This window comes from Acartia tonsa, chromosome 5, assembly GCF_053477335.1.
Source record: "Acartia tonsa isolate MP-2025a chromosome 5, ASM5347733v1, whole genome shotgun sequence".
Classification (NCBI taxonomy): Eukaryota; Metazoa; Arthropoda; class Copepoda; order Calanoida; family Acartiidae; genus Acartia; species Acartia tonsa.
This window is the reverse complement of record NC_137264.1, coordinates 42,403,069-42,547,247: the sequence shown is the minus strand read 5'-3', so window position 1 is coordinate 42,547,247 and position 144,179 is coordinate 42,403,069. Positions and strand designations below refer to the sequence as shown.

At 33.9% G+C, this 144,179-nt stretch overlaps 3 protein-coding genes across 3 annotated transcripts; 2 read left to right on the top strand and 1 right to left on the bottom strand.

Moving 5' to 3' along the window:
• Nucleotides 1-46,333: 46,333 nt before the first annotated feature.
• On the bottom strand, nt 46,334-118,501 carry Nmdar1 (glutamate ionotropic receptor NMDA type subunit 1). The gene is made up of 37 exons (XM_080161772.1): nt 118,420-118,501; nt 115,498-115,673; nt 115,098-115,207; nt 108,582-108,641; nt 107,696-107,758; nt 107,026-107,095; nt 104,112-104,170; nt 100,925-100,972; nt 100,240-100,330; nt 98,299-98,351; nt 97,334-97,399; nt 96,132-96,166; nt 94,177-94,261; nt 90,665-90,753; nt 90,124-90,201; nt 89,555-89,629; nt 82,949-83,003; nt 81,574-81,633; nt 78,875-78,936; nt 74,278-74,365; nt 73,413-73,491; nt 72,214-72,309; nt 70,169-70,302; nt 68,187-68,243; nt 66,512-66,592; nt 65,785-65,932; nt 62,842-62,996; nt 59,981-60,055; nt 59,638-59,720; nt 58,351-58,404; nt 57,246-57,364; nt 54,862-54,989; nt 50,162-50,293; nt 48,774-48,835; nt 48,301-48,425; nt 47,860-48,010; nt 46,334-46,993 (listed from the first exon to the last, which is right to left on the bottom strand). The coding sequence occupies exons 2-37, from the start codon at nt 115,637-115,639 to the stop codon at nt 46,372-46,374; spliced, it is 3,690 nt and encodes a 1,229-aa protein (XP_080017898.1). The 5' UTR covers nt 115,640-115,673; nt 118,420-118,501; the 3' UTR covers nt 46,334-46,371.
• Nucleotides 118,502-126,621: 8,120 nt separating this feature from the next.
• LOC145319533 (uncharacterized) lies at nt 126,622-133,759 on the top strand. Its single transcript, XM_080161714.1, has 4 exons — nt 126,622-127,051; nt 127,514-128,573; nt 129,131-129,177; nt 133,636-133,759. Exons 1-2 carry the CDS (start codon nt 126,893-126,895, stop codon nt 128,375-128,377), a joined length of 1,023 nt encoding a protein of 340 aa, XP_080017840.1. The 5' UTR covers nt 126,622-126,892; the 3' UTR covers nt 128,378-128,573; nt 129,131-129,177; nt 133,636-133,759.
• LOC145320156 (uncharacterized) lies at nt 128,748-132,368 on the top strand. Its single transcript, XM_080162595.1, has 3 exons — nt 128,748-129,177; nt 129,991-132,009; nt 132,337-132,368. Exons 1-3 carry the CDS (start codon nt 128,748-128,750, stop codon nt 132,366-132,368), a joined length of 2,481 nt encoding a protein of 826 aa, XP_080018721.1.
• Nucleotides 133,760-144,179: the final 10,420 nt, after the last annotated feature.

The following is a 144,179-nucleotide window of genomic DNA, read 5'->3' as shown; positions in this document are numbered from 1 at the left end:
AATTAAGGTAAGGGGCTATTAAGGGGCGATGGAGAGGCTATGTAGAGGCTATGTTATATAAATTAAGGTAAGGGGCTATTAAGGGGCGATGGAGAGGCTATGTAGGGGCTATGTTATTTAAATTAAGGTAAGAGGCTATTAAGGGGCGATGGAGAGGCTATGTAGGGGCTATGTTATATAATTAAGGTAAGGGGCTATTAAGGGGCGATTGAGATGCTTTGTAGGGCCTATGTTATATAAATTAAGGTAAGAGGCTCTTAAGGGGCGATGGAGAGGCTATGTAGGGGCTATGTTATATAAATTAGGGTAAGGGGCTATTTAGGGGCGATGGAGAGGCTATGTAGGGGCTATGTTATATATATTAAGGTAAGGATTATATAAATTAAGGTAAGAGGCTATTAAGGGGCGATGGAGAGGCTATGTAGGGGCTATGCTATATAAATTAAGGTAAGGGGCTATTAAGGGGCGATGGAGAGGCTATGTAGGGCTATGTTATGTAAATTAAGGTAAGGGGCTATTAAGGGGCGATGGAGAGGCTATGTAGAGGCTATGTTATATAAATTAAGGTAAGGGGCTATTAAGGGGCGATGGAGAGGCTATGTAGGGGCTATGTTATATAAATTAGGGTAAGGGGCTATTTAGGGGCGATGGAGAGGCTATGTAGGGACTATGTTATATATATTAAGGTAAGGATTATATAAATTAAGGTAAGAGGCTATTAAGGGGCGATGGAGAGGCTATGTAGGGGCTATGCTATATAAATTAAGGTATGGGGCTATTAAGGGGCGATGGAGAGGCTATGTAGGGCTATGTTATATAAATTAAGGTAAGGGGCTATTAAGGGGCGATGGAGAGGCTATGTAGAGGCTATGTTATATAAATTAAGGTAAGGGGCTATTAAGGGGCGATGGAGAGGCTATGTAGGGGCTATGTTATATAAATTAGGGTAAGGGGCTATTTAGGGGCGATGGAGAGGCTATGTAGGGGCTATGTTATATATATTAAGGTAAGGATTATATAAATTAAGGTAAGAGGCTATTAAGGGGCGATGGAGAGGCTATGTAGGGGCTATGCTATATAAATTAAGGTAAGGGGCTATTAAGGGGCGATGGAGAGGCTATGTAGGGCTATGTTATATAAATTAAGGTAAGGGGCTATTAAGGGGCGATGGAGAGGCTATGTAGAGGCTATGTTATATAAATTAAGGTAAGGGGCTATTAAGGGGCAATGGAGAGGCTATGTAGGGGCTATGTTATATAAATTAAGGTAAGGAGCTATTAAGGGGCGATGGAGAGGCTATGTAGGTGCTATGTTATATAAATTAGGGTAAGGGGCTATTTAGGGGCGATGGAGAGGCTATGTAGGGGCTATGTTATATATATTAAGGTAAGGATTATATAAATTAAGGTAAGAGGCTATTAAGGGGCGATGGAGAGGCTATGTAGGGGCTATGCTATATAAATTAAGGTAAGGGGCTATTAAGGGGCGATGGAGAGGCTATGTAGGGCTATGTTATATAAATTAAGGTAAGGGGCTTTTAAGGGGCGATGGAGAGGCTATGTAGAGGCTATGTTATATAAATTAAGGTAAGGGGCTATTAAGGGGCGATGGAGAGGCTATGTAGGGGCTATGTTATATAAATTAAGGTAAGGAGCTATTAAGGGGCGATGGAGAGGCTATGTAGGGGCTATGTTATATAAATTAAGGTAAGGGGCGATGGAGAGGCTATGTAGGGGCTATGTTATATAAATTAAGGTAATGGGCTTTTAAGGGGCGATGGAGAGGCTATGTAAGAGCTATGTTATATAAATTAAGGTAAGGGACTATTAAGGGGCGATGGAGAGGCTATGTAGGAGCTTTGTTATATAAATAAAGGTAAGGGGCTATTAGGGGCGATGGAGAGGCTATGTAGGGGCTTTGTTATATAAATTAAGATAAGGGGCTATTAAGGGGCGATGGAGAGGCTATGTAGGGGCTATGTTATATAAATTAAGGTAAGGAGCTATTAAGGGGCGATGGAGAGGCTATGTAGGGGCTTTTTTATATAAATTAAGGTAAGGGGCTATTAAGGGGCGATGGGGCGATGGAGGAGTGATGGAGGAGAGATGTAGGGGCCATCAAAGTACAATGTAATATAAATTTGTGGAAGGAGCGATGAAGGGGCGATGTAGGAGCGATGGAGGAGCGATGTAGCAGCGATGTAGGGGCCATCAAGTTGCAATGTTATATAAATTTGGAGAAGGAGCGATGAAGGGGCGATGGAGGAGCGATGTAGGAGCGATGTAGGGGCCATCAAGTTGCAATGTAATATAAATTTGGAGAAGGAGCGATGAAGGGGCGATGGAGGAGCGATGTAGGAGCGATGTAGGGGCCATCAAGTTGCAATATAATATAAATTTGTAGAAGGAGCGATGAAGGGGCGATGTAGGAGCGATGTAGGGGCCATCACAGTACAATTTAATATAAATTTGGAGAAGGAGCGATGAAGGAGCGATGTAGGAGCGATGAAGGAGCGATGTAGGGGCCATCAAGTTGCAATGTAATATAAATTTGGAGAAGAAGCGATGAAGGGGCGATGTAGGAGAGATGAAGGAGCGATGTAGGAGCGATGTAGGGGCCATCACAGTACAATGTAATATAAATTTGAAGAAGGAGCGATGAAGGGGCGATGTAGGAGCGATGGAGGGGCGATGTAGGAGCGATGGAGGGGCGATGTAGGGGCCATCAAAGTACAATGTAATATAAATTTGAAGAAGGAGCGATGAAGGGGCGATGTAGGAGCGATGGAGGGGCGATTTAGGGGCCATCAAAGTACAATGTAATATAAATTTGGAGAAGGAGCGATGGAGGAGCGATGAAGGGGCGATGTAGGAGCGATGTAGGGGCCATCAAGGGACTAAGATATATATAATAGTGAAGGGGCCATGAAGAGGCGATATTTAATTAAATAGCCCCTTGGGATAAGAGGACATATCATCTCCTCTTTAGAAGGGGCGATAAAGGAGCGATAAAGGATCATTTATTTGCCTCTTAGGGCAAGGGGCTATTAAATCGCTCCTTTCAAGGAGTCATAACATCGCCTCTTGTTATATTGGCTATTAAATCGCCCCTTTCAAGGAGCCATCACATCGCCCCATGTCATAAGAGGCGATCAATTAAAATCATCGCCCCATATGGAGCGATGTCATGGAAAGGACTATACCCATATATTTTAATATTATTATTAAAATTGTACATGCCTTTAAGTCTAAATATTCAGAATAGTCCTTTTGTTTATAAATTTGAGATTTGCTTATAAGGCTTAAGTGAAGAATTTCTATATCTTATCTGATTAATCCAGGCCAGGTAAAAACATTCTGGAAAATAAATAGAAATTCTTACTACCTAACTATTGGTTGGTTTATAAATCAAATAATGTAAAAGATGTGCTAATTATACCTCAGCATATATGATTGCATCTTATTAAAACTGCTAATTAGCTTAAATTTGCAGACGGAAATATACAAATACATAGTGGATAGTTTTTGGCTATTTCAGTTTTAATTTAAGTCATGGGTTGGTTCTAAGCTATTTGTCTGTACCCTCCCTCATACTTTGACTGCTAGGGGTGTAATGGGAAGATATTCAATGAATTAAATTTCCAAAATACCCTTCCCTTTTCTTGAATTTTACATAGTTTACATGGATTTTCCATTATTAATCCTGTCGCCATATCCTTTATAATTATTCTTAGGAATTGCAATAGCTGTAATTTAGATGGATATAACATTCAGATTTTATAATTATTAATCCTTTATCATAATTTTGATTTAGATGTTTGTAATTTCTACTTGTTGTAATTTCTACTTGTTGTAATTTTAGAAGATAGATAAATTGTTTATACTTACCTCAATACAAGGAGCCAACCTTCCCCCCCCCCCGGTCCAACTTATTTTAAATATTTTTTTTAAAATAGGGGTAGTTTGTTCTACTCTGAACCCTGCGGAGCCACCCAGTACCCAGTATAACCTCACATATCACCTAACCTTACCTGAAGTAATAAACTATGAAACCCAACTCCCACCCCCTTTTTAAAATTTAATTCATGTAATGGGGAGAGGGCGGTTCTATGCTTAACTAGGTACTTTGAGAGAAATGCAGAAAATAAAATCCGTGCTACTTTAAATAATTACTCCATAAATTATGCATCCAATGTTATTGCTCGTTGATGCGCAAGAAACCCCATCAGTGTCCAATTGAGCGCAGCTAACAACTAATAAACAAATCTTTCATTTACTGTTAGACAACATGTCAATTATCTAACAGGGGTAAAGACTATGGAAAATTGTTTCTTTAAAGCAAAACTTCTCTAGAAATAGGATAAGTACGTCTGTCTCTCTCTTTAACGCTTCAAAAAGGCCTTAAATTACATTGCCTGGCCATTTGTAATAATTTAAGATATATATTTGTTTTTAATTTACTACAAAATTCTTATATTTTTCATCACATTTCACTGTTCTTTTTCTGTAAAAATGTATTAGTTTATTGTTACTGCCCAGTTTTCTCATCCTATACAGAAATAAAAAGAAGTTTCGTGCTTTCCCTCAAACGTCCTAGTCGAGCTATGAACGCCCCCCCCCCCTTCTTCTCCATACTTTTTTTAAAAAAAATCGTGTTTTCGTATGTTCATGTTTAGGTTTTATTTGGTATAGGCTATTCCCGGAGGGTTAGAACACTGCATCCTTACATTTATTTTTTTTAAGGGTGAGGATTTATGAGTTCGTAAGTCATTTGGAGAAAAAGTAGCAAAAATATTAAAATGTGAAGTGAAATTTTTTAATAAAATTAATTTTTCATATTTTTAAACATCTTTTTCATTTATTCCTTTATCTCTGGAATAAAATAAATAAAAACTGTGTATAACAGGATTATCTAATATTTCCATTTAAAAATATGTTTAAATCCTTATCTTGTCAATCAAGGGATCATCGTTTTTTTTCATTCATGATTAAAGGATAGACTAACTGGGATCTAAAGGGTTGATACAGTGGCCGTTAGAATGATGTACATCCCCAATGAAGAAAGCCAAAATTACCCTTTCTGTAGTTCAACTTAATAAACAAAACAATAAAAAATCAGTAAATGTACTCAAAGTTTTTAAGCCCACGAATAAGAAAACTTTATTATAAAACTTAAATGACTAGTGTGATAAACAGCCCTTTGTCCCCTCTCTCTGTCTCTCTCTCTGGCATCTTAAACCTAGAACATTATGGAAGCTTTACAAAAATCAGCCATGAGACGTCATAAAAATGAGGGGTTGTCTACCTCTTTTTTATGGTTTTTCTTTCACACTTCTCCTCTCATCCCTCATTTTTATGACGTCACATGGCTGATTTTTAGACACTTTGTAAAGCTATTCATTATGTTCCAAGTCGAGCACAAAACATTTAATTGTTAATTGCACTAGACCTAAAAAATGTTTTAAGCATAATAACATTCCAATTAGAAAATATATAGGTTGCGTGATTAAAAATTCAATTAAAAAGGAGATAAAAAAGGGATCAAAGATCATTGAATTGTTGTCTCACTATTAATAAAAGGAAGAATTGTTTAAGATAGAAAAAATATACACAATATACTCTACTTGGAGTGCCGTCACTTGCACATATTGTAACATTGTACAACAATAACACATATCAAAATTCTTACATAAATGTAACAGGATGTTTGTCTATCTGTCTGTTTGTGTGTCTTGTGTGTAGGATGGGATCTCGCTAACTGCTGAACTAATATGGTACTCATTTACAGTGAAGCTTGATATAGGTCTGGAGAAGGCTATGACCTATTCTGGGGTACCTCCATTCCCACGAGAAACCCTCCCCCTCCCCCCCCTCCCCCCCCTGTTCCCATATTTTCTTTTTAGAAATTAGATTTAGACTAGAGGGTCGAATTCGGCCAGTGGCGTGCGAACCGAAGGGGGCATTTGGGGCAATCGCCCCCCCTAGCGACCAAAACGCCCCCCCCCCTGCCCCCCCCTAGCCATCGCCCCCCCTGCCCCCCCCCCTAAATGTTGAAAAACGCCCCATTTTGCCCCCGTCAATAAAAATGCCCCTTTTTGCCCCCTACCCTACAAAAAGCAAAACTATCCCAGTTTCAAAAAAAAAGATCAAGAAATACTCCAAAAAAAAATTTTTGGTGCTTCGCGCCAAACAGACAGTTACTATTCATTTAACCTTACCAAATTTTTTAATTAGTGTAGAAATTAGGTTATAATCTTTTTTCACTGAACATAACAAACCAGGTAATAGGAAGTATTTTATTTTGTATAATATAAACTTTTTACCAAAGAAATTTTGTACATCCCCAATGATGATACACAAAATCACAAACCCTTATTTAGATTACAATTAGTGGATGAAATGTATGGAAACTCGACTTAATTAACCAACCAATCAAAATTCCATCAAAGTCCCCAAAGTTGTTGAGCCAACAAATAAGAAAATTTTATATGAAATATTGGGGACTAGTGTAATAAATAGCCCAAAAACCCCTCCCTCCCTGCATATTTGAAGAAAAAAATTTGCGCTTCATGCCTTCCAAACGGTTTCTGCTTTTTATCACATTGCATTGTATATTGTGTTTTTATTTCTTTAAAAGCATGTGTATATAACAAATATTTAATCAAAAAGTTATTTTATATAAAAAAAAACATCGTTGATATTTATCTAAGCCTTTTTCTCAACACTGTATGTCTGTCTAAATGAATAACTATATATGATGTCATTTTATTTTCAGGATAAGTTTATCATTTTTTTTTGTGTACATACCCTTACAAAAAAACATGTTTTTTTATGGCAATTTTCATTAAAAACCATTAAAACTAACTACACTCTATATTCCTAACCTGATCAAATACGCCACTCTTGTTGTCTTTAATTGATTTTAGTTCAAAGCGGGAGTAAATATTTTAGGTGCGCTTCACGCACCGCCCTTATAAATCCTTGGAAACACCACTTAATCAAAAATTAACAGACTTTTAAAGTGCCATTTAAAGAGGGTAGGATATGTTGATATAACTTTTTAGCTTCTCTATAATTCACTATGGCTGTCAGTACGTAATGCTAAGGGGGAAATGTGATTTTTTCAACTGCAATTAAAGATAGAAGGCTACAACTTAATGTTAACATTCCCATCATTATGGAGTATAATTAACTATTAAAAATTCATGGAGGTTGAATTGCTTTTCAGGACGTTTTTGGCTATTATTGTATCTTTTAAATTTCGGGTATAGTCCCTTTTGTGACATTGCCTCTTAAGGTGCATTTCGTCATATTTTCACAGTAGCTTTTCACCTATTTATAGCTCCTGCGGGGCCAATTGCCTAACCCTGCAGGGAAATCACCTGACCTAACTTAACCTAGAATAACCTTTTAAAAGCTACTATGAAAATACGACGAAATGCCCCTTAAGAGGCGTTGCCACAAAAGAGACTATACCCTATATTTCTAATAGATTTTTATATATGTAGATGAAAGGACAAGTAATTTTTTTGTGGATTATAATATTTAAAAAAATAAAATTTTTCGCTGATTCGAGCATCCAGTATGTAATTTACTTTGACTGTCATCACACAACATACAGGAAAAAGGATTTGTGACTTTTTCTACCTAAAATATACATTTATTTCAACAGATGCTCTTTAAATTTACTTGTATTCTTATTCATGATTTTTTGTGCTTTGCTACTTTAAAATGTTGTCATCCTTGTTGTCATACAATAAATAAATATTTAAAATCAGTTTTACATATTAGGTTAATTTTTGGTAAATTATTTCCAAAATGAGTGTTTTTATCTCCCCCCCCCAAAAAAAATTTTTTTAATGAGGTTATTCATCCTTCCTGCTGAGATTTTATAACATCCCCTTCCACCCATAAAAAAATGTTTTGTGGTGGGGGGGGGGGGGGGGGAGGTTAAATTATCTACTGTACTTTTTTTTCAAAGATGCTTTCTAGCTCCCTTCCCTTCGGTCATTGCAGGGTGGGGAGAAGGGATGGGGGAGAAGAGATGGGGGGGGGGGGGATGTGGGATATAAATGGGAAAAAGGGATGGGGGAAGGGATGGGGAAGAAGGGATAAGAACTAGAAGGCCCATAATCAAATAATCCCACCCCTTAAAACGCCCTTATTTAAAATTAGTATATATAATCAAAATTTACAAAATCTTCAAAATGCCCCCCCCTAGACAAAGTGCTTCGCACGCCACTGCCCCACCCTCCTCCGCAAGGAAATTTTAAGGCCTGTAGAATCGAAGAACACTAGTAAGAAAAATAAGCAAAGATTATACCGTTCTTAAGATTTAATAATGTGGTACACATGCGAAAATCAACATATATTAGCCTATATAGTGCTAATCAAAAACTACTTCCATTTGCTGTAAACTTTAGCTTCTAAAAACGCTAACTAAGTGATTTGTGTTTTGCTTTTTATAAACACTAGAGCAGCGTTGCGGAGTCGTTTGATTTTGGTGCGGCTCCGGCACCAGCAAAATATGGCGGCTCCACGGCTCCCGGCTCCGGCTCCGCAACACTGCACTAGAGTACTCTTGGGAAACTTAAGGGATAGGCTGGATAAGGGGATGTCAAGTCCGCCATAACCTTAGCAGTGTTGCGGAGCTGGAGCTGGAGCCGGAGCCGGGAGCCGTGGAGCCGCCATATTTTGATGGAGCCGGAGCCGTAATTTTCGTTAAAAAACGGCTCCGGCCCCGGACTAGATAGATAAAGAGATTTTTTATAAATTATAATTTGTTGACTCTGTTTTGTCATGTGCAAATGCCTCTATTAAGTTTTTTAAGTCCATTTTTACCAAAAATTAAACTTTTAAAACCTTCAAAAGTCAAAAATAGACGTGGGAAAAAAAATATGTCGAGTTTTTTCTTGATTTTAAGGTCGGAGCCGGAGCCGCACCAAAATCAAACGGCTCCGCAACGCTGCATTTTAGTATTAAAAAGAAATGTAAAAGTTGGGTTGGCGATTTTTCCAGAGGCTAATGCACTTGAAAGAGTTGATTTATCCCAGCTTTTACCAATAACGAAATTAATTCGGAAAAAATCACGAAACCTATACGTGTTTTTCAGCTGTCGTTGGGGGGCAACACATCGTAAAATTGACGACCTCTCCATTTGTCCCCTAAATATTTTTTTTGATTTTTTTCGCTTGTTGGTTATACCTTATTCCTGGATTTATCCTCCCCAAAAATAGATAGAAACCTTGCCTGGACCTTTAAGAAGGAGAACCATGTTGGTCCAGAAGTTATCAAAATCTTAAGCTACAGAAACACTCACAGACATCTTCATACTTTTATGATAATTGATAATCTTTTTATCAAAACATTTAAAATCTTCTAGGAATTTGCTGCTTTGCTTTAACAGTCTTATAGACATGCATATAGCATATTGGTAACTCATGCAATGTAACAAAATTACATTTACGTGTTACTTTTTTATGTTTTATCATATGAGAAATGTCGAAATTAAATATTAAGTTATTAGTAAAATTGTAGAAATGTAAAAATGTAAAAAAAATGTAGTTATTTTATCTACGATAGATAAATTGGATTTAACATTTAACAAGTACCGTATATCAAATATTTAAGTAAAAAAAATAGTGGCAGGCAAATTGAGAGTTCGATTTGAATTATTATTTTTGGGACAGATTGAATGTCTCAAATTTTACAAACTTTTTTAAAAATTTACAAAATTTTACAACAAAAAAAGGGAGATTTTAAAACCAAATATTGATTTAACTTAGTTTTTAAAGAAAACATATCAATATAATGTCAGTAACGACCACTTTCTATTAAAACCATAAAGTCGACATAAACCATTTGGGACATACCAACTGTTTTGGGAAGATTTTGTGATGTTTTATTGTATTGACACCTTGTATGGGTGGTTGCCGAATAGCTGGTGCCAAAACCCAACAATTATGTCCCTATACCAACCAAGAATATTTCTTGGGGTGCCGTCATGTCCGCAAGAAATAAATATACAAACAAGGACAATTAGGTTTATAGGTAAGCTAATTTATGAAAATTTAATAAACATTCCCAATGATGATACGGAAATTATCCCTTCCATAGATTATTTATCAAAATTATTGGTTGAAAAATTTGAACACAACTAGTTTTTAACGAATCAATATTACACAAGTATCTAAACTAAAGTTTCTGACACAGCGAATAAGATGAACGTAATTATAAAACTTTTGGCCCTAGTGTAATTTACAGTCCAATTTTTCCTACATACTGATACACCATATAGTAATAACAAGCTAAAACAGTTTAGATTTTATATAAGTCATCAAATAGAAAATCAAAATGAAAATAAGAAATAACCCTTTTTTATAATAAAACATAAATGTTGAAGGGAGGAAGGGATTTTAATATAGAGAATATCTTCTTTTATTTTTCGATTATGATATGATTATATCACTACCATTCTAAGCAAATTTATGTTTTGAAATATGACTGTGATAGCACAACTATTTGTGGCATAGAAACCAGGGACTCCAGGGATAGTGTATGTACTAGTAGGAATACAGGTTCAGTGATTGGGTACCAGCTGTTTCTCAAAAACCTTTTAATTTCTCCCTTTAATAATCGCCACCCCTCATGTAAAAAGTTCTATTACTGGAAATTATCAGGGATCTTAAGGGATAAGACAATGAAAGACAAATTAATTTACATTCTCAATAGCGATAAACAAAATTATCCCTTATATTGTTGGTTAAAAAGTTTAGACATTACTAGTTATTGAGCTAACAAATCATATTTTGTCAAAAGTACCCAACGTTTTTAGTCAATAAATAAAGTTATGGAACTTTGGTTACCACTTTTATGTTCCCCCTATCCCTGGGTATTTTTTTACCACGGATATTGGGATGGTGAATCTAACAATTTAAGTCATAAGATACTTTTATAGATAGTGTAAAAATATTTCATCTTTTCAACATCGTACTTTATTTGATAGCAAAGCTACTATGTTATTAACTTTTTCTGTCTTTCAGTCCGTAAGTCCGAAACACTATGGAAAACAGTTGATTTCCTAGGATGGTATTCAAGATAAAACTATGTCGTGCATCCAGTGTGTAATTAACTTTGTTTGTCGGTCTCTCGTTCATGCTACAAAATAGTATTGTTAAATCGCGTTTAAAATGTTTATTTTGTGCATCGCTGATTATGGATGTTGTCATCCTTGTTCATCTATATCTGCGAAGATGATTAAAGTCCCTCCACAGATTATGACGTCATACGATAAAATAACCAATGAGAGGCCAGAATAGATTTTACCATTGGTCAATTACAGTGTATACTGGCCTCTCCTTGGCTACTCTACCGTATGGCGTCATAATCTGTGGAGGGACTTTAATCATCTTCTACATCTGCTAAAGCTATTTCAAATTCAAATATTTATTGGGAAAAAAACAACATATACATTTAATATTCAACATTTATAAATGATAATTACATTACATTAAGAATTTATTAATAAGCTATTTTTTAAAAAACAATGAATACTATAGGTTTAACACAATATAATAGAAGTATCCAAGGACTGAAAAACGCCTGGGGGCGGTGTATTTGTATTTGTACAAAAATTAAATCCTTTTCATCTTAGAATAATAGTAATCCATTGATTTATTTAAATTCTGGTAAATAAACCTATCAATTTATTCCTGCATGTTTGTTAATAGTTTACATTATTGGCATTTTGCATTTTTCATGAATTATTTGCTTTGACTAATGATCACAGAAAACTTCAGATATGGAGTAAGGTAGACTATCGATGAGTTGAAAAAGGTACTTGAAATCTTTTTAAAATCATATGATTTTTTACGCAAATGAAAAAAAATTCTAAATATTTCCTTCTTTTTGCTTATTTCTTTCTCGTTAAGACAGAGAGGAAGACTATAAATTATTATGGTTCCTTAAAAATGATTATACAGAGACATATTTTCTAAATCAGCCAATAAGTGGTGGAAAGATATAGACATGTCATTGTTTGAAACATTGTACAGATTTGGGTACGTAGGTTTGCATAATAAGTCAGCTATAAATTTTCTTAGGACAAAGCTCTTCTTGGTTAAATTATTTCGTGCAAAAATTTCTTCCCTCGTTTAATGTGAAGCATATAACGAAACATGTAATAAGTTAATTATGAATAGTTGAATTTCTGGGAAAAAGATAGCTTTCTAAAAATTATATCGTTGAAAAATATTGTCGCGCTTTTACTTTAATGGATCATAATCATGTTTTCGCATTTGCTGGCTTGAAACTTTGGGTAATTGATCTAAAGCTTGATCTGTTGATTCAAACGAGCAGCGTCCAAACTTTTCAAACTATTATTTTATCGAGAGAAGGGGTATATTCAGGATATACTTATCTTTTATTGTACTAAAAATTCTTTGTTTTGCTAGGCTTACATAGACCTGGTCAGTCACATATATTTTTTTAGATGTTGTTTGCATTCTATTTGATGTAGTCTATGTAAATAATAAACAGTATGATAGGAATTTCTAAGGAATATTTAACTTAATGATTTTATGTAAGGTTTGCTTTTTGCATTTTTTCGTATTTTTAAAATCGAAGCCTTTCTAAAATTATGGTCTGTCTATCAGTAAAGGATAGCTATTACCGTCAATGTTATCTTATCGTTTGTTTGAAACTTTTATAAAAATGTAATGAGAAAAGACACAACTTGTAAGAGAAAAGACAGAGCTTGTACTGAAAAAACCCAACTTGTTAAAAAATATACCAATTGTAAAAGAAAAGACAGAGCTTTTAGTGAGAAAAGACACAGATCGTAGGACATTAAAAAGAAGATGCTTTGTGGCCTAAAAAATCGTGACAAATCCCAAGTAAATACCAATTGTCACTTAGAGCATTACCGACACAGATCAACGGACAAAAAAATCTATGAGCGTCAAGCCAGACAGGCAGACAAAAGGAATTTTAGAATAGCTTCGAGTAATAAACAAAGAAATGCTATAAACGCATCCATCTAGCAAATACATATAATAATGAAAATAGACGGCGTCTGTGTAAAAAGGAAATGTTATTTGTAGTAGCGAAGCTCTTTATATGTTGTTCACTAGCGGCTTCGCCCCTAGCCTCTAGGGGCTTTGTCCCAAGAGGTGATCAAAAAAAATTTAGGTGAAATTCATAAAAAAAGGACCAAGGAAATCTTCTACAAAAAAAAAATAACCAAGGATATCTACTACAAAAAAAAAAACAAGGATATCACCTACAAAAAAATGGGGGGGGGGGGTGTTTTTGTTTTTGTGGGGTTGGGGGTGTCCCACCCCACAAGAAAATAGCCTAAAACCACTACAGGAGCAGTAGGTATAATCCCTGAAGAGTAGAATCCGATCGGTTCAGTGGTGACCGAGATCTTAAGCTTCAGACGGACGGACGGACAGACAGACAGAAATCAAGCTACTTTGTATTATAGATGGCTATTTGATTTCTAGAATATTCTTAAACGATTGGGTATAACTATAATGCACAGAAACCCTTTTTTCTAAACAGCAGCTAGTTTAAGAATACAACAACATCTAAATGTTTGTTTTGCTCAGGAAGAGAGGGGACATTGGGCTGTTTTTAACACTAGTCCCCAACGTTTTCTTTTTCGTTTGCCTAAAAACTTTGGAGACTTATACTAAATTTTAATTGGTTGATTCATTATTTTGAGTGTCCAAACATTATAACCCCTAATTGTAATCTATAGAAGCCCGGTAATTTTGTGTATCATTATTGGGGATGTAAATCAATTTATCGGAATTGTCTCATACCTTTATATCATTGGTTTTGCTGCTTTTAATTGATATTTTTGCCTTAAATGTTCAACTGTCGAACTGCTATTTTCATTGATTGATTGATTGATTAGCAATAGTTTCTTAGGGTTTTGACCTAAGTAGTCATGGGGTATATTGAGACACTTTTGTATAGCCACAATGACTATCACTGCAAGCACATTATGACTTGACCCGCTATCTCATGAGAGCTACTCATTATTACCTCACCCTTGCCGAGTATAACAGGTGTCTCAAATTAAGTCACCGTAATGAATAACGCTCTTCGCATAGAAGCTTGGGATAAGGGTAGTACTGATATTATGTACGTGACTATTGAGTATCCAAACTTACTCAATACTTCTTACACAACCAGGGGAAGTTGCGTGAATCTATTCAACTGAGAAATTCAAGTTGCCACATGGGGACTAGATTCGAACTCTCATCATCGTAACTCAGTGCGTTACCACTGAGCTACGACGCCCCTTTTGAGCTACGACGCCCCTTTTTTCATTATTGTGTTTACTGTTATTGATTCGCTACTTATGTAGTTTAACATTCTTGATATCAAATAATTCACACTGTATGAAAATTGACATGAAAATTCCACCTATTTTCATACTCAAACTGCAAGGAATAATTTTAGGCAAATGCATCATTTTTAAGATATAGGGATAAAGATAATGAAAAACAAATATAGTCTTATTTTTGGTATAGCGTTTTATACAGAGCAAAAGACTCTAAAAGTTAAATAGCCTAAAACCATACCGCTACCTATATGTAGGTATTCTGGTTTTGTTTCGGAACGCATGCCTTGCCGTTCACGAAATCTTAATCTCAAGCCCTCCGAATGACCAACATGTGAATGTTTACGAATGTGTATTTATTACCATGAAAACAGTGAATCTAAAACAAAAATATAAAAATTAATTACATTATATTAATGGTTTATTATTTTTGTAGATCGAGGTTGCGTGATTTCAATTTAATTAAAAATATAAAATTTCTAAAAAACTTTAAATTGGCACGAAACATATTAAATAGCATCAGAAATTGATAATTTTAGATTCAAATGATCAATAAAATTAAGGAAAATATTCGTATGTCAAAAGTTAGCAGTTAAATGGTCTATTTGTTGAAAAATTAATGTTTTAAATTTCTTCGTAAAAATATACCATACTACGCTTATTATTAAGAATTAAAGATAAATTCTTACCACATTATGATGTCAAACTAAGCAGAAGGCTTATTTGAGATATTCCACACATCAGAGCACATGTATATTCAAGCAATACATTATTTTCAATCACGTAGCTCTTCACGTGGGACTAATCAAAGGATAAGTGCGCGTTTCTTTTGTCCGTTTACAAGCCACGCGCCGCGCGGAGATAGTTAGGAATGCCGCGTAACACACTCATTCTCTAGGAAATTTGGTGTAAGGAAACAGGGATTAATGGGTTTGAACTTGCCAGGGAATACAAGAAAAACATACCGAAACACACCCGTCTATTCACTGGGAATCGAACACAATACCTCATCTTTGCAATATGCGTGCAGACAGTGTCCACAAAATCACATTCTCACAACACATAAACCACAAGAGTTTAAAATGTTATGGCCATAAGGCCTAAAATTAATTATGGTAACTCGCGAATACCACAATAACTCAAACCGAGTCCACTACCACATAAGGATAGGAATAAGGAATGGGAAAAGCATTCAACATTCATGAAATGCACATTTACCACTCACACATCTCATTATATCATGGCCTCATAATCTCAATTAAAATTAGAATTACAGACCATGTAATTGCAAATACATGAATTAATAATCAATAGTACCTAAACTTTGATTAGGTACCTACATAATAAAATAGGTAAATGATTTTTATACTAAAAATCGCATCGATAATTAAATAATCAACTCAAACTTTTTTCATCAAAAGAAAGAAAGATTAAATAATGACATTTTTTCTACTAAATCTTTTTGCTAGAAAAGAAAAGTAAAATTTCATAAAAAACTTCTCAATAATTAGCATTGTTTCCAGCGGAAAAATACTCGGGCTTACATCTAAACATTTTTAAGATAAAATAGGTAAGATCCTTAAATCTAACATGTTTTAATAAAATAGATACTTAAATCTAAATAAATATGACCGTACAAATCATCAAACATCGGAAAATTAAAATTTCATAATTTTAAATCTTCGTGAATCAAAATTGCGTAAAATAAAATTGCAATTGAAATATGCAAATTAAATTACCAAAATAAAACAAAAGCTCAATATAAGAAAAGAACTTCTCTAGGTACATCGGTTAAAAGGTAAATAGTAATAATTTTAATATGCATGTAATATTAAATTATTTATGTGATTGTAATAAATCTTAAAGAAATATTTAAATGATGTAAAAATCTCATTTTGTTAACTTCTTATTGTGTGTGCGAATGGGGCGTTTGTCCATATTTAGGTATGGAGACCGCTCTTCTATGAGTACTACTAAATCCTAATTTTAATGCAATACACATAGACATCCTCATCGTCGGTTCGCTTGTTTAGAATGCTTAACCCTCTATTCCCACAAGTATAATACGAATTTGGTTGAGCTGGTGGAAGCTCAACAAAAGACCCACGCGAAGTATTATGTTGCTTTAACCTAAGAATAAATGGTTGGTTTTGATATTCGATCAGAATCATATAAGTATATTAAGTATTAAGGAAGGAAAACGTTTTTATAAAGTGTATTTATATCACAAGTGCATAAGTTAAGTATGGAAATATTTACAGGATAAGTGTTAAAATTATAAGTAGAGTAGGACAGAAATATGCCCTAAGTCCCAAGCAGTGAATTGTGCTAAGTGTTAGAGTTCTAACATAAGGCCTGAGCTCAATTCATGCTAAGTACTAAGGGGCCTAAATTTAAACTACAATGCATGCCAAACAACTAAGTCATTACCTTTTAAAGCCAGAAAGAGAAGTTGATGGTAGGAGAGTTAGTAAATAACTGAATAAATTCAAGAGGTACATGCTATAACATTAGCTCTGGACCAGGATTTTAGTGTTTGTCTGTGCAATTAAATATCTGTGTGTTAATATGTGACGTAAATCAGGCATGGTTGTAGGCATACATATATGTACTGGTTGTTTATATGATTACATTAACTATAAACATAATATCTTTAATAAACATATACTATTAGCAAATCACATACAGATTACCATGAATAGGCTGTCGTTACCCGTATATGGTGTCATATAGGTAGAGACAGGCCTATGAATGCATAAATTGATACAAATAATGCCTTGGGCCTAGCTAAAGTAATTGTGTCTTGCCCCTGAGTGCTACTAGTTAATTGCAGGGCACGTGTCAATCAAAGGTTCATAATATGATCTATAAAGTGTTGATTTTATATCAAGCATAGATAGATAGTTGTGGATGCGAAGCATTTCTGTAAAAGTCTCATATGTACGTTCAAAGAATTTGAAAATTGAGGATCGCATCTCCAATGGGGGTAAGTTGTTAAAAAAGAAAAAAGAGAAAAAGAAAAAGTTTAGTAGTCCCAGTATATAGGCATATATAATAAACTATAATGTATTCCAAGCTAAGTTAAATACGCTTTCCATTAAGAAAGTATGCGTTGCGTATTTTCATAGCTGGGTATACAAGATGATAAACCTCCCAAATAGAATACATTCTTTTCTTGAGGGGTTTAGTTTTATCTAACATTGTCACATCAATAAATGTTTTTGTGTTGGTTGTTCTGGATAGTTCAGCTTCTTCTGATGATGAACTAGGTGGTGAAGTGCTCTCGTTCGAAGTGTAGGTTGAGGTTGGGGGTGAGGTAGATATGTAGCCAAGGGCGTCCACTTGTGCTACCTCGTTTCCATTCTCGTCCAAGGTGATTGAGTGATTTTCCAGGTCATAGTAGAGTTGGTTGAGGTCATTGGTAGAGAGGGACAGTGTGCTGCTGGAGCTAGTGTCACTATCGGTCTCCACTCTACTATCTTCTCTGGTAGTCAGGGCTGTATTTAACAAGAAATTCCTGATGGTGATGGACAGGTTCTCTGAGAATCCATCGTACTCTGGTGTGGTGATGATGTTGTTGTTCTCGTCTATAGTGTCAAGGTGTTGACAGGAACACAACCGCAATCCGTCCAAGGTAGGGTGGTGGTAGGGCTCCAATACTCCATGATCATCTAGGTTATCTCCAGGCTGGTCCATGGTAGATCCTAAAAAGAGTTAGTGCGCGTGCTCCATCCGGTTCCTTGGGGTATCCTGGCTATGGTAATCTAAACAAAAGAAGTTTTAATATTTTTTTTATTAATCCTTTCATCCCTGGGATATTCTAGAAATTCTTTCGTTACAGATAGACCTATAATGGATTGGTTAGTTATTTCTATTTCTGTTAAATATAACTGTTTCCTGAATATAAACAATATTTTATATAAAATGTATAAGTACAATTAGTATTTACATATCGTATTATTTTCTTTGATTACATTACTCGTATGTATGTAAAAATATAAGATTTTACTAACAATAGTTGGTAACCCTTTGTTTGTATATTTTGTATATGTACATATGGTTTATACCATTGTTGGCATTAGCTATATTTATGTTATTTTTAACATGAATAAATTTTAATCATTTTAAAGACTAATATCTTACATTACGTCGCTATCAAGTGTACCTTTTAGACTTAATATCTACAAAATATATCGTTCGACGTCCGTAGTTAAATTTTACGTAACAATAAGTTGTCAACCCTTTGTTTATGTTTGGGCGGTCAAAAGTGATAGGGGTTGGATTTGAGCGAGGTTATAAAAAGCTGGCGGCCCAGTAATTATGCTCATTTATATAATAATTGTCTTTGCGAGCGGAGCTTGCGTTCGAGTGTTTAATTTTACCGCTAAATTCCAAGAGAGTTTATATAAAAGTGATAAAATATAGTAACCCGTTTGTTTTATATGAATGTTTTTATGTTATAGATTGTTAATATGCCCATTATTGCATTCGTTAGCCGCTATTTAAGACTCAAGAATCTTATTTTCTTCGTCGATAAGGCCTTTATCACTGTATTTTTAAACGAAAGTGGGTTAGAAGCAATATGGGTACATCTTCGATATATGACAATTTTGTTTTATATAATATTTGTAGTTTTGATAGGACATATCTGAGTCATCAGGTAAATTGACGTGCCTTGTTTTGTTTACGTTTTCCGTCTGCAAAAGTTAAATTCGTTCATCGTAAACAAAACTTATATTGACACAGATATGTTCCATCATTCTATTCGTTTTAACTTTTGATTACAGCGTTCCCTTTTTATAATCAAAACTTATTGAGTCCTGATTCAAATCTTCTAAAACAATTTTACTATAGGTTTTTAAAATAAGATTTTCTTTTTACTTAATTCAATTATAATGACGCTAATTGATAGGTTATTTACATTACGAGTAACTCAACCATATAAAAAAAATGATCGCTTACAAAAATTATATTTAGCTAGCTTTATCGAAAGTGTTTTTAAAACATCATTGAAGATATTCAGATTTAGCTAGTATATAAGCTTTTTTTTTTGCTTAATACATCATAATGAATATGTTTTTGATAGCTCAGCGACAGCTATTTTTTTTGCATTGAATCATGTAAAATTAATTACATACTCTTTAACTTAATTGAATCTAATAAAACAAAGTTTTAATGTTTGAATAGCTTAACGATAGCTATTTTTAAGCGTTGAATCATGTAAGATTAATTACATATTCTTTAACTTAAAGAATTTTACTTTTAGATGATAAATCAAAGTTTAATGGTTAGGAGGTTCAACCATAGTTGCTTAAAATAAAAAAAAACATTCGTGTGTACAGTCTTTTTCATAAAATTAACTTTACTATATTGCCTTTCAGAATCACTAGTCCTCTATTTTAAATTTACATTCGCTCATAATGTATGTGCCTGACAGCCTGGACGCGCATCAGAATATTAAGGAAAGATTCGAGGAATCAATGAGGGCGGCTGCGGCCACTCTTGCCAATTCCTCGTTTCTTGAAAACTCCTTAGACGACTCGAGTTCAGTGTACAGCGACCAGTCTGGGATGCCAAGCCTTGCTGATGTCGATGACTATGGGAGTACAAGTACTGTAGAGTCCGAAAGGGATCAAGGGGAGATGTTTGGCAACGAGCATCTCTCACTGATGCTTAGTAGAACGATACAAATCATCTGGTCTCTCCTAAATTCGGTTATGCAGAACTCCTGCGGTGACATTGGTGACGATGTTGCCGGAGGTGATTCTGGGTCTGCCGAGTCGAGGAGAGACCAGAAGACGAGTCTGGACACATTCAACATGGATGGCTTAATTGACATGTTGTTGGGTTTAGGCTTGTTTTCATGTGCTCTCATAGTGGTCTTCTTCGGTGCTGTAGGGCTTGAGACTCTAACACGTATTGACAACACCTCAGACAGGTCGCTGGCTCGCTGGATAAGAGATGTATGTACGCGCCTCCGAAACATAGGCGTCAGGACCATTGAGCTTCTTCACTGCAGTAACAGGACCAACAGGACTAGATCTGGGGCTATGTCGCCAACTGCGGAGCCGTCGGACACCATGTATGAAGCCGCGTCCTCTGAGATTGATGATATTCTGTCGGATACACAGGTGAGTTTTCTTCTGTTGTATATTTCTTTTTTTGTTTTGTATAATTTTTTTTCTAGCCACCCGTTTCGTCTAATAAAGCATCATGTTGTTGCAGGGTTGTTCTGTCCTATTCTCACTTCCTCAACGTTGACTTTCGGCTCTTCCATATATATCGCTCACCGTTTGTCGTCGTTTTATGTCGCCAGAGAAATCCGCTCGGTTACCGCAATTAAGTTGAGATACCAGTTAGCATTTACTAAAATCTTAAGTAGCAACCTAATATTATTTTCCTCTGGGAAGGTTAAGAGTTTGCTCGTGCCGTACGTTTCTCATTGGGGGTTTAAATGTTAGATCAAGACTTTAATGTTTTCCTTTTGTTTTAGGCTCCCTCTGCTAGTCCATCGACTCCAGCAGAAGTAAGGTCCAGAATTGGCCTGTTTGCCGTACACTGTCTGTCTGCCACTGAGGATCGGGTTACTGGAAGAAATGTGCCTGCGGGCGTGGAAACCTCGACGAGAAGTCCTGGCTTCCGTCCGTTGATCGTTGATCAAACAGAGCGTTTACATGTAAGTATCCATGCTTTAGTTTTCTATTAATTTTCAGAAAGAGGCTGTATATTTGTACACGTATCTAGAGGTATTTGCAACTAAAATTCTTTTATTGGTAGAATATTAATCTTAAAATGTATGGTTGCATAAGCATTTTTGAACCGATCTAAGATTTTAATTCTAGTATAAAGTGGGTTGAATTGCTACCTAATCATATAGCTTTACAGGATTTTAGGCATTCTCATTTCCTGATTTTCCTAGATTCTTTTGTTGGCATTGCGATTAAACTAATAAGATTTATTATATTTTAGGCGACCAACTCAGTCAATCTGGAAGAACACTATACAAACATGCTAAGGTTTAGCCCACCCAGTTCTGGAGGGTCTGCAGAAGGATCCAGCTATAGTTCATCCCTATGCTTGAGTCGAATTGATTCCCCATCTGCAGCGGACCTTTCAGCGGTAAGTTTGCTACATTCGTTTAATATTATTAGTCGCCAAAACTACGTGACTTGAGGTAAAGAATTTGGTGACTTTAGCTATGCGTATATACAATAAGTTATTTTAATCATGGTGCTATTCCCGTTCCATTGGTTAGCACCATGACTTTAGCGGAGTTAATAAAAATTTTCTAAAAGTATCAAGGCTGCTCAATAATCTATATGGGTAAGCATTATTATATTTCTACCTGATTACTTGTTAAGATTTTCTATTTTAACTAATATTTACTTCCCTATTTTAGGAAGCGGAAAATACCCTTCCTCTGGTGAACGTGTTCGAGATCGATATACCATCCAGCCAGTTCGGTTCCATGGGTAGTGAGATTCGGTTCCCATTGCCAGAGAGAATGGTTGGAGGTTTAGAGCGGCTGCGTCTTACAGTCGAGACTCCCACCCCATCTCTTCCACCAGAGACTGCCTCAGAGACTGCTAGCCTGACCTCAGTTGCGCGTTCGTCGGATAACAGCAGGGAGGAGTCCGATGCTGAAGGTGTCCCTCGGCGACGGGGTTCTGCCGGCCCTAAGCGTACGCGTTGAAGTGGCGAATGTTAGCTTGGTCATAGACATTGTAAATTTTATTAGACAAAGACTGCTCAGACACGTGTGACAAAATTCTTAATCTATGTAACTAGTCAAAATAGTGATTACTATTCAGTAAAATATTAGACGTTATGACTTTCATACTGTACAAGACCAAATAATTTACACCATTGTTATTTTGTTATATCATTACATGTTAGCTTGTAAGGAACTTAGTATGTAAGGAAATAATGGTATAAGGTTGTATTTTCTTTTCCCCTAATTTAAAACTTCGTGTAATCTCAATTACTTTCGTCATAGTTGAACTAAATTTCTTTTCTCAATATTATATTAACAATTTCAATTTTCAGCCTTATATCACAATTTATTCATTCTTATTAGCTTTTAAGGGTTATGTATATAGATATTTAATCGAGCTTGCGCCTCAGTACCTTTTCTCTAAATTTCATTTATATCCATCCCTGTGCATTAATCGTGAATTTTAATTGTGCTGTGATATATATAGAGGACCTGTAAATAGCGTATATTTTTTGTAACCAATATCTAAGTAGACTGAAGGACTGACGTTAGACAAAGCTATTCAAATATGCTTATTCAAGTACTTATAAGAGAGATATGTAAAGACTGTTTGTAAATTTTAATATTTGAGCAATTAGAGTAGTTTCATTGATCGGGTAATTTTATTAAGGAAGATTATTTAACTTATTAAGTTTTAGAATATATATCATTCCTCTTCAAAACTATAGAACTTTACATCCCTTTAATTCTTACTACAATAGCCGTAAAACTTAAGTTTCGGGGTAAAATTTTCTTAGGCCTGTCATTAAAGTTAAATCTAAATTTTTATTTCCACCAAATAGAATTTTCCTGATTCAAGTAGAGTCGTTGATAGGCTGTGTGCCTATATATATATATAAGTTTTTGCATTTATTGCTCAACTATTTTTAATGATCTCGGAATTTTTCTTATGTGCCAGTATACAGCTTAAGTCCAAAAAAAAATATTAACTAAATTTGTTAAAACTTGTCAGAAATCTTTCTTATTATCACAATTTTGTTTTCCAAAGATTTTGGTAAATGAAAGTTTATATTCTGTTTTCGAAATTGTCTTAACTTTATAATTTTCACCAAAGAGAAATATTTATCAAATTTTTATACCTTTTTCTAAAGATTATCCACTTTTGTTAAAATAAATATAGAGATTTTTAAGTAACATACATGTTTTGTTAATTACTGGTTTAACATATGTTGTGTAATTTTACGTAGCTACTCTATAAGCGTTACTTGTTTGTTTGTCACGTTAGTAGTGATAATAATTAAATTGTTACCTTTATGAAGCGTTTAACCTAGTTTTAAAATTCGCTTATTTTATAACGATTAAATGAGTAATAACATTACCTACTATGTTCTTTTGGTATCATAGTTACTATATATGTGGTTTATTTTCTTACCGTTTCTACCATTACCCTTTTAGATAACTCATATAATAATAACGTGGAGATTTTTATAAGAACGTGTAAGAATATAAGTACAATATTGTATAGGTAAGTACGAGAGTATTATATTTTCCGTTTGGCAAAGTCTTTTATATCATTGGGAATGTTCGTAAGTCTTTCCATCTGGATGCATTAGAAGTTAAGTCATAGGAATCATGTTAACTTGTATATTTATCTAACTATTCTGTTTGAGTTTCTAGGTCGATAACTAGCGGTAGTCGCGGCGGGGTGACCTCTCCTGCCGTAGATTACCGTTAGGTTATGATGATGTGCATCTGGTCGTTGAGGGACAAGCGTTCTACCGCGTATACGCAAACTCCTCTGAAATACTCTTAATATTCTTTTCAAGAGTCTGACTAGGAATGTAGTGATCCTGTCTAATATTATGACCATGATAATTGTTATTGACACGTATATAGCTATTTCTTCTATATGAGCGAAGATAGTTCTAATGGTCAATGGTTCTTTAGGTTTTGGTGGGCACAGTGCTTCTGACGCAAATGGTAAAGTTCGTGCCGTGGTCTGTCGGTCATATCCTAATGCGAACTGTGCGATCGTATCTCCCAATGTGAGATTATATGATCCTCCTGTTATAATAAAAGGAGTGGATGTAATAGTTATTGATGCATTCTCTAAACTGCGATTAGTATTCTCGCTCAAGCTAGTAAAGACAATTCCATCTTGCACATGAGCGTAGGGATAAGTCTGTTTTGCCAAAGGGCAGTGCTTGGTTATCAATGTTTCATTAACGCTAAGTAGTCCCTTAAGGCACTGGTCAGCTTCAACCGGTAGATAAGCGTTATAGTAAGATTGTCTGTAAACTCTTTTGGTTTTATCCAAGTAATAAATGGAATCGATATAGCACTCATCAAAAGGAATTGGTGCATATCTGTAGATTTTTATTGGCTCAGAACTTAATTCCATGGATAGGATAGTGGTGAATGATGTGGTACCACCACTTAAACGACTTTGGACTTCCAATCCAAGATTATGAGTATAGTCCAAGTTAAGTTCTTGCCTTACAAAAGTTTTAATAGAGTCTGTGATGTCTGTCTTTGCAAGATCTTGAATTAGAGTAAGTCTGAAGTTCAAGTCTGCTTTAAGATCTTCTAAGTTCGTGATGGCTAAGTTGCTCAAGCTATCAACATAAGAGTATTCTGCTGTTTGCACAAAGTTAGCTGCTTTGGCATGAAGGATTATACCACTTACAATTTGTGGTACTATCTCCGCAAGCAATAACTGTGTAAAGTCAAACTTATCATGATCTAGCTTATAAGAAAGTTTATTTACGTTATTAGTCACTTCAATGCGGTTAGAACTTATTAAAGGAGTTACTGTTTCAATAGCTTCCTTGATTTTGCGGATAAGTTTTATTACTTCATTAAGCAAGTCCTTAATCTTTTTGGTATATAACTTGCCTATAAGTTTAGTTTGTGCTGAAGTGAATGTGCGTCCATCGTAGCTAATGTCTAATTGAGTCTTCAGGCCATCATAGATTGCTATTTCAGGCGCTGTATTGTCTACAGATATATCAACTTGAATGGATCGAATTGCTACAGCCGTGTAGCCTATATATTCTCCACTTTGATAGTGAGTGGGTATCAAGTCTGTCATTGTGTCTGCTGTTGTACTATAGTAGTACGTACTTAGTATTATTAATATTATCTTAGAATACATTGTTAAACAGTTAAGTTTATTTAATAGATGCTTATATCCACAATCAAAAGTTACTTTTCTGACTGGTACACTTACACTAATAGTTAAGGTCTTCACTGCTTGGAGTTCTATGATAAACTAACTTATTTTTCCAAAATCTATTTATTATCCCACTTTCGCTACTGTTAGATCCTGAGTGGGCGTTTCCGGTTTCTAACTATAATTAAAGTTTTTGACATATTTTTTTTGTATGTAGATTGGTTATAAGCTTAATAACTAATCAAGTTCATCTCAATTCAAGGCATATATATATAGGTTGTCTAATAATATTATTTTTTTTTTATGCTTGTGTGATTTACATAGTTTGTATTAGATATTTTAACTTTTAACTCAATTTTGTATATATTGGGTTACGCAGTGACATGCGTATATTTGTACAGTTTGTATTACACGTTTGACTCTGTTTAGATTATACAGATTCAAAACTTATACATATACAATTTTCCTTTTATATATTTTTTGTGTATAAATATTTTTGAAGGGATCGACTTATTTAGTCGACATGTATTGTATATGGTTGGTCTCCCCCTGTCAAGAGAGAAGACGTAAATTTTACCACTGGATATATAACCTTGAGTGGGAAAATTCTACATAAATTATGATATCTCTGTTATCAGATTAGAATAACATACTATTATATTGTTCCCGAGTTTACAGGGTAAACGGAAATGCAAGTGATTGTTATTGGATTTGATTTATATCTCTCGAAATCTGATATTATAATTTATGTTTAATGTTTTATAGATATGAATTCTGTACGTGGGCAGAATTATAGGCTTTGTATTAATTAAATTTGCATTTTGTTATAATGATAGTCATTCTGCTGCTTATTTGTGCATAAAGGGATGACTGTGCACATATTTTTAGTCGCAGATTTTGCTTTGGCCAAACTTATAAGCGGAAGCGTCTCGTTTAGTTAATTATCTTTTAGTCCATGACTTTATTGTAAGACTTTATAATTACTCTTTTGTATTCTCTATGAAAGTGTCAAAATATTTAGCCAATTGGTTTGAAACTCTTTGATTTTGAAAGGGTATTTAACTTGTCTGTATTTATATCAGATCTCCTTTCAACCATGTTTATTTTGAAAACTTGCAATTTATTAATACTGTGAGAGGATATGTGTGATATTAGGATTGGTCTCACGTGGAAAGTATTTAGTTAATTCCATGAATTTTCTGTAAGTTTGCCTTTATATATTTTTTTTTTTTTTTTTATGTGATTTTTAGTTGTAATCTTATCTTTAATTAGCAATTAAAACAGGTTTTAGCATCTTTTAAAATAGATATAGGGGAGTTTTATTATTTAAACTTTTAAATATCCCTGTTTTATCAAAAATTGCGTACAGCATATAATATTGCGTAAGGAAAGAAGAGCAATAGTGTTCCCTTCTTATAGTATGAGCTATAATTAGTTCATATGGTTTATAACTTAAATATTTTATGGCATCATTATTAGTTGTGTTGTTGTTATAGCAGTTCAAATCTAATTTGGTTAGAACTGTAATATACCTGTTAATCATTTGTTGACAAGATGCATTGGTATTTGGGTTATATTATAGTTCTGAAGTTTAAAGTTTTAAAGAAGTCTGAGTACAATATGCAAGAAAGAAAACTTAATCTTGTTTTGATTGAAATTTTCTTTGAGGGTAGGCAATGGTTTTTGCTTAATTACTAGATTTTTAAATAAAATCATTGATGGGTGAAATTGTGGCATATCACAATGTATACTGTTGCTGTGTTCTTAAATAAGAGCATTAAAGATATAGTTTTGTTCGTACAGATCCTAATCGATAGTTTTTGTCTGTATCACAATTATATACAAATTAGATGCACTTTTGCCGCAGCATGGTTTTGGGTACATGTTTCAGGCATTATTAAAGGCTGATGGGTTAAGTATCCGAGATGTGTTTCTTAGACTTAATGTTAACTGCAAGGTTACTTGGGAATTATAATTCATAGGGTTTTCGAGATAATCAAAATTTAAATTCAAGCGATTCAATACTGTTTTCCCTTGCTTGCAAATGCAACGATAAGCTTGGTATCTTATCACCAGGAGTGATATAGTATTGTATGCTTAGATAAAGATTAGATCAGGTGGTAAAAGTGGTCTGTGAGTTCTAATAATGCAGTTTATAATAAGACTATTACATAAAAGCTAGAGGTGGTACTAGCTTTATTTGACAGGGTTATTTTACATGTCAATGTGCTAGTTAATTCTACCAAAATTGGTCCAATTGCCAAACTTTTCATAGTGTCCTCTAAGTTTCACCGTTGTGCTAGGATTGAGACAAAAGTTCATCCAACCCGAAAGTATAAGTGAGATCGAATGTGCTATTGGTTCATTTATGCCTATTGTTGTGAATATGCGCATAAAAAGTTTTTTTTTTTTTGTAAAATCTGTAAGTCCATATATCTTTTGAAAACTGCTATGCTTGTTTTCAATTTATACTGCGATAGACATGTAAACCTAGAACCAAGGAAAAGTTACAACTTTTCAAGGTAAGTGAAATTTTCTCAAACTAAATTTTCTATCTTTTATGTGCGTATTCTCCACAACTTTCTTCAGAATATTCAAAATGTATGTTCAGTAATTCTGACTTCGTTTTTAGATAGTTCAATCAATTTAATGATACTCCCTAAGTATACTGGGCTCCTGGGGTGGAGTGTACTATCTAGGTCATGTCCTTAATATATATATTTTTGTTTTACAATTTTGTCTTGTCTGTCTCAGGGTGAGTTTTAGTGTAAAGTTTGCTTCACAAGTAATGATAGTCTTTAGACAAAGTCCCAGTGGTATTTTGGCACTGTTGATTGTTCAGGACCTTTTCTTTTGTCTACATGTGAATGTATGAAGATTTTAGAGTTATGCCATAAAACATTAGCTATATTACTATTCAAGTTTCTCTCTCTTTTTTTTTGAAATAGTAGTGTGTGAAATTTTCAATCTTGACCATACACCTTAACCTAATTTCTACATCATCATCTATGTGTTCAATGAATTTACTGTATTCAGTAGTAGATGAGACTGGAGTTTTTATTTAGCATTAAAATGATAATCAGATTAAGATCACTCATGATATGTGAGTGCCCTGTTTGATAGCTGTATGAATTAAAGTGTATCTGTCAGCTTAATAAGTTAATCAATGTAATAATTGATTTTGTGTTTCAGATTGGTATAAGAGTATTATTGGGTTGGCTACTAGTAATTAGAGTGATCTAATTAATAGCTGGCGTGTTTCGTGCTATGGCAAGTTGATCCAATTCGTCATCAGATTCGTCTACTTCTGGTAGCATAGGTAGTCCATATATGAATGATCCTGAGAAGTCAAAATCAACGACTACCTCTCTGACAATAGATTGGTCGCTGGACTCTATGTAACCAGTGATAACTGTGTTGGTGATAGTGTGATCGGAGTTGTTGATTATTAAAGCTCTGCCACTGAGTTGTCCATCATCATTGATAATGAGTTGTGTTTGTCCAGGTAAGATTTTAATTCCTGCATTTTCGTTTGAAATATGATCGTCGCTGAGGATTACTTGTGTTCCAGGTGCTAGGTTGAAAAAGTGGTTGATATTCATTACTATCACTTGGGTTTCTTTAGCTTTGATCTTTTTAACTACTCCTGTACAGAGCTGGAGCTCAAGTTCAGAACAGAAGATACTGCTCAGCGGTCCTTCAGGGTGAAGAATAGAATACAAACACGGTGCTAACCGGTATTTGTCTGTGACAGGCGTCCATGTTAGCTGTAGGCTTCTAATACCATTTAGTCCAATTATCATAGGTGCGACATCCTCATGGTCTTCAGCTACAATTGAGAAGGGAATTGGGTAATGACGGCTTGAGAATGATGTGGGGCGAATCATGAGAGTTACTTCTCTGGGTTCGGGGATCTTGTGATCTGCACGTGTAACTGGTAGATCATGACTTTCTTCCAGCTGATTTTCATCATCGTTCATTACTATGCCGAACAACTTGCTATAGTACCTGGCTGATATGATGTTTTTATCTGTTGCTGAGTCAAGTAAAGCTGTCATGCGTACATCATAGTCATATTTACAATCTATTTCTTCTGGCATACAACCAGAGCAATGAAGGTACAATTTTCTTTCTTCCTCCTTTGCTGGTGTAACGTTATCTCTTACTTGATTTTTAGGCTCATTGGGAATTATTTCCGCTGTGGCAGCTGTGATTCCACCGAGGTTACAATCTCTAGATGATTCCTCAGCATTGGCTTTAGCCCAGTCTTCATATGTTTGCCTGAAGACACCACTAGGTTTCACCTTACCACTATGGTATAATTCCATCATGGCTGGCCTTCCAGGACATAAGTGTCGAGAATGGTATAACTCTTTACCATATGTCTTATAACAGTTTGTACAGAAAGCTGATGTCAATACAGTTGGGTATAACCGCCCTGTATCATCACATAATAATCTACATCCATCAGATATGTTGTGAGAATATTGTCCACATGCTACACAGTAGCGTCCAGGTGATAACCTATAAGAAGCCTGATAATCCCGCTTGGTATTCCTCTGAAAATGCCTGTCCCTGTTATCCCTGTGATGAGGTTTGGGATTGGGTGATTTTGTAGCCATTTCTTTAACGGTGGATTTTCTTCTATGATAATTTGAGATGGCCTCTATTTTGGCAATTTGTCTGTCTCTGTTGTTAGCTCTTCTCTCTTTAGATTTCGAAGTGTTGGTGGTGTGATTTCTCTTGTGTTCTATACTCGTTGTACAGTTTGTGCAGAGATGCCTTCCAACTTCAAGTGAACCACTCGTGTTAGGTCTACCAAGTTGTATTGTGTTCAGTTTCTGCGAGAGTAGAAGTTCTTCTGCTGGTTCTGCTACTTTTGTCCGCCTGTGGGAAACAGTTTTCCATGAGTCTGATAAGTTAGCTTGTGTTGATAGTGAGGCCAGAGATATCGCATTCACTTCAGGGCTCATATTCCTCTTGCCAATTTGTTCTGATTCTTCTAAATTGGATATTTGTATTTCCTCATAAGCATCGGAGTCTCTAATGTCTGTATTAGCTGAAGGGGTGTTTATACCAGGTGTTGTCGAGCGTCCCCGACAAGGAGTGGTTTCCTTACCAGCTTCATCATCCTGCTGGCCTTGCTTGCGGGCAGATGACATGATAATAGTTGTAAAGTATTAGAACTAATTGTAAGTTCTTTTAGATGCCAGTGGAATGTTATACTATTTTTATGATAAAAATAGCGGAAGTTCGAGAGGAGTACAAATAATGAGTATAGTTTAAAACAATCAAGAATCTGTTTAAGTTAACAATTCTTTGCTTTAAATTGTGTTTAGTTATAGATGGGTATGATATATGCTTCACCTATAGTTGTTTCTACGTCGTATATACGTGCGTGTGAGCTTTTGATTGATATTCTAAAGATGTGCGCTAATGCACCCTTATCCTTAATTAGGCTCAACTGTAGAAACACTCCTACTTAACTTTTATATAGTTTTATTTATGGAGTCAATTTGAGCTAGTTAGCTATTCAAATTGGTTATTAAGTTAAGTAATGTTTGCAGCGGAGTTAATTTGGGTATGCTTATATACTATCGCAAATTAACTTTTAGTTTGCTCAGGAGTCGACTTTCCTAGCAAATTATGGTTGTCGAGAAAAGAAACAGCAATTTATAATCCTTGTTGAACTCTTACTTCACTCTAAGGATATGTGTTTATAGCCTACGATCTACTTATTCCTGTAAGGCTATTATGAATATAACTTACTAAGGTTCACTCCCAAAGGATCGTCTATATTCTAATAATATTGCAACAATTTTGCCTGAATGTCAAAGATCTCGCCACCTCTTACTTATAGTTGTATTAGGGGTTTCCTTCCAATCCTATAACGTAATTTGCGCAAAATTGGGGCTTCACTTATGACTTCAATTCTTATAACTGTAGTGGGATATACAATTTAGATATACCTATATTTATATATGTAAAGATTGTTTTCAAAATTATCTGACCGGATGTAATCTAATTATAATTAGTAGTAATACAGTATTCAAGTGCAAGTTTTACTCTGAGGAAGTGTGAGATCCTACACTAGGTGGCCAACCTATAATGTGGAGGTTGTCAATCAAACTTCAAAGGAGCCTATCAACTTTGAATTAAGCAATACTTATACCTTTTTTTTTTTTTGAAAACTAATCTGACTGATTTTAGTGCACTTTTTTTTTCTAACTTATCTAAAAGTAATTTGTTAGGTTATAAAAACTCTGGGCTATATGTAGACACACTTTTATGTTACTTGGTTATAGTCTATGTGCTAGTAAGCCTAAGTAAACATACGTTTCTCGATATAAAAGGTTTATGATTCCGGATATTTAAAGACAGTAGGGTACTTTTCCGTAGTACTTCTGCTACTTCTTTTAGAGACGTCCTACTCTCCCAAGGTAGGCTGCTGCAACCTCCTGCTGCGTTTGGTGTATAGAACTTTGTCTCTTAAAGTGTGCTATTCAGTACATATAGGGCCTATATTGTTGACTATACTTTTATATCACTAATGGTCACTATCACTAGTAATTAACTTGTCTTCACTTTCACTGCTGAATCCTGGTGGTACATGAAATAGAAATGTTAGCATTAGCAAAGCAAGTAAAAATTTAGTTTTCATGTCCTACTTATTGTTGAGTGAACTGTTTATTGTATTTATGTACGTGTTTGTAAGGAATCATACAAAAAAAATTTTCTAAGTTAAGATTGAATTAAAACTTTCTAAGTCAAAATAAAATAGAATCACTCTAAGTCCAAGGTTGGAAAATTTTGACTAAGTCCAAAAAGTTTCTAATGAAATTATTCTAAGTACAAAAATCAACAAATTTCGGCTTAGGAAAAAGAATTCCGAAAATATTTTAAGTGCAAAATTAATAAATTTTTTGACTAAATCAAAAAAAAATTTTCTTATTGAAATTATACTAAGTACAAAATTAGTGAATTTTGACTAAGTCCAAAATCTTTCAATGAAATTATGCTAAGTACAAAATTAGTGAATTTTGACTAAGTCCAAAACCTTTCAATGAAATTATGCTAAGTACAAAATTAGTGAATTTTGACTAAGTCCAAAACCTTTCAATGAAATTATGCTAAGTACAAAATTAGTGAATTTTGACCAAGTCCAAAACCTTTCAATGAAATTATGCTAAGTACAAAATTAGTGAATTTTGTTTTTTTTCTTGAGACAAAAGAAATAGAATTACTCTAAGTCCAGACGTGGAATATTTTGTCCGAGATGAAATTTCCTAACAGTTCATTCACAATGCTACTTTAGAGATTGCCTATAAGTCAAAAGAAATAGAATCACTCTAAGTCCACTATTGGAATATTTTGACTAAATGCAAATCTCGCTAAGTTAAGGATTTTAAAATTATAAAGTATTAGAGTGTTAGAATTATCCTTCACCAAAAGAAATAGAATCTCTCTAAGTCCATAATTGGAATATTTTGGCTAAGACAAAAATACTCTAAGACAAAATTTTCTTTTAAGTGTGGAAAGTGAAATTTGTTAATCTAGTTGGAAAAATCGTAATTATTACAAGTCCGAATTTTGGTAAATTTCCAACCAAGTTCACAATTTCATAGAAATTACTATAAGTCCAGAAATTCGAGATTCTCTCTGTAACAAAAGAAATTGAAACGGTGCTAAGTCCAAAAGTGGAATATTTTGCTCAGAGTCTCAGGAAGTCTCTGGAGTTATTTCTCTGATTGCATACAGCAATTTGTCTACACTTATATCATTCCAAACGATCGATGTTGAGAATATCTTTGAGACTTTGAAATATTTTGTTTAACTCAAAATTTTTGGAGGCTATAGTTATTTTGATACATCCGCGTATAAATCAGAATTGCATTAAGAATATAAGTCCTAGGCATGTATAAGTAAGTGCAAATCTCAGAAAATCGGTTCTAACGGCACCAAAGTATTAGTACAGTTTAACTTGAGTATAAATGCTACAAGTCTGTAATAATCTTTTGGCCCTTTACTACGACTCAAGAGTACTAACTGCTTTCGGCATATTGTTTCAGAAACATGGCTCCAAAGACAATATGTATCCCAACTAACAGCGTTTCCCGTGTTCTATAGGATTTGCTCCTAAGTTTTCATTTAATAAGGCAGTTCAAAATGGTCCTTTACAAATAGTATTTTGATAGCTTATAAATGAAAAGTTACTCCATGCTTGATTCTTAATAAGTTCTGGTTTAAGTATCAAAGATTCAAGTATTTCAACACTTAGAGAATTTCCGAATAAGTAAAAATCATACCAAGTCCGAAGATTTATATATATACTCCGCCACCTAGCACAACTCCTAAGTTTCAAAATTCTGACTAAGTCCAAAAAATCAAAATTTTGCACATAGCTCAATCATAGATTATTCCAACCCAAGTGTTTTACTAAAGAGAGGCGGACATGGAGGTGCCGGTGTGCTGGTATTCTCTAGGGCCTCTAGAGTGTCAACCAGTGCGAGTGTCCTTATAGGGCGGCGACCAATGGCCACAAATATGCTAGCATTCTCTAGGGCCTCTAGAGTGTCAGCTAGTGCAACTGCTCGTACACGAGGCTCTCAATTGCATTTGTGTCGTGCCTTTCAGTCCCTATCTCTTCAAACGCCTCATAGTCCTAACCTTGCTCTCAAATAGTATCACAGGTTTTGGTAAATCCGATTTTGCCATAGCTACAATTATTCGATTTTGGTAAAAAATACCTGCCTTAGGCGGTTCGGGTACGGTAATGAAAAAGAAAAAAAAAATTTATGAAGTAAAATTTTTCCAAGATACAACCGGTAAGTTGCACCATTGTGTGTGCGAATGGGGCGTTTGTCCATATTTAGGTATGGAGACCGCTCTTCTATGAGTACTACTAAATCCTAATTTTAATGCAATACACATAGACATCCTCATCGTCGGTTCGCTTGTTTAGAATGCTTAACCCTCTATTCCCACAAGTATAATACGAATTTGGTTGAGCTGGTGGAAGCTCAACAAAAGACCCACGCGAAGTATTATGTTGCTTTAACCTAAGAATAAATGGTTGGTTTTGATATTCGATCAGAATCATATAAGTATATTAAGTATTAAGGAAGGAAAACGTTTTTATAAAGTGTATTTATATCACAAGTGCATAAGTTAAGTATGGAAATATTTACAGGATAAGTGTTAAAATTATAAGTAGAGTAGGACAGAAATATGCCCTAAGTCCCAAGCAGTGAATTGTGCTAAGTGTTAGAGTTCTAACATAAGGCCTGAGCTCAATTCATGCTAAGTACTAAGGGGCCTAAATTTAAACTACAATGCATGCCAAACAACTAAGTCATTACCTTTTAAAGCCAGAAAGAGAAGTTGATGGTAGGAGAGTTAGTAAATAACTGAATAAATTCAAGAGGTACATGCTATAACATTAGCTCTGGACCAGGATTTTAGTGTTTGTCTGTGCAATTAAATATCTGTGTGTTAATATGTGACGTAAATCAGGCATGGTTGTAGGCATACATATATGTACTGGTTGTTTATATGATTACATTAACTATAAACATAATATCTTTAATAAACATATACTATTAGCAAATCACATACAGATTACCATGAATAGGCTGTCGTTACCCGTATATGGTGTCATATAGGTAGAGACAGGCCTATGAATGCATAAATTGATACAAATAATGCCTTGGGCCTAGCTAAAGTAATTGTGTCTTGCCCCTGAGTGCTACTAGTTAATTGCAGGGCACGTGTCAATCAAAGGTTCATAATATGATCTATAAAGTGTTGATTTTATATCAAGCATAGATAGATAGTTGTGGATGCGAAGCATTTCTGTAAAAGTCTCATATGTACGTTCAAAGAATTTGAAAATTGAGGATCGCATCTCCATTATCATATTAAATTTCAATCCAACAAGGATAAAAATGTTTATATCTGTGCAGGTACCTAGGAAATTTTCCGCGAAAAATCCCTGGTCCCAGAAAGACTTAAATCATTGAAAGAACTTGCGTAAACGTATAAAAAACTTAAGTTTGCATTTCAAATGAAAAAATCTTGCATCGATTTGAAAGTTTAAACGAAATTGTATCAAAATTTGCGTTACTTATAAATCTTAAGAAATGGTTAATTTCTTTTTACAAAAAATAAATACATTGAAGCAGTATTTTAATATATGCGATAAAAATGAAGGTAGAGTTAATTTAAAATATGCATAGTTTATCTTAAATTAATTCTGTGGCATTCAGATAAAATAATAATCAATATTTTAATAATATCATACATCGTGTTCATTATTATAAGTGCTTAAACATGAACGAAAATATATACCTAGGAAAATAATTGCTAAAAGTATTTTCTCAAGGTTTAAAATTGTCCGAAATCGCTAGGTACGTATATTACCACGAATCTCTGCTCTCGGAATGAAAAAAAAATCTTTACACGTGGATTAATAGGAATCCCAGCTCCCGGAGTGAACAAAAAAAACTTTTGTACATGAATTGTTAAGAATCTCTGCCTCCGGAATGAAAGAAAATCTTTGATTTGCTTACAAATTTAAACAAATATCTTGATTTTTTGCGATAATCTTTTAAAATAATAACGAGGAAAATCTTAAACATTATCATAATAATATTACATGTTGTGTTCTTTACTTTAATGCATTATTTCATATGAGAATCTGAGAAATAACATTTTTTTAAGTAAACGTGAACCATAAAAAAAACTAGAAAAATAATTTGTAAAATCTATTTTTCTCAATTTAAAGTCTGCAAATCATTTGGTATTTGATACACACAAACTTTTGCTTTTCAAATCATACTTAAAGAAACAAAATCTTTTTAAATCTGCTTTAAAAGTCTAAACAGTTTTGTAGAATTTTTGTGCTTAGGTATGAACAATAAAAATTAGTTGAATAATGAATACTTATTCTTTACAGAGCCGATTTAGGTTCCTTTCACAAGCTCAACATAAAACTTGCAATATTTTTTCTTTAAAGATCATTGTCACATAAATAGTTTATGTTGTGGATTAGACATGTGTGGTTTGAAAAATTTCAATGACTTTCTGGCGGCAACACCCGCCATATTTCCAACCGCCATTTGCAGGCCTCTTACCCTGCGTCGGGCGGCCAGCTTGGCAGCAACCAAGTCGATTCTTGATTCATAACACCACCAGGGCACGTAATAAAAGTGTGGCTGTCATAAAACTTAGAATCATCTACTAGCTTTTGTCCGGCCGGAACCGAAACTCCCGTCGGCTCTTGTCCGGCCGAGACCGAATTTCTTATCGGCTCTTGCCCAGCTGGAACCGAAACTCCCGTCGGCTCTTGTCCAGCTGGAACCAAAACTCTGATCGGCTCTTGTCCAGCCGGAACCGAAACTCCCGTCGGCTCTTGTCCGGCTGGAACCGAATCATTCAGCGGCTCAACACCCGCCGTAACAAAGTTATCAACGACTACAGTATCGTTACCAATATCATCAGGAATAACTGCAGCACAACTAACATCATTATCAATATTAGCCACGGCAACACCCGCCGTAGCCATGTTGTCAACGGCTGCGGCACTAGCAGAACCAAAAGGTTCATCAGCCGCGTTAAAAGCAGAACCAACAGGTTCAATAATAGCATCACAAGCAGCACCAACAGTCGGCTGCGGCTGAACATCTGAGCAGACAACATACCTACTCTTTGCTAAACCATTAGCACTAACAGCAAAATATCCAGATCCAAACAGGCTGGAGTAAAGCATGGTTTCTCCTACTGAACGTTCAGAGTAGGGAAACATCGATGGGTGCAGGTGCCCTACGAGCAAATCAACCTGCCCATTAACCAAAGTAAAATCTTCAGGTTTCATATCAAACAAAACAGCCGCCTCCACAGGATTCATGGAGCAGATCGCCTCTTTTGGACCAATGAGAGGCACTACCACAGGTTCTAATATGTGATAATTTTTGTGTCGATCAACTAAACATAACTTGACCGTCGGGAGACGTTTAACTTCACCGTCAGCTAGAGAAATTCTTGCTGAACGTCCAGTAAGAGGTAACTGAAGTTTATTAACAAGTGACTGGGTTACCATTGTGGTAGTTAAACCAGTGTCCCACATAGCGTTCACTGGGACCTTCTGGCGATTAATGTCAACGACGTCTAATTGTTGTAACATTAACATTAGGTTCGCCTCAGGGGAAGTATGTACTTCATAGACGGCGGCAGCCATATCAACACTCTCATGCAAAAGGTTGTTATGGGCCTGACCACAATTGTCCACTTTGCAGCCGCCTATTACATCTGCCTTCGGGCAATCCACAGATTTATGCCCTTTTTGCAAACAAATCCAACAGCATCCAGCACTCTCCACAATACTCTTCCTGTCTGACACTGACAGGTCATGAAATTTTGGGCACTTGTAAAGTAAGTGCATGTCATCACAGCCATTAACAAAACATGACTGCTTCATCTTAGATTTACCAGGTTTACCTACGGCGGTAGCGGCTGTCGCAGGGTTACCTTTCTTCTTAGAGGGGGTGTCCATATCAGTCGAACACCTCATTAAAATGGCGCCACGCTGTTCTTCAATAATCTTTAACAGCTTTGGGACGTTTGGGACATCCATCGAGCCCAATGATAAATTGAGCTTATCTTGAAAATCACGTGGCAACTTCTTGGATAACATCTCAAGAAGTATCACAGTCAACCACTGGCTAGTGGTAACTTCATCATCTTCATCATCTTTAGTCAGCTGCTCCAGCTGGCTAACTGCTCCGCCAAACTCTGCTAACACAGTCACAATCTGGTTGGAGTCCGACGGTTTAGACTTCTTCTCCCATTGGTTGAAAAGGCAGAGCATCTGACGTGTTTTGGACTTAAAACGTGCGTCAAGGTAGGCCCACTGAGATTCATGCGACTGAATCTGAATTAACTGGAGTCTCAGCTCTTTATTTTTACAGACCTTTTCACTGCTTAACAATAACTGTAAATACGACGGGTCTTGTCCTACAGTAAGCTTTTTAAAAGTGTCTTTAAAACTTACATAGGAAGCTTCCAGGCCGTCGAAAGATGGAAGAAGACGTTCGTCGACACGATTCATATATCCTGGCGTGAACATAGAACCGGCGACGAACTGTGGTGTGCCAAACGGTGACACAAATGGCGATGCTGTCGAGGCACCCGCCGTCGTCGTGGGTGGCTTCACAGGTTCAAGCTTAACCTCAGCCAGACGTTTCATCAAAGCAGACAAAGTGTTTATAATTGCATCAGGCAAGGGAAAGTATGGCCCTTTAATAACTTTCACAATCTTCAAACATCGATCATAAAGTTCAGCCTGATGGTTAGGCAAATTATCACCAACAACATCAACAACACTTTGAATGTCACTAAGCTCTTCTATAGCATCAAGAGCGTCTTTCAAGGCACTATAGTCTTTTTGTACAGTAACTATATCAGAATAAATGTCACTAAACTCATCAAGCTCTTGGATTCTCAAACCAAGCTTGCTAAAACCGACCATGATGCTGTCAAATGTCTCGAACTTGTCATGGACAAGGATTGATTCCTTAGTGAGATGTCTAACATTAAGTTCTGAAGTATCACTGACCAACTTCATCACTCTATTTAGCTCACTGGTTAGGGCATCAACGGCTGGACGCAGCCGCTTACTCAATTGTTCACCTTTATTCTTTTTAGGACCCATAATTGTCACTAAAGTTAACTGTACTGATTATGACTATAATAATAATGTGTGGTAAGGTATCACAACCAACACATTCACAAAACTTCACAGAATGTTCTTAGCTGCATCTGTTCTGTCTTGTTTTCATTGTTTCGGAACGCATGCCTTGCCGTTCACGAAATCTTAATCTCAAGCCCTCCGAATGACCAACATGTGAATGTTTACGAATGTGTATTTATTACCATGAAAACAGTGAATCTAAAACAAAAATATAAAAATTAATTACATAATATTAATGGTTTATTATTTTTGTAGATCGAGGTTGCGTGATTTCAATTTAATTAAAAATATAAAATTTCTAAAAAACTTTAAATTGGCACGAAACATATTAAATAGCATCAGAAATTGATAATTTTAGATTCAAATGATCAATAAAATTAAGGAAAATATTCGTATGTCAAAAGTTAGCAGTTAAATGGTCTATTTGTTGAAAAATTAATGTTTTAAATTTCTTCGTAAAAATATACCATACTACGCTTATTATTAAGAATTAAAGATAAATTCTTACCACATTATGATGTCAAACTAAGCAGAAGGCTTATTTGAGATATTCCACACATCAGAGCACATGTATATTCAAGCAATACATTATTTTCAATCACGTAGCTCTTCACGTGGGACTAATCAAAGGATAAGTGCGCGTTTCTTTTGTCCGTTTACAAGCCACGCGCCGCGCGGAGATAGTTAGGAATGCCGCGTAACACACTCATTCTCTAGGAAATTTGGTGTAAGGAAACAGGGATTAATGGGTTCGAACTTGCCAGGGAATACAAGAAAAACATACCGAAACAGGTTTCAAAGATTAACTTTAATATTGATATTATATGGCTCTTCATCGTATATTGCCTTAATTTCCCAAAAGTTTTTTGTTTGCCTCAAATACACTTCCATATTCCTGATAAAACTTCGGATCTACTGCAGTTCACGGTAAAATATTGCTGGTAACGAATATTGCCAAAAATCTATTGATTTTTAAAGGCTGCTAGCTGCCAAACGGCTGAACGTACAGATCATACCCGCTAACCTTTTTAAGCGGTATAAGAAAGTCTACAAATAATCTGGAATAGCCAAGATCCAATGATGCACAGGGAAAGCTTCACTAAAGAAAAAACGTGTAAAATGGGCCTTTTTCGCGCATTTCTCTGTACTGCGAGATAATTATGCATTATTGATTTATGGCTATTCCAGATTATTTGTAGGCCTTCTTATGCCGCCTAAAACAGTGTGCGGGCATGATCTGTACGTTCAGCCGTTTGGCTGCTAGCAGCCTTTTAAATTCATAAATTTTTGGCAATATTCGTTACCAGCAATATTTTACCGTGAACTGCAGTAGATTCAAAACTTCGTTGCACCAGACACTTTTTTGTCCTACACAACTAACTTTACCCTTTTTATGCCCGGTGCTTTGCCTCAGTGTGTCTATAGAGCACTGAAACCCCCCCCCTCCTTTGAAAGTAATGAAGGGGTATACATAGCTATATATATCTATAATACAAAGTAGAACGATGTCTGTCTGTCTGTCTGTCCGTCTGTCCGTCTGTCTGTCCGTCTGAAGCTTAAGATCTCAGTAACCACTGAACCGATTGGGCTCTACTCTTCAGGGAATATACCTACTGGTCCTGTGATGGTTTAAGCTATTTTCTTGGAGGGTGGGAAACCCCTAACCCCCCCAAAAAATGAAAAATACCCCCTCCCCCCCAAAAAATTTTTTTTACTTTTTCTTTTTAAATCTAAAATACAAAAAATTAGGTTGATCAAATCTCTTGGGACAAAGCCCCTAGAGGCTAGGGGCGAAGCCGCTAGTATTATATATAGCTATACATAAGGCCCTACTTATACCTGCGCTGTCCCCCAACCCGGGGCTAACCATTACCAAATAATAATATAACCTAACCTAAACAGAACTAAATTTATAAACAAACAATCGAAATACTTTACTGGAGGGAGGGGAGAGGGGGTTTCTATGCTTGGCTGTTTTTAACAAAACAAGAGCAAGCAAATACAACATAGCAGCCATCTAAATAAACACAAACAAAATACAAAAGAAAAAGTTCCGAATGGTTAAAGATCCCTGACAGAGCTTTTTTGGTGTATAGCCGCTAATGTATAGATTATTGAAGGATAGCAGCGCTTTAAAATTGGAAGGATAAGTAACCATGAATGCAAAGATTTCTGTTGATAGTGTTCTAAAAGGTGCTAATCATACCCACAAACAAAGATAAAAATTAACAATTAAATTTTATGTTTTCTTTTTACAAGGAACAAGATGTTTGTTTGTCTGTCTGTGTGCACCGAAAGATCTCGATAACCGATGGACCGAGATGACTCTTCTTTATAGGTCACTCACAAGAGAAATCGTCATACTAAAAAATTTTATCTGACCATTGTGTTGATCTGAGGCTTCAACCTCACAGGGCCAACAAAACAGTAATTAACCTCATACGTTTTACTATCTGCGTAAAGCTGTCTATTCTGAATCTTATGATCTGTCCCTGTTATGAAAAATGCTAATCATATTAATCAAATATAATATAGGCAATTTAGTGCCGTAAGAGCAAAAATAGATTTAATCAAATTTTAAAGGGCAATAATATGAATAATGTTTTTTAATGATTAATATTATACAATAAATTCCAATTTTTACACCAGGTATTGAAAACAAATCATTGAATATGACTTAGTCTCTTAGTTTAGTCTATATATCCATGAAAGGGTAAGGTAACCCTAACTCCTAGACTAGCATTTTAGTCCCCAAAGTTTTATAATAACTTTTTCTTATTCGTTGGCTTAGAATAAATTTAGAGTCTTTTATTGAATTTTAATTGGTTCATTCATTAAGCTAAGTGTTTAAACGTTACAATCACTAATTGCAATCTACAAAAGAGGTATAATAACTATAATTAGGGATGTACATCAATTTATCGTACACTGTCTAATCCCTTTCGATCCATGGATTTGGCCCCATATCTATCTGACTAATCAACAGTAACACATAATAATTGTATAGTAGCTTTAAAACAAAAAATTTTAAATTATATCATGAATTTATTAATTCATACTAAGTTATAATATTTCATATCTAATCCATATACAAATATCATTTCTTTAACAAAAGAATTAACAATTTTCATACAAAACCATTAAAAAGTTTGGTATGGAGAGTTTACATCCACCCCCCCCCCCCCACCCCTAAATAAAAAATCTTGGAAACCCTTTAAAAATATTTAAAATTGAAACAGCGTAAATTGCCGCAAAAAAATGACGTCATATCATAAAATGACCACTGAGAGGCCAGTATAAATTTTATCCTTGGTCAATTACAATTGTATACTGACCTATCATCGGTCGTTTGTGTTGTACGACGTCATCTTTTATTAGGAACTATAGGCTGCTTCGTTAATTTTCATAAACTTCCAACCATGGATTGAGCCCTAGAACTACTTTTTTTTCATTATTCCAATTGGCCAGAAAAATGATTTTAAGATTTTTATGGTTTTGAATGAAAATTATTTTTACACACATATGTTTATTTACAGCATATGTGAAGCTCTTTTTAGTGCCTATAAAAAATGACGTCATACAATACAAATGACCAATGATAAACCAATACACAAAATAAATTACTAATTGTAGGCCAGTATACTTTTGAATTGACTAATAGTAGGCCAGTATGATGTCTGTCATTTTTTATAGGCACAATAAAAAGCTTCAGCATTTGTTATATACAAATTATCATTATTAAGCAAGGATAGACAATGGGAGAAAATAAATACTACTCTAAGCTTATAATGTTGCAAAGGTAATAAATTGTCTTTCATTTGCCTATCCTTGTAATAGTAATTTAGAAATAAATAAAATTTGGCAATTTTGACATTTTTATTTTGAATTATGTCATGTCTAAAAAAAGTCTTAGAATCCTTTTTAATCAAAATTTGTGCTTCTTTGATACATTACAAATATATGAAAAGGTTTATTTTTATATTCGTGTTTTCATTAACAAGTTATTGTTTTTTTTCAAATTTGACCATAGACTTTAATTTTAATCACAGATTATTTTCTCAATAGTAACATAATAAAAAAAATTTAACAAAACAAAGATGACAACATCCATAAAGCGAAGCACTAAAATGGTAGGACATTAACACTTTTATAGTGTCAGAACTGAATAATCAGAATATAAATGTATAAGAGTCGAAGCAAAATTGTAAGTATATTTGTTGAAAAACTGCTTTATACAGGATAATGTTTATGGACATACTTACATTTTTAGGACTTGATTATAGAGTTGCTTCGCTTATAACATTAAACTTTGTTGTCCCAGGAATCAACATACAAAAATCAGATCAATCGGATGATTAGATCACATAGAAATTTGTTGTTAAAAAAGTAAAAAAATTAACATGTTTTAAATGGACGTACGGACATTTGTGTAATGATAATAGAGTTGCTACGCTTTCTAAACCGTACCTAACTACTAAAAGAATCACCATGCAAAGTTTAAAATCGATAGGGCAATTCTAACATGCCTAAATTAACGAAAAAATCTGTCTCTCTGTGACAGACGGACGTACGGACGGACCGAACCTAATTATAGAAAAGCTTCGCTTTTAAAAATAAATACAGATATGAAAAAAATTATGAAATACTTTATATAATGTTTGGCCACTTAATATTACAAGTTAAACAAGGATGACAACATTCATAAAAGTAATGTAAATGAATTTATAGTATAGATGTATAACCAAACCACCTGGATCCCCCTTAAGGACCCTTTTCGTCTGCTACTTGACCTACAGTTATTTAACCCCTTCCCTAGTCTAGTGTTTTATTCAAATGCCATGTTTAACAAATCAGATTAAAGGAAAAACGCAAGCTAACAATTAAAGAGTAGCAGCGATTATTAAACAGGATTGTTTACATACTTGAACAAAAATTTAATGTTAATTTGTCGTACTAAAGGGTGTGCAAAAAATGCGGACATTTTTTAAATTCAAATTGCGCGGCTTGTGTTAATATTAGAAAAATGTTACGCATACCGTTAGAACCGCTAAGAAGTCTTTTTTTTGGAATAAGAACAATTCTTCTGCTACGTATTGTTGGGGAGCTACGTGTTAAAATGTCCCAACTGACTTGCGAGTATATAACTAAAAATTAGAGAAAAGATTTTGCAAAAATATATGCGTACATTTTTAAATTTCAAATTGCGCGGCTTGTGTTAATAGTAGAAAAATGTTACGCATACCGTTAGAACCGCTATGAGCTGTATTTTTTGGAAATATAAGAACGGTTCCTGTGCTACAAATAATCTAGGAGCAAGGGGGTAAAATGTTTGAAAATTTACTCACAAGTCAAGTTTTAAGTCAGTTGGGACATTTTAACATTTAGCTCCTAAACTACACGTAGCAGAGAAATCATTCTTATATTTCCACAAAATAGACTTCTTAGCGGTTCTAACGGTATGCGTAACATTTTTTTATTAACACAAGCCGCAAAATTTGAATTTTAATAATGTCCGCATTTTTTTTGCAAGACTAAAATAAACAAAATAATCGTATAATGCTATCAAATATTTCTAATTTTCATATTAATTGTTTAAAATAAAAATACGGACTTCTTCATTGAAAAAAATAGAAGAAGTTTTGTCAGGCTTTAAAACGGTCACATTAGTTACGAACAACACACTCAAATTGTAGAAAAACTTTTCTCGTATTCATTCGAATCCGGTGGATAGGAACCGGTTCTCATCCATACGAAAAAACTATGTCTAGCATCGTATTATATCCAGCTTTCTACAAATATAGAAATGTACTATCATAAGATTAAAACCAGTTTTTTTAGCCGGTGCCTTCGGCACCTCGGGGCTAAAAAAACTAGTTTTAATCTCATAATTGTACTTTCTATATCCGCGGAAAGCCGTTTATAATACGATACGAGAAATAACTATTAATGATTAGTAGTTAGTACATTAACAACCTATATACACATCTTACTGATAAGAAATCATATTAAAAGAATTTATACTTTATAACAAATACAGTATTGTAATTCTACATCTACAATAGATAACAAATAACAAAATCATATCATATTAAAATTATTATATACATTTCAAAAATAATTTACATTAGAAAGGTTTCGTGATTATTTTTAAATTTTCAAAAATTATCTTTGTTTTTATATGTAACCTAAACTCATCAAGCTTAAATAATAAATAATGTGAATTGCTTGATTTTTTGTTACTTCGCTTAGATATTGTATGAAAATCTTAAAGCCTTAACTTTTAAAAGTATTTTTATCCTATATTATATTTCAATTAGTAAGGTTTTTTATCCAATCTGAAAATTTCAGAAATTGTAGGTTTAAATTGGTTGTACTTTTGGGGGAAACTTTATTATTGTCTTTTGGTGGGTTTAAGGTATTTTTAATTCCAACCCCCCCCCCCCCTGTCAAACCCATGAGTCTATGAGCCAATTAACTAGTGGTATAAAATGAATATGTTATCGTTTTCTAAAATTAATGGCGCTGTAACTGATTTGCAGAAGTCTGTCCTGTCGCGTTTTTTATCGCCAGACAATGGAACCAAGATCTAAAAAGTCTGCCATGGCTTATTAATTTATTATTTAGTAAACCTATAAAATTCTGTTAGCCAGCAATAGATTCGCTACTATAGACATAATTGTACATGTTTGTTTTTGTGAGACTCATGAAATGCAACATCTATAACAAGTGCTTTGGTCATGTCAATGATTTGGTGATGAACTAAACAAAAAGGAGGCTAAAATGATAAAAAAAAAGCAGACCAAGAAGTCAGGGATCTCAAGGGATAAGACAATGGCTGATAAATTAATGCACATCGTTTGGACACTCAACTTAATGAATCAACTAATCAAAACTCATTAAAAACTTTGGAGACTAGTGTTACCAACAGCCCATTGTGGGTAAGAAGGGGAGAAAAAGGAGAAGTGGGTGGTGGGTGGGTGTAAGGATTATTTTTTTGTATCATCATGGGGGATGTGTTTACACCAATCTATCAGCCATTGTCTTATCTCTTTAGATACCTGAGTTGAAATACTATTTAGGTTTTAAAATCTCTTTGTTTTGTATCAATATTTTAATAAGTAAACCATTTGCCAAATATGTACTGTATGTACATAATCGGACCATGAAGTAACCTTACATCATTTAATTTACATGAAATTTGTAGTACCCACATTTATTTAACCATTTAATATACTTTATGGAAATAAAATGGTAACTTTCAATAACTAAAATAATAATTAAATATTTTTGTAATGGAAAAATTTACACAATAATCATATAATTCAATTTAAATTGAAGTTTGTGCATATTTTTAGAATTTGTAATAATATTAACTATTAATAATAACTACACAATCTCTTTTCTTATAGAATATCTGCTAGTCTGATATTTTGTATATGCCGGTGGGGGCGGAGCCGGGGGAGGCGGAGAGTTTGTACTGCTCCCCTTGCTAATATACCCACTTCCCCCGGTGCTCGTCATTATCACTCCACTCCCCCCGACACTAGTGCCCATGGAATGACCGCTGGACCCGCAGAGCACCTCACTGCCGCCAATTAAGTTAGCCGTGCTACTTCCACCGATGCCGCTGGTCGCCGACATGCCAATATAACTATTTGAGCTAGTCCGCGCCGAATAGCCACTGCGGTCACGATCTCGTTCGCGGTCAAGCGTCTTGCTGCTGCCTATGTGGCAGCTGCTTTCGATGCGGCTGGAAGAACCGGCACAGCCGCCGCCCTGTCCCATTGACGAGGCAATGTAGGCGGAATGTGAAACACTCTTCAACCTCCTGCGTGGGGGCGGAGGTGGGGCCGGGATGTTGTCGACCGGAGGAATCCATCCTTCGGTTGATATTGGCGCATAGTCTGAAAAATCATTGCTGCGGCGCTCGCCACCGCTGACGTTGCCTGCTGTCACCTTGTCTCGCTCCGGGCTACACCGCTGTAACAGGTCTGGACTCATAGGTCGTCTGAAACAAAATATATATTCTTAATAGCTAATTAATATACTAAAAAAATCAAAGTAGGTATTAATGGGATTTTTTAAGCTGTTCAGAATTTTTAACAATATCATAAAAAGGTAAAAATTTGTTTAACCGATTTTTCCTCTTATATATATGTCTGAACAGAGGTGGATTCTTAAAAAACTTTTTGGCTCACTGCCTCACTAAAATTAGTGAGGCTCGCTAAAAAAAATTGTGAAAAATCCTCCAAAATCGCAAAAAAAATATAGGAATTTTCACACACAAAAATTTAGCGAGCCTCACTAATTTTAGTGAGGCAGTGAGCAAAAATTTTTTTTAAGAATTTAACTCAGGTCTAATGCATTTCTTAACGGAACGAACAAATCAAACAAATAAACAGCTAGATCTCAAACGATAGACAAACATAAAGACATTCTGTCATTTTTATTATTCAAGTGTGACTGTGAAAATGAAAATTACAGGTTTAAATTACATTTGGGGGAAGTATTATGTGCCCCAAGAGATAAATAAATAAAAGATAATTTCCTATTTATTTTCATTACAGCTTCTTTATGTTTTTGTTTTTTTGAATATTGCAAAATGTCTCAATGATTTTATAGAATAAATACCGAATTGGTTGGTAAAGTAAACGTAAACCAAAAACTTCGACAAAAGAAAAAAAATTAAGCATACGTAGATAAAAATTATTATTAGAAAAGGTTACTCACTGCGATTTAAGCGAGATTTACATATATTTATAAGTATAAAATGTTATATACTACTCTATATTATAGGGTTACGGATTTTATTGGTTTTATCAGATTTTGTAGGTCTGACTTTAGAAAAGCATTTGACTCTGCTAATAATTGTACCTTCTTCTTTTCTTGCTAAAATCTACAGAAAGAGGTGTTATTGGCGATGCTGGGCAAGGCGCAGTTGCCGCATTTTCTGCTGCTAACCGCCGAAACTCTGTACTTGGTAAGCTGCGTAGAAATCGTGGCGTAGATGGCGAATGGCATAAACCTGAAAGTAAGACACAATCATTTTTAAACTAAAGAAGAAAACATTTATTTTTTAAAGATGGTGATGGTTTAAATAAATATAATAGCTAATAGAATACATTTTTTAAATGTATAGCTTTTTAAAATGCAGGTGGCAAGAAAATTGCTTTAAAACTCAAATTAAGCTTAAGATTAGTGGCACAGACACAGATTCTGTTATAAGAATAAAATGACAGCTTGGAAGATAATTTATACTAGAAAACAACATTTAACCTAATCGGTCAAAGTATCATAGATGCTAAAAATAATAACCTGATGCAGTGCTTCTTGGTCTGACGAGGTGGGTAACTTTGTGCCACTGTGAGGACTCTCCACAGCCCCGTGTCAGGTTCTCAAATGATAGGGATAATGAACTCAACTTTGGCTTCCCTGTCGAACTACAAAATATGAAATAAGTGAGAAAAAATACTATTAACAAGTAATTTTAGAAAAGCCATTAAAACTTAACATGGGATAGCACCCAAAAAAAACGTCAAATTTTTGGCTGTAAAAAATATGCATTATTTTCTCTATCAATAAGAAACTATTGAAGCACGCAGTAGTACAATGAAATAATATTTTTAACATTCTATACATATTGAAGCTTTTTGTATTACCTATAAATAATGATGTCATAATGGCCTATCATTGGTAATTTAGTCAGATTATTGGCCTATCATTAATCATTTGTATAGAATGACGTCAGTTTTTTTATAGGCACTATAAAGAGATTCAGAAAATGCTACCTTGAACCATTAGCTTTCAGAGGTTCCTTCTTGTATTGCTTCTCCTTTAATGTTCTTCTTCTCTGCAAAAATAAAACAAGGGTGACAACATCAATAAATAGCGAAGCACAAAAAATTAATGGATGGACGGACAAAGTGACTTAAAGAGCTTATGTTCATTAATCTGTAATAGATAGCTGAAGAAAAATCACATTTGCGTAATGCCCATAGCGTTATGGACTGACTGGCTGATCCTGACGAACGGAGATACAGTGTGGATTAAAGAGTAGCTTCGCTACTAAAAAATAAATTAAAGTAGAAATAAGTTATACAATTATACTTACATAATGTTTAAAAAAAACTAAGCAAACTTGTTGTCAAATAATAAAAAGAAAAGTTTAAATTTTTCTTTGAATAATTTGAAGAAAAAAAACTTAGTTTCCTTTTCTCCAACAATTTGTAAAAACAACAAGTTTGTGTTTCCAAAATGTCTTGAAAAGTTATTTGTTTCTTCTATTTAAGAGAAAATGAGAGTTAGAGTGAGTTTGAACAGTGAGTGTGTGTGTGTGAGTGTGTGTGTGAGTGTGTCTGTGTGTGTGTATGTGTGTGTGTATGTGTGTGTGTATGTGTGTGTGTGTGTAAGTGTGTCTGTGAGTGTGTGTGTGTGGTGTGTGTATGGTGTGTGTGTATGTCTGTCTATGTGGTGTGTGTTAGTGTGGAAATTTAATAAAAAGCCGAAAAGAGTTACAAGTAGATAGATGAATAGATTACTATTGAATTACTATTGAATTACTAATAATAATAGTATTTTAAGTAATAAAATTGTATTGCCAAAAATAAATAGATAAGAAGATTATTAAAAAACAAAAGATAGATAGAAAGGTTGACAGTAAGGAAAAAAGCCATTTAAATAGATAGAACGACAGATAAAAAATTAGATAATTGGATAGATAGACAGATAAACAGATAGAAATTGAATGATTGGATAGATAGATAGATAGACAGATATATAGTTGTATAGACAAAAAGATAGTTAAAACGATTTATAAGACAGACATATAGAAAAATAGAAAATTTAATAGACAGAAAGTGAGTGAGATTGATTGATAAGTACATAGAGAGATATACAAGTACATAGATAGATATGTAGTTGGATAGATAGATAGACGGGCAGATAGAAATTAGTTAATTGGATAGATAGACAAATAAATATGTAGATATACAGACAGGTTGTGTTAGATAGACAAATATATATAAAGATAGTTAGAACGATAGACAGAGATACAGATATACATATATGTAAATACAAATTAAGAAGTTTGGATGAACAGAAACATAAAAAGATATACAACAAGTACATGGATAGATGTTAGTTGGATGGATATATAGCTAGGTAAATAAACACTAACCTCTACAGTCCCCTTCCACCTGGAGATGGCCACCTTGGCTGCCTGGGATCTCTTCACTTTCCTCATCTTGTGCTTGTGGTAGATAATTTCTATTAGGATGAGTCCACTTCCAAACACTATGCCAGCAGCAACCTAGAAAAACAAGGATGACAACATCAATTAAAGCGAAGCTCTAAAACGGTATGACAAACAAACGTTAACACTTGTAGATTGTAAGAACTGAATAAGCAGAATATTGATGCATAAGTCTAAACAAAAGTAAACTTTTAAACTTTTTCATTCTTACATTTTTAGGACCTGATTTTAGATATGCTTTGCTTATAACATTGTACTTTGTGGCAATAGAAATCAGGACGAAGCCTAATCTGTACCACTTTTTTCCACCACTTTTGACGCCATATTCTCCATCTCTTTTTTAGGGGTTTTCTTTTCCACTTCTCCTCTCGTCTACCTCATTTTATGACGTCACAGGAATTAAAAGTGGTAAAGATTGGGCTTCGTCGGAATCAGTATTCTAAAAATCATTTTTAAGTAAAAAAACAACGTATTTAATATTGACAAACGGACTTTCTGGTAACGATTATTGAGTTGCTACCAAATAAAGGATTTACTAAAGGCTAACTGGTGTAGGGAATATTTGCATAAAAATGCAGTCGACAATCTAAAAAATAGTTTTACAGACGGACACAATAAAAATGCTATAATATTACTTAAATTTATCCTGGAAAAAAAGTAAATTACATATATTTTCCTCTGTGTTGGGTTTAGTTATATGTTTGTGTATAATATTAAACAATGCAAATAAACAGGGTGTCCCCCCCCCCAAAAAAAAAAAAAAAATTACACGATAGCAACCAACTACTAAGAACTAGAGAACTGATAATACACATGGCCATAAAATGTATGCAAGTCCTTAAAAAGCACCCTTTCTTTAAGTAGATTCAAAATTTATTTTTCCCATATTATATCCAGTTTTCTATGAATATAGATATGTACAATCATCAGATTAAAACCAGTAATTTTAGCCCGTGTCTCGGCATCTTGGGGCTAAAAAAATTGGTTTTAGACTTGTATAATTGTACATTTTACATCTGCGGAAGGCTGTTATAATACGATGAGATAAATATTTCATTAACTTAAGACTTAATTTTGAGTGTTAAATGCATTGTTAATGTTTGTTTCATTTTTGATTAACTTAAAATTTTGTGACAATTCAGTCTTAACATCCTGTATATTCAAAACATGAATAATTCAATTCTCTCCCACAGTTTTATCAAACAAATATTTTTCTCAAATTCAAAACTTTTAACTTTTCCTATTTTATCTTTCAAATTTACTGAAAGATTTTCATAAGTAAAGTTTTACTCCTTACAGATAGAAAATCGTTGTTAAAAATTATATTTAAAAAAGATCGAAATAAAATAAGTGTTTTTCACTAAATAAAATAAAACGACCAAGCTAATATTGCTTGATTCACTTCTGATGAGTAAATTTTACTTGAAATATATTTCGGAATGATAAAGTAGACTTTTTCTTTTAAATTAGGTTGAGAAAGATTTCTAACTGTATGGTTTCTTAAATAAAATAAAAGTTTGATGACTATGATTGTTCGTATGGCATAACTACCTATTATGATCTATATAAGTAAGTATACTATAGCTAAAAAAAGAGGAAAATATAAACTATGAAGATATTCTAAAAAGCAATTAATTGTTCCAAAAAGTGTCATTTAAAACATTAGAAACAAAAAGATAAAATTTAACATATAAAGTCAAATTGCTTTATGTTTTTTAGGTCCAAATTAATATTTTTTTCTTGTTCCACTTGAACTTACTAATATAAAGGAAGAAAAGGATTTTTTTTAGCATTTTAGGATGCTTATTTATGTACTAAACACTTTTGTAATTGGATTTCTTACAGGGATCTAAAAGGATAGGACAATTGGCAATAAATTGATGTACATAGCCAATGATATTACACAAAATTACCCTTTCTGTAGATTAAAATTAGGTTTTGAAATGTTTGAACATTCTACTTAATGATACAACCAATTAGAATTCACTTAAGTCCCCAAAGTTGTTAAGCCAATTAATAAGAAAAGTTATTATTAAACTTTGAGGACTAGTTTAAAAACAGCTCATTGTCCCCTCTCTCTCTCTCTCTCTCTCTGGATTTCTTCATAGTTTGTTTCTCTCTTTATAATGGATGTATAATGTATGAAAGATACATCCATTCACACACTCTCTAAATCTGCCAATAGGAAAACAATGGAGGAACAACCTGGTAATATGATTGATTAGACAGAGTACAGATTTTAGTGAACACAGTGGTCCTCAAGGCAAAAGAAGTTTGACAAAACCCACCAGAAAAACGGACTATATGGCCATCAAATATATACCCATTGGGAGCCAGGAACTGTTTTTCATAAAATCATAGCTGTTCCTTCTTGGGATTTATTCCATTTTATGAAAAAGAGTAGTTCCTGGCCACCCAATGGGTATATTTGATGGCCATATAGTCCGTTTTTCTGGTGGGTTTTGTCAAACTTCTTTTGCCTTGAGGACCACTGTGTGAAATAGAACAGTTTTTTTTCGTTTCATTTACATAATGAGTTACTTGCATTATTAGAATTTCCATTTTGAGGTCAGATGGACCATCTAAATATATTATATTGATTCAGCTCATTGACAAATAAAGTTATTTTGTTCTTCTAAATATTTATCTAAATCTTTTTTTCTCTCTAATGGCTTGCAATCTTTTTCATTGCGTGAAAGCATTTAAAGAGTCATAAAAATAGCTGAATTTGAACATATCGACAAACTAAGAAAATTCAAGATTTTTTGCACTTTTCCGACTTCAGTTAGAATATATGTTTCAACGGAAATGAAAAAATTAAATATCTGTATAAAATATTACGGTGGCTTCCCTTAAAGTACTGGGCTAAAACAGCCAACCCCCCCCCCCCCGGCCCCCCTCTCCAGTTGAAATAAATTGAAAATAAAGGGGAGGAGAATTTTCTGTGGTGGTGTTTTACCTTAGGTTAGGTTATATTAGGTACAGGGTAGCCTTGCAGGGCAAGGGAAACGCAAAAAAGGCCCTTCAGGATTACGACCTTAAGCATGAGTTAGGCATAGAGGAAAAAATCTACCCAGCAATTATTTTAAAAATTTTCAAGGATAAGACTGAGAGTTGGATTCTGTGCTCGCAAGGCAATGAGGGAAAGCCCCAGTATATTCATTGTTTTCTCCTATTTCTGTCCTATCGATATTGAAGAAGAAAAAAGTGATTTTTATTTCCCAATCTGATTTCTCCATGTCCATCATCTATCTTTTGTACATTGTAATTGTTGGTTGAAAAACTTTTCTAAGATCCTAAATATATGTCCGTCTGTCCATTTGTCTGTAAGCTGGACGTCATTGTTGCTTCACGTCCTTTTTTTGGTCCCATTTCTTATTGTTTCCATGCATTTAATTTTTTTCTATATTCCATTATAGGCGTGTAGAAGGGGGATGTATGGTGGGGTTCAACAAAAATTAAATTGGGAGGACTGCCATTCCCTTTTATCACCCCTTAAGACACAATAAAAACTGTCCCGAATTTGTATTAATTTTGAGGAACACGACTCCAGTTACGTCATATTTTTCTTTCCCGAAAAAGGGAAGGGGGAAAAAAAAGGGAAGGGGGGAAGAAAAAAGAGATGGGAGAAAAGGGGGTTTTCCCCATCTCTTTTGAAGAGATTTTCTTCCTCCCTTCCCTTTTTCGGGAAAGAAAAATATGACGTCACTGGAGTCGTGTTCCTCAAAATTAATACAAATTCGGGACAGTTTTTATTGTGTCCCCCTTAAGCTTGAAGAAATGCAATCCTATGCAAAACTCTACGCACGCCATTCAATACTAACACTACTACAAAGAGACTAACAGCCAAAAATACGTTCTGAAAACGAATGAATGTTCCAGAAATGATATTTCTTTTTTTATCCACAATTACCCAAAATAAGATTACAGATAGAAAAAATCAAAAAGAAATGTAAAAGAACATTTATTCGGAAATTTCTCTCTTTTTATTTAATATGATTATCTTCACTTAGATTACATACATTTTTTGTACGATTATAAAATCTATCTTAGATTTTATTAATCAGTAAAATAATCAGATAACTCTTAATTTCATGCAATTTAAGTCTGTAATTTACATAATGTTTCAGCTATATAACTCATTTAGCTGCTAAGTAAATCATATTTTCTCTTATTTTTCCAATAACACTATGGACAGCTGGACAAAAAATAAACACAAAATAAGATCGCCATTGTATATTTATAATTTTAGCCATATATTTCTAATAGTTGCTAAGTAAATCGCACTACCGACAACCAATGTCATTTTTCAGTGGTCTTTTTCTATAACAGCACTGAAGAAAAAAGTTCCCCAATAACTTGATTAATAAACATGTGGACATAAACGTATATTATACAGAGAGGGAAGGGACAATGGGCTGTTTATTACACTAGTCCCAAATATTTTACAAAAATGTTTTCTTATTTGTTTTCTTAACAACTTTGGGGACTGTAGTGAATTTCGATTGGCGGATTCATTAAAATAAGGGATAATTTTGTGTATCATCATTAGGGATGTACATTGTACATCACTTTATCGGTCATTATCTTATCCCTTTATACTAAAAAAATTGAAGTTATCTTACCAGTATGAAAACTCCTCTCATATTCTCCAGCCCGAGTGTGGCAGGTGAGTTGTTATCCTTCTCATTACAACTTTTGTCCTTGTCAGAATTCAGAATCCATTTGTTATCCAAACTCTCCATGTAGCCACCTTAAATAAACAAGGATGACAACAGCCATAAAATCGGAGCTCAGAAATGCGAGGACAAACATTGTTCTATGTTGTCCTAGGAATCAGTTTTCTAGAAATGCAATGTTTGAAATCATGGGACAATTTTAACATGTCTATATTGACGAAAGAATTAACAGTTCCGCACGGACCGACCCTAATTATAGAAAAGCGTCGTTTTCAAAAATTTGTAATTTATTCAAATAGATCACTGTCCCTTCTTGAGCAGACATTCAAACCTATTAGAACGTGTAGAAACTATTTTCTGAATATATTTCTGTATATAGGCAAATTACCTTGAAAATCCAAAGAAACATGCACACATACGTTTAGCAAATGGACTTCCAATTACTGCAATTAGAGCGACTGGCTTAAAAAATGAAAAGCCGCATATTTAATATTTATAATCCTTATACTAAAATAATAAGATCTCTCATAGTGTGTCTGTCTGTCTGTCTGTGTGTACCGAAGGATCTCGCTTATCGCCTTACCAATATGGTTCTCAAATTAGGAGCTTAATCCTATAAAAAAAATGTGACGTATAAACACAAAGACAAACTTGTTGGAGATTATTGTTTCAGAGGTCTCGAGGACCATATCAATGAATTTAATTTGATATGTGAAAGAACAAGAAACTATAATAATAAATAAAATAAAAACTCCTTTGAATATATGAAACTAAAGTTTATGATTTTTTAAAGCGAAGCTTTTCTATAATTAGGGTCGGTCTGTCCGTCTGTACGTCCGTCCGAGATAGATAGCTTTTATTCGTTAATTTAGGTATGTTAGAATTGTCCTATCGATTTCAAACTTTGCAAGATGATTCCTGTAGTAGTTAGGTACGATTTAGAAAGCGTAGCAACTCTATAATCATTACCAGAATGTCCGTACGTCCATTTTAAACATGTTGATTTTTCTAATTTTTTAACAGCAAATTTTTATGTGATCTAATTATCCGTTTGATCTGATTTTTGGTATATTGATTCCTGGGACAACAAAGAACAATATTTTAAGCGAAGCAACTCTATAATCAAATCCTAAAAATTTAAGTATGTCCATAAACTCAATAAACATTATCCTGTATCAAGAAGTTTTTCAACAAATTTACTTACAATTTTGCTTCGACTGTTATACTTTTATATTCTGATAATTTAGTTTAGACACTATACAAGTGTTAATGTCCGTTTGTCCTACCGTTTCAGTGCTTTTCTTTTATGGATGTTGTCATCCTTGTTTTCTTTAGTTTTTGTTGAAAACCTAAAACTTGAACTATCAAGAATAACAATATTCATAAATATAAAATATGAAAATTAGACACAAGTCACAACGACCGGTTACAATTATAAAACAGGAAAATGGAAATCAATAGGACGTTTAGTCGTTTTAATGTAGGTAACAAAGTGTCAAATCATCCCAGAAAATACAATAAAACATTAAATGAGAAGAAATTCCAAATTCTGTAATTCCATAAGCAACTGATTTTTAACATATTTACACTAGGCATATTGACCAAGCATATACCAGCCACGAAATTAATTCGGAAAAAAATCACTAAATCATATGTAATTTTCAGCTGCATTGGGGGTCAACACATAGTATAATTAAAGATCTTTACATCTGCCACCCCCCCCCCCCCCATATATTATTTTAGATTTATTTCGCTTGTTGGTTATACCTTATTCCTGGTATTGGCCCTCTGATAATTATTTTACAATTACAGTTTTGCTTGATGAAACTTTTCAAAACATCTTTTTAAATGATTTGAAATCGAAAGGCCAGACAGTATCGGACAGTATGAAGAAAAGCTTCGCTTTAAAAAAATATATATTTGATGAATGTTTGAGTTTAAAGTTTTCTTTCTATTCATATTTCATCCTTTCACAAGATGACATCAAAATAAATGTTTAGTTTTAAACTTTTAATACTTTTCTTTTTTACTAACTAATAAAGTTTTTTTTCAAAAGCGCAAATACTCTATATCTGTAAATTGATTGGAAAATTTCAATGTAGGGGGATAAGTCACTCAAAAATCAGCTACATGACGTCATAAAAATGAGGGAGATGATAGGATAAGTGGAAAAGAAAATCCCTAAAAAAGAGATAGATAATTCCTTATTTTTATGACGTCACATGGCTGATTTTTGAGATACTTTGTCCAGCTAAACTAATAAAGATTAACTAAAATTCCTCAAAGTTTTTAGGCAACGAATGTGCCCCTCCTCCATGACTAAAACTTACTTTCATGAAAGTCCAAGATGGCGAGGGTGATTCTATCAGCCCATGGAGATCCTTTCTGTAGGCCAACGCCATATCCTGAGCGACCAAACAGTTCTCCAGCCGTTATCAGATTACAATCTCTAAAAGAAACAGATTTAGTAAGCAAAGGTAAAAAAAAGGTAAATCACGAAAAAAGAACAATAATATACCATTTATAAGCTTTTATAATATAGCCTTTTTACGTTAAAATGAAAACCCTAACTTAAAAAGCATTTTTGTGCTAATGAAGGAAATATAATTTTCACTTTTTATTTCATAGTTATAATAGATTATATTTTCATTTTAATTAGAACTAATTTACATAATCAAAACGAAAAATATCCATTTTTAGTACATTATTTAATCCGAAAATATTAATAATTTATATGCTAATACATAAAAAAGTAAAAGGATGTTTGTTTTTCTGTTTGTCTGTCTGTTTGTTTGTCTGTTTTTACTGAAGGATCTCGCTAACCGCTGAACCATTCGGGTTCTCCTTAGGTAGGTCCCAGGAAGGTTTATACCTATTTTGGGGGAGGGTACCACCACCCTCCCAAGAGGACACAAAAAATCGAAATTTTAAAAAATATTCTCGATTTTGCGTAGAGACTTCAATGCAAACGATTTCTCAAGTCAAATATTTGAAATAAAGAATAGTTATTTCTCGCATCGTATTATAAATAGCTTTCCGCGGATATAGAATGTATAATTATAAGATTAAAACTAGTTTTTTTTAGCCCCGAGGTGCCGAAGGCACCGGCTAAAAAACTAGTTTTAATCTTATGATTGTATATTTTTATATTCGTAGAAAGCTGGATATAATACGATGCTAGACATGGTTTTTTCGTATGGATGAGAACCGGTTCCTATCCACCGGATTCGAATGAATACAAGAAAAACATTTAAAGTGCCACTAGGGGCCTCTAGGGGCGTATCCGCTAGCAAAACAAAAGGCATAAAAAACATGATGTACATATGATACCGGCTTTTAAGTGCAAGAACGATTATTCGTAGAGTGAAACAGCGGTTAAACCCTGTACGTTAAGACATTTTTAGTTATAAAGTAACTGCGCAATTAAAACCTTACCTAGCAGCTTCATATTCTAATCTTGAGCTGTCCCAAATGAAAGCCTTCAATGAACTGAAATAGAATTAATAACTATATAAAATCATAGTAATGTCAATGTTCATTCTAAGCATGATATGAGAGCCAAAACTGCAGTAGCAGCCAACCCACATTAGGACGATCTCAACCGCACAAAGCTACCCCACTTAAGCAGCTCTTCCGTATTGCAACAAACTGCGCACATTTGGAAAAACCGAGCGGCCTTGAGGCTTAGCACAACGAGGGCAGAGTTCGATATCCTCTTTGAGGAAAAGTATACTTTGATATTTCTTGAATACATTATTTTCGTTCAAACTTTGCATTTTAGACACAAAATGTAAGAATTCTATATTTAAATTACTGAAACAAACCTAACTATATATTTTAATCTAAAATATTCATCAATACTGTTGCTGCGCTCCTTAGAGTTGAAATTTTCCTTGTTTGTTGTCAAATTATCTTATTAGCTGACAAAGTTACTCTAAAACTAATTTGTCAAGGAAAAAGTTGAAATGAAATGTGTCTCAAAATATTTTCTTACAGAAATTTTTGAAAAATATTGTTAAAAACGTAGCAACTCAACAAAATGGAAAATAAAATGGGGTATTTGACTGTAAATCACATTGGTACCCAAAGTTTTTATTTAATAGACTTCAAAACTTTGGATACTTTTAATCAATTTAGATTCGTTGTTTTAATCTAGGAGTTTCAAAACTTTACAGCCAAAAACCTACAGAAGAGGTAATTTTGTATATCATCATTGGGGATGTATGTATATCAATTTATCGTCCATTGTCTTATCCTTAAAGTTCCTTGCATATTATTGATTAAATTCGCTTTAAATTTAATGGATGTGCTATTCTATAGATCTCGCTACAACGTAAGAAATTATTTTCCAAAAATTGGTAAATTCTTGGAAAAATGAGCATGTTATTATTCTTTTAGCCAAAAGAGAAAGATAAAATAACATGTTGAGTCGGTTGACTTTAGTTTTTTTTTGTTGTTCGTTCACTAGGAAATTCATTTCTTAGTGGGGAAAACTGTACGTGGACCGTCGGCAGGTCCTATAATCAGTTATGCATACAGGATTAAAGTAATATAAATTTGTAGGATTAAAAATAAAATACAATTCTATTTTTAGAAGAACAAAATATAGTGTTAGTTAATGCCAAAAAGGCTTTTTTATATCAGTATTATGGTATTTGATTGACAAAAAGTCATAAATAAGTCAGCACGTGACTACTTAGATTAATATGGAAATAAACTTACCCATTTCTAACAGCGTCTATGGCAAGCTCTGGATTAAGGAAATGTTTTCCCTCCATTGTCCTGTACATGTTGGACAACTCAACCTAAATACAAAAAAGATTTAATTTTAACAAATTGGTTGCTCCGATCCTTCTAATTGAGAGAAATCGCTTCTAGAACAAAATTAACATTTTGCCAGATTTTGTAATTTTTTACTTAATATTTCATTTTATTCAAAAGTTATATTAATCTAGTTGTCTAAGTCCTTTAAAAAGCAACTCAAAAAAACGTTTTGAGATTTTAAAATGAATACAAATAAAAAAATGTTGTTCTTGATCTCTGCTACCAATGACAAAAACTGTACCTGTCTCCTGAAGTACATATCAACACTGGACCCCTTGACAGTCGCATACGTAAAGTTCTCCATTGGATTTCTCAACTAAAACATGAAATGATATTTTTTCTCGTATTCATTCGAATCCGGTGGATAGGAACCGGTTCTCATCCATACGAAAAAATTATGTCTAGCATCGTATTATATCCAGCTTTCTACGAATATAAAAATGTACAATCATAAGATTAAAACCATTTTTTAGCCCGTGCCTTCGGCATCTCGGGGCTTAAAAAACTGGTTTAAATTTCATATTTGTACATTTTATACCCGCAGAAAGCTGTTTATAATACTATGCAAAAAAGAACTATTCTCATTTAAAATCACGCAACCTTACATTAAAATGAATAATTAAATTTTTAACAAACAAGTATATGATCAGAGGCGCGCGGAAGTGGTGTGTTTCCACATTCCTGCCAAAATTAAGGGGGGTTGGATACACCCCTTATATATATTTACCAATTAAGGGATGCCCTTTTTATGGGGGGGGGGGGTTAAATCTATTCCCTTCACACAAAAAATCTCTTTTTGTCTTTAATACACCCACTCGAAAGAGGGATGTCAAAAAACGTAAGGTGGTGTCAAAATGTGCACACCAAATTCCCAAAAAATGGACTAAAACCTGTCGTTCTCCCAAAACAAAGCTCACTAGTCATATTCATATTGGTATAGTAAATACAGAAATTTTATTTGGGCAAACCTTTGTATAAAAGATATAAAATTTAATTGATTTATTACTCTAGATATTTAATCAGACACAATAATACTCGACGACCAAATTCAAAATGAGACAAAGATTTTGTCCTAAAAAATTCATCTTTTTATAGCTTGATGAATTAAATATGAAAAAAGGAAATAAAAACCACCATTTTGTACAAAAATATTACATTTTCTAACTAATAATGTGGTCTGATTGATCCAATCAATAGATTGTTCATCTAGACTTTCGATATTTATTTAAAGCTGAAACAATTTTCTTGGTAAATTACCCTTTACATGTAAAGATAAACATCTCAATTTATAACAAACTAAAAGAAATCTACATCAAAAAATTGGGTCCTAGGTCAACGTTAAAAACATAATTATTTATTCAATTACAGAATGCAAAAAACATGATTTTTTAGCAGAGATGCCTTATCTCAGAGATTTTTCGCACATTTTAGATGAATTTTAGTAGCCTTACACATAAACATGAATTTGAACGCTTTTACGCTCGATCAAATGTTAGATTCTTAGTTTGCATAGACAAAACAAAGCAAACCGTCTGTTTAGTTTAACAAGGATGAAAACATCTATAAAAGTGAGGATCTGAAACGGTAGGACAAAAGGGCATTAACATTTTTAGAGTGTCAGAACTAAATAATCAAGAGTCGAAGCAAAAGTAAATTAGTTAAAAAATTGCTTGATGCAGGATAATGTTTAAGGACACACTTACATTTTTAGGATTTTATTATAGAGTTGCTTATAATATTGTACTTTGCTGTTAAAGGAATCAGTATACCAAAAATCAGATCAATTGGATAATTAGATCATATAAAAATTTGTTGTTAAAAAAGTGAAAATCAACATGTTGAAAATTGACGTACGGACATTCTGATAACGATTTTAGAGTTGCTACGCTTTTTAAATTGTACCTACTACAGGGATCATCATGCAAAATTTTAAATCGATAGGACAACGTGCCTGAATTAGGGAAAAAAGCTTTCCGTCACTGACGGACGTACGGACTGACCCTAATTATAGAAAAGCTTCGGTTTTAAAAAATCTTATAGAAAAGCTTCACAAATATACGTAGGGATAGAACGAAGAAACATCATTTTTACATCGTGGTAAGAAAATAAAGAGAAAATCTTCTAGGCCTGATCCTTAAAAAAATTAAATGTTATAAATTTCAAATTATATGTTATTTTTAGTTAATCTATGAAGGAGATATGTAGAGCCGGATTTTGAGACAATTTTTGTTGGAGTCGTAGCCTCAAAGAAACGAAAGCTATGACATAGAAGTATTGTTAACATTAAATGTTTTCTAACATCTTAAGAATCAGACTTCAGTAGACAATTAATTTCACAATATATAAAAAGTAACCTAAACAACATAGGAAAACTTTTATTTTTTATTTATATAAAAACAATGTTTTATTAAAGAAAAGCTAAAAGATACATCTTCTGTGTAAATTTTAAGTTCAAAATATAATTATAATCAATTAATTATATCCTCATATAAAAGTATACAGGATGATTGTCTATCTGAGTGTTTGTAACAATGAAGGACCGATAAGATTCATCCTTACAGTAAAGCTCCTTATAGATCCAGGGAAGGTTTTAAACTATTTTGGGGGAGGGGTTAATTAGCCCAAAACCTCCACATTGAAAAAAGCTAGGTTGAATCCACTGGTAGGAACCATTTGAGAAAGTATAGCTTACTTTGACGGACATACCTTTGTTAGAGTAGCTATGCTACTATAGCAACTCAAATAATTATTTGGTAAACCATGGATCATAAAATATTAATCCTGGGTTGTAAAAGTGGAATTACATCAGTTTTTGTGCAACATAAAAGTATATATAAATTTATTTATAAAAAGAAAATGCATTATTGGGTTAATTTTTGAATCTATACTCATCTTTATGGTTAGTATTATGGACAGACATACGAACAAAATGGGTTAAAGAGTATTTTCTACACAGTAATAAGATTCACCATTCAAAAAAAATTATCCATATATCTTTATAAGCAGCCGTGTACTACCGACAGACCGTCGGAAGAACCATTGTATAGAGTGTATGCGCATATGTTAAGTTAAACTTAAAAAATCAGGTTTCAAACAACTTACCCTAGGATCATTAATACCAGTGAGGCTGGTCTGTGGTTTGTCCAAGACAAGGAAGGCGGCCAGGTTGGCGGTGTACGAGGCTACAATGATCATAGCAAAGCCGGCCCACACCATGCCCAGCACGCGAGCAGAGAAACTGCGTGGAGTCCCTTCACCTAAAAATAAATAATTGTTTACAGTTTTAAACTTAACCTTTTGCCTTAACAAATTTGCTTTTTAAAGCACTTAACCCCCCTCCACCTTTTTTTTTTTAATTATATAAAAATAAAGGAGGGGAATAATTATTTGTTTCTTTGTTAACAACTTTAAGTCAGGTAAAGATAAGCTATATTGGGCATTAGATAGCCCCGTGATATAGGTTACAGGAGGTATGTAAGAAAAAACAATATTTCTAAAATGAGAGACAAAACACCCCTTTTCTTAATCGATAAATTTTACAAATGTAATCTTTCTCCTTTATTTTTTGTAAACGTTTTATTTGATCAGTTTGATATAAACAAAGCACTTGATTCACACCTAAGGTTTAAAGTTGGCAGAGAGAAAGGGGACAATGGGGTGTTTATTACACTAATCCCAAATTTTTACATTAACGTTTTCTTTTCTTATTCGCTGGCTTTTACTTAATTTTGATTGATTTGTTTATTACGTTGAGTGTTCAAACGTTTCAACCACTAATTTTAATTGTCATAATGGGGAAAGATCAATTTATCGGCCATTGTCTTATCCCTTTAAATCCCTAATCACAACGAAAAAGAAAAACATGTACATTTTACTTTAGTAATTTAAATGTGGAAATTAAGCTTATACGAATAAACTAACAATAACTTTTGTTTATGGACTGATGTACAACGTACATACCATAATTTTAGAAAGGTATAACTTCTAGAAAGTGTTATAAATGCAATAATAAATTTTGTTTGTATAAAATTTGATATGTAATTTAAATGCATTAGATTTACCCAGTTTTATAATATAGGAACAACACAAGTACAATAAACTTTATAAGTAGCGCAGTAATAATAAGAAATAACTGTTTTGAACCGTCGAGTCAATTTTTGCAGGGTGTTTTTAAATCGTGAATAGTTTGTAAGAATTCTTATGTAATAATAAATAATGATAAACCAAATATTTAAACAAACCCCCCCCCCCCCTCCCAACGCACCTCATGTCTTATCCTTATGTTTAAAATTCTTAATCTGGTAGCTAGTAAACTTTGGGTGGAAAGAAGAATTGTAAATCAATCGAGTCACCTCCCCTCCCCTTATACCTGGGTTTTAAAATACTTTAACTAGTGGCGTGCACAGGGCTTTGCCATTAACCATATAGTCTTAGAGCTATATATGAATCAAATAGCCCTAAATGAGGCACTAGCTCAACTATCACATAATATTTTTGTATAAAGTATGTATTTTGTGTACATATACTGTAGATCATTTTGTATTTAAAACCTGGCTGGGAAAGAATATAAATTCTGAATGCTATATCTCAAATAACAAGGAACACATCATTTTTCAGAGTGAAGATCATAAATTAGAAAAAAAAATAATTATTTGATATAGATCTATGATAATAAGTTTATAATGATTTTGGTCATTATTAGTAAAATAAATGCTCCTCTTTTAGTTATGTACTAGAGTCTGCGCCCATAGCATCTAGAGGCTCTATTCAAAGATTTAAAATAAAATAGCCTGAAAAATTCCTGGGATCTATGTAAGCTTTTCTAAAATAGAAAACTTAATCAGTTCAGTTCAAAACCTTAATATCCAGAAGAAGAAAAACTTACTACTTCATATAATAGGACTAGTGGCTTTGCCCCGTGAGGAATTCAAAAGTAAAATTACTCAATACATTAAACAAAAAGACTGCGCACTGATGTACAGACTCAAATCATAAAAAAAGTTTTGCATTCAAAATATATATGTAATGTATCAAACTATTTTATGTGACATTGTTACAGGGTGGCTTTAAAAAGTGACGTGTTCTTAGGAAGAAATTATCATTAACCATCAAAATTTTAAGGCTGGCAAAAATGCTAGCAATAAGATGTTTGTATGTTTGCCAGTCATGTATGTACTTTTTAGAGTATAAATAATAATTATATGATACATGTAACAGGAGTTTCAATATTTTTGTAAAATTATGCAGCTTAAATTCGATTTTCTTAAATACCCTGTTGAAAATACATCTAATGTACTTTTGCCGGATATCTCAATCGCATCCCCCCTCCAAAAAATCTATTAAAAAAAGAACAAAAGGTGTAATACATTTTTTAAACCTTTGATTTTAGTTGGTTTTGATAACACACTTAAAAATTTTCTTCTTATAGTAAAATATTGAAGATAATTTTTTTGTGATTTTCTTTTCTCCTTTACCCTGTACATCGAAGGAAAACATGATATGATGTAAAAATATTCAAATTTAGAATAGGTATTTCTGAATACAAATTTTGAATATTCTTGCGAAATGTGACACTTTGCTCGAGATATGCTTATTGTGTTTTATTCCATGGAATATCTACAAATACGTAGATATTCTAAGCAAGGATCATTTTTGTCCAAACGAAGCGCAGCAGTAACAAGATGACAAAGTTTTATATAAAACGATAACGGGAACCTTTAATAAATTATTTATTCCATGATTAAACAGTAAATGTCACTAGTAATAAGTGTGCGTGTGCTGCTAAGTGTGTGTGTGTGAGCGTGTGTGGGTTTGTGTGTATGTGTATTTGAATTTAGAAGTGATAATGTCGAGAGAAAAAAATTTTTAAAAAAAAAGGATGAAAGGAAAGGAGAACATTATTTATTTGTACCAATACGCGTACAGGAGGGGGTTTGTCATCAGATTTCCCACCAATATATTGAAATTGGAAATGCCTGCATGTACCTACTAAAGGTTTAATCACCCGCCCCCCATGGATAACCCTGTGTTCACCCCTAATCTTACCTATTCCAGAATTGAGTAGAACCCCCCAGGCAAACCAGATAGCAGCCGTCAGGTTCAGGCTCTCCTCGTCATTTGGCAGCCCCGGAACGGCTGAGTAGCGGCCGAATGGAGAAAATCTGTCTAATAGGTAGAGACAGACTGCTATCACCTGTAATATTTATCCGTTATTATCACCCCAGCTACTTTAAAACCAAGGTATATCTGACAATCCATCACATGGAGATCAAGTAAAGGGACAAATTGACTCAAAAAATCAGCCATGTGACGTCTTAAAAATGAGGGAGATTTTATGACGTTACATAGCTGATTTTTGAGTCACCTTGTCTTTCTACAGAGATTAATACAGTCTTTTGCATATGCTCCTTAACAGAAACATACGGGATATGTAAAGCTTAATGTAAACAATAACAATTATGTCCTCAAGTAGATTGGATATGAACTGAAAATTTTTTTAGATTAAGAAATAAAGCAGAATCATATGAAACTTTATCAAAAATGTACGAAACTTTGTAAGCTAAAATTCTTTTGAAGCTTTATATAGTTCCTATAAAAAAATGACGTCATACTGGCCTACCATTGGTATTTTAGTCTGTGTATTGGCCTGTCATTGGTCATGTGTAGGCACCATAAATGGCTTCATTCTTTTACGTTTTGATATCTAGAACTAAAAATTTTCATGTTACCAAAGGAAATTTGCTTCCAAAATTAATCAAGAAAAAAGAATTACCTTTACTGAGACAAGCACCAGTACCCAGAGAGTTGGTTTGAAAGGTTGCAGAAAGGAGACAAGTTGCGAGGCTCGGGGTTGCTGAAATTAAATAAAAACAGATTACTCCTCAAAACACTAGGATTGTTGTCATGAAGGGTTGGACTGTAAATCACACTGGTACTCAAAATTTTAAAGCACATTCTCCCATTCCTTGGCCTAAAAGCTTAGGGGACTTTAACTTTATCTTAATTGGTTGGTAAAAACTTTTTTCCAGCAATTATTATTCATAGAAAGGGTAATTTTGTTAATATTTATTGAGTGTTTTTCAATTTATAGTTAATTACATTGTCTTGAATAGTATCTTTTATGAAAGAGCCTATCAATTAAATTTTTAAAAAATGGATACTGAAATTTGTTGATAAAATTCAATCTTATGTCAATTATGTAATTATTTTCCAATAATTACACTTTAAGCTAATTTTAATTATAAGATATGAATTAATTAACCTTTTTATCTTATCTGATGTTTTTCCTCTATTTGCAAAAGTAATACATTTTAACTAACATTTCCTCTTTTACAGGAAAGATGTTATTAATAATAAACTTTGTTGCTTCCAACAAAATGCTTATGAAGCACTGATACAACCCCCCCTTCCAACCAAAAAAAATCAAAATATGTGCTAGTGTAGTTTTTTCCTTTTCCTAGCCCCTTTAGGGCCCCTAACCTAGGTCTATGCCTGTATTGCCCTAACCCAGCCTAACCTAACCTAACCTGACCTAAAGTAAAAAACAAAAAAATGAATAACTGACCCCTTCCCTCAAAATTTTTTTTCATTTCAAAATAAGGGGGGGTTAGAGTGTTCACCAGGGTAATTAATGTGAAAGCGCCTAAACTTTTGATGATAAAAGATGATAAATACGTTTCAAACTATGGATGATAAATTCCAAAAGTAGCATAGATTTCATAATTTATCCTCATAATAAAGTAACATGATGTCTGTATATTGTTTGCGTGTTTGTATGTTTGTACCGAAGGAACTTGCTAACCGCTGAACCGATTGGGTTCTCCTTCTCATAGGTCCCGGGAAGGTTTATAACTATTTTGGTGTAGGGTACGACCACCCTCCCCAGAGAAATAGACAAAAATAAAAAGAAATAAAAAAAGGCCGCAGTGCGGACATTTTTTCAATTAGCTAAACACATATAACTAACATCATCTATCGGCCAAAAAAATATTTTTTGGTAAATAGCTGATTTTAAAATAGAAACAATTTTACGTGTCTCTAGAGGACTCTAGGGGCTCAGCCGCTAGTTTATAAAAAAAAGTCTAACAAGAATATTTATATTCCCACAGAATTGTTGTGGTGTTGTTTCGCATCTTTCCAATGCTATTCCGCATGTAAACCTATGACAGTACAATTACCGACAAACCAGAATAACTGTCAATTTCAATAATAGATTATAAAATGTTTATAGAGTTGTTCTGCTATTCGTTGGCCGCAAACCTTAGGGATTTATCAAAAAATCTAAATTGGGTTGTGCAGAAGTGTCCAAAAGTTTCCACCTGATTCAAATAAGAGGTAATTTCATGTTTTAGAACTTTGGATGATAAAATAATTCATTGCCAATTGTCTTCCCTTAAAATCCATACTAGTTTAAAACTTGTAGTGTAGTGTCGATATTATCAACTTACCCTCTTCTGAAGTATAGTAATGCCTTGATATTTGAACGGTTTACTAAACTCCATGACCTAAAAAAACAGTAAAATTATTTCTCGTATTCATTCGAATCCGGTGGATAGAAACCGGTTCTCATCCATACGAAAAAACTATGTCTAGCATCGTATTATATCCAGCTTTCTACGAATATAAAAATGTACAATCAAAAGATTAAAACCAGTTTTTTTAGCCTTCGGCACCTCGGGGCTAAAAAAACTAGTTTTAATCTTTTTATTGTACATTCTATATCCGCAAAAAGCCGTTTATAATACGATGCGAGAAATAACTTTTTTAATATCTTACTGTTAGATACAAATGCGACTGCTACCCTAATATCAAGGGGATATGTGTGTAAAAGAGATTACAATTGAAAAATAGCCTAAATGTAGAAAAGTTTTGCCACTGTTCCAAATATTTTCAGTACTGAAACTGGAAAATGCTTGTTTGTAGTTAAAGGGTGTTAAAAAAATAACCGATCGCTCACAATTTGAACCACCATAAGTACTTCAAATCTTGGAGATAGACCCCATAATTTTAGAGTTTTTGATGGGGCATGTAAAAACCTTTCTTTAGACACCTTAACAAGGTTTCTAACTCAATCTATGCCAATTTGACATAAAAAAGACATTCCCATCGAACTTTGAGGCATAACGGCTCTGTCTATTCCTAGTTCTTGATGATTGCCAGGTCGATCTTTTTGATGCCAAATTGGCTAAGATTGTGTTAGAAACATTGTTAAGGTATCTAAAGAAAGGTCTTTACATGCCCCATCAAAAACTCCAAACATTATGGGGTCTATCTTCAAGATTTTAAGTACTTATGGTGGTTCATATTGTGAGCGATTGGTTTTTAAAAAGACAAATTTGTAATAAAATATGCACTTTCGGCGTAGGGCAAATTTCTTTGCAAGGGCTAGGTCTTAAGCTCTAGGGCTCTGGAAGGGTAAGTAGATTCAAAATTCAATATTGTTTTCTCATTGTCATTGCTTGAGCATGAATTGTAATATTTTTTATTAGTTTTGGACCAAAACTGTAAGGTTTATATTGAAAAAAGTGAAGCGATTGGTTTTTATTTTAGCACCCTTTATATGTATTACAACTAACGTATTTTTCTGGCTTATTCTGGATCCTAATTTATATGCGACTAGTATTTCAGGCCATTATATATAACAGTAGTTGTTTTGCCCCCTAGCATCTCGGGTATTACACCCTGGAGAAAATGGAAGGGGGTATTTTTTAAGGGGCTTTATTTTAAAGAAATAATAAAGGGAGGAGTCAATATTAGAAGGTGTTTTCCCCACCCCCAACCTTAAAACATTGGTAAGAGCAAGAAACGTGGACCACAATCAGTCAAGAGGCTAACAATCTTAATCCGGACAGACATGTAGACATCTTTTAGATATATCTGAATAATGTAAATTGCCATCAGAACATCCACTTTTCTGTTATTTGGAACCTCGCATACATCTAAACCATGTACAGTTTAGTCATTTTTTTCCCTTTTTAATCACTAGCGGCTTCGCCCCTAGCCGCTAGGGGCTTTGCCCCAAGAGGTTTGATCAAACCAATTTTTCGTATTTTAGATTTAAGATAAAAAGGAAAGAAAAAATTTTTTTGGCGGGGGGGATTTTTTTTTGTTTTTTTTTTGGGGGGGGGGGGGTAGTCAACCCCACTATTTAAATTTTAGTTTTAAAAGAAAAAAAATTTTGTTTGGGAGGGGTATTTTTCATTTTTGGGGGGTTAGGGGTGTCCCACCCCACAAGAAAATAGTTATAAACCTTCCCTGGAACTATGAAAAACTACCCTGTAAAGGAGAACCCGATCGGTTCAGCGGTTAGCGAGATCCTTCGCTACAAACAAACACACAAACAGACAGACATCGTTCTACTTTGTATTATAGATTAGGAAACAACCAGACAAATGAAATCCATAGAGAAGCAACGGTGCAAATAGCTAACCTGCGCTCTCTCGGGGTTGATGGTGAGTGGCGCAACAATAAGATCTGCGCGCTCCGACACAAGTTCTCCAATGAGTCCGCTCCATTCTTGTTTACCCGTCTCATTGTTACGCTCCAAACTTCCATAATTACTATCTAAAATTTGTATTTTCTTTTAAAAACGGGTCTAAGTGTAAGGAAACAAAATATTCTGACCATTCTTATATTTAAGTAACAGGATCTATGTATGTCTGTAAATAACGAAGGATCTCGCTAAACGCTGGACCGAAATTGTTCTCCTTTACAGTATAACTTCACATAGGTCCTGGAGAGGTTTATAACTTTTTTTAGGGAGGGTACAGCCACCCTGCCAAGTGAAAATTTTAAAGTAAAAGTTTAAATTATATCTCAATACCAATATTGTGACTTTGCTGGCTGAGAACTCTAATATTTTGGTCAGTAGTGCATTTGTAGACCTAACCATAAAGTATCTTCATATAATAAAATAAATTTCATTCCTATAGAATACAAACCTAAAAACACATGGTAAATATAGAGAAGCCATACTAAAAGTACTTCATACTGCCATAATAGGAAAATTTAGTCAATAGAGACAAAGTAAAATTATAAACTTTAGAATAATAGTCTTAAACTATTATAGAAAGGAAAACTTTTGTCGAGACACACAGACAAAAAAAAAGACAGAAAATTTCTGATTGAACATTTTTAATTAAACAAAAATTAAAACTTTCTGCATTGTTAATTACAATAAGTTTTAAATTCTTTCTTTTTCTTTTCATTAAACATTAATTAAGTAAATCACGTGTTATATGTTGAACAACAAGACTAGTTTCTTATAAAAAATTTAAGCCGTTTTAATTTTGAAATGCTTACTGTCCCTTATTTTATAGACACTGAAACTAATTGAAACGACTGAAAAATAATTTCAATTCGACTTATCAACAATGTTTTTAAAGGTGGAAAGATCCCAAATCTACTTTATGCTAAGACAAACCCCTAAAAACATCTGGACATAGATTCTATCCGGAAAACAATCAAAATCTGACAATAAGCAAAAATAAAATTATAAAACGCGCAACATACCAATTGTCTTAAAAGTCCTTAAAAATCAATTAATAACGAAAAGGATAAAAAATAATTTGTGGAAAAGAAATATACCATACACCTTTATTCAAAAGGCAAAAACTAAAGTATTTTACCTATCTTAATACAAAAGGTTAAATTTTCATTTGAAGACTTTTCTATTGAATAAAACCAAATTAAAGTTTATGAGCATAGTCCCTTTCGTGGCAACGCCCCTTAAGGGGCGTTTCATTGTGTTTTCACAGCATTTTTTGCGGGGGGGGTCTAATCCTGAGGAGACAATGGCCTTACCCTGCGGGGCAATCACCTAACCCAATATAACCTAACCTATCCTAAAATAACCTGTCATAAGCCATTTTCAAAATACGACGAATCGCCACTTAAGGGCCGTGGCCACAAAATGGACTATACCCGAATTTTCAATAGTTAAAATCTTTAAATATTATGTTAACAAACGCAATGTTAAAGTAAAAGTGCTTAATATTATGATAATATCCTTTAATTTAAAGCGAGGCTTTTCTATATTTAGGAACGGTTCGTCCATCCGTAATGGAAAACTAAGCTATAATCGCAACTTATAATGATGATACATGTGGACACTTAGTTACAATGAAGAAAGCGTAGTAACTCTATAACCATTACCAGTAGGTCAGTAAGTCCATTTAAAGATATAGTTATCCATTATACTTAATTTATTTATGTTGATTTCTAGGATGATTTGGCATTATGTTAAAAGCATAAGCATCTTATAAAGTCTTAATAAAACAATATTTTATAACAGCGAATATTTTCAAAAACCTTAAATGTTTGGATCTTGCAGAAAGTAATGAAATGTTTATAAAAACAAAGACAAGCATAGGTAATAATAATACGGCACCTATATTCAGTAGGTAAACGACGTATGTGACTGACCGACAGACGGACAAACATGTACAGTAGGCACATTACCAAAGAAAAACTTACCTAATGATAAATACACATCGTAGGTAAAGTTACATTTATTGGCCAGCTGTTCTAGCAAGTCCATGCAGTAACCACGACAACAGAACTTACTACCAACTGAAAATAAATATTATAATAAGCAAGATAAGCCTACTTAAGACAATGAACGAAGAATTGATGAACAATGTACATCCTATCCCCAATAATGATGAAACAAAATCACTCATCATTAGGATTTTAATTATTATTAAAAAAGTTTGGTTATTGTTGATTTTAAAGAAAACGAATGAGAGAACATATGAATTTACTTCAATTCAATGTCCATTCCCTTCCTAGATTTTGACTGTGTTTGTAACAAATAAGATCTCGCTTACAGTAATAACAATTTGGCTCTACATTTCAAGGAAACTTCAAGCTTTACCATAGTCTGGTTTTATACAAATTTTGGGATGTTGTTATACTTTGTAAGATATCTGGACATCCCTAAAAATGTTTTTTATTCTTTTTAAATCCTACATTTAAATGGGAAAAAAGGGAACATCCAACCACTTATTTGAGAGATCTAATATACTGATCTAAATCCTATCTTTAAATATTTTTTAACCTTATAAAATAGAAAATAATGATATTAAAGTTAGTATCATGTATAAGATTAAAAACAATATTTACTTTGCAGTTATGTAAATTATACTAAAACAACATTTTTATAATTTTACTCAAATCTATTCTTAAAATCTGCAGTTTAAATATTATGACTTATTCACATGATATTATATAAGAATAAGGTACTTTTAAATTTTTTTATGAAATACATTCTTAGGAGTTGGATGTTTCTTATTTCCTCCTTCCTAAATCGCATTACACTAGATTGCATCACTCATTACTTTTATCTGATGCAAAATATGTTCTATAAACCTTAGAATACCTTTCTATTTCTATCTGTCTGACTGCTTGTATTTTTAAAATTATGTACAGAAATCAGGGATGTACATCCCCAATGATGATTCACAAAATTAACCCTTGTGTATTATTAAAATATTGGTTGAAACATTTGAACACTTAACTTACAAACAACCAATCAAAAATACTTCTGAATTTTATCTAGTTTTCTCAATTTTGTCATCTTCCTAAGAAGGTGTGTGTGTGTGTGTGGGGGGGGGGTTCTGTACATTTTAACACCAAATATAGCTGAAAACTTTTTGAAATATGAATATACTTACGATGAGTTAGTTTTGTTGAGTTGCTGTTGAAAATGTATTGGGGACAGTTGAACCAACCCTCCTCTTTATCACAATCACTGAGTAACAAAATATTTCATTATTAAAACAATACCATAGACGTCCAAGAGGGGGGGAGGGTAAAGGGGTGATTACCCCCCCCCCCCCCCAAACGAATTAATACATTATCAAATTTCCCCCTCCCAAAAAAAATTTACCTCGGGGGTAAATTTTGGGGGGGGGAGTAAACAAAATTTACCCCCCTGCCAACAGATTTCAGGGGGGGGTAATTACCCCCCCCCAAGCAAATTTTAGCCCGGAATAAATTACCCCCCCATTAAAAAAGATTTTACCCCCCCCCCCCCCCCAAAATAAAAAAGCTTGGACGCCCCTGAACAATACCATTAATATAATATCCTAAAAGGACACTAGCTTTGTTGGCCGTTTTGCTTTACATGGACCTAGGAGGCTTGGATCAAGTATCTACCATTTATATTTTACCCTGCTCTAGCGACAGTTTGTTTAAATACAGAAAATTGCCTTTTATATATTAGCGAAGTATATAATAAAATCATAGATTGACAAACGGATAAAGTCAATAATATAGGAAATGGTCAGGGAAAGTGTTGAAAAAAAGGAGAAAGAAAAATACAGGAATAAAGATTGAAAGAATAATAAAAATTCACGAACCCCTTTTTGTTGCGTGAACTACGGACCGAGGTAGAATCAAGTATACTTTGTGTTCTTTAAAAAACACAACTAGCAGCCGAGAAAATCACATAGCATTACGGACTAAAGGCTGGACAGACAAAGTAAATCATAAAGTTGCTTCGCTACTAAAAATCAACGAATAATGATATATTTTCCTAGTTTTATTTTTATGTTCTATGAATGGTCTCTCTACAATAGTCAGCACCTTCAGATGAGTTGGGATCATGACTCCAGTTGGCTTCACACTAAAACAACAACAATCCTCATAACAAAGTAACAGGATATTTGTACCGAAGGATCTCGCTAACCGCTGAACCGATATAGTTCTCCTTTACATGGCAGCTTCTCATAGGTCCTAAGAATGTTTATAACTATTTTTGGTGAGTGTACGAGCAACCTCCCAAGATAAATTGCCAAAAATACGAAAATTTATGAAATAATTTCGCAGGGCGGCGCCATTATCGTAGTAACATGAATAAAAACAGCTGCCTTAACATAGACAAATTATTTCTCAAAATAGAAATTAAAAAAAAACATTTTAAGTATCATTTGAGGTCTTCAGGGGCGTAACTGCAAGTAAATTATAATACAGTAAGATTGGAAATGACAAACGGTTTGTATAGATTAGTGTTTGAACATACACAAAAAAAATAAAAACTATCAACTGCCCCCCTGGCAACTAGGGGCATCTAAAATTAGAGGGGAAAATAACTCCAAGACTAAAGCTTCCTTAAAATTAGAGTAATTGAATGATTTCTTTGTTTATGATTTCTTAACAGATGATGACAGACAAAGTTCTAATGCTACAGCAATTGTTTTTGTCATATACTATTAAATTTTGTTTGTCTGAAAAGATCTTGCTAACCACTGAAACGATTAAAGGGGTAGTTTCAAGAAATGCATTTGAACTTAATTTAGTGAACCGCATATCTTTTCCTGGTTAATTGGTTAAACTACATTTATATGGCATATATTTAAAAGAATTTCAATTTTCTACCACGTAGTTTTTAAAATACTAGTGGCTTCGCCCCTAGCCTCTAGGGGCTTTGCCCCATGAGGTAATGGAAAGTCAACCCTTCAGAATAATTTTATAGTTATATTTTCAAAAAAGTTATTCTTTGCCGAATTACTCTTTGGTATAATTAAACCCAGGTTGTGCGCCGTATGCACAAAAATTTCAATTCGTAAAAATTAAACCCAGGTTGTTCACCGCATATCTCGTACAGGGTGAGCATAAGCGAGTACCCTGTATGCGGCGCAAGCTCTGATAGTCCCACTGATTGGACCACATATACACAAAAATTGAAAACTCTCCTCTGTAAATTTTATTTAATACCTATAATTGCAACAACTCTTTAAAGATGTCAATTTTTAAAAGTTACAAAAAGCCAAAAAAAATTTTTTGGTGAAATTTTTTTTTTTGGGGGGGGGGGTTCATGGGGGCTTCGCCCAATGGTGCAGTGGGGTTCCCCCAACCCAATTACTGGTTTTTGTTTATAAAAATAAAAAAAAAAATAAAAAATTTGGAAATAGGGATTTTTTTATTTTTAGGGTGGTTGGGGTGTCCCACCCTCCTAGAAAATAGCCTAAAACCACCAGAGGACCAGTAGGTATATTCCCAGAAGAGTAGAGCCCAATTTGTTCAGCAGTTACTGAGATTTTACAAAAAATGTAAAAAAAAATTTTGGGGGGGGTGGTTTTTTTAGTTTTTTGGGGGGTTGGGGGTGTCCCACCCCCCCAGGAAAATTGCTTAAAACCATCACAGGAGCAGTAGGTATAATCCCTGAAGAGTAGAGCCCAATCGGTTCAGCGGTTACTGAGAACTTAAGCTTCAGACGGACAGACAGACAGACAGACGGACAGACGGTCAGACGGTCAGACGGACAGACATCAAGCTACTTTGTATTATAGATGAAGACTTGAAAATCGTCTTTTCAAATTGCATATATCACAAAAAGACAATTTTCAAGTCTTGATATTTTCAAATCAAAACTACGGGGTAGAAAATTGAAATTCTTTCAAAAATATGCCTTATAAATATAGTTTAACCCATTAACTAGCAAAAATTATGCAGTTCACTAAATTAAGTTCAAATGCATTTCATGAAACTACCCCTTGAGCTTTACATACGTCCAGGGTTGGATTTAGGCTTTATTTCTGTCCCCTCCATTTCACTTCTCATAAGATTCTAGATAATGGGGGCATAGTCGCAATTTTTTTCACAGAAATTTTCCAATGATTTTTTTGTAATGTGTAATACTGAGATGGGTTTTGCATGTTTGATATCAATCTTGAAATATAAAATACATTTGTAAGTACATAAACATCATATACATTTTATATATTTGGAGAGCGAAACTATATTTTTCTAGTTAGGGTCGCTAAATCATTTTAACAGTTGTAGAAATATAAACTAATATGCAACATCATTCTTTCTTATAACTTTTGGCACTATTTCTAATAGAATTTGCATTGAAGGATATGATTTAATTTACTAAGGGATATTAAAAGATAGGACAATGGACAATAAATTACTGTACATCTCCAAAGACCGGTGTAATTTACATTCTAATGTCTCCTCCCTCCCTGGATATGCAGCATGTACAGTACAATGGTTTTTGGGTAACAAAAAAACGAGATGATAATGAATCATTTAGAAGTAAATAAAAAAAAATTCATAAAGAGGGTCATTTTTTGGCATATTTTCCATAAAATTGTGTGTAGCAATTTTGTCAAATGCGCTTATTAAGACAAACTGTCCCTAATTTTTATGACCAAATGTAAATATATAAAATAGTCATAATTATGAACATTTGACTAAATTGTTACACACAACTTTACGAAAGAAAGACTCCTTTTAACTGAGAAATGATGGTTTCGCGGTACCGACTGTTTCTACTAGCATTTTATATTTTGATGTATTCTCAGAGGAGAAAACATGTCTGTCCTTTCCCATACAATGACACCCAGTACAATAAATTTATAGTATAGATGTATAACCAGACAACTACCCGGATCCCCCTGTTAAGGGCTTTTTTGTCAGCTAGCACATTGCTTTCTTTTTTTGTGGCAACTTGGCTATGTTAATATTGCTGAAGCTATTGATTTATTCTCAAATACCCAATTGAAAGTCGGTACAGGGTCTTTGAGAAGGGGGCCTACAGTTATTTAATCACTTCCCCCTCTAGTGGTTTACTCAAATCCCAGTACATGTACCTTACATTTTAAAATCACAATTCCGTTGACACATTTCTTAAAATTTTGAATTTGCTGCTAAAATAAAGTGATCACGTGTCTTCTTATGACAATTCTAGCGTATTATTAGATATTTTAGTCATGAATATGTGATTAGTTCAAATTAACATCAAATACAGAAATTGAGAAATTTAAAATGGTTACTCATGTTATACTAGTCTGTGTTGGTATGTGTGTGTGTGCGCGCGCGCGCGGGTTTGCACTCGATTCTGTTGCAATTCTCATGGAGAGTAATGTACTATCCTTATACTAAAGTAACAGGATGTCTGTGTGTCTGTGTGTCTGTGTATCTGTGTATCTGTGTGTCTGTGTGTCTGTACCGAAGGATCTCGCTAACCGCTGAACCGATCGGGTTCTCCTTAACAGGGTAGCTTTTCATAACTCCCGGGAAGGTTTTTAACTATTTTTTGGGGGGGTGGGACACCCCCAACCGCCCCAAAAAATGAAACCCCCCCCCCCCCCCAATAAAAAAATTTTTTTTTTAATTTTTTTAACCAAAATTAAAAATGAGGGGGGGAACCCTCCCCCCCCAAAAAAAAAATTTTCGCCCCCCCCCCAAATTTTTTTTTTCTTTAAAAATTAAAAATAAGAAATTGTGTTATTAAATTTGACTCTCTCCTCCTCACGTGCCCCTAGAGGCCTCTAGGGGCGTAGCCGCTAGTGTAAACTAAAGCAGCGCAGCCGGGGATTTTTTTTAAATAGATTATATTAGCAAATTTCTTTTCGGCAAACGTTGCTATTAAAATGAGCTTTTTGATTGCTAGATAATTACATAGAACTTAAAATAGAGATATTTTTCAAATCTGACTTTTTCTGTGCTTGTAAAGAAAGCATGTATGTACATAATGCAGAAAAATATATGTTATGCTTTTTTGACAGAATTATGGCAATATAAACTTAAAAATAAACACACTTTAGATTAATTTTAATTCCCCCCAAAAAATTGGAGCATATTAAAATGAATGATGATCTTTTAGGGCTCAAATAAATGCTGTATAAGTTGAAGTGGTTGACAAATTAATTAAATAAAACTGAAGTCAAGAGTTACTGCATGCATTCATCAGAAAAAGTTAACAAATAATTATGCAACAAATAAAGACAGGTAAAAAATAAATCATTCTGACATTTTCGTTAAAAATAGCAAATCTTATTGATTTAATTTTGGCTTTAAAAGCTTTAATGAGTTATCCCACTTTGGCGTTTCTTAAGCATCTTATGTTTACAATTTTTAAAATCCGGAAATCGGTTTCGCATATTCAACATGGTTATACTTTAAAATATTTTCTATGTTCATTTCCGAGGACAATTGACTTAATATCTATTCTAGAACATATATATATCGTATGATATACGACATTAGTTTTATACCAAGCGGGAAATAATTTGGCCAATTGATTTTTATTAATATTTTCGAAGAAAAGTTCTTAAAATTGTAATATTAAAGTAAGTCTTTCAGATTCATTACCGGTTTTTATCCGGCGGAAATAAAAATTTTATACCTGTGACCACCTGGCCAAATGATCTCCGAATCATCCACATTAATCACCATGTTATTGGACGCCTAAAAGAAAAATAATTAGTTATCAACAAATAATTATTAAATACAGTTATTGATGTATTTAATTACTATTTAATTCAAGATTTGATAAAATGATCTTTTTTCTTTTTTTATATTTACTTTAGATCTGGTTAGGGAAGGCTATATTTGGTACTAGGTATCCCACCAAGGGTCAGAGCACCGCAGGTATACGCCTTGCTGAGTTAGGCCCCCACACATAGGTTAGGCATAGGGGAATAAATCCCCCTTCCACCCCCTAATCTTAATTTTTAAATCAAGAGGAGGGGGTAATTTGTGTACATAAAAGGTAGTAAAACCTAACTCATAATAGTTGTGTTAGGGATTGGTCCCACCAAACCCCGCAAAAAAAATTAGAGATGGTTGTCTTCTGCATTTTCCCCCCAAAAAAATCTTTTATAAAACTGATGAAACCCTGCAACTGCTAGCCCCTGTGTCTTAGATGCAAAAAATACAATTTTGCAGTTTTGTGCTGTATTGCTGAAATTGATATATCTATCCAAAATATATCAAGTTATATTGCTGGCTTATTTTTATCAATAAAGTTGAATTGACTCAATTTGCAGGCAATCTTCCTCTGCACATTTCTCCACAAACTTTTTCATAAATTATAAAACTTTTCTCAGATTCAACATTCAGAACTGTGAAAATTTTACTTGTGGAAAATATTTTAAACTTTTTTTGTGCTTTGCTAGGCTACAAAGATTCTATAAAAAGTAGAATCAAATTTGACTAACCGTTTGTTTCTACTTATTAGAAAGAGTAGGTGTAGCTCCCCCTCCTCCTTATATCAAGTTTTAGAAAGTTGGGATAAACTATTTTATATGGGGGGAGTTATATTAGGAATGATCTGTGATAAAGAAGGGACTAAGTTTCATTTATCCATTATTGTAAAATCATTATATCCCTGCACACTATTGCAATCTGTCGCAGGGCGAAAGGGGCCTTTGGACTGTAAATTTTACTGGTACTCAAAGTTCTCTCCTAAGTCTTAATCTACAGAGAGGGAATAATTTAGTTATAATTGAGGGTGTATATTTATTTATCATCCATTGTCTTATCCCTTAAGATCCCTGAATCACTCTGGTTATGATTTATTGAATAATTGTACTTTAAGTTTCCAGCAAGACAGAGCAGCCGCTTTTATTTTAAAATTCAGCCGCCAAAACGGGTGGCTCCACATTACTGTTTTTATGGAGCTACAAATAAAATGGCGGTTTCTAATTCAAAGCGGTCATAATTTTCCAAGATTTTACAGCTTATGCAGGGATAAGACAATTGCCGATCAATTGATGTACATCCCCAATCATGATAAACAAAATTACTCCTTCTTTAGATTAAAATTAGTAGTTGAAACGTTTGAACTTTGAACACTCAACTTAAAGAATCGACCAATCAAAATTCACCAAAGTTGTTAATCCAACGAATCTCACACTCTCTCTCTCTCTCTCTCTCCTCTCACTTCAGGTCGCAGCCCTTAGTATCAGCCGTCGGTTATTATTGAATGATAGACGATGTCGGCTGCCTAGTCCTGATTTAAGGATGATTTATACCATATGGGATTCAAATTATTTTATAAATCATCTTCAAATATGATTTGTAAATATCTTCAAATAATTTCATATTTAAACAAATTATTCATTTGAATCCAATTGAAGTTACGAAAATATTAAACATTTTGATTTTAAACATCTTAAATGAATTAAATTGCAAGTACGGTCAGGCTGTCTCTTTATAAAAAGTTACATATATTTTTGTGAGGTTTTAACAATACTATTTAATTCAATAGAAAATCGATTATTTGCCAGAGATAAATCAACTTGTATTCTTTTTATCACACAAAGCACAGACCCCCCCCCCCTTATTCACTTATTGAAATATTTTAAAAATAAGGGGGAATTTGGTTTTTGTTTGTTTGTTTATTACTTTAGTGCAGGTTATGTTAGTTTGTATTAAATTCTGGGTAGCCCAGCAGGGTTAGGAAACACCGCAGGTATAGCCCCGCAGGGTTAATGCCCAACCCAGAGGTTAGCCCTGCAATGCATTTTTAAAATAATGGCTATATTTTTTGGTATTCAACTCCTTGAATACCAAAAGGGCTCAGTGTTTTCAATGCACTTTATGAAGCAAAATTCATTGTAGCAAAATTTGAGTATAACCCTAGGCCCATGTAATTTATTGTAACATGTAACAAGTAAATATAATAACTCCCATTCAATATAACACAAATAAACTTGTATAAAGAATGTAGCAATTCAAGTCAACAGCCCCATTACAGAATATATATTTTGACCGCCCCCCCCCCCCCTTTGTAAAAAACCTGTGAACACTAGCAACATAAATTTAATTCATAATTCAAAGATTTCTCTTAAAGATTGTGAAGCAGCTTATAATGACTAATAAAAAAAATGACGCCATAGAATACAAGTAACCAATAATTGACCAGTATATATTGACCAAAGGTAAAATCTATACTGGCCTACCATTGGTCATTTGTATCGTATGGCGTAATTTTTTGTTAGGCACTATAAGCTGCATTGCGTTATAAAATTACAATTAAAAATAGAATAGTTCAAAATAATAGAGCAATTATATCAGGTTTAAAAGGTAGAAAATACTTACGTTTGAATAGTAATAATTTCCTACAGTAGAAAGAATTGGACCCGGCTTCACATTGATAATCTAAAATAAAAAAAAATAAATAAAAAAACATAAAAAAAACATCATTTATCAAATCATCAATAATGGTTTTCATTTGTAAAATCTCGCTAAAACCGATACAGTTCATAATTATAGGGAAGCTTTGAAGAGATTCAGGGAAGGTTCTAGGCGATTTAATTTTAAAATTCAAATCCTGCATACAGTAACACACTGTTTATTGTTTTAGCAATCAAAAATAATTATAATAGTATGTTTTGTTTACTGCATGCTTTTATAACTATGAATAAAGGAGAAAAAAGCTGAAAATAAGGATTCAAAATGTTTAAAATTCTGGTTTTATGAACATGTTTTCTCATCTACAAACTTTGAGCACTTTTACGAAATTTACATTGGGTGGATTAAACTAATGGTGTTCAAATTTTTCCACCAGTGAAAAATATTTAAAAACAAGCAAATAGCCATAGCTTCTGTCCTTATGGACTACTTAGATCCAAACACTAAGAAACTATGGCTACACACACACACACACACACACACACACACACACACACACAGCTTCTGTCCTTAAGACGAAACAAAATCCTAGATACTCTGTAAATTGTAAACTATAATTGTAAAAATTGTTAATCATAGTAAAAGGTTTTAATTGGTTCTAGAGTCACGTTACCCCACATGATAACACATCTTTGCAGTGAACTGGTTAACATGATATTCTACTGTAAAATGTGATAATCAAATATCTTTGAAACTTGATTTCTTGTTGAATAATCCTCTCATACATTTTATCTTGGCATAAATACATTTTGGTATTAACCAGCTTTACAGGGATAGAACAATCAAGGATAAATAAATACCTTATAAAAATTAATTCAGGTAAAATTGGCATGTTGACAAGGGGTTGTTAAGTAACGTTTGGCTATTGCTCCTTTCTAAAGACCAATCGAAAATAAAATAATAGACCCCAAAATTATTTTGAACTAACAAATGACAGAAAACACTGTTTAGAGAAGGTATAATTCACAGTTCAATGGCCTACAACTCCTGGTTGTAAAATAAGATTAACTTTTCCACTGGATTAAAACCGGACCTATGCTAAACTAAAAAGCATGTAATCGTGTTAATTTTCCACGAATATTAATATAAAAAGCAGTACCATTTTTAAAAGCCTGTGCCTTCGTCCCCTCGGAACCAACACAACTGGAATTAATTTTAGAATTTTTCAGTTTACTATCCGCGAAAAGCTGTCCATAATACGATGAGATGAATATTCCTATCTAATCCTTCTTTGTTTAAGATCTGCTAACAGACAGGTATTGTATTACAATTGTTTGTTTACCTTGTATTCAGCAAAAAGTCTGTCACCCATCGCATCAAAAGCAACACGCCCGGTCCTGAAACATAAAATAGTTATTTCTCGAATCGTATTATAAACAGCTTTCTAAACGGTGATAAAAGAAATTTACGGTACTTGCTTACATGTGGTAGACTGGAGCATCGAAACACCCCCCCCCCCCCATGCTTAAAAATAGGGGGGGGGGGGGTAGATATACCACACTTTTCTGGGATCTTGCCAAATCAAGTATCAACTGTGGGGAATACCAAAGGATGACTCCATGCAAAATTTGAGCCGGATCCGGCCAAAACCGGCCGTGCTTTTTATGAAAAACCGTTTTTTTTTGGTTTTTAGGGGGTATCTGTAAAACAATTCAGCTGGAGCAAAACCGGTTGGAGGTACAAAAAATTTTACTTCACAATGCAATTGCCTACAAAAATGTACTTCAGCATCAACTTGATTGGACAACTCTTTCCCCTCCTAAATGTTCATTAAAACCTCGGAAATGGCAAAAATCGTCGAAAATCACGCCTGCGGCGGCAAATAACGGCTAAACGGTCAGCCGAAGGCGAATCAAACATAAGTAAAGAAATGTCCGCCTCAATGCTGAATTTTCACCAAGTGAAATTCTCGTGTCAATATCTCTTATGAGAAAAAAGTTATTAGCCGTGGGCAAATTTCAAATTGTGATTTTTGATGGATTTCTTTAATGAAATGACAGGCTGGTCAATTTTTAGGCCATTTTTTGCGGTTTTCGGCCCGCCACACTCAAACGGTTTGAGATAATCTCACGGGACCTTTTGCCCAACCTAAGTCTGGTTATTTGTGAGGCCTAAGAAAAAAAATAATCGGATTGGATGAAGCACAACGTCGCTGCGCGCCATCAAAAATCGCTGGTCTGCTCATTTTGCCCCCTCTAACCCTCAACTCGTGCCATTTTTCTGTGCAAAGATTATAATTATAATCTTTTGCGTAAGTCTGATTTTTTTCTTAGACCTTACAAATAACCAGACTTAGGTTGGGCAAAAGGTCCCGTGAGATTATCTCAAACCGTTAAAGAAATCCATCAAAAAACACAATTTGAAATTTGCCCACGGCTAATAACTTTTTTCTCATAAGAGATAATGACATGAGACTTTCACTTGGTGAACATTCAGCATTGTTGGCCGCCTAGACTTTATATTTGGTGACCCTGGGGTGACGGGTTCAGTGCCCCCCACACCCACAAAGTGGGCATACTTTTGAAAATCGCGTTTTTTCAGTTTTTCCCCTTAAAGGAGGGGAAAGAGTCGTTTTAGAGACTTCAAGCATCTCTTTGATGTTAAACAACTTTTTGAGGCGGACATTTCTTTACTTATGTTTGATTCGCCTCCGGCTGACCGTTTAGCCGTTATTTCCCGCCACAGGCGTGATTTTCGGCGATTTTTGCCATTTCCGAGGTTTTAATGAACATTTAGGAGGGGAAAGAGTTGTCCAATCAAGTTGATGCTGAAGTACATTTTTGTAGGCAATTGCATTGGCTAAATTTCATGTGAAGTAAAATTTTTTGTACCTCCAACCGGTTTTGCTCCAGCTGAATTGTTTTACAGATACCCCCTAAAAACCGGAAAAAAACGGTTTTTCATAAAATGCACGGCTGGTTTTGGCTTGATCCGGCTCAAATTTTGCATGGAGTCATCCTTTGGTATTCCCCACAGTTGATACTTGATTTGGCAAGATCCCAGAAAAGTGTGGTATATCTAGGGGGGTGGGTAGTTTTAAACCCCAACTTAAGTTTGAACAAAAAGCGAAAATAAGGGGGGGGGGGTAGTTTTTAACCCCCTCTGAATTTTGAAGAAAATCAAAAATAAGGGGGGGGGTAGTTTTTTCCCTTTACAAAACGCCAGAAAGTTGAGTGAGGTAAATCAAGTATATCCAGTATACCAGAGGGGAAAGGCATGAGAGAGAGAGAGAGATGTATCTCTGCACAGGTAATCTTAAGGGGAATACATCAAAAAAGACTGGTTTTAATCATAAGATTGAATATTTTTATATTCGTAGAAAACTGGATATAATACGATTCTATATATAATTTTAGTATGGCTGAAAACCGGTTCTAATCCACCGGATGTTAATCAGTTTCAAAGCAAAGAAATATAATTATTTATCTTTAGATAAATATTACTATATCTAGATAGATTTAATCAAACTAATTGTTTTTGTTCATTTCTGAATTTTGATTTTTAAATTGAAAAAATCTATAAAAAATCCTTTAATCAGTCTTTAATCTTTATTGTTTTATAAAAATAAAATAAGGAGGTTTAGTGGTTATTGTGCTGGCTTAATCATACAAGTTGAAGGTTGGGGGAAATATAACAAAGATTTGATTATACCGTATTTTTTACTCCATTAGGTTGCATTATTTAAGGACTGCTGTCACAAATAGGCAATCACACAATCCTCTTTATTTTTAAAATAAATTTAAATTTGTTCGTTTGTTTGTTTATTTCTTTAGGTCAAGTTAGGCTATATTTGTTACTTGTTATACACTCTATGTTAGGGCATAGCAGGTATAGGCCCCGCAAGATTAGGGCTCCCAGCAGATGCTATTACTTATTATCTACTTTCACCTAACTTAATCGGGTTGGTTTTTCAACAATAGTCATTAAATATATTATTTTCTGTAAAGGAAAGGTATATAAAATAAACATTATCATTGTTTTTTCTTGCCAAAAGATATGTTTGTTATGTTCTATATTTTTATTTTATTTATGGTAGCTAAGCTACTCTTTATATCTCTGTCTATCTGTGTGTCCATCCAATGTAAATCTATAGGGAAATTTTATTTTCTCGCTAGTTGCTATCCATGATAGAAAGCTATTTTTTTGTGTTAAAATTCTTTATACCAGTGAGCATCTAGTATATAATTTATTTTGTTCATTGGTATGTCAGTCATGAATGAAACAAAATTATAAAACTACATGTTAAAGGTTTTGTGATATTTTCCATTAAATTTATTCTTGATTTTTAACAATGGACATTTGCTATTTAAAACAATGTATTTCAAACCATGATTTTTGGATTTTGTTATTCTTATTTCAACACGCCCCCCCCCCCCCCTCCCATAATCTATTTCACTCCCCTCTACCCCACCTCCCTTTTTTAAAGCAGACGATAGGAAAAAGGAGAAGGGAGGTCGGGGCAAGGGGCAAGAAAAATAAACAGGATTTTCTTGCCCAGACACCCAGCAGTTAGCCAGGTCCAATAATCTTGTAATATAAAAATCACACCATAAAACCTCAATGTATTTTATCAAAAACAAGTTGTGATTTCGCCTGCCTGTCCCTTTTTTCCCTGTTCATATCCCTTGCCCCCACCTCTCTTTTCCCTTTCCCTGTCATTTTGGAGAGTTTCAGGGAGATTTTTCTAGTATTTAATAACAGAATGGTTACGTCAGTCTGATATACTGGTAATCTGATTTTCAAATGATTGCTTTTTTTCTTGGAACTTTTTTCTTAGTTTATAGTTTATTAAATTTTACAAACAATCCCTTTACAATTTCCTCCAAATGTTCTGGATTAATCTGGATTTAATAGCTTTTCTTTGAAAACTCTTAAATTGAATTAATTGCCCATTGTCCCCTTCCTTACTCTCTGGTTTAGCCATAACAATATTTAGAATCTGATGAAATCCGAAAATTATGAAGAGTGGCGTTTTTTATGGGAACTGCGATATGGCTTGAAAATTATAATAAATATCAAGTCCACTATGGTTTTACTATTTACTTTAATATAAAAGTCATCCCTTTTTTATGGAGGGTCCTGTTACCCAATGTTTACTCTGTGGAAGTGTGGAAGTATAGAAATGTTTACTTAGCAGTGTTATTATTATCATTTCTTGTTTGTTATTACAGTCAGGGAGGGAGGGACATTGGGCTATTTGTTTTACATGTACAACAAGTTTTATAATAAGATTTTCTTTCTAGTTGACTTAAAAACTTTGGGGTCTTTTATTAAATTCTGCTTCATAAGATTGATTGTCCAAACGCTTCAACCTCAAATTGTAATCTACAGAAGGAGTAATTTTGTGTAGCATCACTGGTGATTTATCAATTTATCAGCCATTGTCTTATCCCTTTAGATCCCTGTATTACAGAACAATATATTTGCCTGTACATCTTACAATCATTGGTATTTGGAAATCTTGTGAAAATGCACCCTTTAAAGCGAAGCTTTTCTATAATTAGAGTCGGTATGTCCGTGACGGATAGCTTTTTTCGTTAATTTAGGCACGCTAGAATTGTCCTATCGATTTCAAATTTTGCATGTTGATCCCTGTAGTAGTTAGGTACAATTTAGAAAGCGTAGCAACTCTATAATCGTTACAAGAATGTCCTTACGTCCATTTTCAGCATGTTGATTTTTCACTTTTTTAACAACAAATTTTGGTCTAATTGTCCGATTGTTCTGATTTTTGGTATACTGATTCGTGGGACAACATAGTACAATATTATAAGCGAAGCAACTCTATAATCAAGTCCTAAAAATGTAAGTATGTCCTTAAACATTATCCCGCATCAAGCAATTTTTCGACAAATTTACTTACAATTTTGCTTTGACTCATATATATTTATATTCTGATTATTCAGTTCTGACACTCTACAAGTGTTAATACCCTTTTGTCCTACCGTTTCAGAGCTTCGCTTTTATGGATGTTGTCATCCTTGTTTTTCAATAAATTTAAGTCAATGTATCACAATTATGGTTCATTTTGCTGCTAAATCAGGTGCATGCTGTCACTAGTAGAAGGAATGGATTTACCAATGAATTTATTTTTGGTTTAATAATTTTTAAGCACTTACTTTACTTTAAGTTTGTGCAATAGTATATGTATCCTTATATTAAAGTAAATAGTATGTTTTTCAATGTGTCTGTACATTAAGATCTTACAAACCGCTGTACATTAGGGTGGGTTCATATCGGAATTAGACAAAGCGGGGATATGCAACAGATAAAATTAACCTTAAAAACATTTCTGACCGAAAAAGAATTTTAAAAAATTGAGTTTTAGAACACGACCACTTAAAAATATAATTCATTACTTATTAGTATGCAAAGACGACATTCAAAATTTTTTTTTAATCAGAACTATGGCTTCATGGTGCTCCCTGGAAAGGCCTTAAGGAGCTGAATCAGGAACTTTTGTCCGTTTCAAAATATCTCGTTCCTAGCCTTAGAAATCACTAAAAAACCAAAAATTTTTAAGGTTTATTAAGAATTGTCCAATTTGTAGAGGTTTTTTAGATTTTCTCAGGCTAGGAAAGAGATTTTTTGAAACGGACAAAAGTTCCTGACTCAGCTTCTCAAGGCATTTCCAGGGAGCACCATGAAGCGATAGTTCTGATTCAATAAATTTTTGACTCCCATTTACAAATAGCTATACAATTGAATGTCTGGTCGTCAGCGGTTTTAAGACTTAGGATAAATTTTAAATCATCCAGAGGTGTATTATATCTATATAAATTGAGTGCAGATCCCCGCTTTGGCCTCAGAAAAAAAATGTCCAAAATCGACCCACCCTACTGTACATATATGGTTATCTTTTTTACAGAGAAGCGTCTCACAGGTCCCGGGAAAATTTCGAATTATTTTGGAAGAGGGTACCTCCTTTCTCCCAAAGAAATTGCCCCTAGAAAAAATACACCCATCTACCCTCTTCACTGAGTGCCCCTAGAAGCCCTTAGAGATGTAGCCACTAGTATACAAAAAAAAGGTAAACTTAAAATACTATAAACACAAAAAAGAAACAGTTTTATAAAAGTATATGATCTCTGTAGAGGTGATGAATATTTAATGTAAACACAATTTTGGCCATGAGTTTTACATTTTAAACAATAAATATAACATATTTGAATACCTATTTGTTTTTAATCTAGTCCATTAGCTGGTATGTAATGATCTCATTTATAATATCTCTCTCTCTCTCTCTCTCTCTCTCTCTCTCTCTCTCTCTCTCTCTCTCTCTCTCTCTCTCTCTCTCTCTCTCTCTCTCTCTCTCTCTCTCTCTCTCTCTCTCTCTCTCTTTCTCTCTCTCTCTCTTTCTCCTTTTTTTCTATTCTATCTCTTTTTCCCTCTCTCCACAGACAAAATATGCCCCCGCATGAAAAGCGTTAAATAACTTACTTGCTGCCATTGACAAATATTTGGTTGGTTGTTCGGTAATGAACTCTTGCCATGTCCCTCTCTCTCTCGTGTTATCTCTCCTTCATATATGTATCTTTCTATCTATAGATTTTACTCCCCTCTCTCGCTCCCCTTCTCAAACTTCCTCCCTCTCTCCACAAAACCCAAATGTCCCCACATAAAAAGGGTTAACTAACTTACTAGCTTTGGTTGGTTGTTCGGTAATGAACTCTTGCCATGTCCCTCTCCCTCTTTTTTCTCTCTTTCATATATCTTTCTATCTATATATTTTACTCCCTCTCTCTCTCTCTCTCTCTCTCTCTCTCTCTCTCTCTCTCTCTCTCTCTCTCTCTCTCTCTCTCTCTCTTTCATTCTCTCGTTTTTGCTCTCCTTCCCCCCCTTCCCCCCTCTTTAAATATCCCCACCCAAAAAGGGTTAAGTAACTTACTTGCTTCCATTGACAAATATTTGTTCTCTGATGTATTTGAACAACTTTCTCCCGGTGGACCAAGTAGAACCAGAACTAAAAGCAAAATAAAACTTTTATGTTTTAACTTAAAATTTTTCCTATTTTTCTTGTATTTGTTTTCTAGAGTAGTTATAAGTCGTATCGTATTAAAGACAGCTTTCCGTGGATCTAAAATGAAAAAAATATCAAATTAATTCCAGTCCATTCCCTAGGGGCCGTAGGCTAATGGCTAACAAAACAGGGACTAATTTTATAATTTCATTCGTGAAAAAATATCTAAATTACGGCACGAAACAAGATTATTACTGAGAGCCTGTGGATATTTCCCAGATTCGAAGCCAAACTGTAAATATGTTTCCAAAATGGCTCCTAATCGAATTCATTTCTGATGAATTAGAACCGGCATTCAATCATCAGAAGCTAATAATATTTTGTCTTAATAGAAGAAAATTTTACAGTTAACATCAACAAAATCATATAAAATTTTTGTTAGAAATCTTACGTGCACACGTCCGTCCGACAGTTAGTCAAATCGCTTACAAACACACCTGTTACAGTTACTTGGAGCTTCTTCAATGGCGTCCTCAGAGTCATATAACTTCCCCAGGGCGGCTGCAAGTACATGTCTGAAGAAAAAGATTATTTATTAAGTAACAGGAATTTAAGGAAGCAGGTTTTAGTGCCTAAAAAAATGACGTCTAACAATACAAATGACCAATGATGGCCAAAATGACTTTAATTGACCAATGAAAAGCCAGCATAACGTCATTTTTATAGGCACTGTAAGCTGCTTCATTTTAAGGGATAAAATAATCTGACTACCGCTAATTTAGCGATGCTTTATTTTTAAATCTACCTCTCGTGAGAGCAAATATATAATCTTCAGGCACTCCAAAATGAAGAAAAAATTTAAATTTAAAAAATGGTTACAGATGGATGGATGGTTAGACAAACTTAAATTGTTTTAACCATTGCATTGTTTTAAATGTCCCAAGGGACATACAAATGACGAGAAAGCACTCAAAGATTTTGTTTTAATCGATATATGGTGAAGTGAAAAAAATGTATAAGAATGTATATTCTACTCACAAAGCATCATGAATATGAGCTTGTTCGTCCTCTGAACTTGTTAGCTGGAGACCCAAAGCACCAATAGGAATATTCGAGGAATTCAAAGCCTAAAAAATTATCATGATTAGTTTTAAATAAGTAACACCTGCCATAGTCAAAACAAAGAGATGGCAATAATTGAGATAACGCAAAAATTTAAATTATGATTGATCAATAAGATATATAAGTTTTCCGGAATTTTAAAGTTAGGGGGAGATTTGAAATCTGCATCAAATTTTAAGGATTTCTTATAAAATTCGTTTTTTCTATAATTCTTTATCTAAAAGCGGAAATGCAATTTAAGTTAATTAATTTTGGCATCTGTGATTGGTGGATTTAAAAAATCTGCGCTCTGATTGGATGGCGTACATCATTCAACCAATTAGAGCGCAGGTAGTTTAAAATCCACCTATCCTATTGGTCAAAATTAATTGACTTAAAATGCATTTTAGATAAAGAATTATACAAAAAACGAATTTTATAAAAAAATCCTTAAAATTTGATGAAGATTTCAAATCTCCCCCTAACATTAAAATTCCGGAAAACTTATATATCTTATTGATCAATTCTACCTCATTATTTTATCTTCTTTAATCCTTTTAACATAAAGTAGTAAGGTTTTTGTCTGAAGACTAAGATATCTGGAATTGCTCAATGCTGGTCAGAGTGGGTATATACTTTTCAGGGAAGCTTAATAAATGTTTGGGATTCCTGATCTTAATTTCTCGCCATCTACTAAAGGCTTGGGGCGATGCATCTAGTATTGTAACAATACAACAAACTGTCTCTCATTGACCAACCCCTGTGAAGAATATGTCTGTGAATACAGGGATCTAAAGGGATAAGACAATGGCCAATAAATTTATGCAAATCCCCAATGATGACAAACAAAACTACCCGTTCTGTAGTTAATAAATTAGTGGTTGAAACGTTTCAAACTCTCAATTTAATAATGCAACCAATCAAAATTCATTATAGTCCCCAAAGTTCTTCATCATAAAACTTTGGGGACTAGTGTAATTGTCTCCTCTCTCTCTCTCTCTACCATGAATACATGTTATTATTAAGTAGATGTTCAATAATCATATTATTATATTTTATATATTATTCTTTTTATTATATTATATTTATTATTGCATCTTTTGTTAAGTGTATAATCTTTTCCACTGAAATGTCAATTGAGCAATTTCATATAACTCATTACAGAATATAATTATTTTTCAGTATGCTCTTTTAGCAACAAAAAAACGAAAACTTATTAGAGCAGTTAAAAATAAACTAAAAAATGTTGATACCATTTTTGGATAATAAAGTATTATTACTACAATAATTGTTAATTTTTTAGCATTTATGAAATCATTTGCCATCCAGAATTTGACGCAGCTATTGATATCTAGCTATTAAGATTTTGGCGGTTTTTATGAAACACAAACACTTTATCAGTATCAGTAAATTAAAAGTAAGATACACGAGTGTATTTATATGTATTAGGAGAGGTAATGCACAGTTTCATAGTAGGTTGCTGTCTAGTAATTTTATTTTTAGCTCACCATACATACATTTCGTTATCGAAATATATATACTAACTGAAGCTTTGACCAACAAAATGCTATAATAAACAAAACAAAAAAGCCTGTAAATAATTGCTCTTTTGCAGTTCTATTGGAAATTTTAACTGCAATAATGCCATTAGCTAATGCCGAGGGAATAGTGCTGGTAAGATCCTTATTACTGTGTTGGTAGAAGCGATGGTAAGTGTCATGTGTGACGTCATAAAAATACGTCTAAATCCGACTATTTTTAGGGGGTTTCCTTTCCCACTTCTCCTCTCATCCCTTATTTTTAGACACTTTCCAGCAGAACTTAAGTCTATCTAATATTTAATGTTATCCATGTCATTTTCCCTATATAGATATTAATCTAGACTATAATAGAAATAAATAATAACTGCTGCTCACTAAATTGTCCCGTCTGAAAGTAATGTATTTGGAATTCTGCCTCCCACAGAAAAAAAAGCCTAAAAGTCGAGAAAGTTAAAGTTTACCTGTTCTGCAACAATCCAGGTATAGCCAGTACCTGTCATATTTACCTGTTCTTTAACAATCCAGGCATAGAAAGTAACCGTCATATTTACCTGTTCTGTAACAATCCAGGTATAGCCAGTACCTGTCATATTTACCTGTTCTGTAACAATCCAGGTATAGCCAGTACCTGTCATATTTACGTGTTCTGTAACAATCTAGGTATAGCCAATACCTGTCATATTTACCTGTTCTGTAACAATCCAGGTATAGCCAATACCTGTCATATTTACCTGTTCTGTAACAATCTAGGTATAGCCAGTACCCGTCATATTTACCTGTTCTGTAACAATCCAGGCATAGTAAGTACCTGTCATATTTACCTGTTCTGTAACAATCCAGATATAGCCAGTACCTGTCATATTTACCTGTTCTATAACAATCCAACTTCCAAGTATAGCTAGTACCTGTCATATTTACCAGTTCTGTAACAATCCAGGCATAGCCAGTACCTGTCATATTTACCAGTTCTGTAAAAATCCAGGTATAGCCAGTACCTGTCATATTTACCTGTTCTGTAACAATCCAGGTATAGCCAGTACCTGTCATATTTACCTGTTCTGTAACAATCCAGGTATAGCCAGTACCTGTCATATTTACCAGTTATGTAACAATCCAGGTATAGCCAGTACCTGTCATATTTACCAGTTATGTAACAATCCAGGTATAGCCAGTAACTGTCATATTTACCAGTTATGTAACAATCCAGGTATAGCCAGTACCTGTCATATTTACCTGTTCTGTAACAATCCAGGTATAGCCAGTACCTGTCATATTTACCTGTTCTGTAACAATCCAGGTATAGTCAGTACCTGTCATATTTACCTGTTCTGTAACAATCCAGGCATAGTTAGTACCTGTCATATTTACCTGTTCTGTAACAATCCAGGTATAGTCAGTACCTGTCATATTTACCTGTTCTGTAACAATCCAGGTATAGCCAGTACCTGTCATATTTACCTGTTCTGTAACAATCCAGGCATAGCCAGTACCTGTCATATTTACCAGTTCTGTAACAATCCAGATATAGCCAGTACCTGTCATATTTACCTGTTCTGTAACAATCCAGGCATAGCCAGTACCTGTCATATTTACCTGTTCTGTAACAATCCAGGCATAGCCAGTACCTGTCATATTTACCTGTTCTGTAACAATCCAGGTATAGCCAGTACCTGTCATATTTACCTGTTCTGTAACAATCCAGGTATAGCCAGTACCTGTCATATTTACCTGTTCTGTAACAATCCAGGCATAGCCAGTACCTGTCATATTTACCTGTTCTGTAACAATCCAGGTATAGCCAGTACCTGTCATAGTTACCTGTTCTGTAACAATCCAGGTATAGCCAGTACCTGTCATATTTACCTGTTCTGTAACAATCCAGGTATAGCCAGTACCTGTCATATTTACCTGTTCTGTAACAATCCAGGCATAGCCAGTACCCGTCATATTTTCGGACTCGGCGTCAGCAAATATTTTCTCAGCGTCTCTTTGCCTATATAAGATACAAATTACTATTTTTTTTAATTCGTTGCATACATAAAATCTAGGGGCTCTGTATTTAAAGTATTAGTAAGGTAGGTAGAAAAATAATAAAACTATCCCAATACTCAAATATAAAAATAAGATAGCCTTAAACTATCCAGGGACTAAAAAGCTTCCCTAAAATGGGTCAGCGATTTTATAACGTAAAAAAGAAATATGGAAAATATAGAAATTGCTGAAAATAATTGTTAAAAATGTTTCAATTATTGTGAGATATTTATTTTCTACATTGTTATTGCAACTTATTTTTGTTTTTCAATGTACACCACAAATTCTTAACAATCTTCAATACATTTAGCAGGGAAGCTTCTCTATAATTGAAGTGAATTTATCGTTTTCAAAGTCCATTGTAACAAGTAGCGAAAAACGTAGCCCATCCACCCGGCTGTCCTCGGGGCGGTCATTGTTTCAAATCACGGCCAAACCCCGTCATAACATTAGACGTTACAAGTTGTACCTAAAATTGCTCAATAATATGTGCAACATTTATAAATAATAAAAGGAAGGCACAAATCATTACCATGTACAGTTAGGTTTTATGGTAATGTAATTTTACAAAGAAACTGATCAATATCCCTATTTTGTTAGCCCCGAAAAGCCAACGGCAAAAAATGATTTTTTTTACATTTTCCTCTCCGCGGAACACTCTCAATAAAACTATTATTTTTAATCTACACTTTTGGATTTAATTATCCTTGCTCTTGTTATGTAAAGTATTATTATTTGTATTTATCTTGTTAACTACATACTATTCTTTTCTATCTGTGGGCATCATTTTTAAGCGAAGCTTTCTTCAATTAGGGTTCGTCCTATCATTGCTAAGATTTTTAAATAATACTATCAACTACGTTTCTTTAAATCAAAAGTGCAGTCACTCTATGTTTGATAATGTTCGTTTGTCTGAACGGATGATCTGCTGGGCGTCACTTTCATGAATGCTGTCATTAAACTAAACAACTTTGCAGACTTTATTGATTTTTGATTAGTTGGTTTATTAAGTTGGTTGTTTTAACATTTCAACCACTTATTTCAATATACAGAAGGTTTTTTCTGTGTATTATCAGTGGGGATGTATATCAATTTATAGGCCATTGTCTTATCCCTTAAGATCCCTGATTTAAATGTCTTATTGTCAATGAGTTACATTAATCTTAACATTTCTCTGACACCACATTTTCATCAACAAGGACAATTAAGTTTAGAAGTAGTGCAGAATTTGTGAAAATTCTTTCAGATTAGTTTATTATAATTTATAATTTTAATTTAAGTTCTCAGAAATTGCTGGTTTATAAATGTTTTTGGGAGCTATTAGGCTATTTTCCTGATTTCCTTCATCCTCTCCTAGAGGCTAGGGACGTAGCAACTAGTCTTAAATTCAGCCATGTGACGCCATAAAAATAAGGGATTATCCACCTCTTTTTATGGGTTATCTTTCCTAAAAAAGAGATGGATAATCCCTCATTTTTATGACGTCACATGGCTTATTTTTTTAAACAATTTGCAGAAGACGAAGGAAGTCGTTCAATGTGAAGTCATAAAAATAAGGGATTATCCATATCTTTTTTATGGGTTTTCTTTTCACTCCTCCTCTCCTCATCCCTCATTTTTATGACGTCAGAATTTTTTTTGAGGGACTTTCCTCGTCTTCCAATTTGTAAAGCTTCATTTTCGAATTATTAAGTTTGATGTTAATTAATATAAATTTTGGCTTTGAATCTATGTTTCAATTTTATGCCAAATTTATTAATTGGATGTGTTTGAAACAGGGCGGTACAAGTGACTTATAAAGGAGCGTTGTTACTGAAGAAAAAACTACTTACGTTGCATACAAAAAGAACACTCTTGCTTGACACTCCTAAAACATAAAAACACATTAATCCTATTAAAGAAAGTAACTAGCTGTTGCCCCACTATCATATAGGGGCTTGGCATTCAAAGGGGCAGGAAAGGGCTAGAAAAATAGCTGGAAACCATTACCAGACTGAAAAAGTAATAGTATAAAACCACCACAGGACCTATGTGAAGCATACCTAAAATAGAAAACCCAATCGGTTCAGTTGAGATCTTAAGCTTCAGACAAAAAAAAACTTGCTACTTTTTATAATAGGATATGGTTTTTTTCTGTCCGTTAAGATCTCAGAAACGTAAGTCTTAGGATGGTTTTGGGCTTTTTATAATGACCTACTAATAGGCCTTCTTAAGGTTCTTAGTTTCAGAAAGGTTCGATTTTATCCACACTTTATGTACTATGTAATGATATATAGATCCATTTATTTTGTTGCTTTTTTGCTTTCAAAGTATAATTTTACTTTACAACACAAATAAATAATAATAAATATTATATCTTTTCTTACTTTTTATTTTTAATTTGAGTGTATATAAGATGGTTCAAGGACGATCACGTCCAAAATCAACCATAATAATTGTGAATACACCCTCATAAAACAGCCAGGCTGGATGGCAGGGTAAAAAAGTCACAACCCCCCCTAAATTTACCAGTCAAAACACACTTTTTTGACTTTTGAGTATATTAATTATGTAGGTGGGTGTATTCACCCCTCGGAGAATAAAAAAAACAATCCCCTTGTTGTCTGTATTATACCCCCCTACATCACCCTAAATTTTGGTTAAAGGGGGTGTCAAATATTGTAAAGAGGAGTTGTAGAGTATCCTCGCAACTAGAAGGGAAAAGTCTATTTGTAAGTAAAGTGTGACCTGAATTACATATTTTTTACTCAGCTGTAAAGCTATCTCATAAATAACTTTTCATTTTTCTATATTACTGCAGAATTACAAGAAAATGCTAATTTAGTGTATTTTCTCTGTAGCACAGCTGCTTTACAGTTAGGATATAAATATATGTACGTCATTCTGCCAATTTCTACCTAAAAGTTTTTTGATTGTACTGCTTACCAACTCTTCCCCTTTAACCCTTGCTCCTTTATTTTCTTTCCTCCCCTTAGTCACAAAGACACCTCCAAAACCTCATGTACATACATTTTGTGTTTTAAAATAATGTTACCTTTAAACTTTGAATAACATTGATATAAGAATCTTGACCAGGTTCAAATTCTTCTACTCTCTCTACCTAGATAGATAGATAGATAGATAGATGGATAGATAGATAGATAGATAGATAGATAGATAGATAGATAGATAGATAGATAGATAGATAGATAGATAGATAGATAGATAGATAGATAGATAGATAGATAGATAGATAGATAGATAGATAGATAGATAGATAGATAGATAGATAGATAGATAGATAGATAGATAGATAGATAGATAGATAGATAGATAGATAGATAGATAGATAGATAGATAGATAGATAGATAGATAGATAGATAGATAGATAGATAGATAGATAGATAGATAGATAGATAGATAGATAGATAGATAGATAGATAGATAGATAGATAGATAGATAGATAGATAGATAGATAGATAGATAGATAGATAGATAGATAGATAGATAGATAGATAGATAGATAGATAGATAGATAGATAGATAGATAGATAGATAGATAGATAGATAGATAGATAGATAGATAGATAGATAGATAGATAGACAGATAGATAGATGTCGACTTATATGACTCTCATGGTTGTGGCCTACATGACATTTTCAACTAACATCATTGACTTATATTAAGGTAAGGCCCACTTATTATAGTGATAATGATATTCTAATGACATTATGATTAATTAATCTTTTTGATAATGCTAACAGAGCAGCATTTTATCATGTAGTTTTATATTCTTTCACGACGCCAAAAATATACACAAATAGATCAGAAGCGTGGTTCGCCAACTGCGGTTCGTTTAAAAAGTTTGTGGATTGTTAAAACAGCCCAGCAGTATACTGGTCATATACGGCTTGACAGCTACAGCTCAACAACAAATATTACTTATTAATAACAAAAATGATCGAGGATATTTTAGAAGAATTTTTAAAAATGCAGTTTTCTGCGTTTAAAAAATACCTTTACTTCCTGGTCATCTTTTTCTAAATCTTGAGCTCGGGTTTGGAAACGACCTAAAAAAAATAATTATTTTTTTAAGTGTCATCTGAATATTACAGAAAAAAGGTTCTTTCCCTTGTTCGCTGAACCAACTCCCTCCCCCCTTTAAAATAAAGGAATTTTAAAGTGGGCCCTACCAAAGGATATATTCCTGTGGTGCCCTAAATCTGCGGGGCTGCTCAGTACCCATTGTAACCTTATCTAACCTGAACATAATTTTTTGAAATTATGAATGTGAATTTTTGTACCCGGCACTTTGGGAAACATTTTGGAATTGTGTTTTTTAATGTCTTTTTGTTTGCAGTAAAGCTTCTTATTAGACTTTGTAAGAGAAAGATCCCAGAGATACAAAAAAACAGGCAAAAAAATGCACATATATGTATGTACATTTTATTTAAAAAATTAGCTTGACGTGGTTATAAATTAAAGTTAAAGTAAGCAAAGTTGGTTTAGTAAAGGTTTAGTTATATTATTCCCTAGTTGCTTTAACTTTCTTCTTTCATTTTCTTACATTTACTATTTACATGTTTTCAACTTTTTTCCTCCCCCCCCCCCCCCCCTCCCACAAACTCTCTCTCTCATGACGTCATTTTTTTGGTGCCATTTTGCGCTGGCTCAAAAAAATTGAAATAACCTTTAAAATACTGGTATCACAAGTTGAATTAATATTCTGCTTTAAAAATATATTTATTTTGTACAGTTTGGAAGAACACATTTTAAAAAATATTTGTAAAACAGCAAGGATAACAACATTTCGAAGCTCTGAAACGGTAGGACAAACGAACATTACATAAAAAAAACAGAAAAACAAAACTGCAAAAATGCTTAGATACAGGATACTGTTTAAGGACATGCCTCGCCTATAATCTCGTACTTTGTTGTCAAAGGAATCAGTTATTCCAAAATTCAGATAATTTGGATAATTGTACCTCCAAAAAAATTCATGTTAAAAAAATTAAAAATCAACATGCCCGGATATACTGGTAAAGATTATAAATACGCAGTCCCTACGCTTCCTAAATCATACCTAACTATCATAGACGTCCAAGGGGGGGGGGTAATGGGGCGATTACCCCCCCCCCAAACGAATTTGGGGGTGACTACGGCCGTAGGCACCCCCAATTTTTTTTTCATTTTACCCCCCCCCCCCATTTAGAATTTACCCCTACCCTTTACCCCAACCATTTAGGAGGGGGTATTTACCCCCCCCAAACAATTTTTGGGGGGTAAATACCCCCCCCCAAAATAGAAAATCTCTAACAAAAAAAATTTTTGCGCGCTTCGCGCGCATTTTTAATACTAAATTTTTGATAAAATTTAAATTACCCCCCCCAAAAATTTACCCCGGGGGTAAATTTTGGGGGGGGAAAATATCTAACAAAAAAAATTTTTGCGCGCTTCGCGCGCATTTTTAATACTAAATTTTTGATAAAATTTAAATTACCCCCCCCAAAAATTTACCCCGGGGGTAAATTTTGGGGGGGGTAATTTTACCTCTGCCAACAGATTTCAGGGGGGGGTAATTACCCTCCCCAAGCAAATTTTACCCCCGGGGTAAAAATTTTGGGGGGGGGGGAAATTTGCGGCGCGCTTCGCGCGCCATTTTACTCCCCCCAAAACCGAATTACCCGCCCCTTAAAAAAATTTTACCCCCCCCCAAAATAAAAAGCTTTGACGCCCCTGCTAACTATTACAGGAAACATCATTAAGAAATCGATAGGATAGTTATGACATGTCTAAATTAACTATAAGAGCTATCCGGACGTACGGACCTAACCTAATTATAGAAAAGCTTCGCTTAAAATGTACTCTAGAATCTGACACTGAATTTGCCTGTAAAGCTCGAGGGTATAAGAAAAGTTGAAGAGCAGCTTTCCTGATAAATAAATTTATAAACTTTACCTAGTAAAGATCTCCCATCTGTATCAGAAGAATGAATGAAAACTATTTGTTTGTATTGGAAATGTTTCAAAAGCTCAACCCATACATCAGCCTACAATAAAATATAAACAAGGATAGTAACATCAACAAGTAGCGTAGCACAAAAAAAAACATTAACGGACAGACATACAGACAATAAAAAGTGAGTTGTAGAGCAGATATTCAGTTGTTATAATAAAGAAAAACAAATGGATGTTATATGCAATTAATCAAGGAAAAAGTCACAAATCCTTCATAAGAAATATTTTTTTTGCCAATTTAAGCTTGACTGACAGACTGACGGACCAAGAAAATAATATAATGGATGCTGATTGTTACAGAGAATCTTCATAAAAATTTCAGCTGTCTATCTTAATTAGCAGCCAAAGAAAAAAAACATTTTCCCAATATCACAGTCATTTAAAAAGAGGAAAATACTGTCATGTTTAATCCCCCTTAAATTTTAGTTTAAGGTTGGTAATTTCGTAAAAGGTGTGTAAAAAGTTTTTGAGGCGCCCCCTTACCAAAACCCTGTGCACGTCGCTTGTTATAGATATACCGCCCTCCTAAAATTAACAAATATGTCCCCAAAGAAATAGAGAAAATTAGGTAAGTAAAGTTTTAATGTAAATCTTGATAAGCTACTCTATAATTAACTATGTTCTACCTGATGTGAGTATGGTGGAACTGTGCGCAGAAAAGATACATGTATGTTCTAAAATAAATAAATTACGTACATTATTTAGCTAGATATTTCTTAGTGAAATAGTCAGTCATTAATTATATAGAGATGGTATGCATTTAATTGGAAAGGATTTATAATATGAGTAAAGATACTTAAAGATTAGATAGAAAGAGTTATTTTTTGGGAAGAGTTTATTTTTTTCTAGGGGCGATTTCTTCTGGGAGGGTGGTGGTACCCTCCACCAAAATAGTTACAAACTTTTCCAAGACCTATGAGAAGCTTCAATGTAAAAAAGAACTATATCGGTTCAGCGGTTAGCGAGATACTTCGGTACAAACAAACAAACAGGCAGACAGATAGACATACTGTGAATTTATTTAAAGGACTAGCGGACACGCCCCAAGAGCCTTCTAGGGGCACTTGAGGAGGGGAGATTCGAATGATAGCCCAATTTATTATTTTAGATTTTAAAAGAAAAAGTAAAAAGTAAAAAAAAAATTTTAGGATGGGGAAATTTTTTTTTTTTGAGGGGGGGTGCCCCCCCCCCTCCCATTTCTAATTTCAGTTTTAAAAAATGGAGTTGGTAATTTTTTCTATGGGCGATTTCTCTTGGGAAGGTTGTGGTACCCTCCCCAAAAATAGTTATAAACCTTCCTTGGACTTACAAGAACTTACCCTGTTAAGGAGAATCCGATCGGTTCAACGGTTATCGAGATCCTTTGGTACAAACATACAGACAATTAGACATCCTGTTACTTTAGCACACCCCTCCTCAAACAAACTTTATATTAAAAAAATGTCCCAAACATTCGGACAATTGGGCGTTCAAATAGGACCTAGTGGTAGTTAGAATCAGTTGAGAACCAAATCCTAGCCGTTCCTTCTTGCCAGATATTGCCATTTTAAGATTTTAGTCAAATTACACTAAATAACCTGATACAAACTTCACTCTTCTTTGAATATTTTAGTGTAATTGTAATGGAAGAGCCCCAAAATAGAGTAGCTTTGCTCCTTTGACCAAACTGACTGCCTGGAGTTCTTAGCAGGAAGTGCTTTAATGTGTTAACACAAGTGGGGATTCGAACCCATTCCCAAAACTATCCAACATGGAATAGCTGTATATTACAGCATGATGACAGTAATTTGTATGTAGGGCTTTAGCAATGGATCTCTGTCCTGGGTGGCAGTTTGATTTGTAAACCCAACCCTATCCAATTTGCGCCTCCTTGAGGCATGTTGAACACCATAACGGTGTACAACTTAGAATAGCCCCTGTCCAATTTTCTAGTTTCACATTATTAGGGCCCCTTCCTTGATGGGAATGGCCAGCAACTCCATGCTACCCATATCCTGGTCATCAGTCAGCTCTGAACAAATTGGGACAATGGCTGTGGCTGACAGTGGCCTCATGAGAGCTGCCTTGGCCAGACAGTTATCTTGTCTTCAGTCGCTGGTGGTGGGAGGGGCTCTGGGCCTTCCCCAGGCTTGGCAGGGCTGGGGCCACTGGCTTAATGGGAGTGGGGGCAACCATGGCTACTCTCCGAACTGATCCATACCATCATCTCCATCAAACAGTAACTGTGTCCCCCAACTCCCTCAGAAAGAACCCTTCCAGGTTTAGGGCATAGTTTAAGAAGCACACCACCATGATCTCCTGAAGGATCAAGATCAGGGTAGAGCTAAGATGAGATGCTCCCCTGCCAATCCCAGATCAGCACACCTGTCATGGAAGGATAGCTGCAGGTGGTGGGATGCATACTCTGAACCTGGGAGGGTTCTTTCTGATGGAGTTGGGAAACACAGTTACTGTTTGATGGACCCAAGCTGATGGTATAGATCAGTTGGGAGAGAAGCCACGTACCACCACTCCCATTAATCCAGTGGCCCCAGCCCTGCCAAGCCTAGGGAAGGCCCAGAAAAATCAAACTAACCCTCAAGACAGGGATGGTGGTCAAGACCAGGCCAAACTTTCAGCGCAGAGGCCTGGCTGTGGGGAACCCCAGGTACAAGTCCAACAAGGAGCTGACCCTGCTAATCACCAATTACTGCCAGGATTAGCAGAGGGTATCCAGAGGGGCATCCATTGCCCAAGCCTTATAAACAAATTACTGTCGTCATACTGTAATATACAGCTATTCCACGTTGGATAGTTTTGGGAATGGGTTCGAATCCCCACTTGTGTTTACACAATAAGACACTTTCTCTTAGGAACTCTAGGCAGTCAGTTTGGTCAGAGGAGCAAAGCTTCTCTATTTTGGGGCTGTCCCACTACAATTACACTCAAATATTCAAAGAAGAGTGAAGTTTGTATCAGGTTATTTAGTGTAATTTGACTAAAATCTTAAAATGGCTATATCTGGCAAGAAGGAACGGCTAGGATTTGGTTCTCAACTGATTCTAACTACCACTAGGTCCTATTTGAACCCCCAATTGTCCGAATGTTTGGGACATTTTTTTAATATAAAGTTCGGTTGAGGAGGGGTGTGTTAGTATTAGGATTATGAGGAAATACATTGAATATGATTTTTGTTCTTTTTTTATGATGCAAACTCAGCTGGATATATCATTAATCAAATATTATGTCAATATTTTCACCTATTTTTTTACAGCATAGATGTTTTACTATTCTTACTATATACTATTAAGTTGGTCTGTTAATTCGTAGCGTAGGTCATTCCAGCACTTTTCATGAGCTTGTCGTGTAGAGGAATCGATATAACCCATATAATGGATGTTTTACTCTAAATGGTCAATCAGACATGACACAACAGTTCGACTAAGAATTAATTAGGAATTTTTAGCAGACGAATATTTATTCAACACTTTTTCGCTGTCTGTCAGATGATATTGTTTACGATATGGCTTTGAAACCGATTAATATCCGCTGGATTACAACCGGTTCTATGACATGATAAAAACAATATGTTTTGATTTTCTATCCGCGGAAATATGTCTGTAATACGATGTATACGAAGTATTTCTTTTTATAAAAGTAATGCGATGTCTTCTGGGTGTACCGAAAGATCTCGCTAACCGCTTAACCGATATGGCTCTCCTTTACAATGTAGCCTCATAATATAAATAATATAATGAAAAAAATAAAATGACCTTACACAAAGACGAAATATTTCTACTCTAGGGGCGCAGCTGCTAGTAATAAATATAATACCTTATCAGAAAAGGCACTATCACGGGATGAAATCCCCAACACAGGAATGTGGTAAAAACCTAAAAAAATATGCTAATATATTTCCAGTATAGTTTCAAAACATATTTATATTTGCTGAATTTGTACAGGTTCTTAGCATCGTATTATAAGCAATTTTCCACGAACATGGAAATAAAAATCCTTTAGCCCGGGGCATTGGACCCAACGGGTCTAACGAAACTGGTTTTAATTTTTATTTAGATAAGTAAGCTGTGGTAAGCTGTTTATAATATGATGATACTAGAGTTGGCTCAATATAACTATATCGCAATTGGCTAGTTTTCTATAAGTACATATCTATTTATCTATTTCTCAATAAATCAATTTTCCTCCCCCGCCATTACTATCTAAAAGAAATAAGTAAATATTTATTAATTTAAATGATTTTAAAAAGATTTTTTCAATTAAATTTTTTTTCACATTACCATCACCAAAGGGTTAATATGATTAAAATTTTAGTTTTAATATTTTAACACAAAGGAAGTGTCGCCACAATTGAATTCTTTTAAAATACAGTTTTCTTAGATTTACTCTATTATGAACGTATATTTTTTATTTATGAAAAAAGGATTAAATACTTCAATGTAATTCAAATATCTACATGAAGTGAAAAACTTAATTCATTCCATAAACAAATAGAAAAAAATTCTTATTGCTTTGGTCAATGAGAGTTTGATGAGGATTATTGGAGCACTATGAGTTTTAAACACTTTACCATTGGAAGACTCGAGCTCATTTATAGACGTTTATTTCCTATATAGATCTGTCATGGATCTTGATGCAATAAAGCAGGCCGTTTGTAAATGTTAAAAATTGGAAGATTTCATTAAATAAAAGTAATCGCAAATATACTTAGTAAATAAATAATTATTTTTGTATGCAAGTAATATTGTACTCTGAAAAAAATATTATTCTATTCCATACAAAATATGTGGCTGCACCCGTTTCATTAAGGGTCCGTATTTTATGGTGGGAGAGTGGGTAGAAAAATCAAAAAAAAAAATCATAAAGCCATACTAAGACTTTAAAAAAGAGCCTAAACCGATCTGTGAAAATGAATCATGACACATATCTGATAAATAAAATTTTCTTTTTTATAAGATTTCATCACTAAAATTTCAAATTTAATGTCTGAATTCCATATAAAGTTATAATTGTCTTGGTAAGTGTACTGCACATATTACTTAATTGTCCGTGTGATCACCTTGATGAGACTAACAAGACCAATTTACTTGAAATTGGATACTTCATGTTAATAATAGAGTAGACGGAATTACATCGATTTCTATCGGACATTTGTGTTGTTTTTGTCACAAATGATACATACAGATTTTTTATATTGCTAATTGCCGAAGCTAGTAAAAGTGGCGGCACAGATTATGACGTCAAAAAAATTAACCAATGAGAGGCCACTATAAATTTACCATTGGTCAATTACAATGTATACAGGCCTCTCATTGGTTAATTTTTTTGATGTCATAATCTGTTTCGCCACTTTTACTAGCTTCTCTATTGCCATATTTCTGTGGCAATCTGTACCAAGTAACATTATAGCAAAAAAAGATGCTGTGAGTATTGGTGCAAAAAATATGACGTAACAAAAAAAAGTTAGCTAATGAGAGGCCGTTATTGACCAATGGTAAAATTTATAGTGGACTCTCATTGGCTAATTTTTTTTGTTACGTCACATTTTTTGCACCAATACTCACAGCATCCAAAAAAAAATAAACATTGTATCAACAAAAATCATTACAGAATTGACGATAATTTTTTATTACGCTAATTGACCCAAAAATCTAATAAAAAATTCCAAGAGAAGAAATCTATGTTAGTTTATTTTATTTATATAACTGTATAGTATCACGGAGGGAGATGACATATGAGACTGTAAATTATACTGATACCTAAAGTTTTTAAAACTTTTTAACAGCTTATAAACTTTGGGCCTTTTATTAAATATTGATTTTTATGTTACAGCAAGCAGTGTTCAAACTTTTCCACGAATAATCTCAATCAATCTACATAAGTTATAGTTTTAAATATCATAATTGGGGATGTTCATCAATTTATCACCGATTGTCTTATTCCTTTTGATCCCTGAGTAAGATACAAAAATGATGTAATAATATTGCAAGCTGGTCTACTTTATCTTTTAAAATAACTGTCAATATAGTTAATGTTATTCATTTTTTCGGAAAAAAATAAATATGATATTGAAATTCTATTAAGATAATAAGATTTTTAGTTGATTAGGTAAAACAAAATTTCAAAGATCATCCAATTGATTCTTTTTCTGTATAAATGCTAAAAATTCATTAAAGCATTATAATTCTATGGAAAATCTTTGCTTTGAAAGGAATATAAATCTAAGACTATGTGATTTGGACAAACTGACAAAATTACAGCAGATTATAAAGTTTCAGCTGCCAAATTGTCCTGTACCCTGTAAGGAAGATGATATGTGTTGTTTAGATGGTTATTAGCATCTAAATTACTTTCTTATGTATCATATCTCATGATGAACAGTGCAGTGATAGAGGAGGATATTCTCTCATTTAATACCTATATGTGCGACATCTTTTATTACACAGAAACTGCCAATTCTCAACAACTACAAAAAGTTCAACCACACTCGATGAGTTGATATAATATTTGAAGAATTAGATATTTGTATAAAATTTAAGTTTTCAACAATCAAATGACGTTCAAAGACATTTAGTTATTATACTTTTATAAACTCTATGTCCTTCCCTGTCATTGTTGCTAGCCGGAAAAATTGCTATTATTATTTCAAACGTTCTGTGCTCTATAATGATAAGATAGATAGATAGATAGGAAGATAGATTAATAGATAGATAGGTACAGATTGATATACCTGCTGTATAAGAAACGCTGGCAGGAGAAAGGTCTCCACTCTCAGGCTTACTAACTATTATTGCATACACCTAAAATAGATATAAATATCTCTAAGGCTTACTTACAAAGAAATCAACTAACCGAACTATTTTTAGACAGAAAACTTAGAGTAACTTTACTTCTACTTAAAATTAACTGTCCCAATGCAAATTCAAATTCTAATTTAATTAGTTTTATGCAAAGAAAGTTGAAAATGCAAAGTAGTTTAGTATTCTTACATAAAAAGCTTTCTTCAAGTAAAACTTTAATTTTATGTAAATGTAATCAAGAACAAGGATGACAACATCACTATAAGCATAGCTCAACAAATCAGAAAGTAAGACAAATTAAGTATTAACAATAACAAAAATAAATTAATAGCACTTAAAACTTTTTAAAAAAACACAATATCAATTTTTGAATACAAATGTAAATCTGATGCAAAACTGGATAACGGATAGACAGCCAAACAAAATACAATTATATAATTATAAAATTATTATAATTTTTAAAAATATGTAAATAGATTGTAATCTTTGCAGTCTATCCGTTTTACAACTACCTTCCCAGTCTAAAAAGTAAAAATTGACCATCAGACTAACACAAAAGATTTATAGAGTAGCTATGCTATATGTATATTGTAAAATTACCCGCTCTTTAATGAGTTTGTTGCAGACGGTTATGGCAGTCTTGATCGGATTTGAATCCATTATCTGAACAAAAATTGAAATAATAAGACACTCCAAGACATAATTTTTTTTACCAAAAAATATATTGCTCCTTAATCAATAAGTAAATATAATATTATCAGTAGACCATTCAAGAGGATCAAGAAGGGTGTAAAGGGGTTAAGGGGATACCAGTTGTAATATGTATTTACCAAAAGAAGAACAAGGATCCCTTTAACCCCCTCCCCCCTCCACCTTGGACTTACTTGCACATCTCTGATCAAATGTTCATATATTTTTTTGGTTTGGTCTTTTTTAGCAATATACATTTAAATATACATATAAACATGTATAATAAATTAACACAGAAACTTAATATGAAACTTTTTTGTTTCTATTTATTCTACGTCAAGAAAACATTAAATATTTATTACTATTAAAAAGAATATAGAAAACTGTTGGTTATTGAATTTTGATAAATATATTTTTAAATAACCATTAAAAAAATTAAGAAGTTTCCAGTTGATTTATTGTTGTCACACCCTTTCAAAATAAGACATTTTTTCTCTAACAAAATTTTTTTATGTTTCCTTTTTCCAAATTGAGAAACTAAATTTGACTGTAAATGAAAAAAAATCTGTTTAAGGTATAGATAGTACAATTTTATTGGTCATAGATAAATTATTGGCTAAATTTTGCATGTCAGGATGATAAATCAATATAAAAAAATTTGTAAAACATTTGCCATGTGATAAAGGGGGTAGTTTTTGTAGCATATTTTTCTGTTAAGTTGTATGTTACTAGTCAAATGTGCTTATTAAGTCAAACTGTTCTTAATTTTTACATTTAATTTTTCTTAAATGTTTACCTGGGTAGAATCATAAAGACTGACATTTGCTGGAAGATACAGATGCTCATAATCAATTATCTAAATAAAATTAAACATATAGTTCATCGATTTATAAATATCCTATCATATAAAGTATAAGGCTTTTTTGTTTGTAGCTAAAGATCTTGCTAACTGCTTAACCGATATGCTTCTCCCTTACAGTGAAGCTTCTTAAAGGTCCAGGGAAGATTTTTAACTATTTTAGGGAGAATATCACAATTTTACCAAAGCAAAAAGTCACCACAAAAAAATTACACTTTTTTTAAACCTGAAATTAAAACGGGAGGGGTCCACTTTTCCCCATCCTACCTTCAGTCTCCCTAGAGGCTTCTGGTGGCGTGACCTCTAGTTCAGAAAAAAGGGCCTAAATTTTAGTCTAAAATATCTTTGTTAAAAAATATAATCATTTAAGAAGAGACAGATGTTTACTTTTTAAAAAATCAGAAATCTAAATAAGATTTAATATAGTAACTAGAATTTTTTTAAATTATTGATTAATATCAATAATCCAAATTAAATGAAATGTGAATTAGTTTAATTTGATAATATTTGATTTTGAATAAACTGACTAATTTACCATTTTTTACTTACAATAAAATATAATCCATTAAAACTATCAATAATTAAAATTGTTAATTTTAAACCTTTTAATTAGATTAAAGATTAATTAAATAAGATCCAATTATATTTGCGTAATGTAAGATAAAGAAAACCCATCCAAAAAATTTAGAAAGAAGTAAATTGATTTATTTTAAACAAAATTCATTTTTTCCAAGTTTATTATGTACAGTTAAAAATGTCCCCAGAACCATGAATGTATGAATGTAAAAGAAAATTATGTAGAAAGAAGAAGTTTTCCACAAAACAACTAATTTAACAAAACGTATCCCTCCTCCAGAAAATTATTCATTTCTAGACCTGACAGATGAAATTTATAACCTAACATATTCTAGGATATCATTGACCTTATTTTGCTCTATTCTAAACAGGAAAACACTACTTTTTACAATGTTTGAGTAGGGGGGTTTATGGATCAAACTTGACATTATTGGGAAATTGCCGATGTAGATTAAATAATGTAATTAAGGTTAATATAATTACCATTTGCACAACATATATTTCTTTCTACCTGTCTATATGTCTTTTTATATTGATGTATTGAAAAAAAGGTGTATCGATTTTTTTTATATTTATCATTGTATTTAACATTTCATGTGTTTGTCTTATTGGGCTTTATTTCAAAAATAAAAACCAACTTTTACTATAAGGACTTCTAGACAATATAAAAACAAGGATGACAACATCTATAAAAGCGAAGCTCTGAAACGGTATGACAACCGAACATTAAATCTTGTTAAGTGTCAGAACTGAATATACAAAATATGAATATGTAAGTTTTGACATAATTATACGTAAATTTGTTGCAAATCTTTTTAAATACAGAATTCTGTTTAAGGACATACTGACATTTTTAGGACTTTATTATAGAGATGCTTTGCTCAAAATATTATACCTTATTGTAATAGGAATCAGTAATCCGAAAATCAGATCAATCGGATGATTTTATCACATAAAGAATTGTTGTTAGAAAAGTAAAAAAATCAATATGTTTAAAATGGACGTACGGAAATTCTGGTAACATTTATAGAGTTGCTACGCTTTCTAAATCGTACCTAACTACTACAGAAATCATCATGCAAAGTTTGAAATCAATAGGACAATTCTAACATGCCTAAATTAACTAAAAAAGCTATCCGTTACGGACTGACAGATAGACGAACTGAACGACCCTAATTATAGAAAAGCTTCGCTTTTAAAAAGAACTCCTATTACATTTTGAACCTGTAACTACAGGAATCTTATAACCTTACCTAACCTAGAATAAGAACCAAACAGCTCGTTTGGGATCGATTTGCAAAATGCGGGAAATATTCCAATTTTTGTGCCATAAATTTCTATCTTTTGAAGACAACAGGCCAAAAGTTTACAAAATTGACTGGTTATGTATGTTCATTAATATCTTGGAAACTTCTTGACCGGTCTAAAACTTGGTTGTTGGGTAGGTTTAGTGTTATTATCACTAGTCGCCGGAAGGGAAAAGCAGTTTTTTGAAAGGGGCTATCTGAGATTATTACAGATTCTGATTTATACATATAAAGACTAATGAAAAATGCAAACAACGAAATCAAAAGCGTTCCTTCTTGGGAGAAAATCCGGGAAAAAGATTTTAGCTATTTTTAACCTAAAATTCACATTAGCAAGAACACAGTAATAGTGTCTGACTGATTATGACGTAACAAAAAAAATTAGCCAATGAGAGGCCGTTATGGACCAATGGTAAAATTTATAGTGGCCTCTCATTGGCTAATTTTTTTTGTTACGTCATAATCAGTCAGACACTATTACTGTGTTCATTAGCAAGCCTGCAAAAAAAAACAGATATTTTAAACATGTCATTGCTTAGCACCTAATAGTGGTAGAAAAATGTTACGAATACCATTGGGAAGCTCATAACCTCTAGTTTTCATATAAGTATATACCGTTATTGTACTATTATTAGTTTTTGAGCTATCCTCTGAAGTATACACAAGTTTTAAAAAAAACATTTTTTTCTTGAATTTGTTTGATAGTTGTTACACAAAGCTTTTTAAAATTATATTGCTTAATTTTAGCTTAGAAATAGTCTTTGAAATGTGTATAGTTTGTAGTAAGAACTAAGGATGAAGGGGGGGGGGAGGGGGTTATACAATTATAGGCAATGAAATTCAGTATAAAATTTTGCTCTGGATGTTTTTGGGTTGGATGTTATAGTTATTAACCTGATTCTTTTTGTGATATATTGCATATGATTACATCTACCAATAAAACTTTGAAAATTAAATTTTGGCACTTTACTTCTAGGGGCTAGTGGGGTTAAACAGCCCCCAAAGCACCAAAATCTAAGGTCTAAGCTTATTTTTAGAGATATCAAGCTAATTTTTTGTAAACTTTTTTTTAACATAATTAAGCAAAGTAGTCACTAAAAATTCCATTATGTTACTTTCCTTCTTGTGGCTAATGGGTTATAATACCCCATAAAACACTAAAATTATAAGTTATGGGCCTTTTTAAAAGCAAAGCTTTTCTATAATTAGGGTCGGTCCATCCGTACGTCCGTTCATAATGAATAGCTTTTTTCATTAATATAGGCATGTTAGAATTGTCCTGTCGATTTCAAATTTTGCATGGTGATTCCTTTAATAGTTAGGTACGATTTAGAAAGTGTAGCAACTCTATAATCATCACCAAAATGTCCATACGTTCATTTTAAAAATGTTGATTTTTTTTACTTTTTTAGCAACAAATTTTTATGTGATCTAATCATCTGATTGATCTGATTTTTGGTATATTGAATCCTAAGACAACAAAGTATAATGTAATAAGCAAAGCAACTCTATAATCAATTAAGTATGTCGATAACCATTATCCTGAATCAAGCAGTTTTTCAACAAATTTACTTACAATTTTGGATCCTTGGATCTTATAACTTTACAATTGGGGGTGTTTCACCCCACTAGCGCCTAGAAAGAAAGTGTTAAAATCAAATCTTTAGTGGCTACTTAGCTCAATTATGCAAAAAAAGTTTACATTAAACAATTAGCTTGATATCTCTAAACATAATAAACTCATACCTTAGATTTTGGTGTTTTGGGGGGCTGTTTTAACCCACTAGCCCCTAGAAGGAAAGTGCCAAAATTCAATTTTCAAAGTTTTACTGGTAGATTTAATTATATAAGAGATCTTACAAAACGAATCAGGTTAATGACTATAACAACAAGCCCAAAAATATCCAGGGCAAAATTTTATACTGAATTTCATTGCCTATAATTGTATAAACTCCTCCCCCCCCTCTCGCCTTGGTTCTTACTACAAACTGTACACATTTCAAAGACTATTTCTAATTAAGCTAAAGCTGAATGTACCCAAAATATACAAATATACCTATATAAAATAATTACATAACTCTTGGTTGCTAAGCAATACAATTTTAAAAAGGTTTTGTAACAAGTATCAAACTTAAAATTCAAGAAAAAAAACTGCATTTTTAAAACTTGTGTATACTTCAGAGGATAGCTCAAAAACTAACAATAGTGCAAAAACGTTATATACCAATTTGAAAGCTAGAGGTTATGAGCTTTCAAATGGTATGCATAACAATTTTCTACCACTTCTAGGTGCTGAGCAATGACATGTCTAAAATATCTGTATATTTTTTTGCAGGCTTGCTAATGTGAATTTTAGGTTAAAAATAGCTAAAATCGTTTTCCCAGATTTTCTCCCAAGAAGGAACGCTTTTGATTTCGTTGTTTGCATTTTTCATTAGTCTGTATATGTATATATCAGAATCTGTAATAATCTCAGATAGCCCCTTTCAAAAAACTGCTTTTCCCTTCCGGCGACCAGTGTTATGTTACCAAACACAAAAATATTTTTATTATTCTTTATTATGTAAATTTGATTGTCCTATCGGGCGAAGCCAATATCAAATTATTTTTTAGTAGCGAAGCTACTCTATAATTACTTTACATGGGGGAAATGTAATTTTATCGGCTGCTATTAAAGATACTTTTATACTCTGCTACTTATGGATGTTGTCATATTTGTTTTCATAAACCTTTTACAATTTCTGGTAGAATTTCAATTCTCAAAATATTCTGAGGAAATTCACCTCAAACAATTAGGATATAATCAATTATTTGCTTCACAATTTCAATTCTAATTTAAATTTTCTATTAGAAATTAGTAAGATAGGGGAAGGTATTCTTTTGTAAAGGTAGGGCTAAAATTGTAGTATAAATCTTTAATACAAAGTAGAATGATGTCCGTCCGTGCGTTCGTTCACATGTGGTGGTTTTGGGCTATTTTCTTGGGGGTGGGACACCCCCAACCCCCCCAAATCCAAAAAAATTCCCCCACAATTTTTTTCTCTCGAATTTTTACAAATATTGCGAATTTTGCTATTTATTCGCAAAAGTTTGCGATCCGTTCGTATTTTTTTCCGCTGGGTAGGTAATAGAAGATGTAATTATACCTCTTGGGGTAAAGCCCTTAGAGGCTAGGGACGAAGCCGCTAATAAAATAATAAATATTTAAATATTTATAAAAATTTACAATATTCGATGATTAGAAATTGGGATTGATATTTTTGGTGCTTTCACTCAAACTTATCTATAATACAAAGTAGAACGATGTTTGTTTGTCTTTCCGTCTGTTTGTTTGTAGTGAAGGATTTCGCTAACCGCTGAACCGATCGGGTTCTTCTTTACAGGGTAGCTTCTCATAGGTCCTGGGAAGGTTTTTAACTATATTCTTGGTGGGTGGGACACCCCTCACCCCCCCCCCTCAAAAAAATGAAAATACCCCCCCCAAAAAAAAATTCTTTTTAAAACTAAAATTAAAATAGTGGGGTCGACTAACCCCTACCCCCCAAATTTTTTTTTAATTTTCTTTAAAATCTAAAACACAAAAAAATTTGTTTGATCAAACCTCTTGAGGCAGAGCCCCTAGAGGCTAGGGGCAAAGCCGCTAGTTTCTTTTAAAGTGACTAAGTGGGACAATAGATCTAAACATTCTCTTTTGCATTTTTTTTGCACACCCTTTATTTATAAAAAGGTTTGTTTGCTAAAATATACAAACTAAATAAATCTTCAGATAAAAACAGATATTTTTGGTTGTTTTCTTTTTAAATTTGCGTATATTCCTGGTCTATCGATTCTCTGTATCTTAGGATGTCGGTTGAATTTAAAATCTCCCATCATGTACAATTAATTCCATAGCTACAAATGAATGATTAAAGGCAAACATAATTTTCGAAAGTGATACATATCAGCAATAAGTTTGGTAGCCAAGAAAATAAAGAAGCGTGTTTAGGATAGGATAGATATTCTGCTGTATAGATTAATTTGGCTTTCATATAGATTTTGGCCAATTTTTCTCTTGGCATATTTGGTAAAGCAAAATAAAACACTTTTTTCTACAATTCTTTTCAAAAATTGATAATTGACAAAATTATCCTATGTACTGACAAAAATTACCAAAATTAGTATGGTAATGTTGCTCTACTGATAATATAAAACATTGTATTGTTTTATTTAGAAATACATATAATGGGACATATACTAGATATTGACAGAAAAAAACTTTCTGATACTATTACTTGATAAGTTTTGCTCAAATATATGTTTATCTGGCTTCGCTCCTAGAGTCTTCTAGGAGTGTCTTCCTGGGGCACTTGAGTTGGAGTGAAAAAACATTTTGGGGGGGAGGGGGCCTCTAAATTCATGAAAAAAGATTTTTTTTTGGGGGGGGGGGGTGGTAGTCATATTTTGAGGGTGAAGGTACCTTTCCTCAAAATAGTTATAATCCTTCTATGTGAAGCTACATTGTAAATGAGAACCAACACACACACACACAGATCCTATTACTTTCATACAAAATATATAACTAGTATCATACCTGAGCCTCCATAGTAAAAGCATTAAGGTTGGATGAAGTGCTAAGCACACCTCCAATATAGAATGTGTGCGGCTTCTGGGGCTTCGCGAGCTTTTCTGTCGCAACATTTCCTACAAAAGAAATGTAATTCTGAACTTTTGTACACACAACTTTATGAACTTAACAAGTTAAATAAAATAAGAGTCCTCAAAGTTGTTAAGCCAAATGTTCCCTCCATCCTAGGTAATTCTAGGTGTGGAGTTACTATAGAATATTACATATCCGTACTTTCTATATTCTGACTAACTGTCTCTATAAAAAATAGTTGACTACTCTTAATAAATCATTCAAAAAGCAGCAAGCAGTAATTGGAATCTTCCCATATTTCATGCACTACTTATGGTTAAATAATAATGGTTACCTTGGGGTAATGGAAGCAAAAGCAGAAAGAAAAGGGGAAGGTAAATTGGATAGGGCAGAGATATCAAGGAGGTTAGGGAGGTGGGAGAGGTGTTGACAAGGGGGTGGGGATGGCGGGTCCGAGGGTTGGCAGACGACGACATTTCACAACAATGGCGGCCTGGCTGCTGTCATATTCTGAAAATAAAAAAAAACATTAACATAATATTTTATTCCATATTTTCTACTATTAAATTTTTCTCTTTTTAAAAGTTTTTTAAAGTTTTAGTGCAAAATCAAGAAATATGATTTAGTGAATATTCCTTAATTTTTACATATATATAAAATATAAAAATAAGATATTTCTTGTATTCATTCGAATCCGGTGGATAGAAACCGGTTCTCATCCGAAAAAAACTATGTCTAGCATCGTATTATACCCAGCTTTCTACGAATATAGAAATGTACAACCATAAGGTTAAACCCAGTTTTTTTAGCCGGTGCCTTCGGCACCTCGGGGCTAAAAAACTAGTTTTAATCTCCTAATTGTACTTTCTTTATCCGCGGAAAGCCGTTTATAATACGATGCGAGAAATAACTATTCTTTATTTTGTGTTATTAAACATTGCTGTCCAACACTCTAAGATAACTAAGAGGATCCAAGCTCTCATTTTTTGTCCAAAAAAACGGGGTATTAGGTTTAGTAACACACCCAACAGACAATCAACTCATGTCTAGAAGTCTTGTCTATTTTGTAAAGAGTTGCCCCTGTTTTGGGCCAAGGCATTCCCCCCACTCTACCTGTTTATGTCGCCCATCTAACATGGCAGTAGTAGGAACTAATTTTAACATTTTTTTTTGTAAGGCAGTGTTGAGCTTAAGTTCGAAACCCATCACCTCCCCGACAACAAGCGGATATATATGCTATATTGACTTTCTTAGACTTCAGATGCATCATCTATACTGTTATTCAAGAAATTAATGCACTTGGAAATTTCTTTTCTTAATGTAATTACTCAAAGAAAACTTTAACAAACTGCATTTTATGAAAATACTAATTGAAATACTTCTTAGAAGCGGCACTTGTAATTATCTGTTATGATATTTTTACTTAAATAAAGTAGTGTTTAATGTTTTTTATTGTGTACAAGTTTTTAAAAAAAATATGTTGTTAAAAAAGTGAAACATCAACATGTTTAAATGGACGTACGGACATTCTATTAACGATAACAGAGTTGCTTTCTAACTAATTTGTACCTATCTACTACAGGAATTACCATGCAAAGTTTGGAATCGATAGGACAATTATAACCTGTTTTGATTAACGAAAAGAGCTAACTGTCCGTGATGCACGGACGGACAGACCATAATTATAGAAAAGCTTCGCTTTTAAAAAATACTTCAACATGAAATAAAAACACGATAATCACTCTAAAAAAGATTTTATGTTCCTCTAAAATTTAAAACCCAAGACGACACACTACAATTTGCAAAGATATTCATATAGTATAGTGTGTGTGTGTTTGATAAATCTTACAGAAGATTCGTTTTGGTCCGTGAATGGCTTTGTATTATTTTGTTAAACTGATTTAATTTTGAATACTTATTGATAATAAGGGAGGTTGTCAGTGTCAACTATCCACTTCAAGTAAACTCCTCTAGTAATACATACATGATTTAGAAACATGAAGCAGCTATTTGTATAAATTTGTAGTTTTGTAAGTAATCCTTGACATTCCCACATAACTCCCAACCCAATTCTTCGCATGATTAACCAATTCCAATCCATCTTATAATATAGTCTGGTAACTTTGACCTTTCCTACACCAGCCAAGGTATACCCGTCATCCAGGGAGGGAGAAGACATTGAACTATAAATTAATACCAAAAGTTTCTAGAGAACGTTCCCTTATTCGTTGGCTCAAAAACTGTGTACTTTTATTGAATTTTGATTGGTTGGTTAGAGTAATTTTATAAAATCATCTGTTTTCTTCCCTAGGTATACCTTAATAATAGTGTTTTTTGACAATACCTGCTGATATTTTATATAATATTATTAAACTGATATTTATTTTCAACAAAATAATATATTGCTAATTCTTAACAGTAAACTCCATTTAAACACTTTGCTAAAGTCAAGCTATCAGTAATTAAGATAAATTTAACAGCTGTTAAACATAGAATATTGTAAATTCTTTACAAAGCATTTTTACTAGACAGGTATATTAAAAACAAGTATCTTTTAAATATTTTGGTAAATTAACTATGACGAAGCATACCGGTGAACGTGGCTTAAAACGGAGAGCATCCGATCGTCGTCGGGTGCTAGATAGGTTCGAATCTCGGCTTAGCACCGCATCATAACTAGAGACGTTAAAAATGGTTCCTCCTACTGCAAATATGTCAGGTGTGCGACATTAATAGTTATAGTGTGGGGAATGCCTTGGCCTAAAACAGGAGCAACTTCATTACCAGCACAGTTAGGACTTCTCAGACAATGGTCGTGCAATCAAAGAGTTGGTTGTCTGATGGGTGTTACTTAAAAACCCGTGTTACAGAAAATGAGACATTTGGCTCACCGTAGTTATCCTTGGTTGTTGGACCTGGCATTAGAGTGTCATAGACATCATATCCACCCGTTTGAGGTAAGGTGAATTATTGAAACATAATGTAAATATGTTCTTCAAAGAAGTAGTTTCACGAAATTGCATATATCACAAAAAGACGATTTTCAAGTCTTGATATTTTCAAAACAATGTGGTAGAAAATTGAAATTCTTTCAAATATATGCCATATAAATATAGTTTAACCCATTAACTAGAAAAAAATATGCGGTTTACTAAATTTAGTTCAAATGCATTTCATGAAACTACCCCTTTTATAAATTTACAACAAATTTATTTAAAGGTGGATATTGTGTTTCTTTTAAATAAAAAAAACTTACCTTAATTTGTCTATTCTGCTAAAGGTTAAGGTCATGGTTCTATGGGTTAAAAGGGGATAATTTTATTTATAACATTTTATCTGAAATTTGACAAAAAAAATTATACAAATTAGAGTCGTCCTATTGATATCCAACCCTATATGAAGATTCTTGGGATTTGGATCTACTGCAGTTCACGGTAAAATATTGCTGGTAAGCAATATTTCCAAAAATCTATGAATTTTAAAGGCTTCTAGCTGCCAAACTGCTGAACGTACAGATCATACCCGCACACCATTTTAGGCAACATAAGAAGGCTACAAATAATCTGGAATAGCCAAGAACCAATTATGCACGGGGAAAGCTTCACTGAAGAAAAAACGCGTAAAATAGGTCTTTTTCGCGCATTTCTCTGCACTGCGAGATAATTATGCATTAATGATTTATGGCTATTCCAGATTATTTGTAGGCCTTCTTATGCCGCTTAAAACAGTGTGCGGGCATGATCTGTACGTTAAGCCGTTTGGCAGCTAGCAGCCTTTAAAATTCATAGATTTTTGGAAATATTGCTTACCAGCAAGATTTTACCGTGAACTGCAGTAGATCCGATTCTTGCTTCAAAACAACAACTCGTTAGTTCCTAAAAAGGTCAGTTTTTTTCCTTATTTCCTAGCTTTACAAGATAATAATGTAAATAATAACTTTATTTCAATATTAACAGTGCTGCTACTTAAATTCTTTTATTTTTGCTTTTTGGACATTTTGTATATTAAATAGTTATTTCTCGCATCGAATTATAGACGAATTATAAGATTAAAACCAGTTTTTTTTAGCCCCGAGGTGCCGAAGGTTTTAATCGGGACGTTGCCGTTCCTGCAAATGGCAGAAATACAGTGGATGTGTTTTTGTCAAAATTGTTTGTCTGGATGTAAATTCGACAGTAATTTGCCATATATCGTAGGTACCCTGACAAATATACATCTAACACAGGCATTTAAACGGCAAGTTCCCAGTTGAGGAGTGAGATTCTACCCCATCTGAAAAAATAAACCCCCCCCCCCCCCGCCATCTATCAAATTAAACCCCCCCCCCCGGCATCATGAAATTTTTACCCCATCTTATGATTTTGTCCCCATCATGTTATTTTATCCCCATCTTCATATTTTGTACCTCTCCAAGAGAAACAAAATAATGTCAGAGAAGGGATAAATTATTGAACATGGGACAAAAATGAAGGATGGGGTCTAAATAGGAACATGGGGCCAGGATTGGAAGGTGGGGTCTGATTTGACAGATGGGGGAATGATTGGCAGAAGGGGAATTAAAATCTGGGTAGGGGGGAGGGGAGAGTCTGGAGGGGTTTGCGAGGTGAGCCTCGCGCGAAAGAATTTATATTAGGGTAGCATAAGCTACCATACTCCACTGTAGTGAAGCTATGCCTTTCACTCTTCTATATTTTCCTATATTTTGAATAAAATTTGAAAATGCCTCTGTTTATTTTTTTTATTTCTCTTTTAAGACTTTTTTTATACTAAATCACCAACATATTCTAATACTTTACTTTACATAATATTTTAAGATAAAAATTTGGCTCCATTGAAGAAAAAATACAATAGTTTGTTTTAAATAGGAACATCTAGTGGCAGATTATTGAACTACATAATATACATTTTTCTGGATGTCAACAAACATGATGATTGGTTGAAAAACACAGATGGGGTAGCAAACAATGTTATGATATTAAAATTGAAGCAAGGGGTTAAAACTCACACATGGTGGTCAAAAAATTAATATGGGGTCATTTTTTCATGATGGGGGTAGTTTCAAGTGCTTATATCTGGAGAACCGTAAGAGATAGAGGCCTAGTTGCTTGACTGTGGTAACTCAGATTTAAATAAGGAAGCCATTTATTCACATGGGGGACCAAAACATGATATGGGGTATTTTTTTCATGATGGGGGTAGTTTCAAGTGCTTATATCTGGAGAACCGTAAGAGATAGAGGCCTAGTTGCTTGACTGTGGTAACTCAGATTTACATAAGGAAGCCATTTATGCACATGGGGGACCAAAATATGATATGGGGTATTTTTTTCATGATGGGGGTAGTTTCAAGTGCTTATATCTGGAGAAGGGTAAGAGATAGAGGCCTAGTTGCTTGACTGTGGTAACTCAGATTTACATAAGGAAGCCATTTATGCACATGGGGGACCAAAACATGATATGGGGTATTTTTTTCATGATGGGGGTAATTTCAAGTGCTTATATCTGGAGAACCGTAAGAGATAGAGGCCTAGTTGCTTGACTGTGGTAACTCAGATTTACATAAGGAAGCCATTTATGTACATGGGGGACCAAAATTTGATATGGGGTATTTTTTCATGATGGGTGTAGTTTCAAGTGCTTATATCTGGAGAAGGGTAAGAGATAGAGGCCTAGTTGCTTGACTGTGGTAACTCAGATTTACATAAGGAAGCCATTAATGAACATAGGGTACTAAAATTTGTTGGGGGTTTCTTTTTTCATGATGGTGGGTAAAAATTGAAAATAGGGGCCATTTGTTATGGTGGAGAGGGAATTAGGTTAGGTAATATTGAGGAGCCCTGCAAGGTTAGGGCCCCCCAGGGGCCCTAACCTTGCAGGGCTCCTCAATATTACCTAACCTGTGCAGGAGACCCTAACTCTGCAAGGCTACTCAATATTTCCTAATCCCTTCATGAACATAGGGTACCAAAATTTGATGGGGTTTTTTTTTTCATGATTGTGGGTAAAAATTAAATATAGGGGCCATTTTTTATGGTGGAGAGGGAATTAGGTTAAGTTAGGTTAGGTAATATTGAGGAGCCCTGCAAGGTTAGGCCCCCCCGGGGGCCCTAACCTTGCAGGGCTCCTCAATATTACCTAACCTGTGCAGGAGACCCTAACTCTGCAGGGTTCAATCTTAAACTAACCTGACTTAACCTAACCTAACCTAACCTAACTTAAACTAACATGAACCAACTAAACCTAATCTTACCCCTTTTAATCTAACACAGGTTAGGCCCCCCCGGGGGCCCTAACCTTGCAGGGCTCCTCAATATTACCTAACCTGTGCAGGAGACCCTAACTCTGCAGGGTTCAATCTTAAACTAACCTGACTTAACCTAACCTAACCTAACCAATTTTAAACTAACATGAACCAACTAAACCTAATCTAACCCATTTTAATCTAACCTAACCCATCTTAACCTAACCTAACAAACTTAACCTAACCTAACCCATTTTAACCTAACCTAACCCATCTTAACCTAACCTAACCCATATTAACCTAACCTAACCCATTTTAACCTAACCTAACCTAACTTCACCTAACCTAACCTAATTTCAACCCCCAACCCCATCATAAAAAATTGGCCCCTATATTCAATTTTTACCCACCATCATAGAAAAATGACCCCCATATTAATTTATGTACCCCCATGTGCATAAATGGCTTCCTTACTTTAATCTGAGTTACCACAGTCAAGCAACTAGGCCTCTATCTCTTACGGTTCTCCAGATATAAGCACTTGTAAGTACCCCCATCATGAAAAAAATACCCCATCTCAAATTTTGGTCACCCATGTGCATAAATGGCTTCCTTATGTAAATCTGAGTTACCACAGTCAAGCAACTAGGCCTCTATCTCTTACGGTTCTCCAGATATAAGCACTTGAAATTACCCCCATCATGAAAAAAATACCCCATATCATATTTTGGTCCCCCATGTTCATAAATGGCTTCCTTATGTAAATCTGAGTTACCACAGTCAAGCAACTAGGCCTCTATCTCTTACGGTTCTCCAGATATAAGCACTTGAAACTACCCCCATCATGAAAAAAATACCCCATATCATATTTTGGTCCCCCATGTGCATAAATGGCTACCTTATGTAAATCTGAGTTACCACAGTCAAGCAACTAGGCCTCTATCTCTTACGGTTCTCCAGATATAAGCACTTGAAACTACCCCCATCATGAAAAAAATACCCCATATCATGTTTTGGTCCCCCATGTGCACAAATGGCTTCCTTATGTAAATCTGAGTTACCACAGTCAAGCAACTAGGCCTCTATTTCTTACGGTTCTCCAGATATAAGCACTTGAAACTACCCCCATCATGAAAAAAATACCCCATATCATATTTTGGTCCCCCATGTGCATATATGGCTTCCTTATTTAAATCTGAGTTACCACAGTCAAGCAACTAGGCCTCTATCTCTTACGGTTCACCAGATATAAGCACTCAAACCTACCCCATCATGAAAAAAATACCCCATATGAAATTTTGACACCCCATCATGAAAAAAATACCCCATATCAAATTTTGACACCCCATGTGCATAAATGGCTTCCTTGTGTAAATCTGAGTTACCACAGTCAAGCAACTAGGCCTCTATCTCTTACGGTTCTCCAGATATAAGCACTTGAAGCTACCCCATCATGAAAAAATGACCCCATATTAATTTTTGGACCTCCATGTGTGATTTTTGTTCCCCATATTTTATATACTTACCCCATATGTAATATTTTACCCCTATAACTCATAGTTTATTACCACCAAGCTTTGTTTTATACATTGAAAATTACAGGGACCAAAATTTAAGATGGGGTACAAATCACATGATGCCGGGGGGGGGGGGGTTTATTTTGACAGATGGCGGGGGGGGGGTTTATTTTTTCACATGGGGTAGAATCTCACTCCTCAACTGGGATGGTGCCCATTTAAACATCCAAAATTGTCAATTATACATCTATTTCTTGCCAATTTCACATCTAAATTTTTTTATATGTCAAAAATACATCTTGTACATTTTTATCAATAATAAACAATAGTAAACTGTATAGTAGATATTTATACTACAAGAATATACATAGTTAATATATTAGATTATGGCTAAATGTTTAAAATCTTTATTCTATAATTTATTCCTTTTTCCCTGTTTACCCATTTCAAGAATTATTTTTAGAATGTCATTTATTAAGGGGGGGTTTTTTAATGCAACCATCTCGTAATCAGTGAGCAAATGGCACTTAGAATTCGAATTTCGACCTGAAATTTTGCATGAGTAATCCTTGGTAGGTCTATTTTCCCTAAATTGAACAAAAAGTTGGAAAAGTAGCGGCTATTGGCTGGCGGCTCAGCAGTTTTGCCATTTTTCGGCTACCTATTGTTCAAATTAGTCACGAAACCTATCTCCTCATAAGACTCTATGCTACTCCAAAACGCTATCAAACGGTTCTAGACGGTAGCTGTTGGTACTAGAAGTTTTAAAAATGGTTTTTGCTATCATTTAACATGAATTAAACCAAAAATATGTTTTAAACAGTTGATTCCTACGTAATTGATGATGGATTTACCCTAAAAATAGGCAAAAAACGGCTAAACGGCTCAGCCGCCAGCCGATACTTTTCTAACTTTTTGTTCGATTTAGGGAAAATAGACCTACCAAGGATTACTCATGCAAAAGTTCATATCGAAATTCGAATTCTAAGTGCCATTTGCTCACTGATTACGAGATGGTTGCATTAAACCCCCCCCCCCCCCTTAGTTTGATTGTATATATTTGTATTTTTTTATTTAATTTATTTCATCTTAATATTTATGTCAGATAATGTACAGTACACAAATTTCAGTAATTCGTTGTATTAACTGAAAATTGTCTAATTTGAAAAAAGGCAAAAAATAATCGGCGGGAAACGGAGGTTTTCGGCGGGAGCGGCGGTTCCACTGCCGTTTTTTCATAGTTCCAAAACTAAGAGCTGTAATTCTTTATTTATTTGAGTTCCTTTGACTTTTAGTTTTGGTTTCAAAAAGTGTCACTTCCGCCCCCTCCCTCTTTTCTATTTAGGAAGTGTAGCAATTCCATTCCTCCAAGCAACACATGCAGATTTTTAACTTTTTAAAGCTAAGCTTTTCTATAATTAGGGTTGGTCTGTCCGTCCGTTCATAAAGGTTAGCTGTTTTCATTAATTTTGACATGTTCAAATTGTCCTATTGAATTCAAATTTTGCCTGATAATTCCTATAACTGACTACTAAATGTGTATTACCTTGTAAAATTCTTTTTAACTCACATTTATACATTTAATAATGATCAATGTCAAGGTCATCACAATCAACTGTACGAATTCAATTTTGAAGATTTTAAACATTTAACTAGGTATAATTTTAATATAATATTTATGCATGTTCTTGTATTGATAATAAATGTCTACTATACAGTTCACTATTGTTTATTATTAATTAAAATGTATAGGATGTATTGATGACATATAAAAAAGTTTAGATGTAAAATTGGCAAAAAATAGATGTAAAATTGACAATTTTGGATGTATAAATGCCTGTGTTAGATGTATTTATGGCGGTTACTTTAAGTATGACTGTATTTTTGGCAGAGGTTTTTACATTTTGACAAAATTACATCCAGCTGTAATTCTGCCAGTTGCAGGAACGCCATGTACCCTTTTAATCTTATGATCGTACATTTTTATATTCATAGAAAACTGGATATACGATACTAGACATAGTTTTTTGTATGGATGAGAACCGGTTCTAATCCACTGGATTAGAATCGGATTTGAATGAATACATAAATGTATGACCATACTGTAGTTATTCTAAAACAAGGTCTTTTTCATTAGACATTTTGTAAATTGATTATTTCTTTTATTTACTAAGTATATTTGCGATTACTTTTATTTAATGAAATCTTCCAATTTTTAACATGTACAAAACGGCCTGCTTAATTGCTTCAAGATCCATGTCAGATCTATATAGGAAATAAATGTCTATAAACGAGCTCAAGTTTTCCAAGGAATATATGATTAAAACTCATAGTGCTCCAATAATCCATAATAAACTCTCATTGCCCAGAACGATAAGACCCATTATTTTACTTTATTAAAAATAAATTCATTTTTTTCATTTCATGTTGCTATTTACCTTATATTGATGTATTTAATTTCTAATCATAAAAAAGAAAATTTAAATTTATAATATGATAAATTTAAGAAAACTATGTTTTAAAAGAATTCGATTGTGGCGACATTTTGTGTGTTCAAATATTAAACTAAAATTGTAATCATCATCATTAACCCTTTGGTGATGGTAATGTAAAGAAAAAAATATAATTTAAAAAAATCTTTTAAAAATCATTTAAATTATTAGATATTTACTTTCTTTTAGATAGTAATGCCGGGTGAGGAAAATAGATTTATTGAGAAATAGATATGCATATAGAATACTAGCCAATAGGGAGATAATTATATCGAGCCAACTCTAGTTTTATAAATATATTTAATAAATTACTAGACTGCAACTAAATAACCATGACTTGAATGGATTACCAACTAAATCCAAATTCTAAGAAAATTTATTTTCTAAGAATGTCTTTCTGTAAAGTTTTCTTCTATTATGATAATCTGTATTTGAACACTACTTACATTATATCAGGGATCTAAAGGGATAAGACAATGGCCGATAAATTGATGTACATCCCTAATAATGATACACAGGTCTCAGGTTGGTGCAAAATCAGCGGGTAAACTGAGGATTTTGCAACAACCAGGTATCATGGGCGTCCGGAGTTTTTGGAGGAGGGGCTGGGTCAGATTACAACAAGGTTGTGATGTGAACCAGTCAAAAATTCAATCTCTCCACGCGAGACTGGATAGGGAAGGAGGGGGAGATCCCAAGATCGAACCTAAACCAACCTGAACTAATCATGAACCTACAAAGTGTTGTTGTTTTTAATAGTGTTTTCATGTAAAGGGATAATAGGACCAGTTTCACACAAACCACAAACTAAGGAACGTAGGATATGAGCAAAAGCAAGGGTTTTTATATCACCAAAAGTCTACTCAAAAAGGGTCAATGACAAAGGGAGGGAAATGTGAAAAGTTGATATATATTCAAAGGGAGGTTGCGTGATCCATATTAACCTATTATACTTATATGAGGTTGCGTGATTTTCCCGTATAATATAATCAGCTGGGTTGAGTGTATGAGTGTGTGTGTCGTATACATACGTGTCTGTATGAAACACGCATGTGTGTGTGTCAGAACTAGTTGTTTGTCTGTCGGCAGTGTACACCAATTTCAAACTTTATTTTTATACAACAAGTGAATAATTTTCCAAATGTGTGAAGCGTATATTCTTTTAAATTATTTTTATTTTCTTTTAGGTTTTTAATAGTTTCTGCCGAGGCTAGTAGGTTCCTAAAACTATTAAATTATTGTAAACTAACACAGCTTTTAGCAACCCTGACTGATGCTACATCTATAATTTTTACTTTTTGACAGTTCATCTTTTATTAGGACTTTTATCTGGTTGTCTTTCAACTCTTAACTTTCACCTTTAACAGTAAATTTTGACCTACAATGTAAATTTTTAGGACCTTTTTCTCTACTTCCATAAGAGATAGAATCTTTAATAGCCTATTATTAATTTTTCTGATCTCTTACAGACCTTTTTACTATGAATGCTACACCCGAAGGAACTAGTGATGGGGGTGCCAGTGGAGCTAATGGCGCTGGAACCCTCGGGCCCGTCAAGGACGGAGCCTCAGCTACTGTTGGCCGTGGAACGCCCCTTGGACCTGACTATGGGGGCCCCAACGTAACAGCGAATAGTCAGGTAACCGATTGTCGTAGAGACCTATCGAAATTTTTCGACCAGGACACGACAAGATGCATTATGAATGGAGACGGCAGAGACCGGGGAAACCTGGACGCCAAATCCAAGATTGACATCAATGAGAGCTTAAATAAATTAAATTTTGGTGAAGAGCTATTAGATGCAGATGATGAAAATGACTTGACTATGACTGAAACGGACAAAGAGTCGACAGCTAATGAAAGTGCACTTGAGGATTTGGAAACGACAGGAAAGACAATGGACAGAACCTGGATAGGAGACAAGGAAACTGAGACTAAAAAGAAAAGACAGACGTGTGCAGAGATATGGGAGAAAATGAAAGATAACGAAGGTGAATGGACAGAGGTACTTAGTAGAGAGGCAAAGAGAAAAATGACAGAGAATAGGACAAAAGATTTAAATAATGATGATATTAATACTGATGATGTTGATATTTTTAAGGGCAGTAAAAGATCCATAGGATATGAGAGACGTATGAGACTCAAGAAGGCTAAGACCTCAAGGGAGATGGAAGTGAGAGCTGAGGACCCACTCCAGCAGGAGGTCATCGATACCTACTTAAGTAAAGAATCTTTCTCGGACATAGTCCGCAAGAAAGAAAGATTCATGTTTGAAGTCAAAGTGCGATCTACCTATGCCATGGAAGAAGCAAAACTCACGCAAGCACAGTTGGATGAGCTGGATCTCCAACTCCTTGGAGCATACATGGAACATATCCAGCAGTTTGGCGATAACTTTGAATACGATGCGGTTGCAGGTTATTCCAAAGAGACAGGAGTAGGCTGGCTCTCAGCTGGCACAAAAGATATGGCGGAATTCATTTTAAATGTAGCCAAGACCCTGAAGCCACCGGAACAAGATGACGAGGTAGACCCCCTGGAATATTATATATACCTGGCAGAGGACCGTGTCTACAGGAACATGTGGACATCAGTCCACGGAAAGTGGACTAACTACACGCTGGAGCAGCTGACAATGAGGATAAAGGTATGCAACCCTATTCTCAAATACAAGGAGGGTGGGGCAACTCGCTTCTACCACTTCAAGGTGCACGAAATAGGACCTTTGAACTCTGCTGGTTTCTTCAAGATTGGAATCCAGGTGGATGAGAGGATAATAAACAAGCTGAAAAACCCTGCTATCAACGGTAAGCTGAAATTAGGTTTTAGTGACCTACTTCTTCACGGGTCGAATGTGGAGCAGGAGGTAAAGGCAGCTATACGACAAAGAATAGTTGATGAAATCGAGACTGTCAGAACTGGTTTTAAGGCTATAGCCTTAGCCCCAGGAAACAGCAGGCACTAATCAACAACAGATAAGCCCTGACAATCAAGTCAGGGTCACCAGCTTGACTCAGATAAATCTCCACCACTGCTGTCAAGCAAGTCTAACACTAGGAGAACGGATAACGGACTGGACTGGACAAGACGATCAAGCTGCACGGAAAGGATGGGCGCGGGCAATTGCCCTAGTGCAAGAACCCTATCTAATTAAAAATAAGGTAAAAATGTTTCATAATGTTAATATTTACGAGAGTAAAGAGGCAGGTAATAGAGCATGTATTATAACAAACAAAAACATCACAGGTATAATTTTAACACAGTTCACCAACAGAGATCAGGCGGCTGTACTTTTTAATCTTAATGGTAAGGACACTATTCTTGTTTCAACATACATGGCCAGCGATGAAAGGGTAAGACCACCAGAGAAAATCACAAAGGAAGTGATAAGGTATGCCAGAGACAACAGTATAGGTATAGTAGTAGGCACAGATGCCAACAGTCACAACACAGCCTGGGGATCTACGGATATAAATCCTAGGGGAATAGCCCTATTGGATTATATTCTAGACAACCAACTCATGATTATGAATGAGATAGGTAAACCTACTTTTGTAACTAAATCTCGAGAAGAAGTTCTTGATATTACGATAGCCACACCTGAGATTGCAAATAAAATAGTTGGATGGCATGTAAGTGAGTATGACAGCCACTCCGACCATAAATACATAGATTTCATGATTGAGTCACTACCAAATATTAACACTAGTATTTTCAGAAATGTCAAGAAGACCAACTGGCAAAACTATAAACAAGCATTACAAAGTAAGAGAAATGGTAGACAGAGAATAGATAGCGAAGATATAGATATAGATAGATTAGATAATGAAGCAGAAGACCTAAGGAAAGACATAATAGAAGCGTTTGAAGAGAGTTGTAGAGAGTCTGAAAAAAAGGGAAAAGAGAAACCAAGATGGTGGGGTAAAACTTTAGAAAAGTCAAAAAAAGAAGTTGAAAAACTGAGGAGAAGGGTAAGAAGGGAAAAAACAGAAGAAAGGTGGGAAGAGTATAGACAGTTAAGAAACAGACATGCCAGACTAATACAAAAAGAGAAGAGTAAAGACTGGAAAAAATTCTGTGCAGAAATGACAAAACTGGACACGGCAGCAAAAGTGCAAAAAATCTTCAAAAGGGGTAAAAAACAACAAATGGGAACAATTAAAAAGAAAGACGGACAATTCACTAAGACTGTAAGTGAGTCTCTACAGGTACTGCTTGAGGAACACTTTCCGGAGGAACCAGAAGGTGACAATGATGTACCGATAGACCATTCAAGTAATAATAAAAGGATAGATATGGATAGTGTAATAAATGAAGAATCAGTTAGAGCTGCCATTAACAGCTTTGGTAATTTCAAATCCCCCGGGGGAGATGGTATTTACCCTGCTCTGTTAAAAAAAGGACTTGACACAATCCTAGGAGACATTGTTAGACTCTACAGACATAGTGTAAGACTGAGTTATAGTCCTAAAAGTTGGTTGGACACAAAAGTCTGTTTTCTTGACAAACCTGGTAAGAAAGACTATACGGACCCTAAATCTAAGAGACCACTATCGTTATCATCCTTTCTACTGAAAGGATTAGAAAGATGTTTATACTGGAACCTTAATGAAAAAGTTCTAAGAAAGGAAATTTCCAGGAATATTTACAGTTACAAGGAATCAGTAGGAACAGAGGATGCAATACACTCTCTTCTCGCCACAGTTGAAAAAGGGCTAGAGCACAACAACTTTGTTGCTGTGCTCTTTTGCGATATGAGCGCAGCCTTTAACATGCTGACAGTTAAAAGCATGATCAAAAATCTGACAGATATTGGTGCAGACAGGGAAACATGTGCTTGGACAGAACAAATGCTCAGAGGACGAACAGTCACAGCAACAATAAATGGAGAATCAGCGAGTAAACAAACCACCAGAGGAACCCCACAGGGAGGGGTGGCATCAGTGGACCTATGGAACATGGCCAAAAATAATTTAGACCACAGATTTCCAAAAATACATCCCTGCAAAAGAAACATCTATGCAGATGACACACATGTGATCAGTGTAGGAAAAACTGAAGAAGACTGTGTAAGAAACCTACAAAATGACATCTACACACTAGAAGAATGGGCTGAAGAACACGGATTAAGCTTTAGTCCAGCCAAGACAAAAGTCATGCTTTTTTGCAGGAAAGGCATGAAACCAAAATACCTGGACATAACAATGAATGGGCAGAAACTTCAGTGGGTGGATGAGTATGTATACTTAGGAGTAACCATAAGGAATAACCTGAGCTGGAGAAAACATGTTGAGAAAGCAGCAGAAAAAGCTAACAACACATGGGTACATTGTAACCGCATGCTAAACAGAACCTGGGGAGTCAACCAGAAAATAGGACGCTGGCTTTACCGCAGCATCTTTAGACCAACACTCACATACGGATGTTTTGCATGGATAACAGCAATTAACACAACAGAAATAATTAACATATTAAAGAAAGTCCAAAGGAAAGCACTCATCGCAATATCAAACGCCATGACCTCGACGCCCACAGCTGGGCTTGAGGTCCTGCTGGGCATTCAACCAATAGACATCTTTGTCAAGACACAAGCTATGGTGACATACAAAAGACTTGCTGTCAACGGAAGTTGGAAAATTCAACCAGGACAACTCCTTAGCAAAAAAAGCCATGCTGTAACACTCATGGACATGGCAAAGAACCTGAAATTAATACATGCCCCTAGAGACAAGATGAACCATACAATCAGCATACCAACAAACTTTGAAACCATCATAGAAAGGAGAGAGACAATCAACCAACAACGACTAAAACCTGGAAAAATAGACAATGAAGACATAATGGTCTTCACAGATGGATCAAAAAGTGAACAAAAAACTGGATATGGATATGTTATTAGTGGAGCAGGACTGAGACTCTACGGATGTAACAACAGTGGACCACTGGCCACCGTGTATCAAACTGAACTACTAGGAATACAAGAAGCAGCCTTCACACTAGTCAACACAGGTACAACAGGCAGGAACATAAGTTTCTACGTGGACAATCAAGCTGTAATAAAAACCCTAGGAAAATACAGATTAAAAGAAAATCTGGCAGCAGAAACAAAAAAGATGGTTAACAAACTAGCAGAAACCAACAACATAACTATAAATTGGGTACCAGGACACCAGGGACACAATGGAAATGAGATCGCTGATAGGAAAGCACGAGAAGGAGCTAATATGGAAATTCATGGAACCTGGACACACATACCTATGGCAGAATCAAATATAAAAGCTGAAATCAAGAACTGGGGGATGACAATGTGGCAGAAACAATGGGAAGGATTAAGTAACTGTAGACAATCAAAGCTAATGATGCCCAAAGCAAACACAAAAATCTGGAGGCAGGTAGCAAATCAACCTAAGAGAAACATGAATATGATAACGCAGATATTAACAGGTCATACAACCCTGAACAAACACCTTAAGAACATGAAACTGGCAAATGTGAACCAGTGTGAACAATGTGAGGAGGAGGACACAATTGAAAGCATGGAACACTTTTTAGGCCAATGTCCAGCTTTTGCAAGAAACAGAAGAAACACACTAGGAAGTTTCTTTCTTAAAACAGAAGAACTAAACAAAATTAATATTAAGCGTATTTTAAAATTTGTTAAACAAACGCAAAGATTTGAGTACTTCGAATAAGGGAAGTTCTCAAATCTTTGCAAAAAAACATCTCTTTCTTAAGTGAAGGATTTTAATAAATCATAAGTAGCCAAAAGACATAAAGAATGAAAACATACATAAGTAGCGTATAACCAAAAATGGATATTTTAGAGTTATATTTTAGAATATAGATAGTTTAGCAAAAGAAAATTAGATAGGAAACAGTTTCTTATTAATTAATATGTTGTAACTAAATCTTTCTTGAATTTAGGAGCAGAGATTGTCACCGCCGGAAAGAATTAACATCTTAAAACTGCAGGTTTAACCAATATATTTCTTAAATCTAGGCAGAGTCGAACCTCACCGGAATGAAGAAATCTTAATATTATCTTTCAACTTTTAGAAACAGACCAGAGCAGAGTCCTCTCTCACCGGAACGAAGTAATATATTTCTACCTATCTCTACCTAGGACTAAGCATAGATGAAATACCTCTTTAACCTACATTTTTAATACTGTTAATTGCCTTTTTACAATTAGGAGGAGTCTACTTATGCCGGAATGAAAATAAACTTAACTCTTATACTTTTTCTTTAGCTAGGCAGAGATCATTTGCGCCGGAAAGAAGTATTCTTAATATCTAAGACATTTTAAACAATAGGCAGAGCTTTTCCCGCCGGAGTGAAGAAAACTTAACACTTTCACTCAAAATAGATCAACTAGAGCAGAGTCATCCCCCGCCGGAAAGAAGTAATATCTTTCAAACCTACATGATAACACCAATATATATTATTTACCTAGGTAAAAAAACTTCTCCAAACGGAATGAAGAAGTACTTTTAAATCACATACGACAAAACTATATAGGTTTCAGATCAACAGACACACATTCAACTACTTTAGATACAAAAATAAACAATTTATTTTAGGAAGGATGTTTCACAAACTTTATTAAACTAGAAATACAATCAAATGTTTTTGATACTAGTTAATAATTTATGAGGTTACTCATCTAGATGGCACGATATTCCACCTCGTGTTGATTGATCTCCTGAAGCATAGTAGACAGCTCGGCAGCCTGGGCGGCAGCTGACATCTCAGCAGCAGGGCGACAGTGACGCAGGTTTGCCTCCACCCAACCATGGTGGTAGAGGCACCTGGTCAGTGCCCTCTTTAACTCGATATCATCAGTATTTGTAGCTCTACTAATCATTTCCTCCTTTATTAGGTCCATACGACTTTGCAAAACATTGTACAACTCCTCATTGGCGGCAAATGACATTTTAACTCTATACTAGTGAACTGTTTATGTCTAACTCTCTATTCAGCAAATGAAACTAGTTTCCCTAGGTGTGGCGAACAAACAGTCAACCACCACGGGCAAACACAGTCTAACCAACCAACCATATGATTAATCTTCTAAAAAACCACTTTCAGTTACAGGGAAAAAAGGATAAATAAGTTATCTGAGTAGAAGCTATAACAGCCGCAGATGAAATAATAATATTTTAATAATCTAATAAAATATAAATGTAATGATTTAAATACTGCCGCTATAACATGAATATTTAGGATATCATTGGGCGCATGAACGGATTTCCCCGCAGTCATTCACAAGCGAGGAACGGATCAAGGTCGCTGCTGAAGGAGCCTAGCCTAAGGCAGCACCTCGCCCCCAAGAGGTATTTTCCAGGTATAATAATGATACACAAAATTACTCCTTCTGTAGATTAAATTAAGTGGTAGAACACTTAATGGATGCTGTGAGTATTGGTGCAAAAAATATGACGTAACAAAAAAAATTAGCCAATGAGAGGCCGTTATTGACCAATGGTAAAATTTATAGTGGACTCTCATTGGCTAATTTTTTTGTTACGTCATATTTCTTGCACCAATACTCACAGCATCCACTTAATGAATCAACTAATCAAAATTCACTAAGGTCTCAAAGTTGTTATCTAAACGAATATGAAAACGTTATTATAAAACGTTGGGAACTAGTGTAATAATCAGTCCATTGTCCCCTCTCTCTCTGACATTATATAAACAAATATCAATGTAAAAGAACAGTAAAACTTTGCAGATAGGAATCACATATATTAAACAGTTATATTTCTGTCAAAATTGCCTTCAGAATCCTCCATTACATGGAACAACATTTATGGATTATGAGAAGCTTTTTCTACACAATTATGGTGTCTGAACATCATTCTTATACAACTTGGAAAAGAAAAATAATATTCTTTGAGAATTTTTAACAGTTATGTAAACACTAACTAAAAAAAAACAAAGAAGAAAAAGTTGATTGTGATTTACTTTATTTTTTAGAGTTTATCATATCACCTTATAAATAGACTAAAGCTAATCAAGGACTATTAGAAAGGTTTTCTGAATATTAAAACCCAGATCATTAATTCTGAAAAATGTTAGTCAACAAAATATGTTGTTTTTTATAATAGCTTTCTGTTTTTTATGTTTTACCTTAGATTTAAAAGTGTATATAAACAATAGTAAGTAGTAGTATAGGTAGTAAGACAAGAGAGGTAATGTCTGATTGAACCAATAGGAGAATCCCATCGGAACCTACATTAAATCTCATTGGTTGAAATTGTGTACACATTTCATTAAGAATGCATGTGTTTCTATTGGTAAAATCAAGAGGTTGTTTATATAATAGACATACAATATCTAGATTACGCTTCTGACCTGATTTTTCGTCAAATCTTAAAATGAACATTATTAGCAGACGATAGTATTGTTTTCTTTCGACTCAAGCTGAGGTGGATTAAAAGAATAGACTCGCTACACGCTGGTGAGGCAAAATTATTTTTGTGAAAAATCCTCAAAAATCGCATAAAAATCTACAAAAATTAAATAAAATCATAAAAGGGTTATTAACATATCATTTTGTTTAATTTTTGTAGATTTTTAATAAGCTTTTGGTTGATTTTTCACATAAATAATTTTGCCTCACCATCGAGTAGCGAGTCTATTTATTAATCCACCTCAGCTTGAGTCGAAAAAAAAACAATACTATCGTCTGCTAATAATGTTCCTTTTAAGATTTGACGAAAAATCAGGTCAGAAGCGTAATCTAGATATTGTATGTCTATTATATACACAACCTCTTGATTTTTCCAATAGAAACACAGTGTACAAACACTACAATTACTTTATTGGATCACATTTTAGTACACATTCAATCATACATGACTAAAAATCTGCTGGAAAGTCTGAGAAAGTTGTAGAGATACACCACCTGTAGAAATAAATCTAATGACGCCATCATATTTATCTGCAAATGCAAGACGTTTCAAAATTCAAGGCTTGTTCAACTTTTGATAATGAATAGCTATCATATTAAGACTACGAATTTTAGAAGAGCCTTTTAATTAATCAAATTAAGAGGCATAGAATAGGAATGACCTGATAACTAAATGTATTATTTATTGGTTGTAATATATATATATAAAAAAAAAACAAGGATGACAACATCCAAAAGCGAAGCACTGAAACGGTAGGACAAACGGACATTAACACTTGTATAGTGTCAGAACCGAATAATTAGAATATAAATGTATAAGAGTCGAAGCAAAATTGTAAGTAAATTTGTTGAAAACTGCTTAATACAGAATAATGTTTATGGACATACTTACATTTTTAGGACTTGATTATAGACTTGCTTCGCTTATAATATTGTACTTTGTTGTCCTGGGAATCAATATACTAAAAATCAGATCAATCGTATTATTAGAACACATAAAAATTTGTTGTTAAAAAAGTAAAAAAAACGTTTTCAAAATGTACCTAACTACTACAGGAATCACCATGCAAAGTTTGAAATCAATAGGACAATTCTAACATGCCTTAATTAACGAAAAATGCTATCCGTTACGGACGGACCGACCCTAATTATAGAAAAGCTTCGCTTTTAAAAACAATTGAATATCATAAATAGTAATGAAGTTAAACTGGGGAAAATATTTCAAATTTAACTTCTCTTGATTTACATACTTATTTACGCAGCTAGTAAAGTACAAACCGCATAAATATGATGTAAATATTTCCAAAGCTCAGAGCGGTTATAAAAGCACGAGCGGTATTTTTCTACTATTAACACAAAACGCGCAGTTCGTGTTTTTGAAAAAGTATAAATAATTTTTTATACACTCTTTAGAAACACTATATTAATGGTTAGTAGGATTTTGCGATAGTTGAAACATTAAATAAAACCTTTCTATTAAAGAACGTGTCCTAACTTTTGTTATTTTTTTTTTAACCCTTTCGTGTCGAGCTAACAAAGTTTAACGTTTTCATTAAACGGGGTTCAACAAAATAGATTTTTTCAATAATTACTCAACAGAATTCAAAAAGTAAGGTGTCAAAATAAGGACCTTATTATTTTTGTTCATAATGGCAATTTTCTTCTTTTTTTGTTGCGTTTTAGTACCTTAAAACCAACTTATTTTTTTAACTTAAATTACTTCAAAAATAAGAGGTCTACAAAAAAAACAATTGCATATCTAAATTCTATGGATCATTTGCATCTACTACTTACTAAAAACACCAACTAGCTATTCACAAAAGTTAGGACACCTTCTTTGATTTTAGATTGATGATTGATTTAAGATCTAGGACATAGTTCTAAGAAATAAAGCTCCTTCTTAGCTTTGATTAGCTTTACCAATATATGCCTCGCCCCAATCCTCTTGGAAAAGGCAGGGAAGTTTTAAAAATAGCCTAAAACCATATCAAGACAGTTATAAAGCTTCCTTAAAAAGCAATTTCCGAGATCTTCAAACAAACAAAAAGTAAAAACCTTACTACTTTATATTATAGGATTACGTGTTCTAAATTGATAAAGTACCCGTGAATGAATGATGTTATCCTTGTTCTATTAATTTTCTGTGAAAATCTGCTGTACAGAGCAATGATCTTATTACAGATAATTATATCTTAGCTTTTGTCTCTGTTAAGTATTCTATTAACCTTATATTCACTTTATCCTAATTTAAAAGTATCAGGATGTTCATCCTTCAATCTGTCCGTCTGTATGTTAGTCTGTCTGAAGCTTAGGATTTTGGTAACCACTGAACCCATTGGTCTATAATTTTCAGTTAATTATACATACTGGTCTCGAAGGGGTTTTAAGATATATTTTTTAAGCAAGAGGCTAGGAGCAAAACAGGAAGTCCTCATTTAAAAGTAACAGGATGGCTATCTGTCTGAAAGATACTATTAAGTGCAATGATCTTATTACAGATAATTATATCTTAGCGTTTGTCTCTGTTAAGTATTCTATTAACCTTACATTCACAATATCCTAAATTAAAAGTAACTGGATGTCCGTCCTTTAGTCTGCCCATTCGGTTGTAAGTCTGTATGAAGCTTAGGATTTTGGTAACCACTGAACCTATTGGGTCATACTCTTCAGGGAATTATACATACAAGTCCTACGGTGGTTTTAAGGTATTTGTTTTAGGCTACAGGCTAGGGGGCGAAACAAGTAGTCTTTATTTAAAAATAACAGGATGTGTATTTATCAGTCTAATAAATAAATATATATAATCAATATTTGGAAAAATTTACAAGAGATAGAATGCATTTATGTCTGTCTGTATAATCTAAAAATCTCAGTAACCGCCGCCGAAACTCTCCTCCATAGAAACGCTTTTTTTTTCTTCTTTAAAGCGCCCATTTGTTATCCTTTTAACTATTCACATTTTCCCTATGATTAATTATCTAATCTACTTATGGAATATTGATTCCTATAAAGATTGGGCAAAATGTTAATGGCAACTCCTTTCTAAATTCAGTGCTAAGATGTAAGTCTCAGCAATAATGTTTGATATTAAATGAATCGTTATTATAAATTTATAAATGTCAGGTTGATTGCCCGTCTGATTTGATGAGCTTCAATTTTATGGATGTTATACGTATAAAATTGTCATTATGTATATATATTGATCTTGGCTTTTGGCTTTTATAGATGTTGTTACCTAAACTTATATATTATATATATATATATATATATACTAGCGGCTATGCTTCTAGAGGCCTCTAGGGACACGTAAAATTGTTTCTTTTCAATCTATTTTGAAATATGCTCTTTACCAAAAATATTTTTTTTTTATTTTGTCGATTTCTCTGGGGAGGTGGTGGTACCCTCTCCCAAAATAGTTATAAACCTTCCTGAGACGTTTAAGAAGCTACCCTGCTTAGAACCCGATCAGTTCAGTGGTTAGCGAGATCCTTCGGTACAAACAGACAAACATCCTGTTACTTTATCATAAGGATTATCTATGGGTAAAAGAAGTGATGTATTTTTAGTGTTTTTATAACAATGACAGCTAATCCTATAGAATAATGAAAGGATTCCCTTGGAGGAAAAGTGGCTCAAATCCTTTTACTTTAAGTTGGGAATATATGCAGACCCCCCCGCCCCCCCCCCCTTTCTCAGCTAATTTACTTTTTATAATACTAGTGGCTTCGCCCCATGAGGTAATGGAAAGTCAACCCTCCATAATAATTTTATAGTTTTATTTTCAAAAAGTTATTCTTTGCCGAATTACTCTTTGGTAAAATTAAACCCAGGTTGTGCGCCGTATGCACAAAAATTTCAATTCGTAAAAATTAAACCCTGGTTGTTCACCGTATATCTCGTACGGGGTGAGCATAAGCGAGTACCCCGTATGAGGAGCAAGCTCCGATAGTCCCACTGATTGGACCACATATACACAAAAATTAAAAACTCTCCTCTGTAAATTTTATTTAATACCTATAATTGCAACAACTTTTTAAAGATGTCAATTTTTAAAAGTTACAAAAAGCCCAAAATTTTTTTTTGGGTGAAATTTCTTTTTTTTTGGGGGGGGGGGTTCATGGGGGCTTCGCCCCATGGTGCAGTGGGGCTCCCCCAACCCAATTACTGGTTTTTGTTTACAAAAATAAAAAAAAATTTAAAAAATTTGGATATGGGGATTTTTTATTTTTAGGGGGGTGGTTTTTTTAGTTTTGGGGGGGGGTTTGGGGTGCCCCACCCCCACAGGAAATAGCTTTAAACCATCACAGGACCAGTAGGTACAATCCCTGAAGTGTAGAGCCCAATCGGTTCAGCGGTTACTGAGATCTTAAGCTTTAGACGGACAGACAGACAGACAGACGGACAGATGGACAGACGGACATACGGACAGACATCAAGCTACTTTGTATTGTAGATTGTAGAAATTATTTGCAAGCGATATTTATATATTTTTTCCGCCCTATGACACCAGATTTAAGTCAACCTAATTATAAAACTTTGGGTACCAGTATAATTACCAGTCCAATATCCTCTCACTCCCTACTTTGACGCACTGCACAGGCCTACTTAACTTACAGGTTTAAATAAGAAGTTTACTCTTTCTTTTAGCTATTAATCAATCTTTATAAACCTAGAAGGAATTTCAAGACTCGTAGCACCTCAAATTTTTAACCCTCGGTGAGAGACAAGTTATATAAAAACGTTACTAAGAGTTTTGTCTTTTATACTAACAAAAGCAAGATGTGGACCAAGAGCAGAAAGGAGTAAGATAAATTTAGCTTTATTTTCACCAAAATATAAATAACTAGGTATTTTTTAATTATCCTTAATCAAACAATAGAACAAGGTTTTTGTCACCTTAGCACCTTAAGCTTCACCTAGAATTTTTTCTTATTTCAAATCATACATACTATAAAAGATGATAAATATGAAAAACACACAAAGTCTAACTAATTTTCTACAATAGGTAGAATTGTCTGTAGCGTAGGATCTCGCTAACTGCTGAACCGATATGGTTCTACTACACAATGAAGCTTCTTATAACTCCTAAGATGGTTCTAGGCAGGGGCGTCCAAGCTTTTTATTTTGGGGGGGGTAAAAAATTTTTAAGGGGGGGGGGGGTAATTCGTTTTTGGTGGGGGTAAAATGGCGCGCGAAGCACGCCGCAAATTTTTTTTACCTCCCCCAAAATTTTTACCCCGGGGGTAAAATTTGCTTGGGGGGGGCCGGGGGGGGTAATTACCCCCCCTGAAATCTGTTGGCAGGGATAAATTTTGTTTACCCCCAAAAAATTTACCCCCAGGGTAAAATTTTCTGGGGGGTAATTTAAATTTTATAAAATATTTAGTATTAAAAATTTGTAGAAGTTACTCAATCAATCTATGTACTGTACAGTAACATCACAGGACATATTTTCTTTTTTTTTTGTTAGAGATTCTTTATTTTTGGGGGGGGGGGTATTTAGCCCCCCAAAATTGTTTGGGGGGTAAATACCCCCTACAAATTCGTTGGAAGGGGGTAATCACCCCTTTACCCCCCCCCCATGGACGTCTATGGTTTTAGGCTATTTTCTAAACCATCGCTTTGAATGTATAGCCCCTAGAAGCCAGGGGCGCCTCTGCTAGTTCCTTGTACATTGAAGAAATTTTAAAAAAAGATAAAAAAAGAAAAAATATTTAACATGCCCAATTGATTGTTAGAAATTTGAAATGATCTACATATTTTGATATGCATCATTTTATTATATAAAGTAGTAGGCTTATTTTATTTGAAGCTTAAGATTTTTTATAGATTATGAGTTCTCCTTTTTGGGGAAGCTTAATTTCATTTTTATATTTAAGTCTTGGAAAGGTTTTAGAATATTATTCTACCCCCTTCTTATCCCTTTGAATACAGATTCCCTGGATTTTAGTGATAGTTGTGTCAAAAGATGAAAAATAAATTGATAGATAAACAATATAGTCATTGTACACTTAAGGAAGAGTATATAGGGGTTATAGCGTCAAGATAGAATTTATAGAGAAGCTTCGCATCTCAAAAAAAGAAAATAAGTATAAGATGTCTTGTGATATTACTGTACAGTACATAGATTGATTGAGTAGCTTCTACAAATTACAACATACACCACAGAGAAAGAGATAGATATCTACCATTTTTTCTCAGGTTCCATCATAGCACTGGTAAAATAGCGAAGGTACTCTATAATTCAGTTTGTATGTCCTTCGGTCAGTAACGCTAAGGGAGAAATATCACTTTTTCAGCTGTTACTTAACGCTATTCTAGTAATACAGACATTTAGGAAGGATTTCTAAATATATGTCCCTATTCCAGTATTCATAGAAAAGACGTATCCTAAAGACACATAAAAATGAAAATGTCACAGCAAATTTGTAGAGTATTATTATTATAACTTCAATAATAAAATAAAAATCAGCCACAGCCGAAGTCTGGTCGCCATTTTATGCTTTTTTTCTATACAAAAGGTTTTATTAGATTTACTTATTTGAACGTTCCCTTCAATGTTTTAGCAGTTAGTAAGTTGTCAGTCGCGACTCAAGACAATTTCATCCGCAAACGATATGCCATATTTTATTAAGCCAAGGTCCTTAAAATTCAAATATTTTACTGTACTATCAAAGATTGATATAACTCTAGGATTGACATATAGACAGACACTAAGACATTTGGGAGTAATATGTAATTTTCTTACTTAGGTAAACATTGCATACGGGATAAAAACATTATTCATAAAAAGATGGCTAGTACCTTGACTTACACCTATTTTTGCATGATATAATTACCCTATTATTTTAATGCTTTGGATCTTATTTCTTAATTATTTCACTGATTCTAACTAATTATCAGATTTGCACCTATCCTATAGTGGCTCTGTATTTGAAAGTAGAAAAGAGCAAAAGAATAGCCTAAAAACATCCCAAGACATAAATAAACAAGGATGAAAACATCCATAAAAGCGAAGCACTGAAACGGTGGGACAAACAGACATTAAAACTTGTATAGTGTCAGAACTGAATAATCATAATATAAATGTATAAGAGTCAAAGCAAAATTGTAAGTAAATTTGTTGAAAAACTGCTTGATTCAGGATAATGTTTATGGACATACTTACATTTTTAGGACTTGATTATAGAGTTGCTTTGCTTATTACATTATACTTTGTTGTCCCAGGAATCAATATACCAAAAATCAGACCAATCGGATGATTAGATAACATAAAAATTTGTTGTTAAAAAAGTAAAAAAATCAACTTCTTTAAAATAGACGTACGGACATTTTGGTGATGATTATAGAGTTGCTACGCTTTTTAAATCGTACCTAACTAATAAAAGAATCACCATGCAAAATTTGAAATCGATAGGACAATTCTAACATGCCTAAATTAACGAAAAAAGCTATCCGTTACGGACGTACGGACGGACGGACGTACGGACGGACCGACCCTAATTATAGAAAAGCTTCGCTTTTAAAAAATAATATTGCCTCAAACCACCCGGGGACCTATTTAAAGGTTTTCTAAAATGGAGAACCTAATCGGTCCATTGGTTAGTGAGATCATAAGCTACAGGCTAAATACCGTACTACTTTACATAATAGGATTAGGTTCGTCGACATGTCTGTAATTGTTCTTGAGAACATCAATTTATTTAGGGAAAGAATGTTTTTCTCAGCTGCTATTTGCGAAGATTTTAATTATCAATATGGAACTTAATAATCAGATCCTTATGTCAGTCCATTTATTTATTTTTAACTCCGACATTGTGTAAATACAATGTTATCATTCTTGTTCGTTTTATTTACAAATAACAATAAATCTAATAATTATATCTGCCTATCTGGTTTCTTCCAACTTGTTAATCACTGGACCAATTGGGTTTCTTTAATTGGACACCTTTTTTAGGTCAATTGGGTTATTTTCAAATATTCTAAGGGAGTATATCTTATAATCTTTTTAAAAAATATAATGTTAGGATCATGGAAAGAAAACGTAGCATTTGTACTATTTCTAAACCCTGTGGGGGACTATAACCCTGCGGGGCAATCATTAACATTTACCTAACCTAACCTTTAAAAAAACTATCGTAAGCTATTGCGAAAATACGATGAAACCCGCTACTTCGTTTTCTTTCCATGATCCAAATATTCTTACATTTCTTTTATTTAAGATTATATAAGATTTTAAACTAAATAATTTATCAAAGACTAGCGTCTGTGCCCCTAGCATCTAGGGACTATATTCGAAGAAATATGGAAGGGCAGAAAATAACTTTAAACAATACCCAGGCTTATTTATGAAAATAAAATAGCCTAAAACCATCTCAGGGCCTATAAGAAGCTTCCCTCAAAAGAAGAACCATATCGGGTGAGTGGTGATCGAGATACTTCGCTACAAACAAATAAAGCTTAGTACTTTATATTATAGGATTATAGGATATGTATTGCATTAATGAAATATGCAGGTATCTACTCTATTACATCGTAAAAAATATGATTATATAAATAGGTCAAGCACTGAAGTCTTACAACAAATAGATTATTTAAAGTATTTAAAATTATTAGAAGCGAAGTTAATCTATAATTCAAAAGGTACATCTGTATGTTTGTATTTTCATCTGAAATCTTTTGGGGAACGAGATTTTTTTCAATTCTTTAATACAGCTGAAAAGATGCTTAAGTTGGTATAAATTTAAATAATTGTAGCAAATAGGTTAAAACAGTCATCATTTATTTGTTATAGTTGTAATATTTATAGTCATCTTTGATTACTTTGTTTCTTACTCTCAAAAAAATTTAATAAAATGTGCATCTTTAACCCCCCCCCCCCCCTCCCCTACATTTAAGGCGAAGCCCCTTGGAAGCTATGTCGAAGCGACTAGCAATGCATAAAGTGATAATCATTGATGAAAACTATTAATACAAGTACATTCACATAGATATGATTAAGTGAACAAGTATTGGTTATTAATATGTGAAGATAAATGAATTATTTTCCATAGACTAAATAATATAAGAGAAGAATATGTGTAGGGGGAGAAAGTCACTCAAATATCAGCCACGTGACGTCATAAAGATGAAGGATTATCCATCTCTTTTTTAGGGTTGTTCCTTCCCACTTCTCCTCTCATCTCCCTCATTTTTAAGTAACTTTTTCCCTCGCAAATAATGTCCTGAGATAACACAAAAGCCTCAATACAATATACTAATTTTAAGCTAGAGGCAAGGAATTTGAAAGAAAATGAAAACAAAAATTTGTGTAGGGTATTTTTATTCTTTTAATCCTGAGCTGGATCTTTAA

Excerpts from the sequence above, each read along its gene's own strand:
- LOC145320156 (XM_080162595.1), top strand. The coding sequence starts at position 128,748 with ATGGCCAGCGATGAAAGGGTAAGACCACCAGAGAAAATCACAAAGGAA. Across the intron at positions 129,178-129,990 it reads CTATAAACAAGCATTACAAA|GATTAGAAAGATGTTTATAC; the intron begins GTAAGAGAAATG and ends TTCTACTGAAAG. Across the intron at positions 132,010-132,336 it reads CAGAAGAAACACACTAGGAA|GAGCAGAGATTGTCACCGCC; the intron begins GTTTCTTTCTTA and ends TCTTGAATTTAG.
- LOC145319533 (XM_080161714.1), top strand. The coding sequence starts at position 126,893 with ATGAATGCTACACCCGAAGGAACTAGTGATGGGGGTGCCAGTGGAGCT. Across the intron at positions 127,052-127,513 it reads ACGTAACAGCGAATAGTCAG|GGCAGTAAAAGATCCATAGG; the intron begins GTAACCGATTGT and ends GATATTTTTAAG.
- Nmdar1 (XM_080161772.1), bottom strand. The coding sequence starts at position 115,639 with ATGTCGTCGTCTGCCAACCCTCGGACCCGCCATCCCCACCCCCTTGTC. Across the intron at positions 115,208-115,497 it reads TTTGCTTCCATTACCCCAAG|GAAATGTTGCGACAGAAAAG; the intron begins GTAACCATTATT and ends TTTCTTTTGTAG. Across the intron at positions 74,366-78,874 it reads ATTTGGCCAGGTGGTCACAG|TGTGAAGCCAACTGGAGTCA; the intron begins GTATAAAATTTT and ends TTGTTGTTTTAG.